Consider the following 144,179-nt stretch of genomic DNA (forward strand, 5'->3'; position numbering starts at 1 on the left):
GATTCTATGTTGAGCAACTCACCTCCGGTCACCAAAGCCTGTCCAGGAACAAGACACCAATCAACAGTGTGCTTTTCACAACACTAGGATGTTCTAAGGTGCTTTATAGTCAAATAAGCACAACTGAAATAGGCATGTGATGAAATACTCTTCACTTGTCTGGATGACTGCAATTCCAAAAACACTCAAGAAGCTAAACACCATCCAAGACAAAGCAATCCACTTGATCTGCCCTCAACCCACCACTTTAAATAAGTGCTCCCTCACCACTGGCATATTGTGGAGCAGTGTGTACCATCTAAATGATGCACTACAAAAATTGCCAAGCCTCCTTCAACAGTACTTTCCAAACCAATGACTTCCAATAAAGTTAATGGCGGATGACATATGGGAACACCACCACCTGCAAGTTCCCCACCAAGCCACATACCACCCTGGCTTGGAACTATATTGCCTTTCCTTCACTACTGCTGGGTCAAAATCCTGGAACTTCCTTCCTAACAGCAATGTGGGTGTACCCTTACACCACCACTTTCATAAGGAAAATTGGGGATGGGAACACACACAATTAAAAATAAAATAAACCAACTGAAGAACACCCTGTAATTGTAAATTGCTGTGTACTCTGTGCCGCTGAAAAATGGTGAAAAAGATAGAGGTCATGTTTGCGCCCCTGCGAAGAGAAAACTGAGATAATTTCAAATCCTTTGATTTCATTGATCAAAGTTGTCTTTCTTTGGTCATCCTTGTCACAACAGGAAGTTAAGAGTACTGTAGCATCATGTTACCCACAAATTTAGCATGATACAAATAAAAAATCTGCTTATGGTTACCAAAATTAAGTCACACAGAACGAGAAATGTTAAAAATCTGCCAAGAAGTGATTGATGAATGCTTCCAAAAGCCACATCTGAGAGAAAAATCTTCATTACCATTGTTCAAGTCAGTTTCCCCCCTTTTTTCTGCTATCTTGTAAGTGAAATGGCCTTGATATAGTTGATATATCTTAGTGTGTGCTTGCACTAACAAAAGTGTGAATTTGTATACCTAATGAGAGGGAGGTAACCACTTAAACATTATTTTTTGCAATATAAACAACCTAACACAGATAACAGAAAAAATTTAAAAACTGTAAAATTTACAATTGTGTTTGAAATAACAATTAGAATGTATCATATATAAATTTTTAATATTTTAATATCTCAGGCAGATACTTGTACATGCAATCCCTTAACCCAAAAACTGTACATTGGACAATTTCATATTGCTATTTAGTAAGCAAATTACTGTTCTTAGTATGATGGTAATTTTGCTAAGAGCTCAAACTAGGAACAATGATAAAATAAATGATTCAAAAACAGAAGCCTGCTAACCAGAGGAAAATGTTGAATTAACAAACATTAATCATGTATGTTCACCCCTCTGATACCTCAGCGAGGAATGTTCCCAATCTTTGATGAATACTTTAATGGGAAGCAATATCAGAGATGAAAATAGATGCACTAACATTCAAACTCAGTAAATGGAGTCAGAATTTTACATTGGAATTAAATATACTGCCAGCCATAAGGCCAAAACATGAACAGCAACTTGCATTTATGTATGATACTTTTTGTAGAAAGTTGTCCGAAGTCACATCACAGAGGCACAACCAAACAAAAATGGGTGTTGAAGTAAATTAATTATTCAGGAGGGATAACAGAAAATTTGTCTAAGCAGTTAGTCATAAAGTCATAAGATATGGGAGCAATATTAGGCCATTCAGCCCATCGAGTCCGCTCCGCCATTTGATCATGGCTGATATGCTCCTCATCCCCATTTTCCTGCCTTCTCCCCATAACCCTTCAACCCATTACCAATTAAATATCTCCTCCTTAAATTTACTCACTGTCCCAACATCCACCGCACTTTGGGGTAGCGAATTCCACAGATTCACAATCCTTTGTGAGAAGTAGTATAGTCTTAAGGAAATACTTAAAAAGGAGAAAGAAATAGAGACACAGAGGAGTTTAGTGAGCAATTCTAAACAATGAAACAATTTCGATTCTCCCTCTCCTCAGCAACCAAGTTGACAAGGAAAATGGAGACAAACTCTGCATTTACTTTCAGGAATGAGCTTCCGCATTCCCCAATCAGGAAAGGGGTTGCATATTTATCATTAAGCTAGCCAGGATCAGACAGTCGCACTACAGAGACAAATTATTGTTGCTAGTCCATTAGCAATCAACACAACAATACAGAAATAGTACAAGCACTTCATGCAAGTGAAATTAAAGGTTTCTAAAGTGGAAGTGAGTTATTTTAGAAGCGGGCTGTCCGGGATTGGGAATTTTAGAAGCGGACTGCGTGGGGTTTCTTCCCCTTTGCTTTCATTTTCCCCTTTTTCTCAATTTTACCTCTCTCCCACCCATCGCTCCCCTCCCCCCACATCTTCATCTGTCACAGCTTACTCTCTGATTTCAGCTTCTCTACCATTTGGCCATTCATGACTCATCTTTCATTCCCTCATTCTACAGTATAAATATTTCCCACTTTTTATGCCTTTTAGCTTTGACAAAGGGTTATCTGGACTCGAAACGTCAGCTCTTTTCTCTCCTTACAGATGCTGCCAGACCTGCTGAGATTTTCTAGCAGTTTCTCTTTCGGTTTCTAAAGTGGAAAGCTGCAGATGAGCCATTCAAAATAACTGAAAACATGGTTGATGGGATGGTTTATGTGGACTCTTTTGAAGGTTAGAAGAGAAGAAGAAATCAGAGAGCAGAGCACATGGAGTATGATAGTTGATAGTATGATAGTCCAAAGATGTGCGGGTTAGGTTGATTGGCCATGCTAAAATTGCCCCTTAGTGTCCTGGGATGCGTAGATTAGAGGGATTAGCGGGTAAAATATGTAGGGATATGGGGGTAGGGCCTGGGTGGGATTGTGGTTGGTGCAGACTCGATGGGCCGAATGGCTTCTTTCTGCACTGTAGGGTTTCTATGATTTCTATGATGACTCCGGGGAAGTGGACGGAACTAGTATGCACAGTAGGCAGAAGAATAGATTATGAAAATTGGGATAGTGTTACTGGGACACAATGCGCTAAATGCTATGGTTGGGTGAGGGGGGGAGGGTGCGATTAGGAGGGGAGCAGTGGCATATTACTCAACACAGCCATCTAAATAAAGTCCACTGCAAATTGACAGACTTTAAAAAGGTCGCTTCACAGCGATAACATACAGCAGATTAAACAAGCGGAGGGTCCTACCTCTGCCCACTCTCAAGAGCTGCCAGTCAGTCAGATTGGCCAGTAGTTCCTGCAGTGGCAGAAGAGAGTAGTGGGCGCTGCAAGAATTACAACTACAAAGAAGTGTCATGGACACTGGAGACAGGTAAGTTGGGGCTTTTTGGTGGAAGGAAGGAATGGGCATCCTAGGGAGTGGGGCACAGGTGGGAAGGTTGGGTTTTGGAGACGAGGCAGAGAGACACAAAGAAGGTTATGTTCTTGGGGGGTTGCTTCCAATGTGCACAGGGTACTTCCCAAAGGACAAACCTCGCTCCCTTCCTGCCTTTTTACCAACTTTGGTGAGAAAAGTCTTCCCACTCACACCTGCCTTTCAGCACCCAGGATATAATGGCAGTGAAAGTGGATCGAGGTCCTTAAGAGGCCATCAATTAGCCACATAATAGCCTCAATGGGCCTAAGGGCAGGTGAGCTAATGGTCGCCTTGTAATGGGAACCATATTATGGGGACTGCATTTTGAGGAACAGGTTTGGGGGGGGGGGTGAGAAGGCAGTTGACAACCCACCCATCATATGTTATGTGCACCCCCCACTAAAAAGCAAGCTGGGGACTATAAAATCTAGTCCAATATTGGAGAAGATTGCAGAGATTGGATTGGGCAGATTTGTAGATGAAGCCAATTGAACTATAACAGTGGGCTGGATTTAACAAGGAGGGGAGGCATTATTGTCTTGAGGCTGGCTCTATGCAGGGGAGATGTCCTGCCTCAGAAAGCTGCCAGCCAGACAAATCGGTGGCAGCTCTCTTGTCCCAACACGTCACCAGGAGCTGTGGCCACTGCTGGAATTGCAGCGGTCCAAGACGAAAGCGTATTGCAATGCAGCATAGACTTTAATGTCAGTCCCGGGTCTTGACGGGGCCAGTCTGGCAAGCCCAGCAAGGGTAGATAGGGAAGGGCATAGGGTTATTAGGGGATGGAAAGGGATGGCCTCTGATCGGCATGGGGCCCCAAAGACGAGGCACGCAATTACCAGCCACCTTCCCATCTAATGAAACCTGGCAGGTTGGGCACATAGTGCCAGTCTTCTTTCATCATGAATAAAATCAACAGGAGGGGGCTCTGAAATGGCCTTTAATTGGCCACTTAAGAGCTTCAGTTGGTCCATGAATAGGAAGACCTTCCAACACCTCCCCTGCTGCTAGTAAAATTGCAATGGATAGGCAGTATGTGGCATTGCACCCAATTTTACCTACGTGCCTCTAACCCACCAGTGGTGTGTGTGTGTGGTGTGGTGTGTGTATGTATGTATATGTGGCGAGGGTTGGGGGGTGGGGTGCGCTAAATTTCAGCTAGTAACTCTGTAGGACATCCTGCAAATATCAACATTCTACTAGAAAGCCATCCCAGCTCAACTTATGAAAGATAGCCACTCAAAGGAAAACGACATTAACATTGCAGAACATGTATTTTAATCTTACAAAACAGTTAAAATAACACACTCAGCATGTGACTTTTCCTTGGAATACAGGAGAAACTTGCGCAGCCACTGGCTCTTCCCACTGACTATCAATTTTTACAGGAACAAGGTTTCCCTCACATTTAGAGTCAACGATTCAGTTTCCCCATTCTGGTCAGTATGAATTTTCCTCAGCCATAAAGGGCAGATACTCGTGGACTCACAGCAATAAAATTCAACTTTGTAACCTTTGAACAACTATACTTTGAAATTTAAGATGAAGAGGGGGCAGATTCATTTTGCAGAACTACATCAAGTAGAAGCATCTCGGCATGTCAACGGGATAGCAGAATGCTCTACACCACTTTTTTGAATTAATTTCAAGAAAGACTTTGATGTTCATTCTCTTCATATTCAAAGTAGTTTTGTCGCTGTCCATGCATACTACCTTCACTGATCCATTGAATGCATACTGCACCATAAAGATAATTAAAAGCACAATTTTTATTGACCACATCCATTCAACCAATGCCTTTGTTGTTATAAATAAGTTTATCTTCACAGCCTAGCCTTTATGGATGTTGATTCTGTAATTACTTCTATTCTCAAATACTCGACGTTTCGTGGTGAGAACACGTGTGGCACATATCTTGAAGATATTTTTTAAACTGGAAATGCCTTAGGTTATCCATTTATTTTCCTTTAATTCAACAAAAAAACACTCTCCTACATTTTGCCTTAAATTAACAGAATTCGAACATTCTTTGCCTTAGGCAGGACGTGTGCTGAAAGTTCATGTGGTTCTGCTGTTTGCAATCACAGCATTCAAATTATGCATAATTTAGTTGCCATAGTTTCAGTCTGGGATCATATAAAGTCAAGCATAATTGTTACCAATGAGAGAACCTCTGTGTGTACCTTGGGACATCCAGCATGTGTTCGTAACACACCAGAAAAGGACCAGAATTAGTCGGAAATCACTTACGTACACTCTACTGTTTCCTTCAAAGGCACACGGAAACATAATGAATGATAACAGGAACTTCTGTAAATAAGCATGAGTTTAAGGGATACATTAAAGTGAAACAATTTACTGTAATAATATGCTACATTTGAAAATATGCTGTTAATTGGTCTTTTGTCAATAAAATTCCAGAGGTATATTCCCACACTGTTTTTTGTCCTTAAATGGTACTGGGAATAAAACAAAATATCTTGGATACCTGCTCTCTTTTTATACAAGGTCACCAGAAATATTTAAACAGATATTGAGATCTATCATACACAACGTTGCCAAACCAAGTTTCTGGGTTATTAAAACTTCAAAGGTCTTTTTGCACAATCAGTTCAAACAGAATTTAATCTGAAGTTGTGAGGTTCTAATAATAAATTTTATATCTGTTCACTGTAAATGAGAAATATTGGCAGAAATCGCACATTGCATTGACAGAAATATCAATTCAAATCGTTTACATCAAGCTAAACTCTTCTTGCCTAAACTTTTTCAAACTGCATGCTAAGTACTCAGTTAAAAGCAGATACCAAAGGTGCCTTATTTCAATGGAATTCCAAATTTTCAAGGGCTGCATCAGAAGGACAAGGTCAATAGTCAATAGGAACTGGTTCAAGCTGGGCTACAAGTGTTTCCGAATCTGACTTAATCAAGAGGCCACTTTTATATTGAGTTTTTCTTGCACCACTGACCTCCGTGAATCCATTAGGCTTACTTTGGAACTGCTGGTGGCTATGCAAGACCCTCGAGTTGGGAACCAGCATCTCTCAGCTTATTAAATACAATGTAAAAGTAGTTAAACTGTGAAGTGCTTTATCTTCGTCATCTCCTCCTCTTCTAAAAATAGGGACAATGGAGTATTTTTAAACTTTAACAAAAGACACAAGTATTCGGAAAGTTATTATTCCAGACATCTACCATTGTAGGTCTTCCTCAAAGGTGGAAGTGATCTGAGATCTAAATGATTCAGAGATGAAGAACGGGAAATGTATCTATCCCACGTCTGTGATGAATTTCTAGCGGCAGTAAAATTGGCTGCAGTTACTCAAGGTGGGGGAAAACAAGATCAAAATTCTCCCTCCTGATCAGTAAACAGTAATCATCTAATAGAAGTCAAAGTGCTTGGCAGCTAGGATTTTGGGGATAGGGTTGGATTTAACTCTTATGCCTTCTTTGGTCAGATAACTCATAAGCACACCTAATGTATGCTCATAGCTGAATAAATTACCACTTGGGCAAGGCACTTCAGATTGTGGAACTAACCCTAATGAGATTGTCAATCAGGGAAAGGGAGTAAACAGGACTGAATATTAGGGATACATATTGAGGAAAAATAGTCAATTTTTTCTGGCACTTCTGGATGGTCCTCCTTAGAAGTCTTAGAATCCTTACAGCACAGAGAAAGGCCATTCAGCCCATCTAGTCTGCACCGACCACAATCCCACCCAGGCCCTACCCCCATATCCACCCACTAATCCCTCTAACCTACGCATCCCAGGACACTAAGGGCAATTTTAGCATGGCCTATCAACCTAACCCGCACATCTTTGGACTGTGGGAGGAAACTGGAGCACCCGGAGGAAACCCACGCAGACCCGAAGAGAATGTGCAAACTCCACACAGACAGTGACCCAAGACGGGAATCGAACCCAGGTCCCTGGAGCTGTGAAGCAGCAGTGCTAACCACTGTGCTACCGTGCCGCCCCATTTTATCCTCCATAAACTTGAGGTCATCCAAAAGTCTGCAGTCTGTGTCCTGACTCAGATCAAACCATAATCACCTTGTGCATGTTGACCCACATTGGTTCTTGTTTATACAGCACATCGATTTTAAAATTCTCATCCTTGTTTTCAAATCCCTCCGTGGCTTCACTCCTCCTTACTCAGGAATCATCTTCAGTTCTGCAACCCTCCAAGGTATCTGCCCTCCTCTCATTCCGTCTCTTGAGCATCTCTGATGCTAGTTGCTCCAACTTTGGTGTCTGAACCTTCAGCTGTCTAAGTCCTAAACTCTGAAATTTCCTCTCTTAACCTCTCTACATTTCTACCTCGCTTTCCTCCTTTAATACTTTTCATAAAATCTTGGTCACTTTGACCAAGCTTTGTTCATCTGCCCTGATATCTTCTAATGTGGCTTTGGTGTCATATTTTGTTTTATAATGCCCCTGTGAAGTGCCCTGGGATGTTTTATTATGCTAAAGGCATTATATAAATACATGTTGTTAATCTTATCAAAAGCTTCCCTTCATGTAGATAAACTATTCAAGTTTCAATTCCGTTTTTATACCATCTGAACTTTCTTGATGTATTTCTTTGTTTTTTTTTCTTTATTCTATCTAAATGTTATGAATCTAAATCGCCCTATTTGGCATATTAAAAGATATAATTTACAATTTTTGTTGCCTAAGGATTGATATGATCCTTTGAAGTCACCACATTCAAATTAGCAGACTGCTGAAAGATTACAACAATCTACGAGAGTGTCAGGAAATAGAGATCCGATTGAGTAATATCCCAATGTTTTTTTACAGATACTGCTACAGGATTATATTTAAATATAGTTAAAAACCTTAACCTCATAAACCTTAACTCAGTGCATTTAGGTCAAATGAAGTGTAATTTTTCAAAAATAACTAAATTCTTTGTGTACTTGACAAATGATGTCCCCTCACCAGAAGCCACTGACTCGTGGCTCAGGTATATTTCCATGTACATTATGTGATTCTTGATCTACAGCTTTAAGCATCGACGTGCTATACAATTGTAGTGGGGAGGCACCACTGTCAACCCTGATTGGTTTATCAACTAGAATCACACGCACACATTTCCAGCAAAAATCACTGGATAGTAATCAGAAGAAGAAACTCAGGTTGATTTTTTTCCCCTACTGAACCCCAGAGGCCAATTGTAACACCCGTATAGCCATCCTGGTTGTGATTAGTTAACTCAGCACAGACATGGGATCAAACTTGGGACCCAAACATCAGTATGCTTCAACTACATTTTGGATGAATTCACAAGAAAATTATAGCATCACTAAAATGCTCCTTCTTAATGAGGTTTATTTTATGCACTTAATCTTTAGTTTGAACTTATATTTTCCATTACATTGTTCTTATGATTCAAAGCCACTAAAAGCATAGCAGCTTTTGTACCACAGGTGTAGGCAATAACCATGGAAAATATTTTCCACAGGCGATTGACACCACCAGCTGCAGTGATTGAATCTACTTTTTACAAGTCCCTCAGTCCCAGAAACTTCCTGTTCCCACCATCACATTTTATTTTTCCCTGTTTGAATTTCAATCTCCTTGTATCTTTGACCTTAAATATTTTAAAAACTTACCATTGAAAAGAAATCTCATAACATTACTTGCTATCAGCACAGGGAAGGTCACCCTATGCAGAATATAAAGCATAAACACAGACTGAACTACATGTGTCTGCAACTTCAGTGACATTTGTGGAGCACAATCCTGCAACTCTTAACTTTTGTCATGTTTTGGTAAAAATTAGAACGGGCAATTATAATGGAATGGGACATTTAAATAAGTTATGAATAGTATGTTGTGTTCTAGGGACTGGGTCTTCAGCATTTCGATCTTTCGAAAATAACTATGAAATATCTGAATACAGTTGTTACTTTTGAAGCTCAGAACCAGTGACAGCTCAATCTAGTCCAGCCTCCATGATAAACAAGGCTCGTGGCATTCACCTGAGCCTGATGGAAGCCACATATGATTAAATTTTCCTCTTTTATTCTAAGTAAAATAAATTTCTCAAGGACTATTAGGGATGGCCAACAACCGCTGGCCTTTCCAATGATGCTCAGATTTTTTTTATTCATTCGTGGGACATGGGCGTCGCTGACTGGCCAGCATTTATTGCCCATCCCTAGTTGCCCTGGAGAAGGCGGTGGTGAGCTGCCTTCTTGAATCACTGCAGTCCACGTGCTGTGGGTTGACCCACAATGCCGTTAGGGAGGGAATTCCAGGATTTTGCCCCAGCGACTGCGAAGGAACGGCAATATATGGTGCTGTACATCCCATGAAATAATTTTAAAAACAGCTATAATTAAACCATAGATATTGAAGGGAAACCCAATATAATTAATAAGGCATCTATTAATTACACAGGTGGCTGAATGCATAGAAACTTTAAAGAAAAACAAAAAATACTTGAGCTGCTGAGCAAGTCAGCATCTGAAAGGGAAAGCAAGGTTAATATTTTAGGTAGAACTCTTTATCAGAACTTGTAAAAGTATTTCCTGGGGAAAGCAGCAATGTGTCCTGTATATATGGAGAATCATCCAAGTACGAACCCTATTTTTGACTACATGGAAAAAATTGCTCCTTTTTTAATTTATGAAATAAAACACATATTAATTCTAAACATTTAATATTAGATCTTCCATGATAGTGCAGTACACTGCCACGTGAAATACGCAAGTATGAAGGAATGCAATATAAACTTTGTAAACAGATTGTACTTCCCAAACAAAAGGAAATAACTCAAATAATTTTACATTACTGGGAAACACTTGGTGATGTATATTATCCATAAAATTAATCATGATTTCTATATATTAGTAATAAAGATATTGTAGTAAAACATCCTTAAGAAATTCCTCTAACATTTTAGCACAGTTGTTAAATCATTCATGTGGAAAGAAAAATAGAACTTGCCGTGAATAGCATCTTACACGTTCTTCAAATACCCCAACAATTTACTTCTGTAGTGCAATTACTGTTGTAATGTGGGGAGCAGTCAAGTTGTATACAGAAAGATGCCACAAGTGTCAGAGATAAGTAACAAGGGGTGGGATTCTCCGGCCGCACTCGCCCCAAAACCGGAGAATCCCGTCCGAGGTCAATGGACCGTTGCGTGGTCTGCCCCCCCCCCCCCCCCCCCCCACCGCCCCCCCGCCCACTACGATTCCCATGGCGGGTGGAATGGGAGAATTCCCCCAAAGGTTGAGATCTTTTGATATTTTAGGTATTGGTCAAGGAATAAATATTGGCAGAGCAGTGAGAGGACTCCTCTACTCTTCTTCAAATAGCACAATAGCATCTTTTACAATCAGCTGAGAGGGTACCTAAGTCCTAGCTTTAACAAATCATTCAAAAGAGGGTACCTCAAACATTTTAGCACTCCAGCACTAAAGAATTAGCTTAGATTATGTGCCGGAGCGGGTCTCCAACCTGCAACGTACTGACACAGAGATGAACCAAGGCTGAACACAACAGGTGATTGTAAATTGAATTTTTAGCCCTGAAACCAGAAGAAATGAAGCCTGAAAACATTATGTTCTAATATCTAGTTTTAGACAATACACAGACCTAGAATGTTTGGCCTTTGGCCATTAATAATTCTTCCCCAGCATGCATTGGTATTTTAAGAGTTGTTCCAGCTGCTGAAGAAATTATCCTGCAATATAAATGATGTGGATTTTATAGCAATGATTCCAGCATTGGCAAGCCATTTCAGCAGCTCAAGATTTTGTATTGTAACATTCTATTGAGTTAATGTTTCACCATAGTTTATATAATCATAGATTCTTACAGCTTAAAAAGAGGCCATTTGGCCCATTATGCCTGTACTGGCCCTTTTAGAGAACTTTCTAATTAGTCTTACGAACCTCCCCTCACTTCTTTTCCCCATAGTCACACAAATCTGTTTCCTTTTCAGATATATATCCAAATCCCTTTTAAAAGTTACTACTGAATCTGCTTCAATTAACTTTTCAGGCAGTGCATTCCAGATCATAACAATTCTTTCCGTTTCTTCTCATTTCCCCTCTGGTTCTGCCAATTACCTTTAGATTTGTGTCCTCTGGTTACTGAACCCGCCCCCCCCCAGCCAGTTGAAACAGTGTCCCTTTATTTATTTTTAATAAAATCTTTGAGGTTTGTGATGACACCATAGTAGTGGGTTGGATCTCAAATAATGACGAGACGGAGTACAGGAAATAGAGAATCTGGTGAACTGGTGCGACAACAATAATCTCTTCCTCAATGTCAGTGAAATGAAGGAGATAGTCATCAACTTCAGGAAACGTAGCGGAGGACATGCCCCTGTCTACATCAACGATGATGAAGTGGAAATGGTCGAGAGCTTCATGTTTGTGGGTGTCCAGATCACCAACAATCTATCCTGGTCCCTCCATGCTGACGCCACAGTTAAGAAAGCCCACCAACGCCTTTACTTTCTCAGGAAGCTAAGGAAACTTGGCATATCTACTATGACTCTCATCAATTTCTACAGATGCACCATAGAAAGCATCCTTTCTGGATGTATCACAGCTTGGTATGGCCCCTGCTCTGACCAACACCACAAGAAACTACTAAGGGTTGGGAACATAGCCCAGTCCATCACACAAACCAGCCTCCCATCCATTGACTCTGTCTACACTTACTGTTGCCTCGGAAAAGCAGCAAGCATAATCAAGTACCCCACGCATCCTGGATATGCTCTCTTCCACCTTCCTCCATCGAGAAAAAGATACAAAAGTCTGAGAACACGTACCAGCTGACTCAAAAATAGCTTCTTCCCTGCTGACATCAGACTTTTGAATGGACATATCATATATTATGCTGACGAATGGTATGTTTTGTCTGTATAACGCACAAGAAACAATATTTTTCACTATATCGCAATACATATGACAATAATAAATCAAATCACATCAGTTAAATGACCCCTTAACCTCTGCTCCCATTTTCTCTCGCCAACACAGACAGCTGAAGTCCCTTTTTCTTTCCTTGTCTTAACTCACTGGGTGGGATTTTCCAGCCCCGCTCACCCCAAAACCGGAAAATCCCACCCGAGGTCAAAGGAACTTTTCATGGTCTGACCCCTGCCCGCGACAATTCCCGGAGTGGGTGGGACAGGAATATTCCCCCATTGACTCTTTCACTGACAGTTCTGCTAACATTGTAAGACTGGTAATTCTTTACGTGAGCTGAGATGGTGAGTGTTATCATGCTGTGAGGTGGTGGATGGAACCCAGCTTAATCTGATCCTCAATTGATATCTGCACATGTACATTTCCCAGCAGGGTCACTGGAAAATCTTTAGGAGTGGAAAGATTTCCATTATTGAAGCCCTGAAGCCAACTGCAGCACCCCTATTGAAATTGGGCTAGATATATTGGTCATATTGATCATTGAGCTGGACAAAAACAGAAAATGCTGGAAAATCTCAACAGTTCTGACAGCATCTGTGGAGAGAGAATAGAGCCAACGTTTCGAGTCTGGATGAGCCTTAGTCAGAGGTGGACATATTGGCTCTGGGAGACGGTGGCATAGTAGTATTGTCACAGGACTAGTAATCCAGAGGCCCAGCTAATGCTCTGGGGACCAGGGTTCAAATCTCACTGTGAAAGATGGTGAAATTTGAATTTGATAGAAAATCTCTGGAAATAACAGTCTAATGAGTACCTTGAAACCCAAACCATCTGGTTCACTGAAGTCCTTAGAAAAGGAAATCTGCCATCCTGACCTTGGTTTACATGTAACTCCAATGTAATTAACTCTTAATTGCCCTCTGAAATGGCCTAGCAAGCCACTGAGTTCAAGGGCAATAAATGCTGGCCTTGCTAGTGACTCCTGCATCCAATGACGAAAAGAAAACTCTTTTGGGTGGCACGGTGGCACAGTGGTTAGCACTGCTGCCTCACAGCGCCAGGGACCCGTGTTCAATTCAAGCCTCGGGTCTGTCTGTGTGGAGTTTGCACATTTTCCCTGGTGTCTGAGTGGGTTTCCTCCCACAGTCCAAAGATGTGCGGGTTAGGTTGATTGGTCATGCTAAATTGACCCTAGTGTCCGGGGACTAGCAGGGTAAATATGTGGGGTTACAGGAATAGGGCCTGGGTGGGTTATGGTCAGTGCAGACTCGATGGGCCGAATGGCCTCCTTCTGCACAATAGGGATTCTATGATCTCACTACCATGCTTCCATTATCAACTGAGCTATTAGGGAAGGTATGAAGCAAAATTATGAATCCAGCAAACCCCCACCCCCAATATGAAGTACACATTGCATGGTAATTGCTCCAGAAGTTCACATTTCCATTGAGCAATTGCCCAGCAATGGGAACCATCCAAAAATACAACATAAATCATAAACTTTGGATATTTCCAGCTGTCTTAACAGTTACCCCAAAATGTTAAATGAATTAAAGCTACTTCTAGTTTCTGGGTAGATATATACTGCATTCCCTGACAGGACACCCCCTACTCTCCCATCTGAACCCCCAACTACCCCCGCCAGACATCCCAGCTGTCCTTCCTTTGGCTACCCGCCCCACTCAATGAACACCACGTGATTTCCGCCCCCCCCCCCCCCACCACTGACCACTCACCCCTGACTACTTAACACCTTCCATTGACCACCCAAAAACCACTGACCACCTCCCCAGTGACCACCCCTGACCATCCTCCACTCTGACCATCCAACCCCCAACAACCTGACCCCTCTCCATTGAACAACTCCCACTGACCACCACCCCTTTCCCACTGACTACCCAGATCACCCACCATCCGATCTCCCTTCACTGACCGAAACCTCCTCTCAACTACCAGACACCCTATTGACTACCCAACCCATGCTCAACCCTATCGACTTACCTTACAAACCTACCTTCTCCCTGGCTTCTCAAAGTGGCTGGACATTTAAACCTACCTACTTTGTGGCAGCTAGTACTGCAAAAAGGGAGCATAGCTTCCTGACCTCAACAGAAGGCCTGGGAGCCGTATGCAATGTACTGTTCTTGTCTAGCCCAAGTCAGAAGGTTGGGTGAGACAAGAACAGTTTCATTTCCAGGTAAGTAGGAGTGGAGTGGCAGTCTGACTCTGGTTACCACTCCATACAGGTTATGAGCCCTTATGTTCTCTTTACAATTTACTATCCTACTTATCTTTCTGTCATCAACAGATTTAGTAACTGTCCATTCAGTCATAGAAATCATAGAAACCCTACAGTACAGAAAGAGGCCATTCGGCCCATCGAGTCTGCACCGACCACAATCCCACCCAGGCCCTACCCCCATATATTTACCCACTAATCCCTCTAACCTATGCATCCCAGGAAACTAAGGGCATTTTTTTTTAGCATGGCCAATCAACCTAACCCGCACATCTTTGGACTGTGGGAGGAAACCGGAGCACCCGGAGGAAACCCACGCAGACACGAGGAGAATGTGCAAACTCCACACAGACAGTGACCCAAGCCGGGAATTGAACCCAGGTCCCTGGAGCTGTGAAGCAGCAGTGCTAACCACTGTGCTACCGTGCGCCCCAGTCCTTTCTTCCAAGTCATTAAATTGTAAATATTTGAGGACCAGCACAAATCCCTGTGGCACTCCATTTGTCACACCTTGCCAACTCAAAAATGTATGCCTCCTTTCTGTTTCCTGGTAGCTAACCAATTCCCTATGCATGTTATGCGACATCCTATGCCTTGAGGAAACTTACCCCGTCATGGCAATGTGTCAAGGAGCAGTCCTTACGCAACTCATCCCCATTTTCCTCGCACACCCCCCCAACCCCATCTTTACTCCTTCCACAAGATTGGGAAGATTTAGCCTGCTGACTTCAACCCTGCCCAATGGATGCAATTTTATCCTATCCTACCCGTCAGGGAACTAACTAAAATGTGCTTTGTTTCTACACCTCATTCAATTGTACTCTCTATTGTGGTCAACAAGTAATACTGGGAGTGGTGTAAAATCAATATTCCCCCTGACCTTATGGGTTTCCCAGCAGTCAATTAAGGTTAAAACTGCCCCATTCATGTTTCCCTATGAAAGCTGTGTTAGTCAATTTGTAAAAGCGATGATATGTATTCTAGTGTTTGCTTAATTTCTGATATCTGCAACCTTTAGCAAATAGGTGCAAACTGTTTCCTACTCACCAAATGATGATTCATTTGTGTTAATTGGCTTTTAATTTCCCATTTCTTCTGCTCTTCTCTTGAAGGTGTTAACTCTTGCTGGTAACAGTTCCAGAAGCCCCTGTTGCCTTACAACACCAAGCAATTAAGACCAAGCGTCAGATCAAGCCCAAGATGGGGGGCAATGCCTCATCTTGTCAGCTTGGATCTTGTTTGTCTCTCTCGAGGGGACCTTGAATTGGATTCAATTGGAATTTGAATTTGTTTTTTGGAGCAAACAAGGAATGGGTTTGGGTTTGCCCAGTCCATTCTGAGCACGGACTTTGTAACTTTAAGGTTGGAGTTAATTTAAGACAAAATTAGGAGGGATTAAAATTACAAAGAATTTCACTGAAATTTACAAAATACTGAAAGGCCTGCATAGAGTGGACGTGGGGAAGATGTTTCCATTAGTAGGAGAGACTAGGTTCCAAGGGCACAGCTTCAGAGTAAAAGGCTGATCCTTTGTAACTGAGATGAAGAGGAATTTCTTCAGCCAGAGGGTGGTGAATCTATGGAATTCATTGCCACAGAAGGCTTGGAGACCAGGTCATTGAGTGTATTTAAGACAGAGATGGAGAAATTATTGGCTAGTAAGGGGCTCAAAGGTTATGGGGAAAAGACAGGAGAATGGGGTTGAGGAACCTATCAGCCATGATTGAATGGTGAAGCGGACTTGATGGGCCGAATGGCCTAATTCTGCTCCTATATCTATTATGTCTTAAAAACAGAAAATGTTAGACATACTCAACTGCGCATACTCTGCTGAGTATTTCCAGCATTTTCCCCTTTCTTAAAAATTTCAGCATCTTCAGTATTTTGCTTTTGTAAGAGTAAAGTTTGAAGTTTATTTATTAGTGTCATAAGTAGGCTTACATTAACACTGCAATGACGTTACTGTGAAAATCAACTAGTCACCACAATAGAAAGTAGGGCAACTATGAATGCACAAAGAGGCCAAACCACCAATTTAGCAAAAAACCAAACACGCTTTCCACACAAACAGCATCCTTATTTAATGGATGTCGCAAATGGATGTGTGGCCAAATTCCCCTCCAACTTGATTTTCAAGTTGGCTGATGACACCACTGTAGTGGTCGGATCACAAACAATGATGAGAGAGTACGGGAAAGAGATACAGAATCTGGTGGACTGGTGCAAGACAATGATCTCTCCCTCAATGTTAGTGAAACGAAGGAGATAGTTATCGACTTCAGGAAGTGTAGTGGAGGACATGCCCCTGTCGACATCAACGGGGATGAAGCGGAAATGGTTGAGAGCTTCAAGTTTCTAGATGTCCAGATCATCAACAACCTGTCCTGGTCCCTCCACATCGATGCAATAGTTAAGGAACCCCAGGAACACCTCTACTTTCTCAGGAGGGTAAGGAAATTTGGCATGTTCGCTATGACTTTCACCAACGTTTGCAGATTCACCATAGAAAGCATTCTTTCTAGTTGTATCACAGCTTGATATAGCTCCTGCTTGACCAAGACCACAAGAAACTACAAACGGTTGTGAATGATGCCCAGTCCATTGACTCTGTCTACACTTCCCACTGCCTCGGAAAAGCAGCCAGCATAATCAAGGACCCTACGCACCCCAGACATACTCTCTTCTACCTTCTTCCATCAGGAAAAAGATACGAAAGTCTGAGGTTACGTACCAACCAACTCAAGAACAGCTTCTTCCCTGCTGCCATCAGACTTTTGAATGGACCTACTTCGTATTAAGTTGATCTTTCTCTACACCTTAGCTATGACTGCAACACTACATTCTGCACCCTCTCCTTTCCTTCTCTATGAACAGTATGCTTTGTCTGTATAGCGCACAAGAAACAATAATTTTCACTCTATACTGGTAGATGTGATTATTATACGATTATATTCAGTGGAGTTTAGAAGAGTGAGAGGGGATCTGATAGAAACGTATAAAATTCCAACAGGGCTAGAAAGAATGTTCCCAATGGTGGGGGAGTCCAGAACTAGGGGTCATAGTTTGAGGATTATGGGTAAACCTTTTAGAACTGAGGTGAGGAGAAATTTCTTCACCCACAGGGTGGTGAATGTGTGGAACTCACGACCACAGAAAGTCATAGAGTCATAGAGGTTTACAGCATGGAAACAGGCCCTTCGGCCCAACTTGTCCGTGCCACCCTTTTTTTTAAAACCCTAAGCTAATCCCAATTGCCCGCATTTGACCCATATCCCTCTATACCCATCGTACCCATGTAACTATCTAAATGCTTTTTAAAAGATAAAATTGTACCCGCCTCTACTACTACCTCTGGCAGGTTGTTCCAGACACTCACCACCCTCTCTGTGAAAAAACTGCCCCTCTGGACACTTTTGTATCTCTCCCCTCTCACCTTAAACCTATGCCCTCTAGTTTTCGAAAGTAGTTGAGGTCAAAGCATTGTCTGATTTCAAGAAGAAATTAGATACAGCTCTTGGGGCTAAAGGGATCAAAGGATAGGGGGCGGATCAGAATATTGAATTCCATGATCAGCCAGGATCAAAATGAATGGTGCAGCAGGCTCGAAGGGCGGAATGGCCTACTCCTGCTTCGAGTTTCTAAGTGACAATAATAAATCAAATCAAATCAATTCACCACTGTGAGGGAGCTTTGTTTATATGCCCTGCATCTTTCTAATCAGTGTGCAGCATCAGATAGCATTGGGGCAGTGTATCAGATGGGCACCAGCCCTGCTTTGCAGCTCCAACACGTGCCTCACGCATGGGGGTGGGGCGGGGCGAGGGGGAAGGAGCAAGCCGACCCGCGCAGGGCTGCCTGGGAGTTGTAGTCCCTCCCCGCGCCGGAGCCCAGCGCGCTGACAACAGCGACGGCGCAGAGGGAAAACTCTAAAGACCAAAAGGCAGCGCGCGAATCCGGGGGGGGGGGGGGGGGGTGAAGGAGGGTGCTTGGCCTTGTTTTGATCACGTGGGGTGTGGTGGGTGTGGGCAAGGAGGAGGGGGAGGGGCCGAGCGGGAGACTTTCCCCCCTTCTCCACAAGTGCTGGAGACGGCAACCGATGGGTGGCCGCTTTGGAGGCGCCGCGGAACGGAATAAGAAAGAGTGGGATTAATCGATAAAGTTGAAAGGATTTAAAAAAAAGTCGGACTAACTTTTCTCCTGCCCGCCGTCGTTTTTTAACCTCAGCTTCGGGTTGTTTTGGTGACCAAAAAGAAAGAGGAGTTTGAACGAAAACATCGCCTCCTCCTCCTCCATTTTCTCCTTCACCTATTGGATCCGGGAGAGAGGAAAACTTTGAAGAAGGGAGGGAGATAAAGATGTCTCGGACGGTTGGGCAGCTGCTGCTGCTGTTGAGCGGAGCGCTCGCGCTGCTGGGCGCCGTCGCCCTGGAGCTGCCGCCTCGCGCCTGCCCGGCCCGCTGCTCGTGCCCCGCTCAGCAGCCGCTGCTGGACTGCAGCCGCCGCAGGCTGCGCCGGGCGCCCGCCCCGCTGCCCCGCCGGATCGTGCGCCTGTGAGTACTCCTAACCTTCCGATCGCTCTCGCGCAACTTTTTTTGTTGTTTTTTTTCCCTTTGGTCTGCGCTCCAAAAGTTCCAGCCGAACTTCGGGTCCTTAAAGTTTCAAGTTTATTCACTTGTGTCACAAGTAAGCGCTGCAATGAAGTTAAGTTAGGTTGATTGGCCATGGTAAATTAGTGTCGGGGGGATTAGCAGAGTGGATAGGGGCTGGGTGGGATTGTTATTGGTGCAGGCTTGATGGGCTGAATGGCCTCTATCTGCACTGTAGGGATTCTATGGTAAGCTACTGTGAAAATCTCCCCTAGTCGCTGCATTCCAGCGCCTGCTCGGATACACGGAGGGTGAATTTAGCATGACAAATGTACCTAACCATCATGTCTTTTGGACTGTGGGAGGAAACCCACGCAAACACGGGGAGGTTGTGCAGACTCCTCGCAGATAGTGACCCAAGCTGGGAATTGAACCTGGGTCCCTGGCGCTGTGAGGCAGCAGTGCTAACCACTCTGCTAAATGGGTTTCATGTGCCATCAAGATCTGTGTTTGCCCCGCAAGAAAAGGTCCCCATGTTTAGTTACATGTATTGAGAGACAGTGAAAAGTATTGTTTCTTGTGTGCCATACAGACAATGGACCTATCTTATATTAAGTTGATCTTTTTCTACACCTTAGCTATGACTGTAACACTATATTCTGCACCCTCTCCTTCCCTCCTTCCCCATGTACTCTATGAATTTTGTTTTGTCTGCATAGTGTGCAAGAAACAATACTTTTCACTGTATCCCAATACATGTGACAATAAATCAAATTTAAAAAACATACTGTTCATAGAGTACATAAGGGAGAAGGAAAGGAGAGGGTGCAGAATATAGTGTTACATTTGGAATGGGGGTGCTAAAAGCTGTGGGGAAACTTAAACTCTGTGTCGTGGGTGCCCAGAAGAAGTCTTGCTGTGTCTGGGATGTAGAACTGCAATCTTCTGCTTCCCACCCAGTTAAGATAGTTGGTACTAGCGTCCACCATACCAGTTAACATTAAATACATTTTACCGTTGGTGTTTATATTCTGCAGGCAATGTGGAGGCTGCAACTTGCTTACAATCTGAAAAAAGGCTCTATAGTATTGGTCTCTGCAGTTGTTGCTGTTTGCACTCCGAATGTAAATACATCATTACGTGTGTCAGTTGCAATCAATTAAACAGTTCCCCAGTTAAATTCTGCTGTAAAACTTGTGACTTTTTTTGCTCCAAGTTTATTTGTGGTAATTTTCTTCAAGATGGTTTCCTCAGTTGCACGGTTGGCTAAGTTTTACATCTGAGCTAGGTAGACTGAGATGATGCCCATTTTAACCCTGCGTCTGATCTCAGGCAGGGGAAGCATAAGTTATTTTGTGCCCCAGGTTTGGTGGAGGAAAGGAAGTCTGCTGAGGTTCGTGTTTCTGATCACTGACCTTTGCTGAATGTGTATGTGATGAAATATTGGGTGAGGACACAATTGGATTTGGTCTGTGATGCTTTCTGCAGTGGAATAGTTCTATGTAGTCTTAAATACGAATGGGGACCCCTTGGGTGAAGTACCAGAGTGTGGATGACAAATATGCCCTAACTGTGTCTGCATGGAACAACGGTCTTCAGAAGGAAGAAGTATAGAACAGAGAAATCGATGGGAAAAAAGGGAAAAATTCATTTGAAGGATCACATATGTGGTAGCTGGAGTAATATTGTCCATAAAGCTATTAAGGAACTAGAGAGACACTCAACTTTTTGCTACTCTTCAACCATATTTGAACATGTGCCGAGAAGGGTCTGAGTGTTGAACAAAGCAGGAAGACTTGCAATTAGTTGTGGCTAATTCCCTTCAAATTAGCTCATCTGGAGGTCACGCTGCCTTACTCTCTCTACTTGAATAGCTCTTTCAACAGACTTTTCAAACATCTGAGTGCCTTTGGAGTGAACGACTTCCAAGGATTGAATTTTAATAAATGCAATGGATTTCCAAAATAAGTGACTTGATTTGTAGAAAATGTGCCCTTTTGTCAAATTGAAATGCCTAAGATTTCTGCAAGATGCGTATTAAATAATATATTTGATCCAACAGATTGAAAGTGAACAAATTTCTTGTGGGTAAAAATACTTTTTTCACCTCGTAGTGATGTGTTTTTTTTTGTTGCGAGCCAAAGTTTGGAGTTTAGTTGTATCAACTTGAGTTATAACCAGGCAAGTTTCCTCTTTAAGGAACAAGGCATCATTATTATTGAACAAGGCATTTTATTGTGCCTCGCATTTTAGTTGCTGAAAAATACCAGCTCCTTCCAAACATGAAATTAATGTTTCCAAATTTTGTTAAATTTGATAAAGCGGCTCGAATTCTAATTTATATGTGGTTAGCGTTTCATTTTGATACTAGGTCAGCAGTTAAATGTGTTCACAGAATATGTAGGAGTTTGAAACTGCTTCACAATAATGTTTTCTGAAAGATAATAAGCGGACTTCTGTGTTAAGTATGAGCTAATGATGAAGCTAATGCAGCAGCTGGATAGTCATGTCTGAATTATTCCATTATTTCAATCACTTCAGGGATGTGAATTGTACCCATAAGTTCCTCTTGGTTAGTAGAGAAGTGTTAATGAGAAGAGCAGCTGCGAATAGTTTCCAGTTGTGTAAACAAGAACTAGCAGTGCTGTTGGTGCACATGCTGTGATCACCCTTTGGAGAATTCTGCCAGTTGTTCAAATATCAGTGAGCATCTCCTCTGTTTACACCAAACCATGTGTTAATGTTATCAGAGTGTAAATACTTATTAAGCGTATTCACTATCAATCAAATGCTTCCTGAAGAAAACAATGAGTTGCATTGGGGTGGAGTTCAGGAAGCTTTTCATATAATTCACTGTCCTCCTGCAGTTATGATGTGGAGATGCTGGTGTTGGACTGGGGTAAACACAGTAAGAAGTTTAACAACAACTTACTCCTGCAGTTAACCACAGTGCACATGGAGTAATATAGCAATTCTTTAGACAAAATATTGTTGGCCGATCGAGACAACAGTTCTAAATCTTCCTTTAGTGTCCTTGCTATGATTCTGGAATTGTTTTTGGAAGTTTGGCATTTCTTTCCTATTAACAACAGATAAAGTACTTGAATTTAGACAGTGCTTTTCATGTCTTCAGGATATCCCAAAGCACTTCACAGCCAATTAATTACTTTTGAAATACAATAGACAAACACAGCCAGTTTGTACACCCTTTAAAGTTCAAATGAAGTAAGTATTGTCTAGACCCTGAAGGACTCCCCTGCTCTCCTTTGGATAATGCTATTGATTTGATTTTTATTATTGTCATGTGTATTAGTACACAGTTTCTTGCATGCTATGCAGACAAGGCATACTGTTCGCAGAGGAGGAAAGGAGAGAGTGCAGAATGTAGTGTTACAGTCATAGCTGGGGTATAGAGAAAGTAAGAAGTTTAACAACACCAGGTTAAAGTCCAACAGGTTTATTTGGTAGCAAAAGCCACGTGTGTTTACCCCAGTCCAACGCTGCCATCTCCACATGTATAGAGAAAGACCAACTTATTGCGAGGTAGGTCCATTCAACAGTCTGATGGCAGCAGGGAAGAAGCTGTTCTTGAGTTGGTTGGTACGTGACCTCGGACTTTTGTATCTTTTTCCTGGCGAAAGAAGATGGAAGAAAGAATGTGTGGGGTCCTTATTATGCTGGCTGCTTTTCTGAGGCAGCGGGAAGTGTAGACAGAGTCAATGGGTGGGAGGCTGGTTTGCATGATGGAGTGGGCTTCATTCATGACCCTTTGTAGTTTCTTGCAGTCTTGGACAGAGCAGGAGCCATACTAAGCTGTGATACAACCAGAAAGAATGCTTTCTATGGTGCATCTGTGAAAGTTGCAGGGGACATGCCAAACTTCCTTAGTCTTCTGAGAAAGTAGAGGCGTTGGTGTGCTTTCTTAACTACAGTATTGGCTCTTATGTTCAGCTGATCAAACAGACCAAATACTTACCCCATAGCAGGTTTTAAAGAACTGTGTATGTTTTTTTTAGTTCAGTCATCCAAGATTGTAATCTGTTACCCAACATTATCACTCCTTTTACTAAAACCAAGCAAGTTACCTAAACGTTTTCCTTCTTGATAACCGTTACTTTATTTTTTGTCCTCTCACCCTTCAATCATGTGACCAGATTTAAATGGACCTCTTTCAAGCTTTTCCCTTGCCATCTCTTTATTTCCAAAGGGTGAGGTCCCAGAGCAGACTATCTTAATCCAATCTTAAAACCTGCCCTGGGATTCTCATTTTGGACACTCTTCTGCCTTTATTGTGAATACTGAAACTAAACCTTGGCAGTAAAACTGGCCCCTACTGTGACCATAAAAGACTTCACCATTATCTCCCCAATCTTTAGCAACTCATTTGTAACAACATATCTCAACATGTATTTGTTTACCAGCAGTTTCAATCTATTCACCAAAGCCTCCAACACTTCAGCCAATCCACCATTTTTTAATTTCATTTTACACTTGCTGAAATTTGTCACTTGGCCTATCCACTACCCTTTGCACGAATACCCATTGGGTTAGCATTACTGGCACAGTGCCCAATTTGGTGTTATCTGTAGACATTGGCAACCAGTTTTACTTTTGACAACTCTCCATGTACCACTGTCCTTGACTACCTCCCATTCAACCTGCATAAATCCAACCCTATATTTTGCTACATGTCTTGTAGTTGGGGAAATATATAGTTCACAATTTCCAGGATTCCCCCATTCACTCTTTGGATCTTGTGGCATTGGAATTTCAGTTTAAGATCTCAATGAGAACCAAGTAATATTTCTATTTTAAAAAAAATGCAATTTAAAAAGTAAAAATTGAGTTGCTAAAAAAGGTTTTTGGCGCCAACATGCGATTAGCCACGATGTTTTCAATGTATAGTACAAATAAAATCATATTTTGATCTATCTTTTTCCCAAGATTGCTTGATACAATCTCTATAATGATAGCACAGTTATTTGTTTGTTTCAACATCAATTTGCATTCCTCTTGCTCTTTCTATGAAGTACTCAAGGTATTTCATTGAGGAGTTGCAGACTGCAAAGGTAGAAGTAGAACAGATGGCATAAGAATGATCTCAAGTTATGGAGAGATTAAGACAGAGGAAAGAAGCACAAATGGGTGGGGTGGGAAATGGTGGTGGTTAGACTGTGTTACAGAGACTGCTACCATTACTCATCTCTTTTTAGGCAATGAAAAAGGTATTCTTCAATTCTCCTGACCGTTCTATAGCCGACAAGCAGCAGGGGCAATTAGAATGAAGAAAGTTGGGCTGTATAATTTTATACATGCAAGTGAGTTGGGCAGCTATCAAACTTGCAACATAAATGCAATTTAGTAGAATGCGAATTTGTGCCAATAGGGTCCTGATTTGTTGAGGTTCTCAGCCTATTTCAGACCCACAGCATGAGGCACTGAGCAAATAGTTACCCCATAGTGAAAGAAGCCAATTGCAACTTCTAACAAAAAGTCATCCTGGGAACAGATTACTTGCTACGGTGAATGTGGGAGAAGAAAGTAACATTTAATTAATGAACTCCGACATGTGAGAATTTAAAAATAAAAGCTCCTTCAATTGGAAATCATTTTTTGAATCTCATGGATGCTTTGTGTGTGAATACACAGTTCAAATACACAGTTTCATGTCAGCCTCTTCAGTTCTGTCTAAGTCTCTACTTAATACACTACAACTTGTGATTTACACGAGTACTGTGTGGTTATAATGTAATTCCCTAGAGTTGCACCATTCTGGATTTCTGAGGGAAGTGGAGTCAACACTCTTGTCTAGAGGTGGGCATCACATTGCAAAAGCCGTGACCTGATGAGTTGTATGATTTTAGCTGATGATCTGCTGTTGGCATAGTGTACCTGGAAGGAGAAATAGTTAACATTTCAGGTCCATATGACTCGTCTTCTGAAGACGAGTTGTACGGACCTGAAACGTTAACTCCATTTTGCCACAGACGCTGCCAGATCTGTTGAGCTTTTCAGCAGTTTCTGTTTTTGTCCCTGGTTTTCTGTGATGATCCCTTTTGTTAAACAGCTCAGAAGCATATTAGCTAGTCTGTGTATTGGTATCAGACAGCTGGTGCCAGCCAAAGAAATACTTCAACGTGAATGCTGCCTTCAGGGAGGAGGGGTAAAGGAAGAAACTGTTGGGAAAGTAGAGAGAAATTAAATTTGGGTGCCAAAATATGCACACTCATAATTAGATTTTTTTTCAGAGCACACTAAGGCTGAGCTGTTCAACTTGTGTTGGCATTTGAGTAACTTTCAGTGAATTGAATTAGCTCTTTGTCGTCAGTGGATTGCTGTTTGACTGGTTTATTTGTTCTTTGAAGCTGTGGTCACAGTCATAATTGCTTTAAATACTTCAGCACCTGTCAATTGCAGTGTAAATAAAAATGTGGAGAAAATTAACTTGTGCTTGGACAAGTACTTCCAAATGAAGAGCATAATTAAAACCTAACTAACCAAACAAAGGGTTAATTGGTTATTTTTAATGTTGGCTTTATTTGTAAATTAGCACAAAGTGTTAGCTGATATTTGTTTAGGCTTAAAGACATAAATGGTTGTAGGGGTGGCAGCAAAGCAGTTCTTGGGACTGTTGTCTATTATAAATTCTTGGCTATCATGTATAAGGGCCTGTACTGTGCAAGTTTATTAAAACCCAGTGGATACATAAGTAGTGAAACGCGAGACAATGAAGTAGTAGTGCTTCATGCCATTTATTTTCTATAGTTTATTTATGCTCAATCCACATTCCATAAAAATGTTTTTAAATGGCCCTGTTTGGCAATAAAGTGAAACCATGCAGCACAGTATGCCACATCAGGCATGTCTTGCTTGGAGTTTTAAAATAAGGGCCTTCCTAGCGTGTCTCTGGTAAGTTTACTGTGGGATTGCCAGTGGGTTGTGGCAGACCCATGTCAAGAGTCACAATGTGCAGGGCACATAGCCCAGCATAAAAGCAGCTTCACACTAGATAATGAAGGAAAGGTTGAAGGAACAATTGATAGAAGTGTGTACAAGCACCAGGACAAAATAATTAATTGTAGCAGAAATAAATCGCTTCTGAGACCACACATGGTTATAAAGAGAACTAATGGTTATCTGGGACTGACTAGAGCAATAATCTGTTTGGGGATTGCAAATGTGAGGGCAAAGCTCAAACTGTTGATAAATCTCTAAGATTAGGTCATAGCTTTGAAATCAGTCTGAATTGGTAATTCTTTGTAATTTATGTGCGATTGTTTTGGAAGTTGAGAAGGGAGAGAGAATATTTCGCCTTCAAAGAAAATCAGGTTTGTGGTGTCTGGCTTTTTACTTGCACTCATTATGCTGTGGCTACTCAACACAGCAAGGATGCAATAAGACTTGTGATTGAGATCAGTACTGCAATAATATTTGTAATTTGTTCTGTGTGGAATTTCTCCAATGCATGTTTGCCAACATACAGAGCAACTGACAGGAAATATTCCACCAGTTGTTTGACTTTCATTTACAATTAGTATTAATTTACTTTGTATGTTTCCACTGATGGTCAAATAAACCCAGTGCCCACTATTTCGTTCAGCAAAATTCTGTCTAAACAGGCTAAATTCTACTTGGAATGCCAATTTGTTTTCTGGTGCAACAAATAAAATAAGTATAGCTTGTAGAGGGAAAAAGTTTGGTACAAACAGTCATCCTTTTCCTGAAATTAGCACAATAACTGTTGAGCTCCAGTAAAAAAAAACTTGATTTTATTGTCATGGCAGCCAGGAAAACACATGTTCTCCACAGCTGCTTTTCTCTACAATCCAGACCAAAAACTTTTAACATACCAGATTGATTTGTGACTCACTCAGTATTGGTGTCTTAAAGTAGTTAAAGCTTTGCTCTCCCTTCCCAGCATTTTTTTTGCTGAATTTGCAGATCTACCCACACTATGGTATTGATTAAAATCTATTTAACTTTGCTTTTGCAGATGTTTTAACTATGGGATTAAACATTTTTCACAGGCATGGCTTTCGATACCTAAGACTAAATATATGCTATCCTGTAACACACATGTAGTCTGCGATTCTCTTGAGTTTATGAAAATAGCCCCTTACAGTTTTTTTGGCCTCCGGTACTTACCCCAGGTGCAGACTGTTTACTGGGTCACGATGTGGCCTTAGTTCCCTGCAGGAAGACTATATGAAAGTATTAATTTCTTCCAAGTGACGGCTGTTTTGTTCTGCATGGTTTGGGGCTATTTTCATGCTTGCTTTCTTTCTTAACACCTTTGAAACAAGCATGAGCAATAGCTTTTTTTGAAAAGGGGGAGCACGAGCTTGGCTAATTGAGGTGGGTAACTGTGAGCTCTTGGCTCAACTATTCATTGTTCTTAAATGCACCCAACTCCCCTTTATTCATCAATCACACATATATCAAAGTACTTTTTTTGGTGGAGCAGGATCCAGGAACTTACTACTTGGAGAATTGAGTTTGGTGCACTGCCCCTCACTGTTTCATTCTAGGTTAGGAGGGAATTTATATGCCATCCTGGGTTCTGTTGTCAATGTGAAACACAGCAAATGTATACACAGGTTTGGCCCTCCTCATTTATTGCAAGAGCTAGCCTTGAACCAAAGGCTTAGTTGCACACTGTAATGTACACAGTGGAGATCATCTTGTCTGCTGTTTTTGCATTTTGTACAAATATCTATGCCTCCCAAACATAATTATTTTAATGCAGATTATTTACCAATTTATAGTAACATTTAAGAATACCTGGTTGCTGTTTGATTATTTTGTAATTAATAGACAATTATTTCCAAATATATTGTTTGGGTTAAATACATATTACTGATAAAACCACTAATCTACGTCCACATCCTGTGACTATTTCCTACCTCAGTTAAAAAAATACCCCGTGCTTTTATATTTTCTCTCAATTTTTCTCCTTTTCTGTCCCCCTTCTTTTCATATATTTCCACAAGAAGGGTGACTCTAGTATTTTAATCATATTCACAAGTAAGTGCTGACAGTAACTTGGTAGATGGTTAAGCCACATATTTAGACATGTAGCAGATGCAACTGGATTGTCATCAGTCATAGGAACCCTGATCAAACCCACTCAGTGAGATTAAAGATGGGTTTTGGCTTCCAAGGCAGATAGCTTGAGTCAGGAAATGTCCCGACTCCCTCATTGGACTTGCCTCAGTGACAAGTGCCCCAAATCGCAGGAATTTAGCTTTCGGGAAAGGAGGTTGTGGAATTAAGCCTGACCCTTTGACCACAGAGGCAGATACCAAGAGGTCGCAAGGAAAGGCAAGTCCCCAGGTTAGAAGACCTGCCTTCGTTTTCTGGGGTCCCATTTATGAGATTTTAGGCCCTCAGTCGTGCCCTCCCCCCACCAACCCATGCTCACTCTCACTCATTCTCTCTCTCCTTTTTAGGTTTCCCTCCAGTATGAATCATGCCCCATCTTCCGTCTCATCCAGACCTCACCCACCACTCTATAGGCCTACTGCTTCTATAGGTCTTCTTGACTCCACAAAAATCTGACCCAAACAGTTTGCAGAGCAGGGATTAAATGTGGGTTATTAATCTTCTATGTAGCGTTCACCAGACAATATCACAGAGGTGCCTTTGGAGTCAAATCAATTTTTCTCTAATATTCTGTCATTTTGGTGTCTTTTTTTAACAGCACTTTTCACATTTGGTTTTGGATTATGATTAATTTAGGAGCTGTATGGTATGAGCAAGAATCTACTTGTAAAATAAATGAACAGCACATGCTAACAAGTAATTCATTGTATGATGTAGTTTGTGAAGGTATGAGAGATGATGAGGTACCACAGTATTTGTTAACTGCCTCACGGATGGTGTTTTTAAGAAAAAGCCCAAATGTTGCATGTACTTCTGAAAGGAATGACCCATGCTTAGCAGCCCACCCTTGAAAGCACATCCAAATGGTTATTCTTTGTGAGGTTTGTTCCAGGGATGTCCAAACTTTATGGACCATGTAGGTGCATAATGTATATAGTTGGAATCTGTATTTCTATTAAATCGTTTATATTTGGATTTCATAAACAGGGGAAAGAGTAGAAGTTGTGATGAATTTGAACAAAACAATAGGATCACTAGTGTTTAGTAAATTTCAAAACCCCATTATAGATCAGGACAATACCAGGAATGGGAAACTGAGTCATGAGGAGAAAGTTGAGATGCTGGGACAATTTTCTCCTGGAACAGAAACAGCTGAAAAAGATTTTAAATGCAGTCTTTGAAATTGTGAAGAGAGTTAATGATAAATATTTTTCTAGCCACTAGGATTGCATAGTAGTGAAAAGGGGTTATCAGTTTAAAATAGTCAGTAAATGGAGGTGGAGAAAGTCTAGGGTCATTTTCTTTATGCAGAATGCTCTAAGACTAACTTTTGTTCTAGGGGTTAGTTGAGGCAGAGACCATTGCAATTCCTTTTGCAGAATAGATAAATGTTTTGATGGTACATAGTTATGGAACGAGAGAACATTATAGTGAGGTTTAGGGGAGGATTCCCTAGTCCTGTCGCTGTCAATGGGAACTCTATTTAACTCTATCCACATCAACTCTATTTAAGCCATCTCAACCTGCCAGGAAACTCGCGGCAGGGATGAGGGACCAGCGTGAATAGCCGGAGAATTCAGGCCTTAGTTTTTGGATCGCTTCAACCGAAAGCTGGTATTTGCGCATAATGATTGTCCACATGGATGAGACATTAGAAGTCTCCTGCCTGTGGAAGAGTACCTCAGTAACAAGTGCGCACCTTCAGAAGAGAAAGGAAGACAATGATGTATCTAAAATCTACCATTAATTCCAACTTTTAGTATGATGAAACAAATGGCAGGAAATCCCTGTTATATTTTGTTGTTTCTCAGCCAGGCATCTCTGACCAAATAGCAAGTTTTTGGACTTCTTGATCCTGTGCCCACTTGAGTTCACATACTCATTTTTCAACTGTGGGATACTGAATTGGGAGTGAAAATTGCAGCTGGTTTTTTTTTCAAAAATCTTAAACCTGAACAGAACAATCGAATACAACCTCTCCGTAACTGAAAGCAACTAACCCAGCAAAAGCTGAAGACCAACATTGCCATCGGATCTGTACAGATTAGTATTGTGCTGGGTAGTGGTGATTGTTTGATTGCAACTTCTGCAAAATTCTGGTAGTCAAGTTTTATATTTTTCTGGTGGGAATGGGAAAGAGAGGGGCATTGTCAAGGAGCCAAAGGCTGCCTTCATCCAGTGTCCATATGCGTATTTCACGGCAAGGTTCAGCGGGAAAAGACAAGAACACTGACTGTTTATTTCTCTTGTTGCTTAGCTATTGACAGAGTTATCACTTTGATCTCACAACAGGTACAGTGGAGGCAGTTAACCAAACCTAGACCTGCCATTAAACCTCGCATCATTTTGGTTCAGTTCCACTTTCCATAATAAAATTGCCAAGTGAGCCACATGGACAGGACTAATGAGTTTTAATCACACGTGCGAATTGCCTGATTTTTGTTTCATTTTACCAGCTGCAGCCCTAATATAAATTCAAATTTAATTTCTAAAGCTAGTTAATCCAATTTTGTGCCAAAAGAAGATGGCAAAATCAATAGTTTCAGAGGCTTAGTTTCTTCGGTCAAAACAACGGGGCGGCACGGTAGCACAGTGGTTAGCACTGCTGCTTCACAGCTCCAGGGTCCCGGGTTCGATTCCCGGCTCGGGTCACTGTCTGTGTGGAGTTTGCACATTCTCCTCGTGTCTGCGTGGGTTTCCTCCCACATCCAAAGATGTGCAGGTTAGGTTGATTGGCCAGGTTAAAAATTGCCCCTTAGAATCCTGGGATGCGTAGATTAGTGGGTAAATATGTGGGGGTAGGGCCTTGGTGGGATTGTGGTCGGTGCAGACTCGATGGGCCGAATGGCCTCCTTCTGCACTGTAGGGATTCTATGATTTCTATGAACTGTCTAGAATCTAATTCCATAAATGGTGATTGTCTTGGCTTGGGATTTTTTTGTGTGTGTATAAAGAAATTTATATGTGAAGTGGGACACAGCACTTTTCAAGGGCAAGTTGCCATATGTAGAAAATTCCTTAGCTGAAAATAATCCTTTACTAAAACAAGCTGCTTTTCTAGTAGAGACTTGCACCTATGTGCTTCCAGACTGTAGTGTCTGCATTTTCCAAAACCCATTGCATAAAAATGTGAAATGGAAGGCCGTTCCACAAATGGAAAAAGTACTGTTTGAGTCTTATTTATTTTCCCGAACTGGCATTTTGGAGCTAAAAGTTACTTCAGAATTCAACTGTATTATTTTTCATTACACTTGCAGTAGTGTGCCAGATTAATTGAAGTACTTGAATAATAATTCATAATATCTTTCTTAAACTTGCGTGCACAAGATTGCTTGAGTACGGTTCGGAGCTTCTGTCAAATCCATTCATCAGCTTGTACTCATGTTTTTAATTCCTGCTATAGCTTTTTGACATTTTGTAATCCTCTTCAAAGTATTTGGGGCAACTTTATTCCAATGGATTGAATGCTGTTTTCACAGTCACTGATAGACTACAGATGGGACAGAGTTTGTACTCCAAGTGAAAGTGTCTGGCTCCAGTGTGGCGATTTTGCACAGCCGTTTTAGTAATTGGAGGATTTTGTAGTTTAAATCCTTTGCCAGCTCAGTACATGTTGCAACTGCAGCAGAACAGATCTGCTCATGTCTATAGCTGTCTGGTGGGTCCCTTTGCAAACATGCTTCAAATAATTTTTTTAAGAGTTTTGGTTTAAGTTCTCTCGTATGGATTGCAGTTTAAAATCTACTGATCATTAACCTCCCACCTTAATTCATGATGAGGTTGTGCACAACAGTTGAGGCAAAACTATTAATTTCAACCAGAATAACTTTTTTTATAATGTAAAAGCAAAATAGCACAGCTGTTGGCAATCTGAAGTAAAAACAACAAAATGCTGGAAGTACTCAGGTTAGCTAGCACCTTTTGGAGAGAAACAGAGTTAATGGGTGGGATTTTCCAGCCGTACGCACTCAAGACCGGGAATTCCCGCCCAAGGTTAGCGGACCTTTAAATGGTCTGCCAAATTTTTCTGTCCCGCCCACTATGATTCCTGCAGAGGTGGGATGGGAAATTTCCGGCCAATGTTTAGGTTGAGATTTTGTTAACGCTGTTTTTTCTGATGCTGTCTGACCTGTTGAGTATTTCCACCTTTTTTAAAAAAAGTGTTTCAGTACAAGTTAGAAACCTAAATCTTTCCTATGGACAGCGCAAATTTAAATTTCAAATATTTTCAGTCTTTTTGACTCTTGTTCATATTTTTATATCCTACAGTACTGGAAACTTTTACATTAGTATCTTTGTGGTTTAATGACACATTCAGATTTTCATTGTTGTGTTAATGAGTTTGAGTTGTAAAAAATAAAATGTTTTGTTTTGATTTTCTTCTCGCCACTCCCTCTAGCATGTTTCAAATGCTTAGAGGTGTCTTGATCAAGCATGGTGAAGTGTTAGATGCTTTCTTTTAGTTCTTCAAATCCTGTCTGAAAGCATAGCGAGTTTAAACAGTCCCTTATTGGATAAAAAATGTAATTTAAATATTTGGTGAGATTCAGCACAGTGTAAACATCTTGCAGTGCGCAATTCAAAGTATATTAGCAACATCCATATATTGTTTAAAAAAAAAAGCTTGGTCTCCGTTTTCTTCTGAAGTTAGTGCTGCATAAATATTGGGGCCAGTTACTTTGGCCCAAACAACTCTGTGCTATTGTCTAAATAATCATTCATCAAGTTAGCCAGGACAGCCACTATTTGGCACACTTTAACCCCACAGGATGTCATGGTTGATCCTGTTTCCAACTTGGCTATTTCTAAACTAACTTCCCAATGGCTTAGTGGATCTGTGCACCACGCATATTATTTCTGGCATTAATCACTAGAAAACAGCAGGAAACCTGACTGTATTGCCCCTTATCCATGTCTTGGAACGCAGAGGACAATTGGGATTCCATCACTGATGAATTAATTGCGAGCACAATTGAACCTGTGATGACATTGTGGGAGGCTAGGGAGAAAATTGTGGGCCCCCCTAGCCGAGATATTTGAATCATCGATAGTCATGGGTGAGGTGTCTGAAGATTGGAGAGTGACAAATGTTGTGCCTTTGTTTAAGAAGGGCTGCAGGGAAAAGCCTGGGAACTACAGGCCAGTGAGCCTCACACCTGTGGTGGGTAAATTTTTGGAAGGTATTTTGAGAGACAGGATCTACAGGCATTTAGAGATGCAAGGACTGATTAGGGACAGTCAGCATGGCTTTGAGTGGAAAATCATGTCTCTCAAACTTAACTGAGTTTTTTTGAAGGGGTAACCAAGAAGGTAGATGAGGGCAGTGCAGTTGATGTTGTCTACTTGGACTTTAGCAAGGCCTTTGACAAGGTACCGCATGGTAGGTTGTTGCATAAAGTTAAATCTCACAGGATCCAGAGTGAGGTATCTAAATGGATACAAAATTGGCTTCTTGACAGAAGTCAGAGGGTGGTGTAGAGAGTTGTTTTTCAAACTGGAGGTCTGTGACCAGCGGTGTGCCTCAGGGACCAGTGCTGGGCCCACTGTTATTTGTCATTTATATTAATGATTTGGATGAGAATATAGGGAGCATGGTTAGTAAGTTTGCAGATAACACCAAGATTGGTGGCATGGTGGACAGTGAAGAAAGTTATCTCCAATTGCAATGGGATCTTGATCAATTGGGTTAGTGGGCTGACGACTGGCAGATGGAGTTTAATTTAGACAAATGCAAAGTGATGCATTTTGGTAGATTGAACCAGGACAGGACTTACTCAGTTAATAGGGTGTTAGAGTTACAGAACAAAGAGATCTAGGGGTACGTGTTCATAGCTCCTTGAAAGTGGAGTCACAGGTGGACAGAGTGGTGAAGAAGGCATTCGGCATGCTTGGTTTCATCGGTCAGAACGTTGAATACAGGAGTTGGGACGTCTTGTTAAAGTTGTACAAGACATTGGTAAGGCCTCACTTGGAATACTGTGTGCAATTCTGGTCACCCTATTATAGAAAGGATATTATTAAACTAGAAAGAGTGCAGAAAAGATTTACTAAGATGCTACTGGGACTTGATGGATTGAGTTATAAGGAGAGACTGAATAGACTGGGACTTTTTTCTCTGGAACGTAGGAGGCTGAGGGGTGACTTAGAGGTCTATAAAATAATGAGGGGCATAGCCAAGGTAGATAGTCAATATATTTTCCCAAAGGTAGGGGAGACTAAAACTAGAGGGCATAGGTTTAAGGTGAGAGGGGAGAGATACAAAAGTGTCCAGAGGGGCAATTTTTTCACAGTGGTTGGTCAGTGTCTGGAACAAGCTGCCAGAGGTGGTGGTAGAGGCGGGTACAATTTTTGCTTTCAAAAAGCATTTAGATAGTTACATGGGTACGATGGGTATAGAGGGATATGGGCCAAATGCGGGCAATTGGGATTAGCTCAGGGGTTTCTTTAAAAAAAGGCGGCATGGACAAGTTGGGCCAAAGGGCCTGTTTCCATGCTGTAACCTCTGACATCGGTTTGCATGTCAGAATCCTACTACAAAATACATTTACCCACTGTGTGCTATAGGGTAGCTACTTTTAGTGGTTTAATAAATTTAGCTAATTAAAAAATTCAGCATGAGATGTGTGCGCAAATTTAACAATTTTCCCATGACCTCAAGATTGTTGTATGAGCAGGTGGTTTTATCTGATTATTCTGTAATTTTTGCTGTTAACTGCATGCATTGAAGTAGAATGGTTAGCACTGCTGCTTCACAGTGCCAGGGACTTGGGTTCGATTCCTGGCTTGGGTCACTGTCTGTGTGGAATTTGCACGTTCTTCCCCGTGTCTGCGTGGGTTTCCTCCGGGTGCTCCCGTTTCCTCCCACATTCTGAAAGACGTGCTGGTTAGGGTGCATTGACCTGAACAGGCACCGGAGTGTGGCGACTAGGGGAATTTCACAGTAACTTCATTGCAGTGTTAATGTGAACCTTACATGTGACTAATAAATAAACTTGAGCATTAAAATGTAACATGTTATATTTTACAGGGATTTGAGCCACAATCGAATTACTTCTATCGATAGCAGCTTATTTAACAATCTTCACAACCTGCAGGAAGTGTAAGTCACGCTAATTCTTGTTAAGCGATTAATATAAATGTGATTCTGATTAATTCACTATTCATTTATAACTGTTTCACCATTCTTGACTTACAGCAAAATAACCCACAATGAATTAACTGCGATACCGAACTTTGGAATTGTAGCTTCGAACATTACCCTTCTTTCACTGTAAGTGTCAATTTTTCTATTGAGTCTTCTACTTCTGTTTGAAATTTAGGGTACCATCAGGGAGGCATGTATGGTGATGGTGTTCCGGGTTTCCACGAAAGCTGGATAGTTCAGAAAACAATCCGCACACGTTACACTGATGGCGTGTGAAGAATGTATCACTTGGCATTTTGGCTTCTGGGTCAGAAGATTGTGGAAACAAAACCTAAGCTGCAGTTAAAATAATCTAAGCCCTTGATTTACTACACCCCTGTGTGGTGTTGCGTTGTTGGACGCGCTATTCTTTTGGATTAAATGTTAAAACAGTGGTATGAACACTGTTTTGTTCAGGCTGCATAATTTTAAAAAGAGAAGTTCTCCGGTATTTTGACTCCTACATCTTGAATCAGATTTCCTGATCAGTCATGCTACTAGCCTGTTGAAAGTAACTGGTACAGAATGACTGCTGCATTTGTTTACCATATAACTATGGCTTTGGACAGGGTTTTAAACTAACAAAGGAAGGGGAGGGTTCAGATAAAGGGAGATTTAGAAATCCACAGAGAAAGGTCCAGGCATTGGAACAGTTTAGCGATGTGGGTAAAGGCAAGTGGAATGGGACAGATGTAAACAAAAATTTACGTCCATGAATAAGGCCATTGCAGGGAGTAGAAATAGAAAAATGAAATCAAAGGTTCTTCATTTGAATGCACAAAACATCTGTGATAAGATGGATAAACAAGTGACACAAATAGAGGTAAATGGTTTAGATCTAATCACCATTACAGAAATATGGTTACAGGATGATCCGGGTTGGGAAATAAATATTCCAGAGTATAGAATATTTCAGACAGAATGGCAAAGGAGGAGGAGTAGCCCTTAATGACCATAATAAGAGAGGACCTGGTCTCTCAAGATCATAAAGTAGAATGAGTATGGGTGGAAGTTAGGAATAGCAAGAATTAAAACACTGGTGAGAGTAGATTCTGGGCCCCCTACCAGAAGTTATACTGATGGGCAGAGCGTTAAACAAATTATTGCAGTTTGTAACAAAGGCGATGTAGTTATTGTGGGGACTTCAATCTTCTGATAGATTGGGGCAATCGAATTGGCAAGAATGGTCTCGAAGAGAAGTCTGTAGAATATTGTCATGCAGTTTTATGGAGTGATACATTGTGGAACCAACCAGGAATAAAGCTATCTTGGATCCAGAATGTGTAATGAAACAGGGTTATTTAGTAATATCATGGTAGAAGATTCACTGGGAAACAATATCATAATACTATTGAATTCCATGTTAAGTTTTGAAAGTAGCATACTCCAATCGCAAACAAGAATTTTAAACTTAAGCAAAGCCAATTACATTCTCAGCAAAACTCAATTGGGGGGTAATATATTACCATGAATAGAGGGTTGGTTAATGAGCAGGGAGCAGAATAGACATAAATGGAGCACTTTCAAGTTAGCAGGCACTGAGTAAAGTTTGTACTGAAAGTATGAAAGTGTAGGGACCTCAGCTTTTTACAATTTATATTAATGATTTAGATGAAGAAACAGTAATATATTTAAGTCTGCTGATGATGCAAAGCTTGGTGGAAAGGTAAACAATGGGGAGGGCACAGGCTGCAAAGAGATATAGACGGGTTAAGTGAGTAGGCAACAAGATGGCAGGTGGAGTACAATATAGGAAAGTGTGTGAAGTTTTCACTTTGGTTGCAAGAATTCAAAAGTAGAATATCTTCTAAAAAGTAAGAAACTTGGGTGTGCTTGTACAAGGAATTGAGGAACATGACATGCAGGTACAGCAAGCAATTGGCATGTTGCAAGGCGATTTTTAAGTGCAGGAATAAAGTAGTACTGCCAGAGGTGTACAGAGCTTTGTTGTGCCCTCATTGGAGCATTGTGTGCAATTATGCTCTCCACATCTAAGAAAGGATGTACTTGCATTGAAGGTGGTACAGCAAGGGTTCACTAAGTTGGTCCCTGGGGCGATGTTCTATAATGATAAACTTGAGTAAATTGGACCCATGTCCTCTGGAGTTAAGAATGAGAGTCAGTCTCATTGAGAAATGCAAGATTTTGAAGGGACTTAATTGGGTGGACGCTGAGAGATTGTTTCACTGGTTGTGGAATCCAAAACACAGTGGCACAGTCTCTGGATAAGGAGCCAATCATTTTGGACAGAGAGGAGAAATTGTTTCACTCAGAATTGTGAATCTTTGGAGTTCTCGATCTCAGAGGATTGTGGATGCTCCATCATTCAATGTAGTTAAGGCTGGGATAGATGTTTTCTTTAGCCTCTGAGAATCGAGGGATCTGGAGAGCAGGCAGGAAAGTGATGTTGAAACCAAAGATCAGCCATGATTATATTGAATGTCAGAGCGGGCTTGATTGGCCAAGTGGTCTACTTTTGTATTTGTGTGCCTACGTAACAGCCACTGCACTTTAAAGCAGTAAGTTGTGTGAAGTGCTATGTAAATGCAAGTATTGAGAGTTGGATTTATAGTGTTGGAAAATTTTGGTAGCCTTTATATTGCCTGTTGATTGAAATCCCCTTTTATGAAATATACATTCCTGAACTTGCCCTGGGTGTATTACTGCCACCGGGTTAAGGGAATTACGAATGGGATTGTGTTTGAGCTGGATTTGCAAGCTCAAACCCAAATATGTTCATATAGTAGCTTTTAAGCACAATTGTGTGCTGTGCTCATTAGCTGATGGTCTGTGACTCTATGCTGCCCTGTATTGCTTGACCATTTCATTGATTGAATAGCTTTGTCTGAAGTACCATGACTAAAACTCTTTCAGTATTGGAATTCTTCATACTAGAGTCTTCACATTGCTTTTATATATTTGAATATGATATGACAAGTTATATCTTAGTGGAATTATTATTTATAAACCAGTCAAATAGCATTTTCAACTATCAGAATCTGAAATTTAGGGGAAAGAAAGGTGTACAAATCTGTTGGAACTCCGGTTCTCTGTGGTAACCCTGGTTGCAATGGAAACATCTGAGCATTGTTACTGTGGAACCCCACTGTTAGCCCATTTATCCATTAGAAACCTGTAGGACCAATTTGTAGGCCCTAACTATCTCTCGGCGTACAAGAAGCAACAACATGGAAAGGTAAGGAGTCCCATGGCATTGTAAACTGAGCTCCAGTTGAAATTTAAACTGTTAGAAACAGCCAGAACGTTTTGTGTTTACTGCTCGTAGTGCTGAAATAAATCTTTATCATTGTGAATGTTAGTTGTTGAAGTGTCACCCCAGCTTTCTGTTGGATGCCAATTTTTAAAATTGCATTCAATATTTATTTACTGTATCTGTATTTTGCTGCAAAAGATAAGGGTCTGTTGCTGTTGAAAATAGAACAATCAAACTAAAACGTCATCCTGTGTTAATTTTTACAATGCAGGTAGGCCCAGACCTCCAATCATACTATTGTAATTTAGGCAAAGATATGAGCAGTTTGGTGTAACTCTTGCTTCTGTCTTTCTCCATAAGTAAATGTGGCTCCCCAAACTGTTCTCTTGAGATCGAACATTTGCGCTGGGAAGTTTGCAACCAGGACCTGTTTCCTGGGGTTATGAGCAAGTTATGCCACCTGTGCAATACCCCATCAGCATTGTCATTTAAAAGAAAAACTCAAAAGGCATGTTTCCTTCCATAATTTACTCTTGTACATTGTCGTAAGTTTCCAAGCATAGAATTCAGCAGCATAAAGTACTTGATATTCTTTCAATTTTCTACTGCTAGCCAATTTTTAAAGTTTATCTATTTATTATTTATTAGTGTCACAAGTAGGCTTATGTTAACACTGCGATGAAGTTATTGTGAAAATCCCCCTAGTCGCCACATTCCGATGGCTGTTCGGGTACACTGAGGGAGAATTTTAGCTTGGCCAATGCACCTCACCAGCACATCTTTTGGACTGTGGGAGGAAACCCTTGCACCCGGAGGAAACCCATGCAGACACGGGGACAACGTGCAGGCTCCACAGACAGTGACCCAAGCCAGGAATTGAACCTGGGTCCCTGGTGCTGCAAGGCAGCAGTGCTAACCACTGTGCCACCGTGCTGTCCCTAATCTTTCTGCTATCCCATTCCAGATTTATGCCGTTGTCCCTTATTTCACCATTTTTTTCCCTTCCACATATATACTTTCCATGCGTATTGATAGGAAATGGGAATGCTAACTCTTTTCCTCATCCCATTCTTACTGGTTCAGGGGTGTTGAGGCCAAGTGTTGTATCCTGACTTGGGTTGAAGCTAGAATCTTCCATGTCTATTTGGATCACTGCCCTGCTAAATGGTGCTTATTTTGTTATTGCTGGTTTTCACCACTTTGCTTATTGAGAGTTTAGCATAGGTTGGAAATTAAATCTTTGTCCTGTGGTTTCTTTGGCTTAGTTACTTGCTGTCTTTATCAACCAAGTCATTGGGAAGCTGCACAGTGCCTTCCTACTAAGCCATTTGAAGGGCTGTTAACATATGTTTGATTATTCAGATTGGTAGCTCCATTTGTAGTCCTTTCGAATGCATTTGGAGTTTTTCAAAAAGTTGCAGATATTGTATACATAAAGAATCAGTGATATGAGCTTCGGAATGATGCTGCCGAGACTTTTCCAGAACCAAACAAAAACAACTCCAGCCTTGGATCTAGCTTGAGCAGCAGAGCAGAATTATTGTAATCAAAATTGATGGCACCATATGTTATATTTTAACATACGCCACATGGTTATAAAGAAAATACTTCAATTTATATGGTTCCTTTCACAACCTCAGGAAATTCCGAAGCACTTTTTAGCCTATGAAGCACTTTTTGAGTGTATTCACTTTTGTTACTGTGGGAAAGGTGGCAATCCGTTTGCGTGCAGCAAGCTCTGGAAGGTGGCAATAACCTGCTCTTCAAAATAATGTCATGGGATCTTTATGGTGACCTAGGAGGGGAGTTGGGGACCTTGGGTTTCATGGCACCTCCGACAGTGTAGCACTCCCTTGATTCGCACAGGACATGCCAGCCTGTATTTTGTTCTCCAGTCATAGAATCGTAGAATCATAGAATCCTACAGTGCCGAAGGAGGCCATTCGGCCCATCGTCTGCACTGACCAAAATCCCACCCAAACCCTATCCCTGTAACCCTATACATTTACCCTGCTGGTCCCCCTGATTTAAGGAGCAATTTTGTATAGCCAATCCACCTAACCCGCACATCTTTGGCATGGAACTTGAATCATCAATTTCTGACTCTGAGATGGTTGCTATCACTGAAGCGTATCTACTGTATGTAATTGCATCATGATCATTTGTTGCACGTTGAGTGGAATTAGCTGACTTTTAAAAAAAAAAAAATTCCTTTCAACCTCTTTTGGAAAGCACCATTTTATGTTTAGGTTTCTGCAATGAAGTACTCATTCTTTATCTGAGGCTAGGCAGCGAATGTTAGCCTGGGGCAGGGCATCAGACAGAACTAAGATCAATCCTGTCTGCAAGAATACTGAGCCAATTTTTTTCTATCCTTCGAGGTGTAGGAGACTAGACATTGACACTGTACAGCTCAGCTGTGAAATGTCCTTGTTACACCTGGAGAGTTTGCTTCAGTTCCTTCACTAAAAGCTTCAGTTAGGATTGTGAAAGTTGAATAGTGATGCACTTAGCCAATGGATTAGAGGAAAAATTGTTGACCATAAGAGAAGCAATGTCAGTGGTGAGTATGCAGGAAGACCACATTGCATGAAATGCTTGAATTAAATCCTATTGTTTGCGGCTTAAATGCATGACAGGCCATGAAATCAGTGGTTTTCATCTTCAGCTGACTGTTTTGTTCAAATGTATAAACCTTAGTTTGGTGTCATTTCATTTACAAAGGCGAGCTGAATTATTTTTGAACCCATCTGTTGTCTCCATACTATCAATCACCCCTTTTATGTAGCTCCTGAACTGATTCTGACATAGATATTTATGATTAAAGTTAGCTGTTTGCTGGGGGGGGAGGGGAACGGGGGTATTGTGCATATTATTTGGAGACTGTGTTGTTGTAGGAACTAGCTGTAAAGGAGATATTTTGTTGGAGATACAGAATATGCAATATCCCTCAATAGATGGAAGCTTATAATCGGAGTGGGGGGAAAGGCGTTCCACCCTTCACCTGGCTATCAGGGTTTTCACATCAGCCATGCAACCATTCATGTGTGATTTCTAAATAGTGAGTTGGCAGCCTTGGCAGGACATTCTGTTTGGGAAGGGTATTTTTATTGTGTTGTAAATGTGATGAGCTAGATGTATCTAGTTTTGAAACGGTAAACTGCAGAATCGCATCATCATTTGTGACTTTGGCACAACCTACACTGCATGTGTGGCATTTCCTATTGGAGAAGGAACACACATTTGTAAGCCATAATATGAAATGTTTTATTCCGTGGTCCCTCTAATGAAAAACAGAATCATCTACACTTTGAAAGACTTTGACTCATGAGATGAAATGAAGCTCGGGAATTAGTACTGCATGTTACCAGATAAACACGGGATGTTGGCTAATCAGACTATTCGGGGAGAAACTATGCCATCACCATATGTTCACTTTTAGCAAGTTCAGCCAATGAAACCCTTTGTCCTTCTAGAAAGTGACATACCACAGTGTCCAACTTGCAATTAACATGTAGAATAATTGCTTCAAAATGAATTTTGAAAGTTACATAAATTCCCAGGAAACTGTTCAATTAATTAATCTGATCACAGCTCAATTACTTACATCTGGTGATTTATTGGGGTTTGTTTTTACTAGGCCCAGGTCAGCTGGTCCAGTCAGCATGTCTGCAGTGCTGCTTGAATAAGAGTTAAGTGACACATGATATGAATGAGAGTTTTCCAGGAGTGAAGGGGAAAACCAGATGGCACTAGAGGAATATGCCATTAAAAATGCAAACTGTTTTATGCACTCATATTTAAAGGATAAGAAGTGAAACCTTGAGAATTTTTCCTTGAGAAAATTTATCAGGTGAAGCATGATTGCTCATCTTAATCTTACTGTATATGGTCCACAGTAGAATTCTTGCAGCAAAACTAAACGTCTGATTTTCAAAGTAAATTGACAGCCAACATTAATGAATGTTGCATATCAAAGGCTGCTTTTATATTGCAAAAGACCTTTGTTGATGTAGCCAGATCCTGGAGTGAGTTTCGTGCAGTGAATGGCAACACCACAAAAACGTGCTGGTTTTTCACTTGGCAAATCTGGCAAGCTTAATTTGTTGCTAGACTTGGGATTCACAAGCCAGCAGACCAATGTGTGGGACTCGAAAGGCAGCTGAATACTTGTTTTTAACGAAGGACAGAATTAACACTGCTGTGTGTTTTTTAATCCCTTTTATCCTGTCTGCCATATGAGGTACAAATAGATTAAGATGGCCTTTTGTAAGAAGCAGATCAATTTGTGCTGTGAAATGTAAATGAGAAAATTACAACCAAATGGCAAAACTAACAAAAGAGTAACTGTGTGCAGCTCTGTTGCTTGTGGTGGGCATAACTTTGAAGTGCACATGTTGGCCTATAATAAAATGAGGTGATTTTAGATTGTGGAAGTGCAAGAAAGGAAGCGAAGAATGTTGTCTTCGAGCTAAATGTGACAGTAGATTGATGGCTGTTTATTGATCTGAGATTTGTAAATTGAGACTGATGGTTCAAAGATACTGGGGTAATGCTATCTGTAGCTTGAGCAGTGACCCAGAATGAAGCTTGTATAAAGGGATGGAATGCTTGTTTTTGTAGTAGTGTTAAACCCTTTTTGAAAAATATTCTCTGAGTTTTGTATCAAGATAGAGTTGTCCATTGTTTTGTTTTTAAAAAACTGCAATGTCACTGGTAAACAGTTGTGTTTTTGTGATGTATGAATCAGAAATGAAATTCTAGTTCTATGTGGCATACTTTTATAAATTTGGTGTTCTTAATATGGTATTCCATGCCATGGCTTAAGGAGTCTTAACAATAACAGTGAAAATAGTTTAAACATTGTGTGGGTAGGAATAGGAAATAGCAGTGTCAATCTTCATTACTGTATAGCCTGGGGTATAAAGAGGTCCTGTAATTGTAGCACTTGCATTATAGACAGCTGATATTTTATTGGATTAAAGATGATTTACTAAATGTTCAATTTAGTAAATTCTGCTCTTAAGTTGAGGACATAAAAATAACCACTTCATGTGACATTATTGCCTTTTACTTCAAAATGATTAAATTAAACCTAAAATATGGAGCATATTTAATCTTTTGGGTAGTAGGAAGTTGTGCATCAATAAATTCAAAGTCTGTCTTCTGTTAAGTTTAGCTTTAAAGCTGTTCCAGTGGCAAGAACCACCACTTTGACTGCAACTATGGAAGGGAAATGAACTGGTATTACTGAGTATGCATGTACCAAGTCCTAATCGAAATAGTTTTTCCTTGTGCCTGTCAAGGTAGCAGTATTCTTCACTAGCTTCAGTCATAACTAGGACAAAGGAAGATGGTTTTGGTTGATGGAGGCCAATCATCTGAGCTCCAGGACATCATTGCAAGAGTGCAGCAACTCGTCAAGCCTGGGAAAGGACATGGGGACACTGCCAGTGGCAATTTCTACTCCAGGCCACACGCACACCAACCTGACTTGAAACTGCATTATTGCCATTCTTTCACTTGTCGCCAGGTCAAAATCCTGGAGCTCCCTTCCTAAAGGCACTGGGTTTAATCCATGGGATGTGGTTGTTGCCGGCTGGGACCAGAATTTATTGCCCTCGAGAATTAGCTGCACCAGAAACTGCAGCAGTTCAAGAAGACAGCTCATCACCACCACCTCGAGAGCAATTGGGGATGAGCAGCAAGTGCCAGTCTAACCAATAGTACCTGCATCCCACAAAAGAATTTTTTAAAAAAGAGCAGCGATGTAAACAGGTGTTTTTGGCCATTTCTCTCTTGGTTTGATGCATGCTCAGCCTGTCCCTACAAGTCTGCATTGTTCTCTTGCTGGCACCTATGGCCAGACATGGAAGCAAGTTTGGTGGCCAAAACTGAAGAAAACTGCAATTTGCTACTTTCAAATAGTTTCCAAAACTAATTGGTGCTGTGGAATTTGCCCAGCAATGTAATTGGAGCAGATATCTGATGCCAGTGGTTCTCACCATAGTTCAAAAATAAATACACTATTTTTCTTTCTCTCTCTTCCTCTCCCCTCTCTCGGTGCCATTAGTATTAGTCCAAGTTTGAATTGCATTCTTCAAAGTATCTTTTACACACTTGGAATGTGTGAAACTCTGTATCTGATGTTGTATATTTGCACTGGCTGAATGCAAAGCACTTGGAATTCTTTTCAAACAGTGTGAAGTACATCTTGTACAAGATAAATCTGAGCTGCAGCCAGCACTCGCTACTCTACTCCTATTCCCACCCCAAACCAAACTGCTGCTTTCCTTGACTTCTGGCTGATTAAGATTATTTGAGTTTATTTGTACAGTGCTAACCATTTTGGATTCTGAGGATGATAGGTCAGAGAAAGCTGATGAGTGGCATTTGTCTCACTCGGGTAGTAACTACATGAATGGGCAATTGTAATACCTTTACCTTCCCCATTACACTCTCATTTCACTTGTTTCACAAGATGGATATCGATTGCACAAAAAATTGCTGCATTAAAATCATCCTAAGAGTTTCTGTAATGTGTCCAATCTTCAAAAATCAAATTGTGACATAAAATAAAAAGAATCCTGCATGCCAGGAGTGTTTTAATCTAATTTCGTTCCTCTGACTAAATGAAACATGAGATTCGCCAGGATACTTCTTTATTCTTTCTTGGAATGTGGGCACTGCTGACAAGGTCAGCATTTGTTCATCCCTAATTGCCCTTGAGCTGAATAGTTTGCTGGGACACTTTTTTTTCTTAATTCGTGGGACGAGAGCAATCAGCCACATCGCTGTTGATCTGGAGTCACATGTAGGTTAGACCAGGTAAGGATGTCAGATTTCAAGCCCTAAAGGACACTTGTGGACCAGATAGGTCTTTACGGCAATCTATAAAGTCCTTGTGATCATCCTTACTGAGACTAGCTTTATAATTCCGTATTAACCAACTCAAAATCCACCAGCTGTCATGGTGGGATTTGAGCCCATGTCACCAGAACATTAGCTTGGGCTTCAGCATTACCATGTGCCACCATCTCCCCATGATGTTATGTGCTGAAATTAAATTTTATTTTCATTTGCTGCACTCTGCCAAAAGTGCCAGTTTATGGCTGTGACTTAATCCAGTAAGTCCCCCTTAACCTCTGCCAGACAGTTCTGTTGTGAGGTAGAGAAGGGATATGAGCAGAAATTGGCTACATCAGCTGTTGCAGACCTCCCAGTAGCAAACTATGAAGTGGTATCGTTGGAGACCTCGGTACAGGTGGCTTACCCCGGGGGAAACAAAACGGAACACCCAACATGTAATTCTAGAAAAAAGTGGAATTTGTTTGAATGTATCTATGATTTCACAATTTAACCTGGCTTAGAAAAAAGGAGCAAAATAATTTGAAACTGCTCTAAAGAATCTCAATTGTTTCTCCCCTTCTAAACACACTGATCCCTTTAACAATTATTGCATTCATAACGGGCAACTTCGAGTGCCATTTAAGTGTTTATTTTCACCTGGGAACCTTGATGGGTGTCCATAGACTGTTGCAAGCATGAAGGGTATCTCGACTGACCTTGGTCCGGTCCTGTCCAAGCTTAACACATGCACACTTGCAAATACGCTTGTTAAGGCAGTTTACAGCAGGAGAATTGAAGGGCAGTTAAGAAAATAAAAATTTGCACAGAAATTGGTTTGGATCTCCCGCTACCACAGAGCTGTTGAAGCATTCTTCTTAAATTGGAATTAATTAGACAGAAAAAGGATGTGAGAAGCTAGCAGAAGATATTAGAATTGGAGAAAAATACCAATGCAGATTTGATTGGGTGAATGGCCTGTTTTTGTACTATAAAGGGGGAGGTGGTAGCAGAGTAGTAATATCACTGGACAAGTATCCAGAGGCTTAGATTAATGATCTGGGGTCACAGCTTCAAATCTCATTACAGCAGCTGATAGAATTTGAATTTAGTTAATAAATCTGGGAATCAGTTAGTCTAATGGTGATTACAAAACCATTATCGATTGTCATAAAAACTGGTCTGGCTCACTAATGTTCTTTTAGGGAAGGAAGTCTGCTGACTTTACCTGGTCTGGCCTACATGTGATTCCAGAGTCGTGGCAATTGGTTGACTCAAATGCTCTCTGAAATGGCCTAAAGTGTAAAAGCAGTAACCTGGAGTCAACGGGGGCACACTCGACCCTGTTGGCCCTGCACAGACCTCCATATTAACATCTGGGACTTGTACCAAAGCTGGGAGAGCTGCCACAGACCAGTCAAGCCAAAAGTCTTGTGTAGTCATGCTCGCGGAGATGATGGCACAGTCAGGCAAGTGTTGCCCAGGAGTCCTCAACATCGACTTTGAATTCCATGAAGTCACATGGCTTCAGGCCAAATATGGGCAGGGAAATCTGCTGGTTACCACCTACTGCAGCCCCCCCTTCTGCTGGCAAATCAATACTTATCCATGTTGAACACTGGTTGGAAGAAGCACTGAGGGTGGCAAGGCACAGTATGTACACTGCATAGGGACGTCAATGCCCACCACCGAGAGTGGCTCTGTAATGCAACTGCTGGCAGAGTCCTAAAGGTCATAGTTGTTAAACTGCATCTTCGGCAAGTGATGAGGGAACCAACAAGATGTAGAAGCCTACTTGACTTCTTCCTTACCACTCTACCTGTCACAGATTAATCGGTCCATGCCTGTATTGGTAGGAGTAATCACTGCACTGTTCTTGTGGAGGCTAAGTCATTGAGGATGCTGTACATCTTGTTGTGTAGCACTCCCACCATGCTAAATGAGAGATCTAGCAACTCAAGACTCTGCATTCAGGAGGGCCATCAGAGGCTGAATTATACACAACCACAATCTGTAACCTCATAGTCTTGCATGTTCTCCATTACCATCAAACTGATTCAATGAAGAGTGCAGAATGGCAGGCCAGGAGTAGCAGCAAGTGTATATTTTAAAAATGAGGTGTCAACCTAGTGAAGCTACAATACAGGACTTCTTGCATGCCAAACAGTGGAAGCAGCAAACAATAGATGGAGCTAAGCAATCCCACAACCAATGGATCAGATCTAAACTCTGCTGTTGTCACAACCAGTTGTGAATGGCGATGGACAATGAAGCAAGTCACTGGGGAAGGTGGCTCCGCGAATGTCCCCATCCTCGATGTCAGAACCCAGCACATCATTGCAAATGACGAGGCTGAAGCATTTGTAGCCATCTTCAGCCAGAACTACCAAATGGATGATCCTCCAGAGATCCCCAGCATCTCCGATACCAGTCTTAAGCCAATTCAGTTCAGTCCATATGAAATCAAAACTGTTGGAGACAATGGATACTGCAAAAGCTTTGAGCCCTGACAACATTCTAGCAATAGCACTGAAGACTTATTTTTCTAGAACTTGCTACTTTTCAATCAAGCTGTTCCCATACAGCTGCAACACTGACACAGCAATGTGGGAAATTATCCGTTGCCAAAAGCAGGACAAATCCAACCCAGCCAATTATTGCCCCATCGGTCTACTCCATCAGTAAACTGATGGAAACTGTTGTCAATAGTGCAGCATTTGGTTAGCAATCTGCTCACTGAAGCTCAATTTGGGTTCTACCAAGGCCACTTGGTTCCTGACCTCATTACAGCTTGGTCCAAACATGAACAAAAGAGCTGAACTCCAGAGGTGAGGCGAGAGTGATGCCCTTTGACATCAAGGCAGCAGTTGACTGTGTGGCAGCAACAACCCCAGCAAACTGAAGTCAGTGGGAGTTGGGGAAAACTCTCCACTACTTGGACTCGCACCTAGCACAAAGGAAGATTGTTGTGGTTAACAGTCAATTATCTGAGTTACAGGACATCACGACAGGAGTTATTCAGGGTTGTGTTATTGACCCAGTCAACTTCAGCTGTTAAATCAGTTACCTTGCCTTCCATCATAAGATCAGAAATGGAGATGTCTACCAATTGTGCAATTTTCAGCACTATTGACGATGATTCAAATATTTAAGCAGCCATGCCTATGCTCCAGGACGTGGAAACATTCTGACTTGGCTGATTAGCAAGCAACAGTTCCACCACATAGGTGCCAGGCAATAACCATTACCAACAAGAGAATCTAACCATTGCCCCATCACATTCAATGGCATTACCATCACTGAATTGTCCACTGTAAACATACTGGGGGTTACTATTAACCAGAAACTGAACTGTACTAATCATATGAATACTGTGGCCTCAAGAGCATGCAAGAGGCTGGGAATTCTGCAGAGTAACTCTGACTTCCTAAAGGTTGTATGCCATCTACAAGGCACAAGTTGGAAGTGTAATGGAATGCTCTCCACTTTCCTGGATGAATGCAGCTCCACGACACCAAGGGCAAAGCAGTCTGCTGGATTGGCGCCCTATCCACCACCTTTGCCATTCACTCCCTCTACTACTGACGCATAGCAAGAGCAATGTACCATCTGCAAGATGCACTGCAGCAACTCGCCTAAGGCTCCTTAAGCAGCACCTTCCAAATCCACTACTACGAAGGACAATGGGAACATTACCACCTGCAAGTTACCCACCAAGTCGCACACCATCCTGACTTGGAACTCTATTGCTATTCCTTCTCTTGCTGGGTTAAAATCCAGGAACTCCCTTTGTAACAGCCTTGTGGAAGTTGCTACAACACACAGGAACTTTCAAGAAGACACCACACCATCACCACCTCCCCAGGGCAGTTAAGGATGTGCAATAAATTCTAGCCTAGCCAGTGATACCCATATACTATGAGTAACTATTTTAAATTCGTTGGAATTCTCCTTTGCCCAATCTTATCCGTTCCTGCTGCTTTCCTGTAGGTGCTACAGTGAGTTACAACACTCCTACTACAGTCCTGAGGTGAACTAACACAGCGTAACAAAGTGATTTGAATTTTGTACCTTCCTAATCAGCGTGATTAAGGCAGCTAAGAGTCAACCACATTGCTGTGAGTCTGAGCTATTCTGGCCAGTCTAGGAAGAGATGGCAGATGTCCGTCCTTAAAGGGCATTAATTAACCAGATGCTTTTTTTATGACAGTCTGGTAGTTTCATGGTCATCATTGCAATACGAGATTTTAAATTGATTTACTTATTGAATTTAAATTCCTCAACTGCCATGGTGGGACGTGAATTCCTTTCTCCAGGTCATTTGTTAGATTAGTAATGTAACAACTATGTTATAGCCTGTATTTACAAATACACCTCCAGGACTGTATAAAACAAATGTAAAGGCAGGTGAAAATATCAGCTTTCCTCAAAATACATTTTGGGCTTCTCTGGGTCAGAAGGGGTACATTTACCGGTCCCACCTACCACAGAAATCGTTGCAAGTGGGGCAGACTGTTGACCTTGGGCCGGGATTTCTGGTTTCAGGGTTTATTAGTTTAGTTTATTAGTGCCACAAGTAGGCTTACATTAACACTGCAGTGAAGTTACTGTGAAAATCCCCTAGTCGCCACACTCCGGCGCCTGTTTGGGTACACTGAAGGAGAATTTAGCACAGCCAATGATCTAACGAGCACTTCTTTCGGACTGTGGGAGGAAACCAGAGAACCCGAAGGAAACCCATGCAGACTCTGCACAGACAGTGACCCAAGCCAGGAATCAAACCCGGGTTCCTGGCGCTGTGAGGCAACAGTGCTAATCACTGTGCCACCGTACTGCCCCAGGGTAGGAGGGACCAGAAAATTCTCTCAATACTTCCCAAAGTCTTTTACAGCCATTTACAGTCCTAATCTGAAAATCCTGATGCCAAATTGAGAAGCTGTTTGAATGCCCTAACAGTTTCATAGAAGCAGGCTAGAGCTTGAATGGCTGGGTTGGCATCCAAATTCAAACTAGATATTCGGGTTTCATTCTTTGCAACCACACAGTTTTTTACGTATCTGCTCAGGTTTCTGTTTGTAGTGTGCCATTTCTATTATTTGAGAAAATTAACTAATTGAAATTTCAAGACCGCCAGAACACCCACATACAAAAGATTCTTTATTCCAAGTTGTTTGTTGTAAGTGGTGGTTTGTGTTTAACACCTAGATTAAAATTTGCTCTGGTTACCGAGCTAGTTCAAACAGTTGTACCGGTAATACAGTTTGATTGCTGTATAGCCCTTTGCTTCTCCTTTTCCCGTTGCAACTTATGCAGCCTTAAGCGTTTGGATTGGGATGAGGAGAATTTTTTTTTATTCAAAGGGTGCGCTGTGGATGTTCAATCGTTGAGTATATTTAAGACAGGGGTCAATAGGTTTTTGGGCACTACAGGAATATGGAGATAGTGCAAAAAGATGGAGTTGAAGTAGAAGATCTTGCTGAATGAAAGAACAGACCTGAGAGGTCAACTGTAGTCCTTATTTATTATGTTCCATGTCACACTGGCTTTTTAAAATTAAATTTGTGAGGTTATTGCAGTATTCTATGGAATAAAACGACTTGCTGTGAAATAAGCCTGTGACATCTGTCTATACCGATCAAACCTGGTTTCTGTACTGGCAGACAATGCACAAGAGGTGAAGCCTCTATATTTATATAACTCAAGCAAAAGAACACCTTTCGGTGAATAGTTAGCAAGGCGTGAAGGGATTTCAGATTGAACGCATATAATGGCGCATTTTCCAAAAGACCTTTGATTTGACGTGGGAATAAGGAAAAATTGTTTTTTTTGAGGGGGCAGAAATGCAATCTTTGAAGGTTTTTGGCTTTATTTGATGAAGTGGAGGGCCTGTGTCATTGTCTTGAGTTGGAAAAACAAAACCTATGGACTAAGAAGCCTATCAGGTAACTTCAAGTGGGGTAATTGTAGGGGGGGATTGCAGTAACAAAACTAATTATGCAGGGATATAGGTATCTGGGGATGTTGGTCAAAATGAGGGTAGTGGCTGTGGAAAAACATTTTGGGAGAGAATAGAGAAGCTTGCATCTTTCTACCTGTAGTTGCACATTATTGCACTTATTTCCAATTCAAATGAAGTTATTACATCATTGGGTGTGCTTCGTGTTCCCTTCAGTACCTTTAGTAAAGTTTCAGGCATGTGTGTGAGATCATGACTAATGTGCAACTATTGGTCCCATTCAAACAACTTAAAGAAGTTTTAAGATAAAAATTAAATTTGCTGATTGTAGGCAGGTACATTTTATAGTACTGAATCGTGCAGATGCTGAGCTTGTCAATTCCACACAGGCTTTAAGTGGGGACTTTGCAGGTAGCCTCAGCATCTCTTGATGTGGGAAGGGAGGGGGAAAAACAAGTATTACTAGGCTATCATTACCAACTGAACAATAATGCACGCTAAATCTAGAGATGGGGGAATAAGAAAAAGAAACTGAAAAGCATCTCTTCTACAAATGGCGTTCCTATTCGTGATGTTTAGCAGAAAATGAAAGGAGTTCACACCAGCTTGTCATCTATAGATGACAAACTTTTTTGAAGTTAATTAAAACATAGGAACTTGCATTCAAACTGGTAAATCAGTGATGGGAGGGGAACTTCCACGGTTGCTTAAGAGAATTGTTGAGCCATTGAACCCTTGATAGTGTTGAGTTTGATCTGCAGAATGTTCCTAAATTTCATCCAAGAATCAATGTCAGGAGGACTGTAACATAATTTGAGCTGACACTGCAGTTTTGACAACACCGTTCATGGTTTGTTTTTTTCCAGCTGTTGTTAATATACGTGACTGAAATGATCACTAATGAATAGCTTCAGTGCTAAGTATATTTTAAAAATTTAAATCAATACAAAACAAATCCAAGTGCCGGAAGAAGCCATTAGGTACAACAGGTCTATTGTTCCATCAATCCTATCTCATTTGTTTGTTTTCTCAACTTGCGTTGTCTCGTACACATCTGAGAGGGAAAGATTTCTCCGGATAATTGTAGCAAATTCATAACTGTTTATAAACAATCTTGCAAAATTCCCTCTGTCATTTTGCAGACAACTTGTTTCTCAAACCTAATAAACCTGAGTACTTTGAAGTGGCAGAAAGGCTTGGCAAAGGTAATATAGTAGATGTATGTGTACCTTCAAAAAACACTTTTCAAAGTACCACATAACTGACTGACTTCAAAAATGCAGAAGGTTAAAACAGTTTTGATATGCAGTTGGCCAGGCAGAGGGAGGAAAGTAGTGGTGAATGCATACTTTTCTGCAGAGGAGTATGCAGTAACGATCCCCAAAGACCATAAGGATCATTCTTTTTGTCTATATAAATGACCTGGACTTGGATATAGAGAGCAAAACTTGAAGATTGCAGGCAATACAATGCTTGCAGTGTAGTAAATAGTGACCATATTGGCACAGTATGGACACAGTCTGGTGACATAGTCAGCCATGTGGCAAATCCAATAATGTAGAAAAGGATGTACTTTGAGCAAAATTAATATTATCTAAATGGTGCTATTTTGAGGACTGCGCAAGAATGGAAAGACTTGGGATGTGTATTCATCCTCAAAGGTGGTAGGAAAAGTTTTACAAGGCAGTTTAACATGCATGGAACTGTTAGTTTTGTCGATAGGGATTTTTAACAAATAAGGTAATCATGCCAATCTTTTATATATAAATCTATCAATTAATCCTCAGCTGGAGTATTGTATATAATTCTGGGCAGCACATTTTAGGAAGGATGTTCAGGTCCTAGCAGGGTACAGAGGAAGTTTACTAAGAATGAGGAATTTCTGTAATATGGAGAGTTTGGAGAACGGAGTATTATTCGTCCTAGAGTAGCAAGGTAAAGATGGGAGCTAACACAGGTATTTAAACTTCTGAAAGGTTTTGATAGTTCTATGTCCACCAGCAAGTGGGTCTGTAATCAGAGGTCGTATCTTTAAAATAATTGAGGGTTACTCAGATTTGCAATACATAACTTGAGAGGATGGTGGAAATGGATGTTGTTGAAGCTTTTAATAATTGGGCTCGTATTTGAAGATGATTAATTTGCAGGATAATGAAGAAAAGGATGTGGCAGAAGACTAAATTGGCCAGATCTTTTTCAAAGAGCCAGCACAGGTGTGACAGGCTGAATGGCCTCCTTTTTATGCGCTATAAGCTTCTATTATGGAGCCATGTATAGAAAACTGTCCATTCTGTTCTCCCTTTTTTTTTTGTATTTTCACTTTTCCCCTTTAATCTACCCTTGCCTTCTCCTGTGACTGTTACTTTTCTCTCGCAAAAGTTGCAACTTGTGAGCTTGTCCATATGGGTATTTGTAATAGAACCAGTGGCTAGTGACTAAGAAAAACAATTTCTCTCTCTCCTTCTCCCTTTTGTCGTAAGGACCCTGAAGCAAACCCAAAGCTCTGTGGGTTTGGATGAGTTACTGAGTAGACCAGGTACTGAAACTGAAATTTTCAAGTTTACATCAGCTCGCTGCTCCATCGTCTGATGCAGTAGTTCCTGAACCATCGGAGAATTGTGTGATTACCATTTGCAGGGTTGTATTTCTTCAACCCCACCCCATGTATTGTTAGCCAGTTTGTGTGATTTTAAAAATAGTTATTCTCATCTTTCCATTCTGCGCAAATACAAAATAACCATCCCACCAATCACACTCAGCAGGTTAGAGCGAAGAGGGGTTCTGTATTGAACGTGGGAAGCTGGTTATTCCTGACCTCGAATGCTGGTATTAAATGAAAACATTTATTTTGCAAGTTATAATTGTAGCATGTCAGCATTTCTGTTAACATCATTAATAGAAGCTATGTGCATATTTAGTTTGAAATGTAATTTTGTATAAATGACAACTTAATCAGAAGCTTAATGCTTGCCAGTGGAACTGAATGAAAAAGTGGCAGTGAATTCCAGCTGTAACCCAGAATGTGTTGAGTCAGTGTTGCACTTTGCTTGCTTATATTTGTATAAATAAAATCCCTTTACTAATGAATCAGATTTACAAGCGAGCATCTATAAATTGTAAGTTTTTGAAATAGTTATGTAAATTTTAAAGTGGTGGAACACATTTTTTGAATTTATTTCCTTTTATAAGCATCCCATGTTATCACTTGAACATTTGGTAAAGGAAAACTGCACTGAAAATTATTTGAATGTACTTCTGAAATAATTCCATTAACTATTTGAGTAAATTTCAGGAGTAAAACTGCAGTCAATATTTGAGGTTTCCATGCTCAACCGGTGATGCTTGCGTTTGTGGAAGTTAATTCTCCATTAGGATATGGGTCGCTTTTTAAAATTCATCTACAGATTGGTATCTTTCCTCTGTAGAAATTTCACCACCTCTTGTCAATTCGAGCTTCACTCCAAGCACGCAGTCTTGGGCATCACTGCGATGCAATAATGAATGACTGCTATACATGGAGAGATGCTGTTCTTCAGATGAAATGTTCAAAATTCGAAGAGCAAGGGGCATAATGGCTGCTGCTGTTCTCTCGAACAATATGATCAGATAACAGTTTAATTTAGTTACTCATCTAAATTTGCTATTGGGATTTTTCTGTGCACAAAATGGCTCCAGCTATTGTCAACTTAAGTGACTACAGTTCAGAATTGTTCATCATTTGCTTTGCAAATTGTTTTATCTATGGTGAGATAATATAGAAGTGCAAGTTATTCTTGCACTTATCCAGTTCTGAATCATCATTCTATAAAGTGGAAGGAAATCATTTGGACCATACACCTGAGCTGACTTTCTCAAACTCTTATTCATTATCTTATCTTTATCTTATCTACTTCCTATAACGTTTTCAGATTACTCTTTCTGAAATAAATACCAATACCCTTCTGACAAGTGTACCGTGGGCAGCTGACTGGCTACCTAGTAGTCGCAGCGGTAAGCCTGATCCAGCTTGAGGCATGCTGGACTTTGGCAGAGTGAGTCAGTCAGTTCCTGGCCGCCTCAAATTTAGTATCAACTTTTTTCACTGCTGTGCTTTTTTTTTATGGTCTCCTGAACCAGAGCTGATACCTTCTGGGTAAGGAGAAATTTGTTTGTTTTTCCAAGCTCAGTATCAATCTGGATTCTTTTATTCCCAATTTATTATCTGCACCTGTAAAATATACTATTTTGCGGCGCCACACTTGGACAATTAATTATAAGAATGGTAATTGGCTTTATTTCAAGAGGTTGCATCTTTGTAAAAGTAGAGTTTGTTCACCTGATTTTAATTTCTCTACAGGTCTAATAATAAAATTGTTGAGGTTCAACCTGAACAACTGACGCCATTTCGGTCTCTGGAAACACTGGACCTCAGTAACAATCACATTTTTGAACTGAGTACATTCCCTCCTCTACAACTTCGATATCTGTAAGTATGTTGGATACTTTTGAGACACGTTTTCTGATAATCATGCGAAACAAATTGTGCTTTAGCAGATGCGTAGCATTTCGGATTAAACAGAGAGAGCCTTTTGACCTAACTTTGCTCAAAATGCAGGAGCCTACTTATTTTGCAGGCTTACCTTTCACCAAGCAAATCCTGTTGAATGCATTAAATTTCCCATGGAAAAATGCTTCCTGACATTTCCCTGAGCACCATGCTAGTGATGACAAGTGTAAAAAGTAGCCACAGCAACAGCTGTGCCCAAATTTATTTTGGGCATCGAATATAAAATAATGCCCCACATCTTTTCACAAGAGGTGTAATCAGAACAAATGTACTTCAAGCCAATGGGAGAAATATTAGGAGTGGTTGTTAAGGAGGGTGATGATGGCAGAGAAGCAAAAGGAGATGGTAACAGTTGAGAGGTTGGCCAGGGATATGTATTGACAGGAAATCAGTGAATTTGGAGGAGAAAAGATGATGGGGAGCTGAGTCGCAGCAATAATAACCGTCCCATTATATTGGGGCACTTCCCAGGCCTTCCTATTTGGTTTTCACAGCAGCAACCCTGAGATAAATAGGTTAATCAGTCACAAACTAGTGTAAGTTAAAATGGCACCTTATGGTTTGCTATTGAAGGAATTAGCAACATTGAAAATTTAAGTGTACATCAGTATAAATGTTGTTCCTGTGATTCTTTTACCAGCTCAGTATTCCAAGAGTTTATGGTTCACAAAAGTTTTTCTGAAGATGCAGCCAGTATACTGGATTATAGGGAAATATGATTTTCTTGATCATGCAAAATTTGAGTTGCTGCAATAAAAGTTATGATTTTTGTACAGTAACATAGCCACAAATTTTGAATTGAGCAACTTGACCGTTGCCTGTAACAGGAGTGTTCAGCTGTATCTCTGATTTACAGTATCACATGGGTAGTACTTCATGTATACTTTCAATACTCATGATGGGAAGCGAGACATTTTATCGCAGTGGTATGAATGTGTATGTATCTGTGTCATGGAGTGGTTTTCTCATCGAGTAGATTCTTGTAGGGGTCACTTGATGGAGATCATCTGGAGTAGCTGAGTTTTCCTCTTTCTAACCCAAAGGCACCTAGGTCAGTTGTCATGTCCTGGCTGTCACTGACTAATTCCGCGCAGGCCAAGGATTAAAACTAAGGTTTTGCATGTGCGTTTTATGAACAGAATGACGTCTCTTTTTTTTTTTAGAAAAAAACCTTTGGAAGGAAGAGGAGGAAGAACTAAATCAGATTAGATTTGTTTGGAGAACACTAATGCAAATGTCTGTGGTGCAATTTTGCTGATCAGATCTCTAATCATGACTGTGTTATTGTTTAGGTACATCAACAATAACAAAATAACGTACCTGGATCCTGGTTGCTTTAACAATCTTTCCAACACCCTTCAAGTCCTAAAGTTAAACCGGAACAAAATTTCAGCTATTCCTCCCAAGAAGTTTAAGCTGTCGCATCTTCAACACTTGTAAGTTTGTTTTTGTATCAAAATTGCAAAGAAAAACCAGCAAATTTCAGTTGTGTTTATGCATTGTGAATTTCTGATTTTAAATACTCAAATATCCTCTCCCCTATTCAATTTTTTCTAAAATGAAAAATGAATTGCTCTGTCATAACCAGCTTTCTCATCTTAATTTTGTTGCAGGGAACTCGGCCGCAACAAGATCAAAAAAGTGGTTGGCCTGACGTTTCAAGGACTCAGTGCTTTGAAATTTCTTAGATTACAAAGAAATGGCATTACAGAACTCATGGATGGAGCTTTCTGGGGACTGAGTAACATTGAGACCTTGTGAGAACTGCTTTTAATTATTCAGTATGGTTTTATATGAACAATTCATAAGCCCAAAATAGAATTGATTTGCAACTCTTAGATGCCGTCAAAGATTTTTGTTCAGATGTTTGCAAATTATGAAATCACTTAATTTGAGTTTTAACCAAAATAATTTTCTTTTCTTTTTAACAAAGTACTTGGTTCAGCAAAATATGTAAAAAAAAACATGTTTGTAAAATGAGCTGCTTTCTACCTTCTTGGCCTCGCAGCTTTGGCAGTTGATTCTCATTCCAGAGACTGCAGCCACATGGCCTGGATCTTTGAAATTGCGTTTGCCAAGCTTTTTAATGTGTAACAAACAGGTAAAAGAGATAATAAAACCCTATTTTTCAGGGTAATGCAAGTTGACGTTTTAATTTTTTTTTCCCAGACAACTAGATTTTAACAATTTAACAGAAGTAACGAAAGGATGGCTGTATGGCTTGCGCATGTTGCAGCAACTTAACCTCAGCCAGAATGCCATCAACAGGATCAGCCCAGATGCCTGGGAGTTCTGCCAGAAACTCAGTGAGCTGTGAGTAGCTTTTATTCTATTCCAGTTTGTGTAGACATCAAGCCAAAATGTTAGCTTTGTGTTTGTGGGTACTTTTCACAAAGTTTATATGAAGATGACCAAAGTAGTGTTTCTTATAAGAGGCGAGATGTAAGTTTTCATAGAAGAATCATAGAATCCCTACAGTGCAGAAGGTGGTCATTCGACTCATTGAGCCTGCACCGACAACGATCCTGCCCAGACCCTATCCCTGTACTTACCCTGCTAGTCTTCCTGACAGCATGGCCAATCAACCTAACCTGAACATCTTTGAAGTCTGGGAGGAAACCGGAGCACCTGGAGGGAACCCATCCAGACACTGAGAGAACATGCTAACTCTGCACAGACTGTGACCCAAGGTCGAAATTGAATTTGGTTCCCAAACCTTAATGACTTGTTTGTTGTGCTGCTCTTTTTTTCTACTTGATTAACAACTGTCAACTTAAATGACATTCGTACTAACATGATACCATTTAATATGTTGGACATGATAAACAACTGTGAACCTTGCACTTATTGACATCCTGTCTGTCTGCTCTGGGATACAAAAGACCGCGGTGGCATTATTAGGAAAAGAAAACTGGAAACTTTCCTAAATTCATGGCTAATGTTCCTCTTTCCCCAAACAAATGAACTGACCATCTCATTTGCTTTTTATGGTATTGTGCTCTCTGCAATTGGTTGCTGTATTTGTTTAAATAGCAAGAGTGACTACACCTTAAAACTCATCCCACAACTATGACGCCATTTGGGACTATTTTGAGGTATCCCGATGTGTAAAGCACTTTCTTTCAGTTAAGTTAACTTCTGTAAGAAGTGATTATAAATTAGTTTCTTGATAATGGATATCTTTTAGTTAATTGCAAAGATGTTAATCTCCTCAGTCCAATGTGGAAGCTGTGTTCAAAGAGTGCATTTTGGAGAGCCGGGGTGTTAATTATTGACTTGCAAATGGCTTGGGTCTCTTATTCGTTTGTGGAACATGGGCGTTGCTGGTTGGGCCAGCATTTATTGCCCAAGGGGCACTTAAGAGTCAACCACAATGCTGTGGCTTTGGAGTCACATGTAGGCCAGACCAGGTAAGAATGGCAGATTTCCTTCCCTAAAAGACATTCGTGAACCAGATGGGTTTTTCTGACTATCGACAATCGTTTCATGGTCATCAGTAGATTCTTAATTCCAAATATTTGAGAATGCTGCAAATATGGACTGGTTGCCCAACTATGGGATTTTATGCAAACGAGCTGGATTTTGCCCCTTCTCCCTCCACCCGAGTGTAAAATAAGGCATGCTGACATCAGGTCAGTATTGTAACATCACATCAGTCTCCCAAATTATGGAAGGCAAGCAGGCATAAAACTCAGAAGTCCGCCTGCCATTTTGTACTTGAAAGGCTTAATAGTAGTAATTAATTAACCAATCCCCCACAATTTTTTGTTGCCCACTGCATTTTACTGGTGGTGGACTTGGAAAAGGTTTAGACATGTTTTATGGTAACTGTGCGACAAGGCAGCATGAGGGTGGAAGAAAAAGCTTAACCAGGACCATGGCTAAATTTAGTGGCAAATTCTGTTGGGGAAGGTGGCAGTATCATTTTAACTCGTATATGTAAATCTGTTTAGAGCCTTCAATGCAAATAAAGACAGATTTTGAGATAAGGAACCTTTAACTTGGTTAAATATTAGAAAAGATTGTTTGATACAGTTGTTTTTTAAATGAAATCGCTTCTTCCGCCAAAAATCCTCATCAGTGAGCCCCTGGGCTGTCTTGCATTGCTCACCTTCATTCATGACCAACTTCAGTTTGTGGCATAGCCCCCCTGTTGCCTGATCTCCTGGACTAGACTCCCAATTGGGTGCGGAGCCCCTTTCCGCTTCTAACAGATCACCTTCCTTCTGGGCAGCCACTAATTGGCCATTCAGTACTTGTTCAATGAGCCTGGACAGCTGTAGCTAGTGGACCACTCCGGTTCCACACTGCCAGAAAAGCGCAAAATCCGCCTCCATGTTGCACATAACCTGTATAAGTTGCTTTAGTTTAAATGAAGACTGGTGATGTTAATACAAAAACCCCACAGCTTCAGGCAGGAAGACATTCTTTGTCCATTTTGCCCACTTATCTACCCTATTCCCTTGCTGCATTTCTAATAATCCAGAATCCCATGTTAATACTTGGTTTGTTTCTTTTCACCTATCCCTGGACACTTAAATATAACTGGTATTAATCTTCGTACTTTTATTTACTGTTCCCAATGTTCAATTTTTTTGCATTGACAGAGATGTTTCGTTCAATGAGTTAGCACGCCTAGAAGATTTCAGCTTTGTTGGCCTGAGCCTCCTTGGACAGCTATATATTGGAAACAATCAAGTGAGCTACATCGCTGATGGTGCCTTTGGAGGACTTTCCAGCTTGCACAGCCTGTAAGTTTTATATACATGTTCTGTTTTTGTGGGAGACCTATAATGGTAGCTGTGTGACATACAAGTGTTTATTTCAATCTATATTTGCCAGACTGTTTTGTTGGTGCTTGTGCCTCAGTCAAGTTTCTGTCCTGCCAAAGTCCAACACAGCTGTTTATATCACAGGTGACACTATTCTTCTCAATCTGTTTTGTGCTTTTGCACAATTCACCCCCTACATCCTTCTCTGACATCCAGCTGGGTTGGACAGCACTCATCTGGTTCTACTCTGATCTATCCAGTTACAGCTAGAAAGTCACTTACAATGACTTCTCTTGTACTTGAACTATAACACCCTGAGACCCCCATGCATATTTACTTGTCCCCTCTTATTTCACACCTTGTTACCATTTCTCAGTGAAGGAAGTCAAATGCACAGTGTCAATTTTTGCCTGTACGCAGCTCTGCCTCACTGCCACCTCTCTCGATCCCTCCACTATCTAAATTATAAGATTTCTTGGCAACATGCATTAAGCACCTGAAGCCACAAATACATACCCTGCTCAGTAGACACTTCAAAATCCTCCTCGCTACATACATAGACTTGTGTCTGTGGGACAGCTGCTCCAATTTTGACTAGACAAGCAACAGTCTGACGTAATTGTACTGACTGAATCATACCTCACAACCATTCTTCCAGATTCCTTCATCACTATCCCAGATTATGTCCTGTCCCACTGCCAGGACAGATCCACCCAGGAATTATGGTACACAGTCAGGAGCGAATTCCCTGGTGTTCTTTACGTTGAATCTGGACCATATGAAATTTCATAGCAAAAGTTTCATAGTTCAAAAACAGGCAAGGAAACCACCTATGACCCTCCCTCAGTTGATGGATCAGCAATCCTCCACATTGGACACCACTTGCAAGAAACAGAGGATAGCAGGGGTACAGAACGCACTCCGGGGGGGACTTGAATGTCCATCAAGAATGTCAGTGTGGTCAGCAGTGGTGCTGCCAAACAGAAGCCTTGAAGAACATACTTGCCAAACTGATTCTGTCTACACTTCCCGCTGCCTCGGCAAAGCAGCCAGCATAAATAAGGATCCCATGCACCCCAGACATTCTCTCTTACACTTTCTTCTGTCAGGAAAAAGATACAAATGTCTGTCATGTACTAACCGACTCAAGAACAACTTCTTCCCTGCTGCTGTCAGACTTTTGCCTCGCACCAAGTTGATCTTTCTCTACACCCTAGCTATGACCGTACCACTACATTCTACACACTCGTTTCCTTCTATGAACGATATGCTTTGTATAGTGCGCAAGAAACAATACTCTTCACTGTATGTTAATACATGTGACAATAAATCAAACCAAACTGGATCTGCAGCAAGCGGCAAGAGAACCAACACAATGGAAAAACCTACATAACCTTGCCCCCTCAATCTGCCTGCCACTCTGTAAAATACCCAACCCAGTGCCAAGGCAGCCAGAATTTGGAGTGGGGGTAAAGCATTCCTTGGGGAAATAAATAAAAACAGAAAATGCTGGAGATATTCAGCAGGTCATGCAACATTTGGGGGGAAATTTTACTGGCTGCTTCCAAATGCTGTGTGCTGATAGTGGACAAATATGGGTTAAGTGGTTGCACAGGCCAATAAGTGTTAGTACACAAAGCTGTATGTTAAACTTTTTGATTTGATCAAGTTCACCCAGGAATAGAAATGAAGCGAAGAAATTAAGGGGGGGCCCTTTTTATAAATGTATGTTTTTAACATGAGGTTGAGCCCTAGACTGTCTTCACAAAGTGATTTTTGCTTGGCTTTACTTAATCTGATTTCCTATCTGTTCTGCTTGTAGAGTAGTTGAGAGCCCTTATTTCTCACTTACTTTCATGTCTTACTTTTTTCAGTAGGTTTGAAAGAAGCCAGGCAAAACTTAATTAGTGGTAATTTCTGAAAGCGTGATGCATCTTTTAATAGCTATGAAATCCAAGGAAGCCCATAAAAGATGCTTGGAGAGCCATTGAAGGGCAGGTGGATAGCTGGAGATGATTACTAAGACCTTGGGCCATTCAACTAGTCAGTGAAAGGAGAGTTGAATGTGATGTTCATTGAAGTTCAAGCCAGTGCAATTTCAAGTGGGCCCTTTTTGTGCCACAAGAATTAATAAGAGTCTATTCATTTTAATATTCAATATAAATTGACCATGCAGCTTTAACCTTTTATGAAACTTATTTTTAAAGTTTAAACAATTCCATTCTGTAATTTAGTTAGTTTGATGACAATAGGTGAACAATCTCGGTGAAATGTAACCCCTCCATACCACCCCCCCCAACCCCGGCAGCAAGTGGTGCACAGCACGTGAAGCCCCATAGACATCAACAGGACCAGAAGATCCCGTCGCCAGCCAGTTCTGGGCTGCCGTGTGGTGGCTGGAAAATCCCACCCATAGTATTGAGTCAGATTGATTATGGAATTAAACCCATATTTTACAGAACATTTGCTTACCTAGTCTCTAATACTTTTTTATTTAATGCACCCAAACAGAGACCTGAAAAACAACGAAATATCATGGACCATTGAGGATATGAATGGGGCTTTCTCTGAATTGAGCAAACTTAAGAAATTGTAAGTGCTGTTTGTTTTGTTTGCAATGGAATTCTCACTTAGTAACTAGGATGGTTTCAGTATATTGTGTGCATGTGACTTTGGGTGCAAAGACTGTTCAGAGGTGACTTCAAATGTTGAAGCAAGCTATTTTGGGCTCTTGAGTCTTATGGAATGGAGTAACGAGGGCTCTGTGCTCGAGGGTGACAAAAGTAAGCATGCCTGTGGATATGCTTTGATCGGGGCAGTTCGATAAGAGCCATGCAACTGGGGATGCTGTTGGAACCCGAGGACCCTGTGCCTTATTTTGAAAACCTAAAACTGAGTATCAGGATTATACTTAAATAATAATCAGACAAAAATCACCAAATGTTATCTTATAGCAGAGAAAACAGGGCAAGTATAGCAACAAAATTGGATTTCTTGTTAGATAGTGAACTTGCTACAACTGTAAGTTTTAGTTGAAAGATTTTCAACACAGGTTAGATGTGGCAATAGTTATTTTCTTTTTGTGAGACATGGGCATTTGTTGCCCATCCTTAGTTGCCTGAGGGCAGTTGAGAGTCAACCACATTGCTGTGGCTCTGGAGTCATGTGTGGGCCAGACCGGGTAAGGATGGCAGATTTCCTTCCCTAAAAGACAGTAGTGACCCAGATGGTTTTTTTCACGAATGATTTCATGGTCATCAGTAGATTCTTAATTCCAAATAATTTTTATTGTATTCAAATTTCCACCATCTGTCGTGGTGGGATTCAAACCAGGGGTCCCCAGGACATTAGCTGAGTTTCTGGATTAATTGTCTAGTAATACCACTAGACCATCACCTAGCCTTTTCACAATAGGTTTGTTTGATCTCTTGTTTGCCAAATGTCTTAGTGTATGAGAGATTTTTATATGAAGTGAAGCTTGAGTCATCAATTTATTCCAAACCCCCATTAATAGTGCTGATTTTACTCATGTGCACATTTGTTTCTCTATAATTAAAATTAAATGTTTATTCTCTAGGGGACTACAAGGAAATCGAATTAGATCAATCACAAGAAAAGCATTTTCTGGCCTGGATGCACTTGAATACCTGTAAGTATCCTGTAATTCCAGCACAGATGGTGCTGAGTGCTTCAGCCAGTTAAACCATTAATATGTACTTAACTGATAAAGTGGCAAATGATCATTTTAAGTGTTTATTAATTGTAGTGTATCGATGTAGAGATGAACACTTTGTGCCAATGCCAGAGACCTTGGATATTAATTGTTTTAACTTATCACTTTGCAATCAAATAACGTGATTAGTAGTCTTTAAGCAATCAGAACTGATTAGTCCTTTGAGCACTGTCACTTTAATTAATGCTTTAAATCGAATATTTTAAATTAGACAAAGTTGGAGCGGTATTAGCGTTTTTTTAAAAAAAATGCTGACTGCAGAGGAAATCTTGGTGGGTATCGTATTTCATTGACGCATGTTTTCTGTTTTTTAACAGGGATCTGAGCAATAATGCAATTATGTCTGTCCAGAACAATACCTTTTCTCAAATGAAGAAACTTCACGAATTGTAAGTGTGACATGATTGCGAATGTCTTATAACATGATATGTTGCAACTAACTTTTGGATCTCTCCTTGAGTATATTTGAAGCAAAGTTGCAATTAAGATCTAAAGTCCTATTCATGCAGTTTAGTCACAAGTCGCAACTTCCATTTTTGATTTGATTTTCTTTTTGTAAACTTATTTTACTTGCATGATATTTGAGCATTTGTTTCTCTTAGGTACTTGAACACTACAAGCCTTCTTTGTGATTGCCAGCTAAAATGGCTGCACCAGTGGGTGACAGATAATGGATTTCAGCCATTCATCAATGCAAGTTGTGCTCATCCCCAGTGGCTGAAAGGCAAAAGTATATTTGCCACCAAACCAGAAGACTTTGTATGTGGTAAGTGGTCAACTTTTACAAATGCAAATTAAAATCTAAATCATTTAAGAACAAAAATTGTTAGTATATGCCCAATGTGAATCATTCTCAGAGTGCTTTTTAATCCAAACTTTGCATAAAGCATCTGTCGTGTCTATGAATGATCACACTTGGATATTCCTTTAGAGGGTGCTTGCTTTTGCTGAGTTTAAATTTAATTGGAAAATGATTCCTCACAGATGACTTCCCCAAACCCGAGATTATTGAACAGCCTGGAACACAAGCTGCCGTAAAGGATTCCAACGTCAGTTTCATCTGCTCCGCAGCGAGCAGCAGCGACTCGCCAATGACATTTGCCTGGAAGAAGGATAATGAAGTACTTCATGATGGCGAGATTGAGAACTATGCACACCTCCGGTCTCAAGGTGGCGAAGTAATGGAATATACTACCATCTTGCGCCTTCGACATGTGAATTTCAGCAGTGAAGGAAAATACCAGTGTGTCATTTCCAACCATTTTGGTTCATCCTACTCCAACAAAGCCAAGCTAACTGTGAATAGTACGTATCAACAATTTTCACTGAAAATTAGTATTGATTGTTTTAAATATATTTAATTTTGGAACCTTCCACCTGAACATGTCATAGCACGCAAGAGTCAGGTTTAGGAATGTTCGTTAACATCTAGTAGATACATCACATACAATGAATTACTTTTAAATGAGAACTGTTCTATACAGATGAGAAAGGCAGTCATTTTTTTTGCACAGGATTCCACTAATCATAGAATCCTACAGTGCAGAAGGAGACCATTCGGCCCATCGAGTCTGCACCGATCACAATCCCGCCCAGGCCCTATCCCCCTAACTAATTCCCCTGACACCAAGGGGCAATTTAACATCGTCAATCGGCCATCTTTGGACTGTGGGAGGAAACCGGAGCACGCGGAGGAAACCCATGCAGACAAGGGGAGAATGTGCAGACTCCACACACTGACCCAAGCCAGGAATCGAACCCAGGTCCTTGGCACTGTGAGGCAGCAATGCTAACCACTGTGCCACCCAAACAGTTCAAACAGCATCTTAGTTGCATGACCAGAGCAAGCTGATGGAGGAATGATGGCCAGGGCAGCTATTCTTTGATTAGTGTCAGATATCTTCATTTTATAGTGTCTGATTTTGAAGAGGTAACACTTCCAGCATTCCCATAAGAAGTGGGAGCAGGAGTGGACCGTAAGGCCTGTTGAGTCTGCTCTGCCATTCGATACGATCGTGGCTGATCTTGGGCCACAACTCCCATTTCCTGCATACTCCCCATGCCCCTCAATTTCCCGGAGAGATCAAATATCTGCCTATCCCAGCCTTAAATACAAGATGTGGAACTGAGCTGTCAGCTGGGACTGTGTTCTGACTTTAGTGTGAGAGCATTGTGTTACAAGTGCTGGTTATTTCTAACTCTTATTTCCTTCTCTCATAGAAATTTCAAAATAAGTGTTCTCATTTATCCCAATGGCAGCAATGCATTTAGTTTATGTCCATTTTTCTGCCCCACCCCGATGGTCTTGAGGCAACTCTCCTTAGTACATATACATATTTTTTTCAACCAAGAAAATAGGTGTGCTCGACAATAATGACTGTGTTGAATTGACAAATTGTGCTCGTGGATCACTATTTTTCTTAAATATATTTGTCTTTTATTCCTGTAAGTTTTTCACTATTGTACTAATGTTCATGTTTGGGTATATAATCAATGAAAATATGAAAACAGCAGCATTGACTGTGCTAACTAACTTGTCAACTACTTCACAACTGGCGAACATTGTAAAACAATGATGAACTCTTGTACTCCATCTTCCCATTTTTTATTTCTATCTATTTATTTTCATTACTTCCATGGATTCATTTTTACATCTCCCTTCCTTTCTCTCTCTCTCTCTCTCTCCTCCCTCTCTCCCCCCCCCCCCCCCAACCACCATCTCCACCCCCAACCCACTAGGGCCATTTGTTACCTGTTCCAGGTTGTCTTTTGTCACACAGCTTATCTTGTTCTGCCATTAACACGTTCTGATCTTCAGCATCCTTCTTAGCCATGAACATCACCATTTACATTCCCTTTTGTCCATGAGATCTTTATCAATCTCTCCCTTGCCTCCACCTACCACTGGTCCTATATCCAGCCTCCACTTCAATCAGTTAATAAATCTGGAACTAAAAGCTAGTCTCAGTAATAGTGCACTGTGACATTGTGTGGGTCTACCTTCACCAAATGAACTACAGCAGCTCAAGAAGATGGCTCACCACCACCTTCTCGAGGGCAATTAAGAATGGGCAATGAATGCTAGCCTAGGCAGCAACGCCATATCCCATAAAATAATTTCTTAAACCAAACTATTGTGATTGTCATTTTAAGAAAATAGCATCTAGTTCACTAATGTCCTGTAGGGAAGTGAATCTACTGTCCTTGCCTGGTTTGGCTTGCATGTGACTCCAGATCCACAACAGTGTGGTTGACTTTTAACTGCCCTCAAAAGGGCAAATCAGGATGGGCAACAAATGTTGCTAGTAACACCCACACATTAAAATAGTTATTGGATAATAATTGCTGCTTTATTGACTCCATTCTAACAACTCACGCTGTGCTCTGCCTCCGAGTTAATCTGGGAAAGAAACTGGCATTGCTGCATGTTTATTCCTTATTATCTGACAACCTTTATCACAAACTGCAATCAGCGTTAACGGAACAAGTAGTAGAAGTGGACGAATTGTAGTGGAGTAAAGTGATGGAGAAATGGAGAGAGCCAGTCTCTTCCCCTCACGCAAAAGCAATTTCTGGAAATCTAAAATGAAAGCAGAAAATCGCAGAAATCTACTGCTGGAAATTGATGCAACATTGCTACCTGTCTTGCTTCTTGCAGATGGTGGCTGATCTGTCTATTTCCTGTGTAAGGAGAAAAGATGGGTAGTGACACATCAGTTGCTCTGTCAAAATGTATACACCCGCAACATTTCTGCCTGTCTTTGTACCATGGATGCTGTGTATTTCTAGCATTTTCTATTTCCTTCGTTCACTTGTATTTGAGGTGCGAGTAAACTCAGTTGTATATGTGATCAAGATGTCCATTATATATGCAGACGACATCTTGCGTAATTCTCGTTTTGTTTGGTGCTTTGCAGTGTTGCCGTCCTTTACAAAATCGCCGACGGACCTTACAATTCGAGCAGGAGCTATGGCCCGTTTAGAATGTGCTGCTGTTGGCCATCCAACACCCCAGATAGCCTGGCAAAAAGATGGTGGCACGGATTTCCCTGCCGCACGAGAGAGAAGGATGCACGTAATGCCAGAGGACGATGTATTTTTTATTGTAGATGTGAACATCGAGGACATTGGGATCTATAGTTGCACTGCTCAAAATAGTGCTGGAGCCATTTCAGCCAATGCAACACTAACTGTACTAGGTGAGACAATGCTGTCCTTTAATGAATGTAAACCGAAATGTTAGACATAGATGTGTATTTTTCATTAATATAAAATGGGGAAAGTAGTTTTGTTTTTTTAATATTCAGCTCAACATAATTGCGGGATTATCTTTTGCAGCTTGTGTGATCTGCAACATTTAACAAATGCATTCTTTTTGAGTCTTCCTCCACTGTATAAGAAATAAGAATCTGTTCTTTTTTTTTATCCAGAAACCCCTTCATTTGTGCGCCCTCTGGTTGATAAAACGGTAGCAAAAGGTGAAACTGCAGTTCTGCAGTGCATAGCTGCTGGAAGTCCCCCTCCGAGGTTAAACTGGACCAAAGACGATAGCCCTTTAACAGTGACTGAAAGACATTTTTTTGCTGCTGGAAATCAGCTGCTGATAATCGTAGACTCCAACCTGGAAGACGCTGGGAAGTACACTTGTGAAATGTCAAATACCCTCGGAACTGAGCGTGGCCACATCCGTCTAAATGTCATTCCTATACCAAACTGCGACTCAACACAGAGTGCTGCGCCATTCGAGGAGGATGGATGGTCTACGATTGGAATTGTAATCATAGCTGTGGTCTGCTGTGTGGTTGGCACGTCTTTAGTCTGGGTGGTTATTATTTACCATACAAGAAGGAAGAGTGAGGACTGCAGTGTAACAAACACAGGTGTGGATATGATCTTTGTGGCCGTAAGCTCACAGTTACTTAACCTGAAACAGAGAGATGTTCTATCTTTATTTTTTTTCCTATTTATTTTGAGAAGAGTTATAAATAAGAATAATAGTATGCATTTTTTAAATGAAGGTTCTTGTTACTTCTCTCAGAATCCCTATAATACAGAAGGAGGCCATTCGGCCCATCGAGTCTGCACCAACCACAATCCCACCCAGGCCCTATTCCTGTAACCCCAGACATTTGCGCTGCTCACCCCCCCCCCCCCCCCCCCGACGCTAGGGTCAAATTTAGCACAGCCAGTCAACCTAACCTGCACATCTTTGGACTGTGGGAGGAAGTCGGAGCACCCGGAGGAAACCCACCCAAACATGGGGAAAACATACAAACTCCACGCAGACAGCGACCCAAGCCAGGAATCGAACCTGGGTCCCTGGCGCTGTGAGTCAGCCGTGCTAACCACTGCCACCATGCCGTCCGTCCCTCCCTCCTCCTCTCCACCTGCCCGATTGCATTAACCCTTGCTGGGATAGGGTACAATTCTGTGAATAGGGATCACCCTGTAAACATGGTTATCATTTGTGACAGGACCTTAACTGTAAGTATTGGCGCATTATTCCACAATGGGGAGGATCACAAGTGAACTTAATCCCAAAATTGTTTCACATCCAGGCATGTATATTTGTCAGGCCATTAACAGTTGGCGAAGAGAATCCTTGCTGATATTCTTTAATTTTCCCTTCTCGTGCAAATATCCTGGGTGCAATTGTAGCATTCTGACTTCCCATTAAGATCATTTAAGTGAACATATATTGGGGATTGAACCTGAAATGTTACAAACATGCGAGGCTCAGCTACTCGCTGGATTGGATTACAGAGCCGTCATGGTAGCTGACGAACTTTTTCCTATAAGCTCTTCTGTTTGTATTTAACTTGTTCTCCCTCCCCACCCTTATTAAAAACAAAACGATAAACATAGGAATGGCCCCTAGATAGTATAACTCATCGTTTGCACCTGTATTCACATTTTTGTGTTGTGACACACTGCGGTACTTTGAAAACATTGGAAACAAGATGTTCAGCATTTGTTCCCAAGTGTAAAACATGTTGTTTCTCCTTGCACAGAATAGTGTGCTTTACAGCAAACTCTCTTCTAGGGTTTGATTATAAAAGTAATAGGGAAAACAAAGATCAAGTACTTGAAATTTTAAGTTGAAATTTTAATATTTACCAACTTATTTTTTAAATTGGTTTTGCGCTTTCAGATTGACTGACTTGAGAATTATAGATGACATATCTAGGTAATATTGTAGCATCACTGGATATCATGGTGCAGCACGGTGGCAGTGGTTAGCACTGCTGCCTCACAGCGCCAGGGACCTGGGTTCGACTCCTGGCTTGGGTCACTGTCTGTGTGGAGTCTGCACATTCCCCCCGTGCCTGCGTGGGTTTCCCCTGGGTGCTCTGGTTTCCTCCCACAGTCCAAAGATGTGCAGGGTAGGTGGATTGGCCATAATAAATTCTCCCTCAGTGTTGGGGGACTAGCTAGGGTAAATGCATGGGGTTATAGGGATAGGGCCTGGGTGGGATTGTGGTCAGTGCCAACTCGATGGGCTGAATGATGGCCTCCTGCACTGTAGGGATTCTATGATCATCCCCGATCAATATAAAGAACATCTTTTTAGTTTCCCTCATTCCTCCATGTCATTCCTTTTCTTAAGACTGTAAACTGTGCTTTTGTAGCCATTCTCCTTTTTAACTGGGAAAAATTACAGTAGGCCTGATCCTATCTTCCATTGATGTCCCTACACAGTGTAGTGACCAGAAACATGCCCCCCACCCTCTCCTCCCCCTTTCAATGGAACTCCTGAGGCCAGTTGTTTGAAACTCATTGGGCTGAGTTGGACAAACCTAACACAAGTGCTAGTTATCATCTTTGGGTCTCCCTGGTCTGTATCTTTTATGGAATATTCACCCACTGAACTTCTTACCCCGTTGCTGCTACTTTTTCCTTAATAGAAGAATTACATGATTTTGTATTCTGTCTTGTGAATCTCTAATCGAATGTATATTATATTACAGAAAGTGGTTCTTTCAAAGTTGTAATTTTTATGATTAATACAAGTGCATAAGACCATAGTGGAGATTATAATAATTGCATACAGCTCACCAGAGTGTTGTTTAGAAAGGAGATTACAGAGTAACTTCCAAAAGTACTTATCCATCACCAATGCTGTATTCCAAAATTGGCTGTATTTGCCGTGAATGTATTGAACCAAAATATTTCCTGTCTGAAAGGGAAGTGAAGTAGCCTTTAAGGAATTTTACTTGGTAGTTTTTTTTTTAAAGTTGACATGATTAAAATTGTGTTCTTTCTATAGATTGTCATTTTAAATTATAATATTTATTTCCCAGATGAGACAAACTTACCTGCAGATATCCCAAGCTACCTGTCATCCCAGGGAACGCTATCAGATCACCAGGAAGGGTATGGACGATCGGAAGCTGGAAGTCACCATCAGCTTATGGCTGCTTCTATGAATGGATATTTACTTCAGCACAGAGGAAGTGATGGTAAGTATTCAAAATAGCTTGAATGGGGGGGGGGGAGGCGGGGGGAAAAAGAGGAGAGGAAGTCCTCAAGGTATCACAACAATCCGACAGCCTTCATTTGCGCTTAATTTATTCTGGTGAATGTTGGCGACTCTAATGCGCACATTCTGACTGCTAACAACTGCTAAATCAAAATTATCTGTTTTGTGTATTGACTTCCACATACAAGTATTCCACTGGAGGGAAGATGAAACAATTCTACAACTACATCCCCCTTAACATTTGGTAGCAAGCAGTAGGAGAGGATTGGAGATACATCTCAGAGATGTGATAGATATTTGTATGAATGTAACTTCCTTTGTCTGAGGTTTTTGTTAAAGGTAATGATGTACAGAAAAGGAGATTTTTTTATTTTGGAGAAAACAATGCTGTATAAATCAGCTTGATTAGAAAATGACTTTTTTTGTTCTGTTTAAGATCTTTGCCACATTGACAATGGAAGTGACACAGATTTAGAAGGCATGGCTGACCCACTAGTTTTTCAGGACCCAGACCGAACGGGTTCCGTCTACACGGGAAGAATTATGTACAATTCTGAAACGCTGCAAGGAATCCATCAACCAGGTAAATGCAAATCAAGTATGATACAAAACCAGTGTTCAAAACCTGAACACTGCAGATGCAGAAATGTTGAGCATGCAAAACATCTCACCATGGTATTTGTCATTCAAACCAGACGGAAACACTGATCAGATGGCGATTTGTACAGGTGCCTACGATGATTCCAGCATACTGTCAAAGAAAAAAGAATATTATCAATACACCCAAGTGTCCCCAGAAGACCCTTTTGACCAAGTTATTGCAAAGAGAATGGTACAGCTCCCAAATTCAACCATGTTCAATTCTATGAAATCTCTGCACAAAGGGACTGCTGTCAGCATTCCAGTTTCAAGCAGGAATCCAGAAAAATTTCCAGCGACCATGTATGGTGGTAGGTATTTTGTTTTCCCTGATCCGTACAATGAAAGGCTTATGAGAAGGTTAGGTGCTCAAGTTAGGTGACTAAATGTTAACTTCTTTAACCATTGCAGTGCCCCTTTTTAATATGTCAATATTGCCATAAGTAGATGGTATTTAAACATGATGTAGCACTCATTTCATTTTAAGAATTATATTTCGTTGCTTTGATAATTAAAGCACATGCATGTTTTTTTTGTAAATCAGTGTGAATCTTACATCCATCTTTTTGTTAAGTGACTAACTATGCAAAACCAGGAACTTTGGCCAACTTGTTTTCGACTTCATTAAAGCAAACTAGTGCTTTTAAAGTTATTGCCTCATTATAAACTGGCATTGAAAGTTGGTATCTCAGCCTGTGTGGTTCAGCTGGTATCAGAGGAGCAGTCAGTAACGTAGAATCCCTGCAATGCAGAAGGAGGCCATTCAGCCCATCGAGTCTGCACCGACTCTCCGACAGAGCATGATACCCAGGCCCCTCACCCTGCCCTATCACTAACCCCACCCATTTATCCCACTAATCCCCCTAACCTACCCAGCTTGGGATACCTAAGGGGCAATTTAGCATGGCCAATCCACATCATCTACACATCTTTGGACTGACAGAGGAAACCAGGGCACCTGAAGGAAACCCTGGGAGAACGTGCAAATTCCCCACACACACACACAAACACACCCCGCCGCCGCCCCAGGCCAGAATTGAAGCTGGGTCCCTGGCACTGTATGGCAGCAGTGCTAACCACTGCTGCCTTGCATTCAGAACGTTTTTCTTTGTCAATGATCATATTTCTATCGTAAAGTATATAGACCTAAAATTGGAACTACTAGATTTAATTGAAAAAATGATATGTGCTGTTTTTGATTAGATCCCATTGGTTGCAGCATCAGTCCCATGACACTGTGCTAATTTCCATTCAGATTTGTTTTGCGGGACTGGCGTTTGAGTTGAAAAGGACAAAGATTTGTGTCAAAACTAAACTAGAAACTTGAGTAATGTTCAAAGAACACTCTGATTTTTGTGGTTCAGTGAATCTTCCTAATTCTACTTTTGTTCAGGATTAAAAATTTACAGATCCTTTCTGCTTCACTGGATATGAAGGGGAAAGAATTTATCTTATGGCTCCATCTTTCACTGGACACTAATATGTCGCCAACTTAAAAACCCTTCAGTCAATTTAGAAGTAACTTCATGTGTGACTTTTTTTCCCTTTTTAAAACCAGCACACTTGGAACTACTGTTTACATTTCTGTAAGATATGTCACCACACAAATTGAACTGCTTTATTATTTTTTCAGATTGCTTTCAAGTATGTTGCACTGACAAAACTCTAATATTCCAGTTGACACCAAAGGTTTTTGCTGCAATTTTTAAGTTTGTATGAGACTAAGGATAAATGGTACACAGATGTTTCATGCATTCGTTAGACCTTTTTTAATTTGCAGTCCATCTGTATTTGTATGTGTGCAGGGCAACTAACACAAGATGCAGGAGTAGACCATTTGGCCCTTTGAACCTGCTCTGCCATTCAATACAATCATGCCTGCTCTTCTCTCTCAACTCCACTTTCTCACCCATTCCCCACATCCCTTGAATCTCTGTTCCAGTATTTTATTCTTGACATTTTGTACTATGTTTTTTATGTTTACACCACCTGTTTGCTCCATGTCCTTAAGCATAATAACTGTTTTTCAGAAATGACACTTGATATTCAGAACTTAGTGGTAAAAGCAAAATTGTATTGTATGGACTGAGAGTTTGGAATTGGTACGACTAACTTGGGAGATCTTGTGCTTCTTTGACATTTGTTTTTGTTTGTTTCTAGGGACATTTGGAAAGCCTTCTTGGAGAACTTTCCAAGGTCCATATTCTGACTGTACCCAACCAGCTGCATCTCCATCATTAACTCTTCATCATAATCCTCAAGCCTCATTGGATACGGACTCTGAGGCTGAAGAAGAGTCAGAAAATCCCTCACTTTCTGTTACTGGGCAACACAATAGTACTTATGAACACACCATTGATAAATGCAGGACTCCAACCTTTCAACCATGCAGAGTTCATACGTAGACACTGCTACTACCACATTGAAACTTATTGTACCAAAGAAAAACCTGGAACAAACTACCTCATAAAGCCGTGTTGCTTCAGTTCTCCAGAAACTGATTCTTTTAGGAAATACTTGTACCTGGTTGTAAATTGGCATAAACTGATCATTGATGGACAAAGCCAACGATTTTATTTTGAGAACACTATCCTTCTGAAGTACAATGAATTTGCTATATTTTTTATTATTTTATACTTTTTTTTACTGAATATTATAAATTTTTCACCTGTAAATTATGTAAATAATTACCCAGTATTTTACCTGTTTGTATAATATGGGATACTTTTTTTTTACTGAAACTTCTTGTCGGTATGCTAGAATTTATCATTGGCGGTACAAGCATGTTAGTTATGTGGCACTAAGTTTGACTATAGGTCGAAATTTTAGTGCCTTGTTTGCACATTTATGTTGACAATAAAATGGCATTTGGCTTTGAACTATATTTTTTAAAGGAGCCCAGTGTATTTGTGTTCTGACTTGAATTTGTTCCCTATGTAATCATTGTAACTCGCATTAAGCTCTTAACAACCTAGCACTGCTGCTGCCGAAGGTGATTGAGTGACTTTGATAACCTACAGAAGAAGAATATTAGCACTTGGAGATGTGATACTTGGGTGGATTTTCCACCTCCATTTTCAGTGGGTGGGAATGGAGGAGGGGGTAGAGAATCGAGCAGGCGACCCAAAATGGCATTTAGACTGGCAGGATTTCCCCCAGGTCCCTGCAACCCACCAGTGACATAAGAATTTCTGCCATGCAATGACAGGAACTCCATTATAATATGATTAGCAGACCTCCACTGTAACAGCCCCCACCCCAACCGGCAGTGTGACAGATATCATGTCAACGTGGCCAGGTTTTGAAAATTGAAGAACTAGTGAACAGGTCCCATTGGGCACACAGATAAGGACAGCTGGAAATGCCACAAGACAGTACCGGACCTACCTAGAGTCTCAGGCTAGCCACACGGACTCCCACCGTCTATGGCAAGGTCCGTAAGACATAACGGGCTACGAAATGAAGGCATTTCAAATTGCTGGCACCAATGTGCTCAATGCATTCTATGCCTGTACTGAGGAAGAGGTCAGCGAGAGCACACCCTCGCTGAACCAGCATCCGAGGTCACCATCACAGAGCAGCCTTCTCGAAAGTCAACCCACGGAAAGCGACTGGCCCGAATGGGGTACACAGACGAGCACTCGGATCCTGCGCAGACCAGCTGGCAGAGGTATTTGCCTTTTCAACCTCTCTTTACAACAGCCTGAGGTCCCTATCTGTTTCAAGAAGATGACCATTATCCCTGTGCCAAAGAAAAGCCAGGCAACGTGCCTTAGTGACTATTGGCTCTGATATCCATCATTATGAAGTGCTTTGAAAGGTTAGTCATGGCACAAAGCAATTCTGCCCTCCCAGATTGCCTGGATCGCCACAACAGGTCCACAGCAGATGCCATCTTCCTGGCCCTACACTCAACCCTGGAACACCTGGATAAGAAAGACACATGTCAGACTCCAATTTATTGACTACAGCTCAGCCTTCAACACCATTATTCTTACAAAACTCAGCTCAAGTCCATGGCCTGGGGACAGCTCCTCCCTCTGTGACTGGATCCTAGGCTTCCTAACCCACAGACAGCAATCAGTTAGGATAGGCAACAACACCACTTCCACAATCATCCTCAACACTGGTGCCTCAAGGTTGTATCCTCAGCCCCCTACTATACTCCTTATACATTGACTGTGTGGCCAAATTCCCCTCCAACTTCATTTTCAAGTTTGATGATACCACCATTGTGGTTTGGATCTCAAACAATGATAGAGTACAGGCAAGAGATAGCAAATCTGGTGAACTAGTGTGCTGACAATCTCCCTCAATGTCAACAAAACGGAGGAGATAGTCATCAACTTCAGGGAAGAGGACATGCCCCTGTTTACATCAATGGGGATGAAGTAGAAATGGTCAGGAGGTTAAGGAAATTTGGCACGTCAGTAGGATATGCGTACAGATTGTCTGGAGTCATGGAATCATCGAATCTTATAGTGCAGAAGGAGGCCATTGGTCTGCACCAACCACAATCCTACCCAGGTCTTATCCCCATAACTGCTACACTTACCCGAGGTAGCCCCCCTGATACTAAAGGGCAATGTAGCATAGCCAATCCACCTAACCTGCACATCTTTGCACTGTGGGAGGAAACCGGAGCAGACTTTGATTTATTTGATTTATTATTGTCACATGTATTAACAAAGTGAAAAGTATTGTTTCTTGCGTGCTATACAGACAAAACATACCGTTCATAGAGAAGGAAATGAGAGAGTGCAGAATGTAGTGTTGCAGTCATAGCTAGGGTGTAGAGAACGATCAACTTAATGCAAGGCAGGGAAGAAGCTGTTCTTGAGTCGGTTGGTACGTGACCTCAGACTTTTATATCAATTTCCCAAAGGGAGAAGGTGAAAGAGAGAATGCCTGGGGTCCTTAATTATGCTGGCTGCTTTGCCGAGGCAGCAGGAAGTGTAGACCGAGTCAATGGATGGGAGGCTGGTTTGCGTGATGGACTGGGCTACATTCATGACCTTTTGTAGTTCCTTGTGGTCTTGAGAGCATGCAAACTCCACACAGATGGTGACCCAAGCCGGGAATCAAACCCGGGTCCCCAATGCTGTGAGGCAACAGTGCTACTATGCCACCATGCCGTAAGTTGTACTTTCTTTCAAAAGGATCAGGATATTGAATTTGATCAAAATGAATGGCGGGCTAGGCATGAAGGGTCGAACAGCTGACTCCTGCTTCTATTTTCTACGTTTCTGTTTACCTTGTGGGAAGATTGAGGAAAGTCTTGCCTGCTTCACCGTAGTATACGGCTAATTTCAGATACAAATCGTTATCCTGAATTCACAACAGTATGTCTAACCGTTGGGATTTAAGCATTTCTTCAAGAATAGTCTGCGTGCATTCAGAACAAACCTCGAAGGTTAGTGTGTGATATCTATATAGTTAGGCAATGTATAGATACACCAATTAAATTTTTATCTTCACTCTACTTTCGACTGAGACACATTTAGCCTTTTTGTAATTTAAAAGCTATTGAAAAGTACTGCTAACTCCCAACTGATTATCATGTTGTAATTTGCGCATGCATTACATGAAAAGGAAGCAACGACTCATTAACCCCATCAGGAATCACCAGTTGAATTTTTCAACATTCATGTGATTCAAAGGACTTGAATATTCTGAGAATGTACCTTACTAGCAGACGTGCCTCAGTTTAAAAGGGGCCCTGTTTACCCAGATTTCACTCCAGGAAGGTGTGAACACACTGACCCTGGGAATAGATCACAAGGGTGGGCAATTGCCAGGGCGGTTAGTTAGAAGGCCTGTCTCAATTCACTGGCATATTAGACCCAATTGTCTTTGATGCAGTTAGGCCCTCACACCCCTCCAGCTCAACCCTTCACACTTCTACAGTGGCACAGTGGTTAGCACTGCTGCCCCACAGCACCAGGGACCCAGGTTCGATTCCCGGCTTGGGTGACTGACTGTGCAGAGTCTGCATGTTCTCTCCGTGTCTGTGTGGGTTTCCTCCTGGTGCTCTGGTTTCCTCTCTCAGTCCGCAAGATGTGCTGGTTAGGTGCATTGGCCATGCTAAATGCTCCCTCAGTGTACCCGAACAGGTGCCGGAGTGTGATGACTGGGGGATTTTTCACAGTAACTTCATTGCAGTGTTAATGTAAGCCTACTTGTGACACTAATAAATAAATTTCAAACTAAGTTCCATGCCTTTATTGATCCTTCTCTCATGCACTTTATAACTTCCCATCAAAGTTTTACAGCATATGTTCGCTTTTGAGCAGCTTCTTATGCATTCCCAAAATCTCTCCTCTTGCTGGACTCCACTGACATTCCTGGGCCAGATTTTCAGGGTTGGGTTGAAACTGGGCGTGAAACTCCTGCCTCCATGACCAACATATCCAGTTTTTACTAGAAGGGGCAAAGCTTGACTCACAATGGGACAATGCAGCAGTCATTAAACTTACTGCTAAGTTCAAACAGACATCATTTTGACAGGTCAAAAGGCCTCAACCCACAGTGTGGGAATCACAAATTGATGGAATGCACATAAATGCTCTTGTAGGGAGAGCAGATAAATGTCATGATCTGAAGTTATATTAAATCCCCCACTCTTTAAACACGAAAAAAAAAGGCTAAGTTTGTCAGTGCAAATTCAAAAAGATTCTCTCTACTAATCTGCTTTGATTGACAGGCCATGTGCTGTATGTTATAATTTTATTTCACCATTTATAGTAGTGACATTTGTTGACATTTCTCTAAGTGCTATTCATTATGAAAACTTTAATAATTGCAAAAGGCTACAGTTATCTCAGCAGGGGGCTTGGAGGTCACAGTTTGATAGTTTACATAAGCTGCTAAAGGATCAGTTCACTTTGATGTGGCACCTGAATAAATATCTTTTATGGGAGATTAACCACTTTAAATGGGAGATTATTTTCATTATCAAGTTTGAGTAAGAGCTATATTAATAAAGTAAAGTTCATTTATTAGTCACAAATAGGCTTACATTAATACTGCAATGAAGTTGCTGTGAAAATCCCCTCATCACCACACTCCGGCGTCTGTTTGGGTACACTGAGGGAGAATTTAGCATAGCCAATCCACCTACCAGCACATTTTTCGGATTGTGGGAGGAAACCAGAGCACCCAGAGGAAACTTACGCAGACACGGGGAGAAGGTGCAAACTCCACACATGCACTGACCCAAGATGGGAACTGAACCCTGGTCTCTGGCGCTGAGGCAGCAGTGCTAACCACTATGCCACCATGTTGCCCATATTACAGTGGTAGCTTTTTTTATTCATCTCCTGAGGTCTGCCCATGATGGATACAGGGTGAAGGGCCATAAGGTGGATGAGGATCCTGAGTTAGAATGGAAGTGGCATGCAGGTATGACCAAACAAGGGATTGGGTGAGGGTGTGAAGGATGAGAGCTGGAGAGCCTAACAGCTTCTAAAACAACTGGAACAAAGTCCAGGAGAACCGAGGCAGAGCTTCTGATAAGCTCACATTTCTGTCCCACCCCCAAGGCTGCCTTGGAATTGCTTCCAGGGTGGACAGACCTGATTCCTGTCTCCACTTCTCCACAGCTAACATTGGGCATAATGGGCTTTGTCTACTGAGTCAGGAAATCTCCCGATTGCCTCAACAGTAAAAATCTAGTACCCTTTCTCCTAGCATGTTGAGTTCAGGATTCTTGGCATCCATTCTGTGCCTTGTCTGTTCCGGCTATATCCTCTATTCCCTTGACTCTTTCTGTTTACCCTACACTTGATCTGCAGGTGATGCATTCTTCAATAACTACATCCATGCACCCAGAAGCCTCATGGAAAAGACATGTGAACCAATGTGCACTGAACACTCAACTGAAGTGACATGTTCACTTTCTAATAATGGTCACTGAATAGTTATCTGGAATCCCGTTGGGACACTGCAACTCAACTATATATTTTTCCAAAGTCCTGGTCAGGGTCCGCTAACACAGCATGGACTGGAATCTAATTTAGAATTTTCAGTTGAAGCATCATCCACGATCTTTTAGATCAGTGTTCCACATTGGGCAGCACGGTGGCACAGTGGTTAGCATTGCTGTCTCACAGCACCAGGGACCCGGGTTCAATTCCGCCCTTGAGTGACTGTGTGAAGTTTGCATATTCTCCCCGTGTCTGCATGGATTTCCTCCGGGTGCTCCGGGTTCCTCCCATGGTCCAAAGATGTGTGGGTTAGATTGATTGGTCATGGTAAATTGCTCCTTGGTGTCAGAGAGACTAGCAGAGTAAATATGTAGGGTTAGGGAGATAGAGCCTGGGTGGGTTGTGGTTGGTGCAGGCTCGGTGGGCCAAATGGGCTGCTTCTGCACTGTAGGGATTCTATTTAAATTGCTCCTTGTGCGAAAAGATGCTTCCTGATTTCACTCCTAAATGGCCGAGCTCTCATTTTAAAAATATCCCCTCTTAATGCGGATTAATTCCCCCGTCAAATCCTATTATCGGCTTGAACACCTACTAAATTAACACTTGAGAGTGCTAAGATTAAGGGGATACATACCAAGCCTGTCAGAATTCAACATTTTTCTTAAGTAAGCAATTATTTAATGACTGCATTTGCTCAGCTGGGGGGGTAATCCACCTAACGGTTCAATGCACGAAAAAAAGTTTGAAACTTGATTACTTAGTGATTCACTTAACTACATACCTGCCCTCTTAACTTTCTTCCTGAGCTACACCACCCCCACTTTGTTTTCACCATCGCTTCGCATTTGTACCACCGATTTGTGTTTTCATTCGAAGGTGGATTCCCCAGCAGTGAAGGCTGTCAACAGCATTTGTTTCCGCATTCAGTGCAGTTCAGACTTACTGCCAGTACTTCAGCCAGAAGGTATTCCTGGAATTGAAAGGTAATCCACAAGAACTCAGAAAACCTTTTCTTTGTGGCCCTTGGTCAACACAGTTCGAGTGTCAAACAAATCTTTTTTTTGTGTGTGGTGTCATCATCTCAATTGCTAGGGCCGCCGGAGTGGTTTGAGGCTGCTTGGTAATGCAGTATAAATTATAGTCTTTTCGGCGTAACTGGTAGTAAATGTAACGTGAAACCTGGGGAATCTGGCGTGGGGAATCTCAGAAAGAAAGTAACAGCAGTTTAAGATTTGCATTTCCTGCACGACAACTGGCGAACAATGATCTGCACGGCAAGCAATCCAGTACAGTGAACAAGAAAAGTTAATTTCCTTTTGTCTGGGTTCGCTGTACCAGCACAGCGAGCATTCAATTGTTTGCAAGTTACTTGGATCCAAAGTATATTTTCTGTACAACTGTTTTAAGCACAAAGGTGAGTGCTTGAGACCGAGTGACTAAATCCAGGAATTTGGTATGTAGGGGAGTTTCAAGGGTCATAGAATCCCTACAGGGCAGAAGGAGGCCATTTGGCCCATTGAGTCTGCACCAACAACAGTCACACCCAGGCCCTATTCCCATAACCCCACATATTTACCCTGCTAATCCCTCTAACATACACATCCCAGGACTCTAAGGGGCAATTTAGCATGGCCAATCAACCTAACCTGCACATATTTGGACTGTGGGAGGAAACCGGAGCACCTGGAGGAAACCCATGCAGACACGGGGAGAATGTGCAAACAGACAAGTGACCCAAGCCGGAATTGAACCCAGGTCCCTGGAGCTGTGAGGCAGCAGTGCTACCCACTGTGCCACCATGCCGCCCCAATCGCTTTCTGAAAGTTAATCAGGTTTGCATTTAACATTAGACTACAATTTACGTTACAGCTATTTCAGTTTGAGTGATAATCCAGGTCCCTGTCTAGGGGCACCTGCAGAACAAAGAAAATTACAGCACAGGAACAGGCTCTTCAGCCCTTCAAGCCAGCTCAGAACATGCTGCCTGTCTAAAACACCTCACCCTTCCAGGGACCATTCCCCTCTATTCCCCTCCTATTCATGTATTTGTCAAGACACCCCTTAAAAGTCATGATTGTATCTGCTTCCACTACCTTCCCTGGCAGTGAGTTCCAGGCAACCACCATCCTCTGTGTCTTGCCTCGTACATCTGGTCTTCAGTCAATGGCTGACTTACACGCGGGAATCTGAGCTGCTAGGTAGAAATCTCCTAACCACGAGGTTCATCGCGTGTACAAGGTAAGTCACATGCAGGTGGAAGCTGGAGACTGAAATCTGGGAATTTGGTAAGTGAAGGATTTTGGTGCAGTGATGGAGGAGGTGCTGTTCTGGTCTTTTACAAAAACACTATCTCCTGCCTCTGGGCTAGAACAGGAAGTTGGCATCTTCCCGATGTGCCAGTGCATATGCTGTTCCTCCGACCACTAACATAATTGTTGTCCACCTGTTGAACACATGCCACCCACTCACTGCCCTGCTCCTGACCCATTGTAGCCCCTCACTTGCTGGTTAAATTGCCACACTACTTGCTACTATGATTCCAGAGAAAGACCCATCAATGCCTACTCTCTGTTTCCCATTAGCTAGCCAATCCTCTGACCCTGCCATTATGCTACATCAGCTGCACCCCACCTCCCACCCCCATTCCCCCCACTCCATACCATGAGCTTTTATTTTTCGCAATCACCTTTTATTTGGCCCCTTATCAAATCATAGAATCTTCACTGCAGAAGGAGGCCATTCGGCCCATCGAGTTTGCACTGACCTCAATCCCACCCAGGCCCTATCCCCATAACTCCATGTATTTACCCTAGCTAGTTCCCTTGACACCAAAGGGCAATTTAGCATAGCCAATCCACCTAACCCGCGCATCTTTGGACTGTGGGAGGAAACCGGAGCATCCGGAGGAAACTCACGCAGACACGGGGAGAACGTGCAGACTCCACACAGACAGTGACCCAAGCTGGAAATCAAACCCAGGTCCCTGGCACTGTGAGGCAGCAGTGCTAACCACTGTGCCACCGTGCTGCCCCATTTGAATAAAGGAATGAGATTTGTTATTTTCCAATCTAATGGAATTTTTGAAAGTTAAAAACAATGCCTCAATGTTTGTATAATTTTCATTGAGATTTTACAATCTCTGAGATGGGTTAAAAATAGGTTAGAAATTAAGGATCTCTCATTTAAGATGAAGATGAGGAGGAACTTATCTCAGAGCAAAAGAGAAAACACTGGAAAATCTCAGCAGGTCTGGCAGCATCTGTAAGGAGAGAAAAGAGCTGACGTTTCGAGTCCAGATAACCCTTTGTCAAAGGGTCTCTCCTTACAGATGCTGCCAGACCTGCTGAGATTTTCCAGTGTTTTCTCTTTTGGTTTCAGATTCCAGCATCCGCAGTAATTTGCTTTTGTTCTTATCTCAGAGGGTTGTTAATGTTTGGCATCCTCTTCTTTGGAGGAGAGTGATGACTGGATCATGCATAGTAGTTAGCACAGCTGCCGCACAGCGCCAGGGACCCGGGTTCGATTCCTGGCTTGGGTCACTGTCTGTGCGGAGTCTGCATGTTCTCCCCGTGTCTACGTGGGTCTCCTCCGGGTGCTCTGGTTTCCTCCCACAGTCCGAAAGACGTGCTGGTTAGGTGCATTGGCCATGCTAAATTCTCCCTCAGTGTACCTGAACAGGCATTGAAATGTGACGACTCGGGGATTTTCACAGTGGCTTCATTGCAGTGTTAATGTAAGCCTTCTTGTGACACTAATAAATAAACTTTAATTTGAGTATATTCACAACGCAGTAAGACACATTGTTGATTAATAAAGGAGTCAAGGGTTAAGGGAGACAGGCAGGAAAATGGAGTCATCAGCTAAAATTAATTTATTAGTCACAAGTAAGGCTTACATTAACACTGCAATGAAGTTACTGTGAAATTCCCCTAATCACCACATTCTGGCACCTATTAAGGTCACTGCACCTAACAGCATGTCTTTCAGATGGTGGGAGGAAACTGGAGCACCTGGAGGAAACCCACGCAGACACGGGGAGAACATGAAACTCCACACAGACAGTGATCCAAGCCGGGAATCGAACCCGGGTTCCTGGCGCTGTGAGGCAGTGGCACTAACCACTGTGCCATGATTTTCTTGGCGCTGGCTTGATGGGTTGAATGGCCTACTCCCCTCTCCTATTTCTTATGATCTGATGACCATTTGCAGAATATAGCATCACTTGCAGAAATTGGAGACTGCTGCTTTTTCAACGAGCAAGGAATATGTGACAAATGATTGATAAAAGTTAAATCCTGCACCATCATATCGGATAGTTCCAGTGGAGCAAGTTTAAATGATTGATATCATTGAAATCGTAGAAACCCTACAGTGCGGAAGGAGGCCATTCGGCCCATCGAGTCTGCACCGACCACAATCCCACCCAGGCCCTACCCCCACATATTTACCCGCTAATTCCTCTAACCTACACATCTCAGGACTCTAAGGGGCAATTTTTAACCTGGTCAATCAACCTAACCCGCACATCTTTGGACTGTGGGAGGAAACCGGAGCACCCGGAGGAAACCCATGCAGACACGAGGAGAATGTACAAACTCCACACAGACAGTGACCCAAGCCGGGAATCGAACCCAGGTCTCTGGAGCTGTGAAGTAGCAGTGCTACCCACTGTGCTACCGTGCTGCCCCTACAGAGGTAAAGAACAAGCATCTTATTTTGTTCCTTTTCTTACTTAGTTATTGACCTTACACTGAATCCATTAACAATCTTGTTTAACAGCCACTCTTACATGTGAGATAAATGATTGACAGGAGAAGGGAAAGTGTATTGGGTGAATCATTGATTGATTTTCTTACTGTTATTAGCAGCATCAGCGTGAAACAAAAGAGCTGTGTTAAGATGTCAAGGTCTTCCAGGCTAAAATAAACAAGGACAAAAGTGTGGAAAGCCCAATGCAGACTACACAGAGCAGAGGTATAACATGCTACCGTGAATGAAATTAATTACTGTACATCAAAGATGCTGCCTTGAATAAAATAAATGTTAATTAGGCTGCCACTTTGCGTTTTCCTTGTGGTTTTAAACTGCGAGTGGCACAGTGGTTAGCACTGCTGCCTCACAGCGCCAGGGACCCGGGTTCGATTCTGGCCTCGGGTCACTGTGTCGAGTTTGCACATTTTCCTCGTGTCTGCCTGGGTTTGCTGCGGGTGCTCCGGTTTCCTCCCACAGTCCAAAGATGTGCGGGTTAGGTTGATGGGCCATGCTAAATGCTTGGGGTTACAGGGATAGGGTGAGGGATGGGTCTGGGTCAGATGCTCTTTCTTTTGATTTATTGTCACATGTATTAGTGTACATTATCATTATTATGAGTAGTGCACTCTGGTTTCTCATGATCCTATAGATCTTTTAGTGTCACAAGTAGGCTTGCAATGAAGTTACTGTATTAGTATACAGTGAAAAGTATTGTTTCTTGAGAAAGAGACAGAGAATTCCGTACATAGGGGAGAAGGAAATGAGAGAGTGCAGAATGTAGTGTTACAGTCATAGCTAGGGTGTAGAGAAAGATCAACTTAGTGCAAGGTAGGTCCATTCAAAAGTCTGATGGCAGCAGGAAAGAAGCTATTCTTGAGTCGGTGGGTACGTGACCTCAGACCTTTTGTATCTTTTCCTTGACAGAAGCAGGTGGAAGAGTTAGTGCAGACTCGATGGGCCAAATGGCCTCCTTTTGCACAGTAGGGATTCTATAGTTCTATGGTTATTTTCAAAGCAAAAATGTTGGGTTTTGTTTTCCAACGAGAAGAAAGTTACAAGTATATGTGTTTAAGTTCATAAATGGCAATGTACCAAAATCTGGTCAAATTTGCAGTAGATTGTAAAATTACTAGCAATTAAATTTATAGTTATTACAGAAGCATTAGTTTCCTCTGTGTAATTACTTAAATGATCATCCTCATCAAGAACATGTTAAATACAGAGGAAAATCCAGTATAAAAACAGAATAAATGCTCGACAAACAGGTCTGGCAGCATCTGTGGAGAGAAACAGGGTTATCATTTTGAGTCTAAATGACCCTTGAACAGAATTCCAGTTGTGTATATTGAAATATTTATGGCAAATAGTGTCCTCAAATACGCAAGAAAAATACTTCTCAAAAGTTTTTTAAAAACTAACGTTACATGCAAAGCACTCACCTGGATATTCACAAGGCTGTTGAGTGGAATACAGTAAGAAGTTTAATAATACTAGGTTAAAGTCCAACAGGTTTATTTGGTAGCAAATGCCACTAGCTTTTGGAACAGGCTGTCCCTTCGTCAGGTGGAGTGGAGAAATGCTCACAAACAGGGCATACAGAGACACTCCACCTGACGAAGGGACAGCCTGTTCCGAAAGCTAGCGGCATTTGCTACCAAATAAACCTGTTGGATTTTAACCTGGTGTTGTTAAACTTCTTACTGTGTTTACCCCAGTCCAACGCCGGTATCTCCACATCATGACTACCATCGAGTGGAATACATCCAGTGGTTTAAGGAACATTTTCTTCATTCAGTTTTACTTCTATTAGGGGGCAACATCACATTATCAAAGGGCGGCACGGTGGCACAGTGGTTAACACTGCTGCCTCACAGTGCCAGGGATCTGGGTTCGATTTCCAGATTGGGTCACTATCTGTACGGAATCTGCATGTTCTCTTCATGTTTGCGTTGGTTTCCTCCAGGTGCTCCGGTTTCTTCCCACAGTCTGAAAGATGTGCTGGTTAGGTGCATTGGCCATGCTAAATTCTCCTTCAGTGTCCCCGAACAAGCAGCAGAGTGTGGCAGTTCGGGGATTTTCACAGTACCTTCATTGCAGTGTTGATTTAAGCATACCTGTCACACTAAAAAGTAAACCTAAAAAAATGTTATAGTGGTTTAAGGTTTAAACCTTGGAACATGAAATACCCCAATCATCACTACCTCCTGTCACTCTTCAAGTAAAGTTAAAGTTAGTTTATTAGTCATAAGTAAGGCTTACATTAACAATGCAATGAAGTTACTGTGGAATTCCCCTCGTTGCCACACTTCGGCACCTGTTCGGGTCAATGCACCAAACCAGCACGTTTTTCAGACTGTGGGAGGAAACTGGAGCACCTGGAGGAAACCCATGCAGATACAGGAAGACCGTGCAAACTCCACACACACAGTGACCCAAGTCGGTAATTGAACTTGGGTCTCTGGCGTTGTGAGGCAGCAGTGCTAACCACTGTGCCACTGTGCTGCCCAAAAGCAATGCCCGAACAGGGACTTAAACCCTGGACCCTCAGATTAAAAGCCTGATGCTCTACTGACCAAGCTATCCGGGCTTCAGCTCTTGCCCACTGCTCTTCAATTGCTTACTAGATTAATAGATGTTGCACAGTGGCTATTGGCACCCAGGCTGCGGTCTAGTTCCTCTGGCGTAGCATAAACAACAAGCCTGGAACATCAGTAAGTAACGCACATGAGGCGACCTTCTGCTAATCAACAGTTTTGGACACAAGGTGCATTATTTGTCCCACTTGTTATTTCTATAGTCATAACTTTAGTTATCTCAGGACTTACTTAAATTAGATTAGCATGATATTCGATGCTCAACTAAAGTTGTTCTCCCCATATTCAGGACTGAATCTTTGCCCCCGAGACGGGAGTTCAGAATGCAAGAGATAAGAATAGAAGTGGACTGGGGGGTTGAGGGGTGTTACGTTGAATTGGGCCCACTTTCCTAGAAACAGTGCAGAAAGAGCCATGTAGCTGCTGGATACCGAGGCCGTGCTTTGGAACTTTGCCGGAGTTACAATAAAAACAAGAAAACAAACAACAGCCCTCTAGCCCTCACACCCCTTCATCACCCCCCACTCGCAAGATCATGCCCCATCCATGACAACTTATGCCTCTACACATAACTCCTCATAGCCTCCATGCCAACCAGTGCCTCTCTACCACACCATGGCTCTGAGGAACCTCGCTGCCAATGTAATTCCAATTCATGCCAGCCCATTATCCCCATTCATTCCCATGGTGTTTCATAACCCATATGCCAACTTAGAATCAATTCATATCAGCCTGTGACCCCTCATCCACTCCCCTTTGCCTTTATATACCACGTGCCAACTGACCCAATATCCGCCATGGGCAGACTTCAGAGGTCATGGTATGATTAAATAGAATAAAATTATGCTCCATTGCACACTTCACTATTTTTTTAAAAATCACTTTGATTCATAAAAGAAACAAATTCAATACATTTAAATTCATTCAAGTAGTTAACCCCTTATAAGAGCAAAATTTTCTTTCAATTACATAATCTCTTATTGAAAACAAACATTTGTTTGTTTGTTCAGAGCCTCACATCAAAAACATTCTAACCACTTGGATCTTTCAATCAAACTGTAAACTTACAGTCCCCGGCATGATAATGATAGGTTGTGGAATCAGTCATACAGCACTAATCCTATAATGTCAACCCTCAGGCCAATGTCAACAGATAGCCAGTAAATTTGTAAGCAGCGACATCATACTGTTTATTTTTCCAAAATATTAAAAGACTTGGGGATTTAAGTGACTTGACAGCTTGACAGTGTTACTGAGCTTGTCTACTTTTACACACATTTATGTCTACTCCTAACGATCCCAAAGGGAAATTGGTCTTTCCCAAAGGGCACCTCACCTCTACCAAAGGAGTATCTGGACCTCTGCAAAAGGATACCCACCCCTTCAAATAATTCTGGCAACGTTAGATCTTTTTCTCAAATGTCTACAGCTGATGAATCATGTTTTGGATATCCCAGTTATGGAAATTGCATCTGTTTGAAGACACACTTGTACATGTGCAACAGGCTCCATGATCCACAGATGTGAAAACTACAACCCACCTCCGTTTGCTCCCTCTCAAGACAAAAATCGTGGGTGCCGGGTTTCAGACACAGGAGTTCCAGAATTGGGGCTCAGGTGCCATTTTGGCTAAAACACTTCACCCTACCAGCTTTGTGAAAATTTGGGTCATAGTCTATCACTGGATTCTACTTCTCCATCACCCACCCTTGCACCCACCACTTACTCAAAGCATTGATTCAAAATCATTATTCTTGTCTCTGTAGTTTTACTCTACCTGTAGCAACCTTCTTTCAGTTACTGCTCTTCTAAGTCTGGGCTGCAGCCTTCTTGCCCCACTCTCCAGAACTCCTTAACGCTGCACCTTGCTGCGTCCTTAAAACTGCATCCCTAAACAAGAAGTACCTTGGGATGTTTTGCCAGTTTGAAGGAGCCATATAAATATACGTGCTTCTGGAACAGCTAGTTTTATTAACTACAAAGAAACATTACCTATATTAAAAATACTTACATCTGCTAATCCAATAATGAATGAGTGACAGCACTGGGTGGGAATCATGTCTAGAAAATAGCAACTGATACCTAAACTACTCCCATCAACTGGCAGACTTTCTTATTAGCATATATGGGAAGTACGTTGGTGCCTGAATAAATGTTCCATTTAAGCAAACATTCACAGATTGCCAAAACCAGAATACTGGACTCTTAACTACAAAACCACAACTTGCATCCCAGTCATTCCGTTCCCAGTTTTCGCCCCTCTGCTGCTGAAGATGGTGACTCATATTGGACGCAATTCTACAGTTGTTGTTAGCCCTCTATACATATCAGGCCATTCTTCAAGTGTTGGCTATCCAATCAACAGACCTGGGGGCAACACGGTGGCACAGTGGTTAGCTCTGCTGCCTCACAGTGCCAGGGACTCGGGTTCAATTCCCGGCTTGGGTCACTGTCTATGTGGAGTCTGCACATTCTCACCGTGTCTGCGTGAGTTTCCTCCCAGTCTGAAAGACGTGCTGGTTAGGTACATTGGCCATGCTAAATTCTCCCTCAGTGCACCCGAACAGGCACTGGAGTGTAGCGACTAGGGGATTTTCACAGTAACTTCATTGCAGTGTTAATGTAAGCTTACTTGTGACACGAACAAATAAGCTTAAACTTGGGTTCTGTTTTCAGACAATGCTTACAGGTGTCAGTGAAATGAAGGTTCTCAAGGTGATTTTTCACCCCCTTACGCCCTTATCAAGAGCACTTCCAAATTATGTTGCTGCAGCCATTGATCCAAATAACTCAGCAAAAACTAGGTGCTAAACTTATGACCTTCCCAATGTGTAGAGTCCAGACAGCATACCAAATAGCATGTTTACCCACTAAACCGGTGGTGGATTCCTGGAACCCAGCGCTTATTGACACTTTATCAAAGGCTTTCTCACATGTGGCAAGCTGTCCCCATCACACAGCTACAGAATACAGCTTCAGGTCATTTGACACTTAATGGAGGTGGTCACGAGTAGAGACTTACCAAAACAGGAAGGATTGATAGAGAGGCCAATAGATACGGCAATGCAGTAGTTTTAGTACTAGGCTAATACCCAGAAGTCATGAGTTTGCACCTCAGTGTGGCAAGTTCTGAAAGTGAACTCAATAAAGATCCTAAACAAATGTTTTTCACCAAAAATATCCCCAATAACTGCTGAGCTGTTGTAAAGGTTAAGGTAGCATGAATCCAGTTCTATTGTACTTCTGAGTGTCTAATGAAACCTATCAATTAAATAGTGGAGTGTGGGAGGAAGCCGGAGCACCCGTAGGAAACTCATGCAGACACGGGGTGAATGTGCAAACTCTGCACAGACAGTGACCCGAGATCGGAATTGAACCCGGGTCCCTGGCACTGAGAGGCAGCAGTGTTAACCACTGTGCCACCGTGCCACCCGAAAATAAATAGGTTGGAATAAAGGTTGCTTTATAAAAGAAAAGTTTCAAATCGGCCATCGCGCAGATCACTCCAAATCCAAAATAACATTTTGATTAGGCTAATTTCAGAGAATTGCACACTGTATCTCATATCAACCATATTTGGTGAAAGAATAATAATAAGTTCTGAATTATGTTTTATCTTTTTCCAGATAGCCAAACCATTTACAACATTTCATATTGCTTAATCTGTTTAATAGTCTTGCTGCTAGAAATCCCATTGGGATTATATGGAACCATCATACACATAGGGTGGCACAGTGGTTAGCATTGCTGCCTCACAGTGCCAGGGACCTGGATTCAATTCCTGGCTTGGGTCACTGTCTGTGTGGAGTCTGCACGTTCTCCCTGTGTCTGTGTGGGTTTCTTCCGGGTGCTCTGTTTTCCTCCCACAGTCCAAAAGATGTGTTGGTTAGATGCATTGGCCATGCTAAATTCTCCCTCAGTGTACCCGAACAGGCGCCGGAGTGTGGCGACTAGGGGATTTTCACAGTAACGTCATTGCTGTGTTAATGTAAGCCTACTTGTGACACGAATAAATAAACTTTAAACATGTTTGCAGACTCTAATCAATTATTTTGATTGAGAACATTTATCCATTTTCACTATGCTATTAGCAGTAGATGCTAAAATCTTCACAAAATCTGTATTCTCCTTGAATCAGTATGATTAGTAATATATACTCCAGTATAGTCGGACTCAACCACTCACATTGTACTACAGCACCTGGAAATAGATTTACTCTCTTCCAGCTTGTCTCCCAAATTGTTACGATTCCTGTACAGACTACAATTTTATAAAAATTGTATTGCCTGAATAACCAATGGTCATGATTACATGTTTTAAGACTTTTACTGTAACAAACACACCAATATCAATATAGATCAAACACTAGTTAACTGGCAACTAATACGGATCGAAAAGGCACTTTCACGTTAACCAACTAACACAATCAAAATGCTTGCTACAATCCCTTTCATGGTGCACTGCATTTCTAACAGATGTGCAACATTCCAAGAACATGTCCAATGTTACTCCTAACTCCCTTGCATTTCTCCCTCCCCTGCTAGATCACAACTGTCAGTATCCTTCGAAAGTCGTTCCGCTCAGCCTCAGTCTTCCAGAACCAAATGCTAACATCAAGACTCCTTGGTGATTCCTTGGTCGGAATTTTACTACCCTGCCCACTACGGGAATCGGAGCGGGTGAGGGGCAGACAATGGAAAGGTCCATTGACCTCAGGCGGGCTTTTACGGCCTCGCTCATCCCGAACCCGTAAAATCCCGCCTCTTGTTCCTTCGATCTCCAAACATCTGGCCTGTTCTGTTCCCTTCCTTTCAAATAGAAAACAAATTCTTACAAGCATCCTGCTTCTCCACAACTGTAGGTAGTTTGTTCACCCACACAGCACCAATTGCTCTCTCTTTCTATCTGTGTATCACAAAAGCAGCTGCCCTTTTACTGTGAGTCACTGTGGCAAAGTATGGAAACTGCCCCTTGATTTCAATAGGTTTCTGTTTGAATTTCACCTCGATGGTAATCAGATCACATCGGCATGTCTCTGAGCTGGGAAATTCTTTCGGAATTCTCAATTTTATCTTAAGTTAAAGGAGACATTTTAAAACATAGCCATCTTGTAAAGTCCAGCACTTGTAACAAAGTAGCAACTAGAAATGTATCACTGTGTTCTCTCATACAGTTCATGCAATCAAATATCATATCTGGAATAAAGAACAAAGAAAATTACAGCACAGGAATAGGTCTTTCAGCCCTCCAAGCCTGCACCGACCATGTTGTCCATTTGAACTAAAACCACCTACCCTTCCGAGGACCATATCCCTCTATTCCCATCCTATTCATGTATTTGTCAAGACGCCCCTTAAAGGTCACTATCGTATCTGCTTCCACTACCTCCCCCGGCACCGAGTTCCAGGTACCCACCAGCCTCTGTGTAAAAAGCCTGCTTCGTACATCTCCTTTAAACCTTGCCCCTCGCACCTTTAACTATGCCCCCTAGCAATTGATTCTTCCACCCTGGGAAAAAGCTTCTGACTATCCACTCTGTCCATGCCCCTCATATTCTTGTTGACTTCTATCAGGTCGCCCCCCTCAACCTCTGTCGTTCCAGTGGAAAAAAAACAAGTTTCTCCAACCTCTCCTCATAGCTAATGCCCTCCATACCAGGCAACATCCTGGTAAATTTTTTCTGTACCCTCCAAAGCCTCCACATCCTTCTGGTAGCACGGTGACCAGAATTGAACACTATATTCCAAGTGTGGCCTAACTAGGGTTCTATAAAGCTGCAACATGACTTGCCAATTTTTAAACTCAATGCCCCGGCTGATGAAGGCAAGCATGCCGTATCTAGACAGAGAGCACTTGTTAAATCATGTTTTTTTAATGGATAGATCCAAACAAAGCAAAAATTCCTAAGTTGTTATGAAATGGAGTCTGGTCTTTAAATAAATGATGTGGAGATGCCGGCGTTGGACTGGGGTGAACACGGTAAGAAGTCTCACAACACCAGGTTAAAGTCCAAAAAATAAATGTCATGTGTGAAGCAGCTGAGAAGGAGGGGATGTGACAATGAAAGCAATTGATCAGGTTTGTCAGCGTAAGTATGGAAACAATGAATGATCTCCGCAGTGAAGTCTTGGTGTTTCACATGTTACAATCCTAACACTTAGAAAGTTAATAAAATGATAACAATCAACATTAACTATACAAAGACCCAGTCTGGCAGACACATCATAGAAATCATAGAAACCCTACAGTGCAGAAACAGGCCATTCGGCCCATCAAGTCTGCACCGACCACAATCCCACCCAGGCCCTATTCCCATATACCTACACATTTACCCGCTAATCCCTCTAATCTACACATCTCGGGACACTAAGGGGCAATTTTAGCATGGCCAATCAACCTAACCCACACATCTTTGGACTGTGAGAGGAAACCGGAGCACCCGGAGGAAACCCACGCAGACACGAGGAGAATGTGCAAACTCCACACAGACAGTGACCCAAGCCGGGAATCGAACCCAGGTCCCTGGAGCTGTGAAGCAGCAGTGCTAACCACTGTGCTACCGTGCCATCAAGGAGATGAAATTAAAATATGTTCAGCTTGTTTCCTGGGTGGAAAAGAGGGGCAAAAATATAGTTTTACAGGGCTATGTTTTACCTGAAAGGCAGGTAAAATGTTTCTTTCAGGCATCCCTGGTTGTTGTCTCAAACAGGCATTAGAATCATAGAAACGCTGCAGTGTAGAAGGAGGCCATTCGGGCCAGCACCTACAACAATCCCGTCCAGGCCCTATTCCCGCAACCCCATGCGTTTACCCTCCTAATCACCCTGACATTAAGGGGCAATTTAGCATGGCCAATGCACCTAACCTGCATATTTTTGGAGTGTGGGAGGAAACCGAAGCACCCAGAGGAAACCCACGCAGACACGGGGAGAATGTGCAGACTCCACACAGACAGTCACCTAAAACTGGAATTGAATCTGGGTCCCTGGCACTCTGAGGCAGCAGTGCTAACCACTGTGCCACCATGTCACCTTAGGCCCCCTTGTGTTTGCTAACACCTGTTTTAAGGCCCATTTCAGAAATCAGATAATTATAGATATCTTAATGTAGAACTGGGAGGAGAGTAAGTAGATCTGGCTTGGTCACATTATTGAAAACCACTATAGGCTTGTTTTACTCTGGCCTGTTCTCCTGAGCTCTCCCCATAAGGAGTGACTTCAGGGTGGTTGATGGGCATGGCAGCTGGCCCAAATTCGAGGGTGACAAAATGGTGTCTTGCATTTGGATGTTTGACAAGGACTTGCAGGAGTTATTAAGATGTTGCCCAAGACCAATTTATGGCGATCCTTGGGCAGACCACTTCAGAGCTGGGCAATATGTGGACCCCCACATTTATACTGGGAAATAGGCCAGAGTTAATACTTATCCCCCACCCCCACCCCCTCCATGTTTGTGGCTGAGATTGAGATCATTAACAATCTCAAAAACAGAAAATGCTGGAAAATCTCAACAGGAAAATCTTCAAGGCAGTACGGTGGCACAGTGGTTAGCACTGTTGCCCCACAGCTCCAGGGACGATTCCCGGCTCGAGTCACTGTCTGTGCGGAGTCTGCACGTTCTCCCCCTGTGTCTGCGTGGGTTTCCTCCAAGTGCTCTGGTTTCCTCCCACAGTAAGAAGTCTCACAACACCAGGTTAAAGTCCAACAGGTTTATTTGGTAGCAAAAGCCACTAGCTTTCGGAGCGCTGCCCCTTCGTCAGGTGAGTGGGAGATGTGTTCACATCTGCTACCTCACCAATCGCAGAACACAAATAGAACTTGCATTTATGTAGCATCTTTTGCAATCCCAGTACATTCCCAGGTGCTTTGCAGCCAATTAAGTATTTTTTGAAGCGTAATTACTTCATAATGTAAAAAAGCTGCCAATTTTTGCACAAGTAAGGTCCCACAGGCAACCACAAGATGAAAGCAATGTTTTCTGGTGTTTTTGGTTGAGGGACGGATGTTGGCTTGGAGAGAATTCCACTGCTGCATTTCAAACGATGCCGCAAAATCCTTTTCATCCAATCAAGAGAGTAGACAGGGCTTGAGTTCAACAGCTCACCTGAATGCCAGCAGTCTTTCTGACGCTCCAGTACTCCTCCCTTACTGCACTGGAGTGTCAGCCAAGATAATGTACTTGATGCTATAATGGGTGAAAGGGGGGGTTTAACACCCTCCGATCTCACAAAGACCAAAGGATACCTTGTTGTCTTTGTACTGGGTTTATTCACGCATTTGCATGGGAACCTATACCCATACAAGATGGAGTACAAATTCCCTGAAAAACCACAAAACATCATTTTATATGTTTTGTAGTGTGAGATTTATGAAACAGCACAAGACTTGAAGAGCAGTCAGTTGAAGGGGACACAGATGAGGAAAAGGCTCAGAGACAATTATTTAAACATAAAATGGTATGATCAATTCAGATTTACTAGAAGGAAAGTTAAAAAGACCAACAAAGCACCACATAATTTTTTAAAAATCAGTAAAAATACACAAAACTCCCCTTGTGAAAGTTAGGAGCCCCAGCCACTACAGATAGAAAATAGTCATTATTCATTTATGTGCCTTTCTTATAAATGTTAGCAATCCAGAAGTGAGGGAACCACAGCCAAAACTGTTGGAACAGTTTCGGGTTGAATTGCCATGGGGCTTTGCTGAATTATTTGCCACGACTCCTCTGAAACTCCAGAGAAAATAGTGTGCCTTTGTGCTGTTTTTGTCGACCTTTTATCACAGATGCAGTGGACATGAGGGAGAACACCCATGGAAATTGAGCCTGGAGGTGCTTGTTATGATTATGTCGTCATCGATGTCTGCACTCAAGCAGATTCCCCGGGGATCGCGGGAAAACAAACACAAGGGGAAATTCTGATCTCATCCCCTTTCCCTAACCCAGGAGTGCAAAAGCCAAATGTAACGATGCTAGTCCTGCTGTGCCTACAGCAGATAACTCACTGTGTCATTAGGGGATCCCTGATCCTTCCTAATTACGGAATAAAACCTTGCTCTCCTTAAGAACAAACAAAAGGCCAGATGTGCCTCCCATCATGATAGCAACAAGCTCCAAGAGCATATCTAGGCTGTAATATTGTGTGCAGCGGACAGTTTTACACAGAATTTAATGGCAAAACATTGATGGCAATTCCCCAGAAACCTAATCTGGACAAATGTTTCCTGACATGCTAAAAAGACCTGCATGATATGAAACTGTATTATGTAATTGTGAATAAGCTTGACAAATATTGCTATCAGCAATATTTAAACTTCTCCAATCGGAGAATGGACAGTTCAACCCCAAATGTGATTAACCAGGAGTGTTACCTCTTGCGCAGAGACTTACATCCCACATTCATACCTATTTCAGAGGTCAATATTCATGATTCCAAATGAAATGTTTCTCCGAATAGAATCACAGAATCCCTACAGTGCAGAAGGAGGCCATTCAGCCCATTGAATCTGCACCACTCACAATCCCACCCAGGCTCTATCCCCATAATCCCTAGCTCGTCCCCCTGACACTAAGGAGCAATTTAGCATGGCCAATCCACCTAAGCTGCACATCTTTGGACTGTGGGAGGAAACAGGGGCACCCGGAGGAAACCCACGCAGACACAGGGAGAATGCACAGACTCTGCACAGACAGTGACCCATGCCAGGAATCGAACTCGAGTCCCTGGTGCTGTGAGGCAGCAGTGCTAATCACTGTGCCAGCGTGCCACAGCATTCTGGCACAGTGGTTAGCACTGCTGCCTCACCGCGCCAGGGACCCGGGTTCAATCCCCAGCTTGGGTGGAGTTTGCACATTCTCCCTGTGTCTGTGTGGGTTTCCTCCGGGTGCTCTGGTTTCCATCCACAGTCCAAAGATGTGCAGGTTAGGTGAATTGGCCATGGTAAATGTGTGGAATTCCAGGATAGGGTGAGGGAGAAGACCTCACTTTCGGAGAGTTGGTGCAGACTCCATGGGCCAAATGGTCTTAGGGCAGCACGATGGCACAGCGGTTAGCACTGCTGCCTCACAGCACCAGGGACCTGGATCGATTCCCAGCTGGGGTCATTGTCTGTGTGGAGTGAGCACGTTCTCCCTGTGTCTGCATGGGCTTCCTCTGGGTGCTCCGGTTTCCTCCCAGAGTCTGAAAGATGTGCCGGTTAGATGCGTTGGCCTTGCTAAATTCTCCATTAGTGTACCCAAACAGGCACCGGAATGGGGCAACTCAGGGATTTTCACAGTAACTTTGTTGCAGTGTTAATGTAAGCTGACTTGTGACACTAATAAATAAACTTTAAACTCTTCTGCACTGTAGGGGTTCTATGATTCTTCGACAAATGATTGAATCTCCTACTTTCTACGAAATTAAAGTTTTTTACTTTAATTTAATTTTAATTTAATTTAATTTTTTTACTTCAAATGCTTGCTTTCATTTGCCACCCCTGAAGGCATGGACTCGTGCTGAATCATGTTCTCATAATCCTCTATGTCTGAATGGTGATTCCTCATGTATGAACCTGAACAGCCAATACCGCGTGGCCTTTGAGGCGATCAAAACTGTGCCCAATTCTGTCTTTGTCTTCAGTCCTCACATCTCTGTCAGAGGTCACTCAATAGCAATCTTTAGTGATGCTTCCACTGGCACAGTGGTTAGCACTGCTTCCTCACAGCGCCAAGGATCTGGGTTCGATTCCCGGCTTGGGTCACTCTCTGTGCGGAGTCTGCACATTCTCCCCGTGTCTACGTGGGTTTCCTCCGGGTGCTCCGGTTTCCTCCCACAGTTCGAAAGACGTGCTGGTTAGGTGCATTGGCCATGCTAAATTCTCCCTCAGTGTACCTGAACAGGCGACTCGGGGACTTTCACAGTAACTTCACTGCAGTGTTAATGTAAGCCTACTTGTGACACTAATAAATAAACTTAAAATCCCTGACTGATTTTTCCTGTTCCCCTGGTTAGGGTACAAAGTACAAAGTTGCAGCCATGCCCTGACGTGAATCCGTCAGCTTGTACCACTTTGTACCACATAGTGCGATTAATTTATCCAATAAACTGTTGGACTGGATTGATCTTCTATACTCCCACTTAGTTGTAGATGTGGGATCATTTTCGTTTTACTACTGGGTTCCCCAGCTGAAAACCATCGCAGGTTAGAATATTGTTTCTCCAGATGTTGCTTCTGCAGATGTTGCTCGGTAGGATATAGAGAACATGTTGTGCTGGCGTGTAATACATTCCCATTGAACAAGTGCCATACATGGAGATTACTAAATTCCCGAAGACTGCCAGGTTCACCCATGCTATCCATTGCTGTTTTAAAAAAAAAATGCTTTTGTTGCTTTCCTTTCCTCGGCAACACTCTGGCCTGCCTACACTAGTTTAGTAGAATAAATTTTAAACTTGGCATCAGATGATTGTCAGGGAATTTGCAGAGGAGTTACAGAAGTTACCTGAAAAAAAAACATTTTACTGGTTTATGGACTGTCATCTTTGGGGAACAGGAAATATTTCTTTAAATAACTCCTGCTTCAACATTTCATCCAAAGCAATCGTAATGGTCTCCAGTATAGGGACAACAAAACGGAAACCACAGAGGAAGCCAGTATTATTCTTGAGCATCATTCTTATTTATGTTTCTATTATAAAAGAGATGACTGCTTTTGAGCAGGCTTAGGAAAGGACATACGCTGGACTACTTTTATGATAATGCGTGTGTGCCTTTAAGAAATGTTTTTTTTAAATCATGTTCTGGGCAGTTATAGGCTCCTTTGGTTTTATTTTTCATTGTTGCTGGGCTATCTGCTTAGAAGTCCTTTTATTGCTGCTTCAATGGTTTAAATGGGGTTTTGTTTATTTTTACTCAGGGTTTCATGCAGTCTCCAGGATTTTATGACCTTTTGTATTGTTAGGGGGGAAGAATGTTTGACAGGTCAGATGACAAAAGTTCTTACATTTTCAGTTTTGGGCTGTGAGCTGCTGTTTTAGTTTAGAAGGTGTTTGGACATCAGACTGAAAAGCAGTGTTTCTGTGTTTCTCTCTCTATTATCAGCCGGACTTTTACCGGCACGCGCGCCCCAGAATCTGGACGGGCGGGCGAGGCTCACAGAATGGCATTCTCCATTGGCCTCAGGCTGGATCTAACGAGCCTTGGGCGGGTGAGGAGGTAAAATTCTGGCAATAGATTCTGCTGGCTAACTGGAAGCAAATCTTCTTGCGTTTATGGAGTGAGAATTCTGTCTCCTGCAGTGGTTTGCTGACTAAAAGCTAGAGGCCAGCAGTGGCATTGTCTCTACCTCGAGGGCTGCTGGAAGATACAAGACTGGGAAGGACCAAGTTCCAGCATCACGTGAGCATTTCATATTTTCTGTGCTAAACGTGTGACAGAGGTATGTTTCAAGGAGGTTTGTTTGGTTGGAACATTTTGCCTAGTTGGTAAGGGTTGTCAATATCATGGTTGTTTATATTCTTGTTTGCAATTGGTAAAAGTTATTGCTGTATGTTAGTTGTATTCTTAAATAAACTTTGTTTGATAAAAGCTCCCCAGTGGGTCATTCGAATCATACCTGAAGTGAAACATCTCATGCCCACCCTGGCCAAATTCAAATTGCAAAACTTATGAGCCAGGCAGACTTCAGAAAACATTTTGGAGTTTCTGACCTGGATTATCATAGAAATCATAGAAACCCTACAGTACAGAAAGAGGCCATTCGGCCCATCGAGTCTGCACCGACCACAATCCCACCCAGGCCCTACCCCCATATCCACCCACTAATCCCTCTAACCTACGCATCTCAGGACACTAAGGGCAATTTTTAGCATGGCCAATCAACCTAACCCGCACATCTTTGGACTGTGGGAGGAAACCGGAGCACCCGGAGGAAACCCACGCAGACACGAGGAGAATGTGCAAACTCCACACAGACAGTGACCCAAGCCGGGTATCGAACCCAGGTCCCTGGAGCTGTGAAGCAGCAGCGCTAACCACTGTGCTACCGTGCCGCCCATATAACAAGTGGGAGGCATTGCAAAGTCTTACCACCTCCAACACAGAATTAAAAGAGGAATAAAAAAGGAAATCTTTGCATTTCCGTAGCACCCTTCACAATTGCAGGACATCACAAGGTGCCCAACAGCCAATGAAGTACTTTTGACATGGAGTTGCCATAGGAAACACAGCTGCCAAGTTGCATCCGTCAAACAGCAAGATGTTAATGACCAGTTCATTTGCTTTGTGTGATGTTTTTTTAAAATTCATTCATGGGACAGGGGCATCGCTGGCTGGCCAGCATTTATTGCCCATCCCTTGTTGCCCAAGGGCAGTTAAAAGTCAACCACATTACTGTGGCTCTGGAGTCACATGTAGGCCAGACCAGGTAAGGACAGCAAATTTCCTTCCCGAAAGGACATTAGTGAACCAACTGGGTTTTTTCGACAATCGACAATAGTTTCATGGTTATCAGTAGATTCTGAATTCCAGATATGTTTCATTGAATTCAAATGCCATGGCGGGCATTCGAACTCAGGTCCTCAGAACATTAGCTGAGTTTCTGGATTCATAGTCTAGCGATAATACCACTAGGCCATCATCTCCCTGGTTAATATTGGCTAGGGTACCAGGGATAGCAAGTCTGCTCCTTTTCAGAATTGTACCATTAGATCTTTTATCTCCAGCTGAGAGGGCGGATATGGCTTGCTTGCCTCAGTTGAAAGTTGTCACCTCCGATATTGCAGCACTCCCTCAATACTGCACTGGAGTGTCAGGTTACAGTTGTGTGCTCAAATCCAGGAGGTGGGGTTTGAATCCACAATCTTCAGGCTAGGAGATAAGACTGCTACAAACTGAAGCACAGTAGATATCTTTAGCCAGCTATTGGACAATTTGACATATTGTGTAAGGTGCTGTATAAATGGAAATTGTTAGTACTAAGTTCCTTGGAGCCATGAAAGTGGCATCGTAGTACAGGGGTTTAATCCTGATTTAAGGGATTTTTCTTTTCAATACCTTAGGATTTTTGGCTTTCCAACACCGAACGACATACTTCCCCGTAATTCTATATTTTGGCAGCTTCGATTTCAACAGGGCATGGATATTTTAAGAAATGGAAGAACATTCTGCAAAGAATAGAGGGATACTGACCAAGGGCAAGCAGAAGGGATTAGTTGAATTTAGCGTCATGTTCAGCCCCACATTGTGGGCCGAAGGGCCTGTTCCTGTGCTGTTCTATGTTCTATGTTCTCAGAAAGGCAAGGAATAAATGAAGAAACCAGTACCTTCTTTTTGTACAGAATATGCAACAAAAACATTTTAAAAAAACAATTTCCCACACATCAGTATATCTTTCTAACAAAAGCAAAGTGACGTGGATGCTGGAAGGTTCTGTCGAAAGATCAGGTTGTTACCTGAAACATGGGCGGGAATTTTATTGGAACATTCAGAGTGAATTTGGAGGGGTGGGTGAAGGGGAGATGGGCTGTAAAATGAGAGCAGAACATACTTGGTTGGAAGTCTGACGATTTGCTATCATTTCTGGTTTTGATCAGCAGTGGGAATCATGGAGAATAGAATAGCAAGGAGATGGAATACCAGTTAAGGTTAATGTACCTGAAAGGCCGGATAACTCCAGCTTTAAGCATATTTTTAATTTTATCAGTGGCACCAGGGAACCATGAGGCTTAGAATCCCTGCCTAGCTAAATGAGGCAGTAGAGAAGTGTGGGTGAGCGATGAATGATGGATCTCTAAGGAAACAATTGGCAGGAATGAAGGTGCACAGACGTTGGCAGATGGACTGTGGGACAAGTGGCTAGGGTCACATACGGCAGTGGTAATTGGTCCAAGAGGAGGATTCAGGTAGCGGCTTGCATTTGGCAGGTCGGCTGGGACCGGTGTGGGGGGGTTGAATGGGCTATGGGGGCGGGATGGGTGGACAGGGGGTGCAGTGTGGATGCTAAGTGAATAGAAGATCTAGAAATAAGAGAGAGGGCATCTGCCATGGGCCTGATCCACCCATACCTTATGGCCCCCATTGAGGAGGAAGGGCAGCTCAGTGTGAAGGTCCAGTCATCGGTGGGGGCACATCAGCACCCTCAGGGTCTTAGAAACTTAGAAACTTAGAAACCCTACAGCACAGAAAGAGGCCATTCGGCCCATCGAGTCTGCACCAACCACAATCCCACCCTGGCCCTACCCTCATATCCCTACATATTTACCCACTAATCCCACGCATCCCAGGACACTACAGGCAATTTTTTAGCATGGCCAATCAACCTAACCCGCACATCTTTGGACTGTGGGAGGAAACCGAAGCATCTGGAGGAAACCCATGCAGACACGAGGAGAATGTGCAAACTCCACACAGACAGTGACCCAAGCTGGGAATCGAACCCAGGTCCCTGGAGCTGTGAAGCAGAAGTGCTAACCACTGTGCTACCGTGCCGCCCCGTCAACAGAAAGGCCAGTCTTGGGGTGGTTATGCTGCAGAAGGTTGCAGAGGGACACACCTGTATGCAAAGGAGGCTGTACCATGGGAAAGTGTGCACTGCCTGAAGGTTAACTTTCTCTGTAGCTGAGTGGGAGCGAAGATGGCAGTTCTCGAGGGAGGCTATCACTGCCCTCTGTGCAATGCTACAAGACAAGTTAGGTCCATGGGGACTGATGGATACCTATTGCCAGTGGTGTGGAAGATCACCATGGCTCTCAATTTCTACGCCTTTGGCTCTTTCCAGGGATCCACTGGGGGCATGTGCGGGGTTTCCCAGTCTGTAGCATCAAGGAGCTGGCTCATGCCATGCTCACGAGGGCTGGTGGCTAAGCACGTTACTGCACCCTTCCAGACAGTCAGGCAGAGAGATCCATCAGGTTCAGGGCTACTGCTTGATCCCCTCCTGTGCAAGGTGTCTGCATGAGACCATCAAGACTGTGAACGACCCTCATCAATAGGAAGGACTTTCTTTTCATCAATGTTCAACTGGTCTGCGACCATGGAAAGTGGATTCTTCTGATCTGTACTTGGTACCCAGGAGGCAGCCACAACATCACCATGCACCCCCAGTTCCAGGTGCTACAGCTTTTCCGACCCTCTGCACATCTTTTAGGACTGACTAATTTGAGACAGAGGCTACTGACTCAAGGCGTGACCATTCACACCAGTGAGAAATACTGCAGAAGAGGGAGGCGTTGAACAGCGAGGACATCGCGAAGACATCACTGATGGTGATGCCTCCCCCAATGACAAGGATGTGGAGAAGCCCGACGAAGCCAAGGCGAGGACCACAAGAAGGACGCAAAGGAAGCGCGGGACAGTCCAATGCTGAGCTGTCTCCTGTGACCCTTTTGCCCTTACAGAAAAAACAAAATTCTGCCCATGGACTCAAAAAGTCATCTAACTTCAAAATGAGCATGAAGGCTCACATTGGACAGCGTAAGGGATGGATTTGGTTCTGGGCTCGAACACAATCTCAGGGGCCTGTCACTTGTGATGTCAATGCAGCCCCAGTAAAACCCCACCTCTTGATTTTATTCCGTTTCTAATCAAACTGATGAGTGGACCAGTCCAGTACTTGGAAAATGATTTCTGAAATATACTTTATAATACTTAAGCGTGGAATTTTGTGGAGGATTCATGTGGCTTAGCCTTGATCCGGAACCAAGGGCCTGAATCCAAGCAGCACACATGCATGCCTACTTCGGAGACTGCCAATGGTATGTCTCCCAGACTTCCTAACATCACAATTAGGAAAACTAAGGCAGAGGTCACAGCAGAAAAGTTTAAGGAGAGTGTATTTTTTAACTTCTTTGAATAACATGAAATATTTTTAATACTCTGAGCAGCTGCCTTTATACAGACGCTTAGTACAAAGGGGTAGAATTCAATGAAGTAAATATTAGACATGTTCTATAAAGGATAAGGAACTTACTCCACCATGTTGCTGTTCAGGTGGTTCAAGCGAAAGATCAAACCCAATTTGTATTGGACTGGTACCTCAGCAGTCCCCTGCTGTGATTCAAAGCCACTTCTACATAGAACATACAGCACAGAAACAGGCCATCTGTACTGGAATTTATACCTTGCCTGAGTATCCTCTGGTTCCAGCTAACACATCTCAACCCTTTCAGCTTATCTTCCTGCTCCCTTTTGTCTCATGTACTCACAGTGGTTAGCACTGCTGCCTCACAGAGCCAGGGACCCGGGTTCAATTCCGGCCTCCAGGTGACTGTCTGTGTGGAATGTGCACCTTCTCCCCGTGCCTGCATGGGCTTCTTCCGGGTGTTCCTCCCACACTCCAAAGATGTGCGTGTTAGGTGGATTGGCTGTGCGAAAATTGCCCCTTAGTGCAGGGGGATTAACAGGGTAAATACATGAGGATAGGATCTGGGTGAGATTGTTCTCAGTGCGGGCTCGATGGGCCAAATGGCCTCCATCAGCACTGTAGTGATTCTATGATTCTAATTCCTTTTCGAAAGAACCTAAGTAATTTTCCACAATGAGTTCTGGTGGTGGCGAGTTTCATTTCCCAACTGAAGAAATTTCTCATTTCCCTACTGGATTTATTGTTAATGATTCTGCATTTATAGCTCTCCAGAATTGGGTTCTCCCGCAAGATGTTTTTAAAATTCTTTCATGGGATGTCAGTGACACTGCCAGACCACCATTCGTTGGCCATCCTTAATTGCCCTTGAGAAGGTGGTTGCGAGATGCCTTCTTAAACTACTGTGGTTTAGGGATTGATTTCCAGGTTTTTGACCTAGCCACAGTCAAGGAGCAGAGATATAGGTCGGAATTTTAGCGGCATTCTTCGTTGGCCTTGGGAGTGATCTTATGAGCCTCGGGCGGGCGAGGCGGTAAAATTCTGGTAATAGTTCCAAGACAGAATGGTACGTGTTCGGAGGGCAACTTGTGAGTCATGTTCCCATGAGTCTGTTGCACTTACCCTTCTAGGTGGCAAAGAGTTTTGAAGGGGTTGACGAAGAAAAATTGACCAGTTGGCATTCTCTCCACATCTACCCTGTCCCAAGCCATTCAAAATTTGAGAGAGTCTCCTCTTTTTTTCTAAAGAAAGAGCAAAGAACCTATTCAATCTTTCCCATAGCTATAATCTCCATTCACAAACAATTTGATGTTGTTAGGCTGAAGACTTCCCGTGCTTTTTACATGGCTAAATTTGAATCCCGGAATGATCATTTTTAAAAATATAAAATTGGTGAATCATAGGTTGAAACCTATATTTGGTAGGCTTATGCAAATAAAGAACTCATTTTGCATGAGTTGTACTGTGGAAATGTTGATCAAATGCATTACTAACTATTTCTTAAGCATTGACACAGATCTCATAAAATGTGTTTTAAATGTATTTTTGGATTGAATAATTGGAATGCTGGTAAGGTTTTGTGAAAGATCCCCTAAGGCAAAGCAGTGATTAAAGTAAGAAGAGGTATGAAACAACCACCAAGATCTTAGGACTGACACCCACAAAGAAGGAAAGATGTGTGGCCCAAAAACGGAATAGTTACATCACTCGGTCAAAGATGCTCTTTGGTCTGCCCGAAGCTTGCTGGGATTTCAGTGCAAATAGTTGCCCTCGACCGAGTGTTGCAGACTGGCACATTCCAAGGTCCAGGGTTACGTGCCGAGGGACAGTCTATCGCTTGGGCCAGCTGCAGCAGAGACGCAACAGGGAAAGGTTGCCGTCTAATGCTTTTCAGCCAAAGTACACCAAGAGGCTGGAAACCGAAGAACCCCTCAGGCTGCATGCCTGACAAGGAATGTACATTGTGAATATCAAGAGTATTGAAATTGTATTGAAGCCCGTAAGAATGGAACATGATGTATGGAGGAAAGTTGATTTGTATTGCTCATTTTGTAATATTCAATTTGAAATGTTTTGCCCGCGGGCTGTATGTCTGACCTGGAATGTACATTGTGACTATCAAGAGTATTGAAATTGTGTTGAGGGTGTCAGAGTGCAACGTGCTACGTGGAGAAAAGTAGCATTTTATTGCATTTTCTGTCATTTTCCAGTTGAAATATTTTGTAATGTACTTTATAAATTTTAGGAATAAAGTCTAGTTTGGGGAAAAGTATTCCCATAATCATGTGAATTTGGAGATATTTTCCTTAGTATTTTCTTTCTGATGGCCAGGTAATAGGCATCTTGGAGTCTTGTAGCGAGCAATCCATCTCCTGGGCATGTTGGCAGCATAATCAGAATAGACGTTCTAAGTGATTCCTTTTGGAGAAATGTGGTGAAATATAAACAATAAATAAATGGACATTTTGGAAATCCTGGCTAACCGCTTAGACTTGCAATACATTTCTGACTTCTTGTGCTTTTCCATACCCTTACTGTGCTTTGAACGAAGAATCCTACAGTGTCTGAATGATGTCCCTTGAAATGTAGAGAGTAACATCTGATCTTGATGCTAAACATCACACTATCTCTTTCAATTTCATTAATCTTCTTCAAATTAAACTTTAATGTGTGGGGCGGCACGGTGGCACAGTGGTTAGCACGGCTGCCTCGCAGCGCCAGGGACCCGGGTTCAATTCCGGCCTCGGGTGACTGTGTGGAGTTTGCACGTTCTCCCCGTGTCTGCGTGGGTTTCCTCCGGGTGCTCTGATTTCCTCCCACAGTCCAAAGATGTGTGGGTTTAGTTGATTGGCCATGCTAAATTTGACCCGGGTGTCAGGGGAATTGGCAGGGTGAAAATGTGTGGTTATGGGAGCAGGGCCTGGGTGGAATTGTGGTCGGTGCAGACTTGATAGGTTGAATGGCCTTGTTCTGCACTGTAGGGATTCTATGATGATTCTATGACATCAGTGCACAGGGATAAGACATAGGCCACTCAGCCCATCGAGTCTGCTCTGCCATTCAATCATGGCTGATATTTTTCTCATCCCCATTCTCCTGCCTTTTCCCCATAACCCCTGATCCCCTTATTAATCAAGAACCTATCTATCTCTACCTGGGATAGCAGTGTTGAATCCTAATGAACTGAAGACATTGAGGTGAGACCAGGAACTAACTTTCAAAAGTCCTTATCTGTCCGTAAAGCATTTTAGGGTGATACAAATGCAATTTCTTTCTTCTTTCTTTCTTTTGGAACACTTGCTTTGAGAATACTTATTTTTTGGAAAATATATGTTTCAGAAGAGGAGAGTTCTCATTTTTTGCACAGTGCTATTATCTCTAAATGTCTCAATTTTCCCTGTCTCCATTTTCAAACAAACCTCTGGAAATTTACCGACAATAAATAGGGGATATTTATAGGGAAGGCGATGGCCTACTGGCATTATTGCTAGACTATTAATCTAGAAACTCACCTAACGTTGTGGGGATCTGGGTTCGAATCCCGCCACTGCAGGTGGTGGAATTTGAATTCAATAAAAAATATCTGGAATTAAGAATCTACTGATGAGCATGAAACCATTGTCGATTGTCGGAAAAACCCATCTGGTTCACTAATGTCCTTTAGGGGAGGAAATCTGCCGTCCTTACCTGGTCTGGCCTACATGTGACTCCAGAGCCACAGCAATGTGGTTGATTCTCAACTGCACTCCAAGGGCAACTAGGGATGGGCAATAAATACTGGCCAGCTGGTGACGCCCGTGTCCCACGACTGACTAAAAAAAATAAAGTCGTGAATTTGTGGGAAACTGCTCCAGCTCCTGGGTTACAGTTAGTGACAACAATTAATTCTTGAAATCGGGGACTGTGTGTTCTTGAGACCAGGAGCAGAATGTGAATGTAACCTTTGTCTCTCCTGATAATGACAATTTTTAATAAAAGATTTCAGGAAAGGCTTGGATTTGCTTTCTGCAACCTCAGGATTTCTCTGTTGCAAAGTAGCAAATGTGGCAGCCAATTTGCACAGAGCAAACACCCCCAAACAATGGTGTTATACTGGGGGTGGTACAGTGGTAATGTAGTCACCCTGGTGATCCTGAGCTCTAGGTATTGGGGATATGGGTTTGAATCCCACAGCTGGTGATTTTTAAATACCATTAATTTTTCTTTTAAATTTGGAATATAAAGCTAGTCATTATGAAATTATCACTGATTGTCATTAAAAATCCATCTGGTTCACAGAAATGTTAGGGCACAAAAGTACGTCACTTGTCCTGTCATGTCTGCATCGGCCTCTGAATGAGCAATGTTAGTGCCATTCCTCACCTTCTCCTCTTAAACCTACACATTCTTCCCTTCCAGATAATAATCCAATCAATGTCTTGATTGTAGCTGCCTCCACCACACTCTCAGGCAGTGCATTCCAGATCTCAACCACTTGCTGCATGAAAACGTTTCTCCCCATGTCGCTATTGCTTCTTTCACCAATTACCTTAAATCTGTGCACCCCCCAAACTCCACCTCCCATCTCGGTCCTTCCCCCAGTGGGAACATTTTTACCCATCTACTCTGTCCTGATCCCTCACACTTTTGAATACCTCTATCAAATCTCCTGTCAACCTTCTCTGCAAGAAGTCTCACAACACCAGGTTAAAGTCCATCAGGTTTATTTGGTAGCAAAAGCCACTAGCTTTCGGAGCACTGCCCCTTCGTCAGGTGAGTGGGAGTTTTATTCACAAACAGGGCATATAAAGACACAAACTCAATTTACAAAATAATGATTGGTCTGCGAGTCTTTACAGGTAATCAAGTCTCAAAGGTACAGACAATGTGTACATTGGGTACATTGTCTGTACCTTTAAGACTTGATTACCTGTAAAGACTCACATTCCAATCATTATTTTGTAAATTGAGTTTGTGTCTTTATATGCCCTGTTTGTGAATAAAACTCCCACTCACCTGACGAAGGGGCAGCGCTCTGAAAGCTAGTGGCTTTTGCTACCAAATAAACCTGTTGGACTTTAACCTGGTGTTGTGAGACTTCTTACTGTCTTTACCCCAGTCCAACGCCGGCATCTCCACATCAAACCTTCTCTGTGCCATGGAAAGACGGTGGTATTGTCATTAGACTCGTAATCTAGAGACCCAAGGTCTCTGGGCATCCGAAGAGACCCAAGGTCTCTGGGCATCCGAATTCGAATCCCACCACGGAAGATGGTGGAATTTGAATTCAATAGAAATCTGGAATTAAGTCAAATGATGACCACGGAACCATTTCCAATTGTTGTAAAAACCCATCTGGTTCACTAAAGTCCTTGAAGGAGGGAAATCCGCCATTCTTACCCAGTCTGACCTCTATGTGACTCCAGACCCACTGCTGATTCTGAAATGGCCCAGCAAGTTTACTCAGTTCAAGGGCAATGAGGGCAACAAATGCTGACCCTACTCACAATGCCCATATCCCAAGAAAGAATAAAGAGGGGAAAATGATTTCCAACTCATCCAATCCTTTTACAAATCTTTTTTCATAGAAGCCCTACAGTGCAGAAGGAGGCCATTCAGCCCATTGAGACTGCGCCAACTCTCTGCCAGTGTATCTTACCCAGGCCCTTTCTCCTACCCTATCCCCGTAACTCTCAGATTTGCCGTGGCTAATCCATCTAACCTACAGATCTTGGGACACTATGGGGCAATTTAGCACGGCCAACCCACCTGACTTGCACATCTTTGGATTGTGGGAGGAAACCGGATCACCCGGAGGAAACCTACACAGACATGGGGGAAAACATGGAAACTCCGCGCAGACAGTGACCCGAGGCCGGAATTGAACTTGGGGCCCCTGGCGCTGTGAGGCAGCAGTGCTAACCACTGTGCCACCGTACCACTGACTACTCTTAGCTCAAAAGAGTTTGCTGCTTTGAGAAGCTACCGAGACAGATCATTTCTTGAACAGAGTTGAGTTCTGGGTGATCAACTCTACTCTGTCAAAGGTTTATTACAATCTCTCCAGTAGCTGACCACTGTGCCACCGTGTCACCCCTAATCTTGAAGTTCCTCAACTCCGGAAGCATTCTACTGAATATTTTCTGCACTCTCTCTTCCCAGTCTAGTAACATAATGACATTTCTGCAACAGCTGGGGATGGGGGGATATTAAGATTCAAATAAATGTAAAGCAGTGTGCAAATGTATATTACCATCAGTGTTTTTTTTCTATCTGTAGACGCAAAGAAAATAAAACACACAGCTGTTTTTCTTTCCACAGGTCTGGAAAACCTGTTCACGGAACTGCCCGGAAAGCCTTCTGGCTCCCGTTCAATTTCGCTGCATTGCAAAACCCATTTAGGGTGATTTCTGTTGAGAGTTGAGCAGCATCCTTGCTGAAGGACTGAGGTAATTTTTTCCATGTACAGCTCAGGAAACCGTGCCAACAGCTGCTTTCGCCGTTAGATGTAGTTTCAAAAAACTGGAAAAAAAAGTCAAAACCAGATGAGGCAGAGTTGGACGGCGGAGACTTTGGAAAGCATATGCCTGACACGAAACCAAGTAAGACAGTCTGGAGACATGTCTATACAGAAATTCAAACGCTTGCCAGTATTAAATTTATAGCAATGTGGTAAAGTAATTTCCCAAGTGGCTTCTATGACTTGGCTCTGTATCTCTAATGTTTTGTATTTCATCAGAAAATCTTATTCTGCCGGTTGAGTGCACATGAGGAATACATTTGTTCCTTTCAGACAAGAAAGATCTAGTGAGGGACGGGGGAGTGGGGGAAGGGGGGGGAAGGAGGTGGCAGGGGGGGAAAAAACACAAATTTGGATAGTGACCAGATGCGACCGTGTGATTACATAAAGATGAGAAACATGAGGATGTCAAGTCTGTGTACGCTGCTCCGAAGGCAACACTCGCAGAGGTTGCATTTGCTAACCGGAATGGAGAGGGCGAGGCAACTGGGAACAGCCTTCAAAGTCCATTCATAAGCCTTTCATTCACTTTCGCCAACACCCCACCCCAGGATTTCATGACGAAAAATCAATCAGCGGCTCAACTAGCAAGAGGTGTATGAGTAAGGTTGTAGGCATGATGTGGGCTTGCAAAATCTCACTAACTGTCCTGGCTGGAGACAATACACATCTCTTTAACCTGTGCTTAACCCTCTGTCCACTCAGATTGTCTGTACCTTTAAGACTTGATTACCTGTAAAGACTCGCATTCCAACCATTATCTTGTAAATTGAGTTTGTGTCTATATATAGGGCGGCACGGTAGTACAGTGGTTAGCACTGCTGCTTCACAGCTCGAGGGACCTGGGTTCGATTCCCGGCTTGGGTCACTGTCTGTGTGGAGTTTGCACATTCTCCTCGTGTCTGCGTGGGTTTCCTCCGGGTGCTCCGGTTTCCTCCCACAGTCCAAAGATGCGCGGGTTAGGTTGATTGGCCATGCTAAAATTGCCCCTTAGTGTCCTGGGATATGTGGATTAGTGGGTAAAATATGTAGGGATATGGGGGTAGGGCCTGGGTGGGATTGTGGTCGGTGCAGACTTGATGGGCCAAATGGCCTCTTTCTGTACTGTAGGATTTCTATGATATGCCCTGTTTGTGAACACAACTCCTCACTCACCTGAAGGAGGAGCGACACTCCGAAAGCTTGTGCTGCCAAATAAACCTTTTGGACTTTAACCTGGTGTTGTGAGACTCAGACCTCAACCCAAAGTCCTGAGGGCGTTATTGTGTCTGACCTTCCAGTTCAGCACTCAGCCAGCACCACACTGTCAGATGTGCCATGTTTTGGTTGCGGCATTTAAAATGAAACCATTTTTCCCCCCCCCCCTCACTCTCAGGTGGATGTAAAAGATCATATGGCTTTACTTAAGGCAGACCAGGGGAGTTCTCCTGGTGTCCTTGCCAGTATTCGTCCCTCAAACAGCAATCATTAAAAACAGATTATCTGGCTATTTATTTTTATGACTGTTTAGGGGATGTTGCTGTGCATTGCTTACTGTTAGTGACTGTAATTCCCAAATAAGTCACTGGATTCAGACACTTCTGTCCACCCTGGGATCATCGAAACATAGAAAATGAGAGCAGGAGGAGGCCATTCGGCCCTTTGATCACAAAGGGGCCTATATAAATGATAGCTCTTTCTTTAACTCTTCCTTTAACTCAGAGCTAAGTAATAACAGCAACGACTGGCATTTTATGTCGCAGCTTAAGTGGGCCAAAGGTGAAAAGAAATGAAGACTGAGGCCAGAATTTTACCGTCATGTCTGTCCCGATTCTCGTCCCGGGCAAGGCTCGGAGAATGGCATTCTCCATTGTCCTCGGGTGGGATCATATGAACCTTGGGCGGACGTGCTGGTAAAATTCCGCCTTGAGTGTCAGAGATTAAGGGGAGACAATGGCCTAGTGGTTTTATTGCGAGATTATTAATCCAGAAACTCAGCTGATGTCCTGGGGACCTGGGTTCGAAGCCCGCCACGGCAGACGGTGAATTTGAATTTAATAATAAATATCTGGAATTCAGAATCTGCTGATGACCATGAAACCATTGTCAATTGTCGGAAAAACCCATCTGGTTCACTAATGTCCTTTAGGGAAGGAAATCTGCTGTCCTTACGTGGTCTGGCCTACATGTGACCCCAGAGCCACAGCAATGTCGTTGACTCTCAACTACCCTCAGGCAACTAGGGATGGGCACTAAATGCTGGCCAGCCAGCGACATCCATGTCCCATGAATGAATATAAGAAAGTAAGCAAAGGCATGTTAGAGGGGATAGAATATGGGGAAGGTTCTGAATGTGGCGAGGGGAGGGAGATGGTAAGTGTCAGACTTTTGGAGAATTCTGGTGTGCAGCCTCAAGTTACTTGAGAGCTTTTAAAGTTTATTTTAGTAAAGTGTCACAAGTAGGCTTATATTAACACTGTAATGAAGTTACTGTGAAAATCCCCTAGTCACCACACTCTGGTGCCTGTTTGGGTATATTGAGGAAGAATTTAGCACGGCAAATGCACCTAATCTGCACATCTTTCAGACTGTGGGAGGAAACCGGGGCACCCGGAGGAAACCCACACAGACTCAGGGAGAACGTGCAGACTCCACACAGACAGTGACCCAAGCCAAGCGTTTGCCATTGAAAGTGGGGTGGGGGGTGAGGGGGGGGGGGGGGGGGGAGGTGAGGGGAGGGGTGGGGCGTGGAGAGGAGTATATAAAATGCCAGAATTGGGAGAATGGAAGGTTCAGACTGACACGTGAGAGTTGGAGGAGGTTGCAAAGACAGGGAAAGGTGAAACTGTGGAGGAATTTGTAAATGAGGAGAGGACTTTGCATTTGTTGTAGGTCTGTGGGTGGACTGGTGCTGGACTTGGCGTGAAGCAGGGTGCAGTTAACTCAGTTTTGGAGTGTGTGTAGGGTTGGACTTGAGAGAACAGCAAGAGAAAATAAACCTAAGCTGAAAGAGAGGACAGTGAGTGATGGTAGAAACTGGACATCTTAATGCATGGGAAATGAGCTTTGAAACTCATGTCAGGGTCAGGTAAAGCACAGAGGTTACATTCCATAGCATCTAATCTACACAAGCAATCAAGGAGATGCACAATTTGATGACTAAAGTGTGGGCTTTGTGACGGAAGCAGAACAGGATTGATTCAGCCTTGCCAACATCAAATCCAACAAAATGTTGTGCTTGGTTTATTGTGCTATGAGTAAGGCTGAAAGTATTATTGTAGAAATAGCAGTTGTGGCTGCTATTAATTACCAACATACAGATCACACAACGCAATTAGGCAAAGCTCAGTGGTATTGCAGAGACTAGAGTCTTCAATGTGTCTTATTCAAAAAAGTTCATTTTCCCATTCAGTCAGAATAAATAAAAGGGGGATACACAGATGGAGTAGGAAAGAGAGAGAAACAACAAAAATAGAATAATGGCAATCTTAAATAAACAAAAAGAAATATCAGAAAATTTGATACTATGAAGAGAAACAAAAACTGAAGGACTAAATAATCCAATCAGGAACATATGTATTGCAGGATGGAGGTATGGATGGCACGGTGGCACAGTGGTTAGCACCGCTGCCTCACAGCGCCGGGGACCTTCGTTCGATTCCGGCCTTGGGTGACTGTTTGTGTGGAGTTTGCACTTTCTCCCCGTGTTTCCTCTGGGTGCTCCGGTTCCCTCCCAGAGTCCAAGGGATCGATGGATGGGCCATGCTAAATTGTCCCAAGATGTGTAGGTTAGATGGATTAGCCCTGGTGAACCGTGGGACTACAGGATAGGGCAGGGCAGTGGGCCAGGTGAAGCTGCCCTTTCGGAGAGTCAGTGTAGACTTGATTGGCCAAATAGCCTCTTCCACATTGTAGGGGTTCTATGATTCTTTTATGAATGAACAATTGAATCTCCTATTTTCTACAGAATTGAAGTCCATTGGGGGGGGGTGCGGGGATTAGTGAGGTAAATATGTGGGGTTATGCGGATAGGGTTTGGGATGCTCCGTCAAAGAGTTGTTGCTGACTTGATTGGCCGAATGGCCGGGATTCAATGATTTGGAATGGAGTCCATGGTTGGATCTTTACCGCCTCGCCTGCCTCAGAATCGGGGAGGGCGAGGCTCACAGAATGACATTCTCTGTTAGCCTTGGGCGGGATCATAGAAATCATAGAAACCCTACAGTGCAGAAGGTGGCCTTTTGGCCCATCGACTCTGTACCGACAACAATCCCACCCAGGCCCTATCCCCGCAATCCCACACATTTACCGTGCCAATCCCTCCAACCGACGCATCCCAGGCACCTAACCTGCACATCTTTGGACTGTGGGAGGAAACCGGAGCACTTGGAGGAAATCCACGCAGACACGGGGAGAATGTACAAACTCCGCACAGACAGTGACCCAAGCCGGGAATCGAACCCGGATCCCTGACGCTGTGAGGCAGCAGTGCTAACCACCGTGTCACCGTGCCACCCCATTTTACGAGCCTTGGGCGGCTAAGGCGGTAAAATTCCAGCATATCATTCGGAAGGGATTCTGTGATACTGTCAGTTATAAAAGTTATAGTTCACTTTTTGAAGAGGAACAGGAAGCTGTCCCATTATCCGGGCCAACATTTACCCCTCAGCCGACATAATGAAAATAGATGACCTGGCCATTTATTTAAATATGGGATCTTGCTGTGCACAACTCGAATTAAAAGAAAGTACTTGGTCGGCTGTGAGCATTTTGGAATAACTTGAAGTAGTAGGTGAGTCGAGATAGATGCTTTTCTGTGCTGCAGTATGTCCTCAGCCAAGCATAGGAACAAGAGTGGGCAATTCTCTTACTGTCGCTCTTTGACCCCAAATGGTTGTAAATCATTGGCATTGAGACGTTCTGAGACATGTGAGAGACACTGTAGAAATGTAGGTTTCTTTTGTCTCTTTTTTGCCTTCCTCCACACAAAGCCCTTTTTTCTTAAATAAATGCAGCTTAGACACCCTTCCCTCGAATGAATAAAAACACACCGACATTGAGTTCGGTCTTGTTTATGTAACGGGAAATCCACATGTAGCTTTTACTCTTCTTTGCAATTGTTAAAATAAGCTATGTACTTGAGACTGACAAAAAGTATGCACCTTAATCTCTAGTGATACACTGCTCTTGTCTAGAAAGGATTTAGTCTGAATGTCTTCATTAATCAAACGGAATATTGTAATGTTGCAGATTCTATTCAGAAAGAAGCAGGTCTGTACTTAAGGTCAAAATGACATTATCGTACAAACTGCCAGGTCAGATTTTAACCTCAAGTCCCCTGACACTGCAAAGTCTGTTGGTCCTCTGTCCCAGACCAGTTTCCCGAAGCCAGGAGTTCTCAAAGCACAAGAGGTGAGTCTCTCTTGTGGCGTGCGGGAGGTAACTGCAGAGACATTAGAAAATTGTGCTTTGCCACTGAAGCGTGAGATGATTACTTGCTGGGACGTAAGGAGCGGGCACCGGGAGGACAAAAAACAAAAGTTGGAAAGTTGAGCGCAACCCCAAGCTGCAAACCATCAATCATCTGGCACACAGAGCCAGATCCTGAATGAACCTGTTCGCCAAGTTGTTTCAAGCTCCACTCGCTGACGTCTTGTGTTGTTTCTCATCAGGAATCTGCAGAACAATGGTCATGTTTAACGGCCAAACTGGAGCTGCAGCTAATCTTGCCTATCACATTGAAGACCAATGCTTAGCAACTCCCGGTGGGGAGAAGGGTTAAACAATAACATTTTGACACCAATTAGAGGTTAACTGTCAGTATGAAAATTGGCAGTTGCTTGTAAAACTCCAAACCCTTCCCATTCGTAAAATCATAGAATGCCTACAATGCAGAAGGAGGCCATTTGGCCCATTGTGTCTGCATTGGCTCTCTGGGTGAGTATCTTACCCAAGCCCACCATCCTTCCCCTATCCCTGTAACCCCACACATTTTACCATGGCTGATTGATCTAACCTAGACATCTTTGGATACTAAGGGGCAATTTGCCATGGCCAATCCACCTAACCTGCACATATGGGCAGCACGATGGTACAGTGGCTAGCACTCCTGCCTCACAGAGCCAGGGAGCAAGGTTCAATTCCCAGCTTGGGTCACCGTCTGTGTGAAGTCTGCACATTCTCCCCGTGTCTTTGTGGGTTCCCTCCGGGTGCTCTGGTTTCCTTCCACAGTCAAAATTTAAAGTTTATTTATTAGTTATAAGTAGGCTTACATTAACGCTGCAATGAAGTTATGGTGAAAATCCTTTGCTGATTAGGTGTATTGGCCACGCTAAATTTTCCCTCAGTATACCCGAACAGGCGCCGGAGTGTGGTGACTAGGGGATTTTCACAGTAACTTCATTGCAGTGTTAATATAAGCCTACTTGTGACTAATAAATAAACTAACTTTTAACTTTATATTTTGATTGTGGGAGGAAACTGGAGCACCTGGAGGAAACCCACGCAGACACAAGGAGAACGTGCAAACTCCACACAGACAGTCACCCAAGGCCAAAATATTGTGCCCATCCATATTTGTGAACAAGTGTCTGGGTCTCAGGTAGTCTCAGAGCACGCATGGACTGGTGTGTCTCAATATTGGAGAGATGAACCAGCAGCCCCTGGTTCATCAAAGGGTCAGGTATCCAAAGGGGTGGTAATGTTCTCAAACCAGTGGGAGGTGTTTTGAGTTTGGGGCTGGGGTGGAGGGTTGGTGCCAGCATGGTGTGGCAATGGAGGTGAAGGTTTCAGCACTCAATGGGTCTCTGCACTGACTTGCAGAAGAAACAAAGCCACAAAATCGGGAGCAATCTTTGATTTGATTTGATTTATTATTGTCACATGTATTAGTATACAGTGAAAAGTATTGTTTCTTGCGCATTATACAGACAGAGCGTAGAGGCGGAAAGGAGAGGGTGCAGAATGTAGTCTTATAGCTAGGATGTAGAGAAAGATCAACTTAATGCGACGTAGATCTGCCACTCATGGTGGGGTGCCAAACGTGGTAATCCTCACCAGCCATGACCTGGGAGCCCTGGAGCTTGAGGGTGGACAAGGTAGCAAAGGCGAGGCTGGCATCTCTGAAGAAGGTAGAGGCCATTGGACTGAAGTGTAACAGACTGAAAGTGACGAATGAGAGTTGTGTCCATCAGAACGACTTCATTCATGTGCTGGTCACTGAGAAACCTCACTGAAACTGAGGCTGAGCATGATGTCCAGCGTGTGCTGAGATGTTTGATATGAGTCATGAATCTAACCCTTTGTTTTCGTCCCTCAGAGGAGCCGGACACCAGAACCAGTCTAGAGGCCAGTGAGACCGTCCCTCAACACCCGAAACATTGAGGGATATACACACGGTATGCCATCTCTCAACACCCAGCACCAGCACAGATATTGGCACCGCCAGTGACCGTGACCATATCGGATGAGTTACTAGGGCACAGCAGTGAGGGCACATCACACTCACTGAGGCAGATGGTGGAGGCAGGGAGTGCCCAGTGCACCGGCAGTCGGAGGACTGATGGAGACTAGGGCCATGCTGAGTCTGAGTCATAGAGTCACAGAGGTTTACAGTATGGAAACAGGCCCTTCGACCTATCTTGTCCATGCCGCCCAGTTTTTACTACTAAGCTAGTCCCAATTGCCCGCGTTTGGCCCATATCCCTCTATACCCATCTTACCCATGTAACTATCTAAATGCTTTTTAAAAGACAAAATTGTACCCGCCTCTACTACTACCCCTGGCAGCTCGTTCCAGACACTCACCACCCTGAGTGAAAAAATTGCCCATCTGGACCCTTTTGTATCTCTCCCCTCTCATTTTAAACCTCTATCTTCTAGTTTTAGACTTCCCTACCTTTGGGAAAAGATGTTGATTATCTACCTTATCTATGCCCCTCATTATTTTATAGACCTCTATAAGATTACCCCTAAACCTCCTACGCTTCAGAGAAAAAAGTCCCAGTCTACCCAGCCTCTCCTTATAACTCAAACCATCAAGTCCCGGTAGCATCCTAGTAAATGACTTCTGCACTCTTTCTAATTTAATAATATCCTTTCTATAATAGAGTGACCAGAACTGTACACAGTATTCCAAGTATGGCCTTATTAATGTCTTGTAAAACTTCAACAAGACGTCCCAACTTCTGTATTCAATGTTCTGACCAATGAAACCAAGCATGCTGAATGCCTTCTTCACCATTCCGTCCACTGCGACTCCACTTTCAAGGAGCTATGAACCTGTACTCCTCGATCTCTTTGTCCTATAACTCTCATGGAGAGGCAATCCCAGAGCACACTGACACATGACTGAAGTTATGCTCGCACCTATAAGCCCTCACCCTGGCACTAACCTCAGGAGATCAATGCCTGTGTGGGAGAAGAAGGTTCCCATTAGTATCACCGATGGTTGGCCATTCTTCATTGGTGACCAGGGAGGTGAGGACTCACCTCAAATGGCAGGTGAGGTAGCTATTGTGTCTGTGGGCTCTTCTCACGAGCCTCAGACATGGGCAGAAGCTTCTCCGTCTCTCTGCCAGTCACCACTTTATCCTCTGAGTCTGTGGCAATTGAGACTGGCTCAGCATTGTTTCTGAGTGAACTCTCCTGAGCAATGCTTGCTCAGGCCCTGCTGAACCAGAGGACGAACACCAAGACCATCTGCGCCAACAGGGTAACGAGAACTCCAACCTGCCTCCAATGCCACTGTAGGGGGCACCTAGAGATAGCACCCTACCTGAGGTAAGTCTGTGTATTTGGGAGTTGGGAAATAGTGGGTGATCGTGGCGGGGGTGGGGGGGAGGGGGGGGGATCAACAGTATCAACAGTGTTGGGGGAATGAGTAGGTGGGTGGGGGCTAGTTGGGTGTTTGGGGGGTGGGGTAGTCGGGAGGTGTGGTTGGGTTGCTGGGAGATGGGGGCTGGTCAAGAAGGTCCAGTTGGGGGTTGGGGAAGGTCAGTAGTTAGAATTGATTTTAATCCTAACTTATCCTGGATAACTATGTCTCCAATTTAAATTGGAATTTTGGAGGGTTCTAGATGCAGGGTAATTGCCTAACAGAAGTTGAAACTTCCCAGGCAATTCCCAGGCAGCCCTTGCATGTTCGGAGGGAGGAAGAATTTGGAGGGATCTCTTAGCATAACATAAGAAAATAAGAACTAGGAGCAGGAGTAGGCCATCTGGCCCCTTGAGTCTGCTCTGTCATTCAATAAGATCATGGCTGACCTTTTCGTGGACTCAGCTCCCCTTACCCGCCCGCTCACCATAACCCTTAATTCCTTTACTGTTCAAAAATTTATCTATCCTTGCCTTAAAAACATTCAATGAGGTAGCCTCAACTGCTTCACTGGACAGGGAATTCCACAGATTCACAACCCTTTGTGTGAAGAAGTTCCTCCTCAACTCAGTCCTAAATCTGCTTCCCCTTATTTTGAGGCTATGCCCCCTAGTTCTGGTTTCACCCGCCAATGGAAACAACCTCCCTGCTTCTATCTTATCAATTCCCTTCATAATCTTATAGGTTTCTATAAGATCTCTCCTCATTCTTCTGAATTCCAATGAGTAAAGTATCATAGAAATAATGAAATGGAAAAAGGGAGTATAGAAAAAATCCTTTGCGCAATAAATATCTCCACTTGTTGGGTTGCCTGAAAGTAGTTTATCGTAAACAAGATTCTGTCTATCAAATGGGTAGGGAGTTGGCTGAAAGGTTGAAAACAGAGAGTAGTTCAGTCTGACAGAAGGTGGGAAGTTAGGTCCCACAAGGATCAGCACCGGAACAGCTATTGTCCAAACTTTATAGTACCAATGTGGACTTTGGAATCACAAACACAGGGGGGTGGTTGCGGCGGGGGGGGGGGGGGGAGATGCGCCAACGGTAAGATCGGAAAATCCCGCCCAATATTGACGTTTGTGGACAACGCAACATTTGGAGGGATAGACAACACTTTGGAGGATTGGAACAAATTTCAAGAAGACATCAATAAACTTGAAAAAATGGCCACATAATGGCAAAAGAATCCTAGCATAGATGATTGTGAAATATTACATTTTGGTAAGAAAAATAAGGAGGTCGCATGTTAGTTGGGAAATAACAATCTAATTGGATCAGAGAAGGAAAGGGAACTGGGAATACAAAGACAAAAATCATTAAAAGTTGCTATGCAGGTCAATAAAGGCCTCCAAAGAAAAATCTCCAGGGTTTATTTCTGGGGGGATAGAACTGCAAAGTATCAAGGTTATGTATTGAACCTTGGTTAGATCACACCTGGAGTACAGCTCTCTTTACCATGGGATAAAAAGAAAACAAATTGATTGAAAGGAGGGTTCAAAAACAAAGACATCCAAGGATGAAACCAGAACTGTGATGTTATACCAACCAAGAAGGGATGAAGATACCGGGTCTCTTTTCTATCAAAAAGAGAAGGCCGAGAGGAATTATGGATTCCGAGATTACGGAAGGTTTTGAAAGAATAGCCACAGAGAGAGTGTTTCCACTCATGGGGAAGTACAAAGTTAGAAACCGTCAATATAAGATAGTCACTAATAAATCCAATAGGGAATTCAAAAGAAATACCTTTGCCCAGAGACTGGAGGAAATATGGAAAACACTATTGATGCACTGAAAAGGAAGCTAGAAAAGTAAATGAGGGAGAAAGGTAAAAAGGTTATGCTGGTAGAGTTGGAGGAATAATCCAGAGACCCATGGGGACCTGGGTTCGAATCCCACCACGACAGACGGTGAAATTTGAATTTAACAAAAATCCAGAATTAAAAGTCGACAAATGTCATAAAAATCCATCTATTGCCGTTACCTGGCCTACATGTGACTCCAGACCCACATCAAAGTGGTGGACTGTTAAATGTCCTCAGGGATGGGACAAGCTTCTGCGTGGTGAACTGTGGAAGCTATTGGACTCTAGTTGCTCCCTCCCTCCAAATCCTGGGACACTAACTTGTCTGTGAGATTCAGGGATATTTTAGAAAACCTGCCCCTCTCAAATTCCATTTCCATGGCAACGTGAATTACATGGGTTTTGTATCTCGGTGGAAATGCTGATTACCTACCCTTGAGACCACAACTCTCTTTTATCTTGGAAACAAATGGACACTATAAAGAATAATTATTTAATCCAATATGTTCAACACCTTCTTGGGATTTTGGAGACCAGCAGTCCAACCACTGTAAACACAGATGCCGCTGCCATTGCTTCCAAGTGTGAAAACCTTACCTTCCTTCCAACAAAACAACCTGGGCCTCCCTTTAATCATTGACAGTCATGTTACCCACGCCTCTTGACCAGGCAGACTTCAGAACTGGTCACAAAACCTCCCTCATTTTACCTTAAATTTACCACAGTCCCAAAGCATAGCAATCTTATAAATATCATACTTCTGATCAATTACATTCAATTACATTGCATATCCAGCACAGAAGCAAACCATTTAACTAGTCTATGCTGGCACTTATGCTCCACTTGACATTTTTTCTTCATTCATGGGATATGGGTGTCATTGGCTGGGCCAGCATTGATTGCCTTCTGAAGAGTTGGAGGGGAATACATCCCCGTCCACTCTGCCTGCACCACAACCATTTTGCACTCAAATCAGCACCGATTGACTTCAAGTGGGACCTCTGCCCCTCATTTGAAAGGAAGTCCCGCCACGGAGAGCTGCCAGCCAATCGGATTGGCCAACCAGCTCTTTAGTCCCCGCAGTAACAGAAGCCATAATGACGGAAGATGGCCTTCAGGAGGACGATGGAGCCTAAGTCCTGAGACTGGACAGAAGGGTTGGTTTTTGGGGTTTCAGACAGGGAGTGTCGGGAAGGCTTGGTGGGGTGGATAATGGGTGATTGGGCTGCTGAGGTAGACACTGGTGGGGGGGGGGGGGGGAGGGGGAGGCGGGTGGTGGATGGTGGGGGGGTTTCTGCAGCCACCGGGCCTTAAGAGGAGGCACCCTAAATTGGAAAGGGGCTTCTCATAGAGGTACTACACTGCCCCTTCATGCCCAAGGCCTAAAGGCAATCATTTTTGGGCTTGGGAAATCCTCCCACCAGCTTAAAAATGTAGGCTGGACTAGAAATGTCCTTGAAAGCCTCAACTGAGACAAGGTTAAGTGACCCAGCTGAGATCTTGGATAAAAGCAAATTACTGCGGATGCTGGAATCTGAAACCAAAAAAGAAAATGCCGGAAAATCTCAGCAGGTCTGGCAGCATTGGGGTAACTTTCTGACAATCTTCTATGCCTTTTAACTTTGACAAAGGGTCATCTGAACTCGAAACATCAGCTCTTTTCTCTCCTTACAGATGATGCCAGACCTGCTGAGATTTTCCAGCATTTTCTCTTTTGCCATCTGAGATCTTGCCGTCCCAGTGTAAAATTGTTGAGCGGTCAGGAATGGCTTAACCCAGCGGGAAGCCCATTTATCCTATTTCACCCCCCTCTCCGCAAACTGTCTCAAATCCCATGATGCGGGAGTGTGAAATTCAGCCCAGTGTTTCAGCACCGAAAGCACTTTTGTCTCTTTGTGTCTTGTTCCCATTTGAAAGTCCATATATTCCACATTTGAAAACAATATAATTGATGACAATCTGTAGATCTACCACTTGTTTTTAACAATGATACTAAATGGGTGTTAATTTTGGAATGAATTATTTCAGGGTGTAAGTCATCAAAAGCTCTTGAAAGATCACAGACCGGAAATGTTGGCAGGAATTTTCTGGCCATTCATGCCGGTGGGATTCCCCGGTCCTGCTGCAGTGAATGGAGATTTAGCTGAGCACCAAATTCTCCGTCCTTGCTCGCAGCGGTGGATGAGCATGAACAGCTGGAAAATTCTGGCCATTAGTTCTGTTTCCCTCTCCACAGATGTTTGCAAACTTGCTGAGCACTTCCGGCATTTTCTGTTTTTATTACACCACAGTACAGCCTGGTTATATCCCAGGAAACTGATTCATAGTTTTGATGCAAGAATGGGTGGCTTTGCGGAATTTGATGGCAAAATTCTCGGAATTCCACTTAACACGAATATCGAATGTGTCTCCTTCACCCACCGTTTGTCAATCTCCTTTGTTATAACGTGTTGGAATAATGTGACTTGACATACAAGGTGAGATATTCATGCGTACGTGAGTTCCCAGTGTTTTAAATGCAAGAGTGATGGCTTGCTTAACAGTTTTGCAATAAGGAGGCACAAAGCCATTGCTGAATTGATTCCATTTGATTTATTATTGTCACATGTATTAGTATACAGTGAAAAGTATTCTTCCTTGTACAGACAAAACATACCGTACATAGAGAAGGAAACGAGAGGGAGTGCAGAATGTAGTGTTACAGCCATAGCTAGGGTGTAGAGAAAGATCAACTTAATGCAAGGTAGGTCCATTCATAAGTTTGATGGCAGCAGGGGAGAAGCTGTTTTCCAGTCAGTTGGTACGCATCCTCAGACTTTTGTATCTATTTCCCAACGGAAGAAGATGGAAGAGAGTATGTCCGGGGTGCATGGGGTCCTTGATTATGCTGGCTGCTTTTCCGAGGCAGCGGGAAGTGTAGACGGTGTCAATGGATGGGAGGCTGGTTTGCATGATGGACTGGGCTATGTTCACAACCCTTTGGGTAACCATTCACGCAGAATAATAGAATCTGCAGTGCAGAAGGAGGCCATCCGGCCCATCGAGTCTGCACCGACCATACTCCCATCCAGCCCCTATCCCCATAACCCCACGCATTTATCCTAGCTAGTCCCCCTGACACTAAGGGGCAATATAGCCTGGCCAACCCACCTAACCTGCACATCTTTGGATTGTGGGAGAAAACTGAAGCACCCAGAGGAAACCCACGCAGACACGGGGAGAAAGTGCAATGACTCAAGCCGGGAATCGAACTCGAGTCCCTGGTGCTGTGAAGCAGCAGTGCTAACCACTGTGTCACCATGCCACCCTTAAACAAGGTATGTTTATATTGCAGGTGTGGGTGGAAAGTAGATAAAAATGTGGCAGTTTTTCTTTTATACTGATGCTCTTTGGGCACTGGGTATTGACTTGATTATGTTCTTGTGGTCAGAACCTGTAAAATAGGCAGCAATCCCTCAGCTTTTAGATGTTTTTGCATCACAGTTCCAATTTTGGGACTCTATGCTGGTTTTTGAAAGATTCTCTCCCCGATTACATGCACCAACAATAACTTGTATTTATATGGCACCTTTAACATAGTAAAACATCCCAAGGCACTTCACAGGAGCATAATCCATCAAAATAAGACATCTGAAACACAAACTAGGGCAGGTGACTAAAATCTGGGTTAAAGATGTAGGGTTTAAAGAATGAAAGAGAGATAGAGAGACAGAGAGATTTATGGAGGAGGCTTCAGAGCTAAGGGCCTTGGCAGCTAAAGGAAGAGCGGTCAACGTTGCACTGAATGAAATAGAGGATGTTTAAACGGCCAGAATTAGAGGGTACAGATACCTCAGATTGGAAAAGGCTGCGAGATAAGTGGTGGAATTCAGTGCAGTCTATTTATTACTGTCACAATTGGCTTATATTAACATTGCAATGAAGTTACTCTGAAAATCCCCTAATTGCCACACTCCGGCGCCTGTTTGGGTACACTGAGGGAGAATTTAGCAAGGCCAATGCACCAAACCAGCACATCTTTCAGGCTGTGGGAGGAAACCCATGCAGACACAGGGGGAATGTGCAGACTCCGCACAAACAGTGACCCAAGCCAGGAATCGAACCTGGGTGCCTGGCTCTGTGAGGCAACAGTGCTAACCACTATGCCACCGTGCAATCCACAGAGGTGGGTTCCAAGTTGGGAAGGGCCTTAGAATTTGGTGGGAGAAGACGGGAAAGATTCCTGAGGGTGGGAACCAGCAGAACAAACAGCCATTGGGAAAGCAGCGAGGAACCAAACCCGCATCTCTGCAGCAGGAAACCAAGCGAGATTATTATGAAGGTTGTTAAGAATAACCTGCATGCTGGTGAATGGGATTTACCGTATGTGTGGTGATTATGTGAGCAGGGATTACATGCCATCTGATCTGTTACAAGTGAAAGCTGCAGTGTTGAAGGGGGAGGTGGAAGAATAGCCACTCCAGAGCTATGTTCCACAGGAGGACAGAAGGAATTTGAGAAGTTGCAATCTGAGGGGCACACATCAAAGAGGGAGGGTCTGATAGAACAGACTGCAGGGCAAAGGTCAGAATGTGGATAAAATGAACAAATATTTTGCTTCTGTATTCACCATAGAGGATACATAGAATCCCTACAGTGCACAAGGAGGCCATTCGGCCCATCGAGCCTGCACCAATAACAATCCCACCCAGCCAATGTCCCTGTAACCCCATGCTGATCCCCCTGACACTAAGGGGCAATTTAGTATGGCCAATCAACCTAACCTGCGCATCTTTGGAGTGTGGGAGGAAACCGGAGCACCCAGGAGAAACCATGCAGACACGGGAGATCAAGCAAACTCCACACAGTCACCCAAGGGCTGGAATTGAACCCAGGTTCCTGGCGTTGTGAGGCAGCAGTGTTAACCACTGTGCCGCCGTGCCACCCAAAAACATTCCTGTAATTATAAAGTAACTGTAAATCAGGAGGTGGACGAGTAAGAGGAACTTGGTGAAATTACAATCATTAGGGAAGCAGTACAAAGCAAACCGATGGACCCGTGGGCTGATGGATGGACTTCATCCTTGGATCTTAAACGGGGTTAATGCGGTAATAATTAATTTTTGAAAATTCGCTAGGTTCTCGAAAAGTTCCAACAGACTGGAAAGTGGTAAATATATATATACATATATATACAAATATATGGGAGGTAGAAAACCATCAACTACTGACCAGTTAGTTTGACACTAATCATAGGGAAGATGTTGGAATCGATTATTCAGGATGTTATAGCTGGGCTCAAGGCAATCAGGAAGAATCAAACCCTTTGTCATCTGGACTCGAAACGTCAGCTCTTTTCTCTCCTTACAGGGGCTGCCAGACCTACTGAGATTTTCCAGCATTTTCTCTTTTGGTTTCAGATTCCAGCATCCACAGTAATTTGCTTTTATCCAGGAAGAATCAACATGGTTTCCTGAAAGGAAAATCGTGTTGAACCAATTGGAGTTCTCTGAAGGAGCAAAACTGTGAATAAGCTGTGAATGAGGAAGAGCCACATCAAAAACTCAAGCAAATTAGTCATGATTCCTGTAAATGATGATTTACCCTTCCTAAAACCATTTACCCATCATAAAACTCCAGTTTTGCTAGGGCTCCTTGATGCCACAATCGGTCGAATGCAGCTTTGATGTCAAGGGCAGTCACTCTCACCTCACCTCTGGAGTTCAGCTCTTTTATCCATGTTTGAACCAAGGCTGTAATGAGTTCAGGAGCTGAGTGATCCTGGCAGAGCATCCGTGAGCAGATTATTGCTAAGCAAGTGCCAGTTGACTGCACTGTTGATGATCCCTTCGATCACTTTAATTATGCCTTTGCCTATATATGCCGTGTTTGTGAACCCAATTCTCCACTCACCTAACAAAGGAGCAGCACTCCGAAAGCTCATGATACCAAATAAACCTGTTGGACTTTAACCTGGTGTTGAGAGACTTCTTACTGTGCCCACCCCAGTCCAATGCTAGCATCTCCACATCATCACTTTACTGATGATCGAGAGTAGACTGATGGAGTGGCAATTGGCTGGGTTGGATTTGTCCTGCTTCTTGTGTACAGGACATACTTGGGCAATTTTTCACACTGCTGGGTGAATGCCAGTGCTGTAGCTGTACTGGAACAGCTTGGCAAGAGGCACAGCATGTTCTGGAGGACAATACTTCAGTACTATTGCTGGAATATTGTCAGGGCCCATAGCCTTTGCAGTATTCAGTGCCTTCAGCCATGTCTTGATATCATGTGGAATGAACCAAATTGGCTGAAGATGGATATGTGTGATACTGGTGACCTACAGAGTAGGCCAAGATGGATCATCCACTTGGCATTTCTTGTTACAAATGCTTCAACCTTTTCTTTTGCATGAATGTGCTGGGCTCCCCCATCTTTGATTTGATTTGATTTATTATTGTCACATGTATTAGTATACAGTGAAAAGTATTATTTCTTGCGCGCTATACAGACAAAGCATACCGTACATGGAGAAGGAAAGAAGAGGGTGCAGAATGTAGTGTTACAGTCATATTTAGGATGTGGAGAAAGATCAAATTAATATAAGGTAAGTCCATTCAAAAGTCTGATGACAACAGGGAAGAAGCTGCACTTGAGTCGGTTGGTACGTGACCTCAGAATTTTGTATCTTTTTCCTGACAGAAGAAGGTGGAAGAGAGAATGTCCGGGGGTCCTTGATTATGCTGGCTGCATAGCCGAGGGAATGGGAAGTACACACTGAGTCAGTGGATGGCGGGATGGTTTGTGTGATGGACTGGGCTTTGTTCATGACCCTTTGTAGTTTTTTGTGGTCTTGGTTAGAGCAGGGGCCATACTAAGCTGTGATACATCCAGAAAGGATGCTTTGTATGGGGCATCTGCAAAAGTTGGTGAGAGTCGTAACGGACCATTGAGAATGGAGATATTTGTGGAGCCTCCTCCTCCTCCAGTGAGTTTTTAAATTATTCACCACTACTCACCGCTGAATGTGGCAGATCTGCAGAGCTTAAATCTGATCTGTTAGCTGTGGAATCTCTTATTTCTGTTTATCACTTGCTGCTTATGCTGTTTGGTACATAATTAATCCTGTGTTTTAGCTTCACCAGGTTGACACCTCATTTTAGGTCTGCCGGGTGCTGTTCTTGGCATGCCCTCCTGAACTCTTCGTTGCACCAGGGTTGATCCCTTGACTAGATGGTAATGTTGGAGTGGGGGGGATATGACAAGCTCTGAGTTTACTGATTGGGGTTGAATACAATTCTGCTGCTGGTGGTTCACAGCACCTCATGGATGCGAGATCTGTTTGAAATCTATCCCATTTAGCACACTGGTAGGGCCAAACAACACAACAATTCCAGCTGAAAAGTAAAAACAGATAGCAAGAGTTTCTACAGGTATTTATAAAGGAAAAGTGTAAGTAAAGTTAATGGGTGGGATTTTGTGGCCTCACTTGGGCGAGACCAGAAATTCCTGCCCGAGGTCAACGGAGATTTCCATTGACGGACCCTCGCCCACTCTGATCTTGTGGCGGGCGAGGTGGTAGAGGTCCGCCCAGTGTCTGTCTTCTAGAGAATAGTAATGGAGAGCTAATAGTAGATAATAAGGAATTGGCGGATGAAATGAAGAAATATTTAGCTTCTGTCTTCTCTTAAAGAAGATACAAAAAGCATTCCAGTAATAGCTGTAAATCAGGCAGTGGGAGGAAGAGAAACTTGGTGAAATTACAATCACTATGGAAGCTGTACTGAGAAAACTGATGGACCTGTGGGTTGACAAGTCTCCAGGTCCCAATGGGCTTCATCCTGTGGTCTTGAAAGAGGTGGCTAAATGAGTTAATAGATGCGACAGTGTTAATTTTTCAAAAATCCTTAGATTCCGGAAAGGTCTGGAAAGTAGTAAATATAAGGGCGGCACAGTGGCACAATGGTTAACACTGCTGCCTCACAGCACCAGGGACCTGGGTTCGATTCCCAGCTTGGGTCACTGTCTGTTGCACGTTCTCCCTGTCCCTGCATGGGTTTCCTCCGGGTGCTCCAGTTTCCTCCCACAGTCCAAAGATGTGTGGGTCAGGTCGATTGGCCATGCTAAATTGCCCCTTAGTGTCAGGTGGATTGGCAGGGTAACTGCATGGGGTTATGGGGATAGGGCCTGGGTTGGATTGTGGTCGGTGCAGACTCGATGGGCCAAATGGCCTCCTTCTGCACTGTAGAGATTCTATGATAACCACTCTGTTCAAGAAGGGAGGCAGGCAGAAAACTGAAAACTAGTTAGCCTGAGATCTGTCGTGGGGAAAGTGTTAGAATCATTCATTAAGGAGGTCATCACTGGGCACTTTAAAGAACTGGAGGTAATCGGGAAGAGTCAGTGTGGTTTTGTGGAAAAGGAAATCTTTTTAACCAATTTATTGGAGTTCCAGGATACTCCTTTTCATGACATCTTTGTGAAATTTCTGCTAGCTCTCATCCATCCCTGACTGAAGGACTGACGGTTTGATTGCTAAATTTGCTGAAGATACAAAGACAGATAGGAAAATAAATTGTGAAGAGGATGTAGGAAACTACAAAGGGATATTGTAATAACTCAGTGTGGTGAACCATAGATGGTTACCACTATGGATACTGAACCATAGATGGTTATCACTATGGGTACTTGTACATATGTTACTCTTGTTACTGTTGGGGTTAGGGTTGGGGTGTTCCACCTGTTAGCATTGTTCTGTGGTACACTCCGTTTGGCTCCGCCTTCCTATAGGAGTATAAAGGTCACTGCACTTCCTAGTGACCCTTAGTCTGGGATTGTATTGTTAAGCAGTATGCTCTATTCTTGTTGCGAATAAAAGCCTTTATTCCCAGGTATGATCTAGCCTCCCGAGTGGATTAATCGCGCATCACTCAGGAAGCCTGACCGGAAAGGAATATAGTTTATTTACAGAATGCAAAGTAAACCACTACCGTGATTATACACACACTAGTCCCTGCCTGGGACTAGAGTTCAGCAGGCCCAGTCCTGGACCTGTCTTATAAAAAGCTCAGGTAATGAGTTCCAGCTGGGGAAGCCATTGCCTGTTACCAGGGGAATTCATTCTCAATGAGCCACAGGAAGGTCAATCAGTGATTCCCCATGGATCTCATGGGGGTTATCATAGATATAGATTGGTTTAGTGAGTGGGCAAAAATCTGGCAAATGGAATATAATGTGACCAAATGTAGAATTGTCCATTTTGGCAGGAAGAATGAAAAGGAGACTCATTTTCAAAATGGCGAGAGATTGCAGAGCTCTGAGGTGCAGAAGGATCCGGGTGTCCTAGTGCATGAATCACAAAGACTTTTATACAGGTACAGCAAGTAATTACATAAGCTAATCAAATGTTATTGTGAGGGGAATTGATTACAAAAGTAGGGAGATTATGCTTTAGTTGTACAGGGTGTTGGGTAGACCAATTGTGGAGTATTGTGCACAGTAGTGGTCTCCTTATTTAAAAAAAGATGTAAATGTGTTAGAAACAGTTCAGAGAAGGTTAACTAGACCTGGAATGGGCGAGTTTTCTAATAAAGTAACGCTGGAGAGGTTAGGTTTGTATCCACTAGTGTTTAGAAGAGTAAGAGGTGACTTGATTGAAACCTTTAGGATGCTAAGCCGTATTGACAGGGTGGATGTTGGTGAATCTAGAATTAGGGGTCATTCATTTAAGAGACAGATGAGAAGATTTTTTTTCTCTAAGTGGGTAGGAAGAGCTAGATAGACCCTTGATTAATAAGGGGATGAAAGGTTATCAGGAGATTAGGCAGAAATATGAAGTTGAGATTAAATCGGATCAGCCATGATCTAATTGAATGATGGAACAGGCTTGAGGGGCTGAATGGCCTACTCCTGCTCCTATTTTATATGTTCAAGTCCACAGCCAACTGGGGAGGTGCCTTTTGAAAACTTGGGCTCATAAAATGTACCCTATGGCATCATTCACATGGCCTATCATTAATAGATGCTGTGATGCTACTGTGCCTTTAAGAAAGTTATTTTAAACATGTTCTCTGCAGTTATAAGTAACTTTGGTTTTTTTTCATTGTGGCACTGGCTACCTGATTAGAGGTACTTTTATTGCTACTTAACTGGTTTAAATGGGTTTTGTTTATTTTTAATCTGGGCCTAATTCACTTTCTGGGAGTTTACGACCTTTTGAATTTTTGTGGGAAGAATGATTGACAGGCCAAGTGGGACAGTTTTTTGTTCTTTCCCAAGAGGCCTTTCATTTTCAGTTTAGGCTGAAATAACTAAATAAATTAATTTAGCTGGATGCAGTGTTCTGTGTCTCTCCCTGGTATCAGAAATTCTAATGGCTTATTATTTGCAGTTTTACTTGCCTTCCTTGAGTGAAAAGTTTGCTGTTGGTAGTTTGCTAGCTAGAGGCCAACATTATCTCTACCTCGAGGTGCTGGGATTTCCAGAACGGAGAAGCCAGACTCTCAATTCTCTATCCAAAGGATTAATTCGCAGCAAGTATTGCTGAGCAACAATGTGAGCATCCTTGTTTTCTGTGCTAAACCTGGGATGGGTGTATGTTTGTAAGGAGGCTTGTTCGGTTGGAACAGTTCATTAAGGTTTATATAATATCATGGGTTTTTTTTCTTGTTTGTCATTGGTAAAAGTTATTGCTAATTTTCTTTCCATATGTTAACTGTATTCTTAAATAAACTTTGTTCGATAAAAGCTCCCGAGTGTGTCATTTGAATCATATCTGGAGTGAAACATCTTATGCTTACCCTAGCCAAAATTCAAAGTGCAAAACTTGTGGTCTAGGCTGGCTTCATAAACTACCTTGGAGTTTCTGACCTGGATTATAACATCGCTTTTCACCTAATTTGCTAATCGCCTACGCCAGCAACAAAACCATGCTTTTCTAAAATGCCTTTGATGCAGCAATGGGACCGAGATGCTTTACAGAAGTTTTATGCCTCATTATCCCCCTCAGAAACTTATGACCAAGCCGCTCAAATCAGCCTCTGAAATCTATTACTATCTACAACTGTTCGTGCCTAAAAACAGTAAAGAAAAAATGTATTCATTCTTGGGATGTGAGTCTTACAGGCATCTTATTAACCATCCTTACTAATCCTTGAGAAGGTGGTGGTGAGCCACCTTCTGGAACCACTATGGTCCATGTGGTGTAAGTATGCCCAGGTGCTGGATAGAAGATACGGTGCAGTCTCGTGAGATAGATTCATCTCGCAAAGTGTCCGAATCAACGAAAACCCTTAGTTCCAATTTCCATCCCTAGCGTAAGTCGCCAAGTGCATTCTTTTATCGCAAGCGGCCAACTTGATCTCGACTGAGTTGGCCATTCTCCAAGCCTTCATCTGGCCTGGTGCAGCACAAATTCCTGGCAGTGCTTTGCTTTTCTCTTGGCTTGCTGGCTGCTGTCGGAATCAGTGTCCAGATGTCCTCCACCTCCGCAATAACGTCCTGCTGTACAGGAGAGGCTTTATCCTCTTATCCGCACCCGCCCACCCCGCTCCCCCCCCCCCGCTGCCCCCCCCACCCCCCCCCCCCCCCCCCCGCCTGCCGCCTCCTCCCTGGACATGTGAGCATCCTCTGGCTAAGTCCTGACAGCTCATCGTAGTAAGCAGTGATTGAGAGGAGCAAACCTATAACTGTGATAAAATGGGTTTTCTAGAAATTTCTGCTGAGCAAAAAATAAAACTTGACTGCACGGAGGAACGCAAAATTTTTAAGTTTATTTATTAGTGTCACAGGTAGGCTTACATTGACACTGCAATGAAGTTACTGTGAAAATCCCCTAGTTGCCACACTCCGGCGCCTGTTCGGGTTACACTGAGGGAGAATTTAGCATGGCCAATGCACCTAACCAATACGTCTTTCGGACTGTGGGGGGAAACCGGAGCACTGAGAAGAAACCCACGCAGACACGGGGAGAACATGCAGACTCCGCACAGACAGTGACCCAAGCCGGGAATCAAACTCGGGTGCCTGGCGCTATGAGACATCAGTGCTTGTGGCTGCATGGGGTGACTTGATTGAGGTGTTCGAGATTATGAGGGGCATGGACAAAGTGGATAGGGAGCAGCTGTTCCCTTTAGTTGAAGGGTCAGTTACAAGGGGACACAAGTTAAAAGTGAGGGGTGGGAGGTTTAGAGGGGATTTGAGGAAAATCCTTTTTACCCAGAGGGTGGTGATGGTCCGGAATGCGCTGCCTGGGAGGGTGGTGGAGGCGGGTTGCCTCACATCCTTTAAAAAGTACCTGGATGAGTACTGGGCACGTCAGGCCTATGGGCCAAGTGCTGGCAAGTGCTTGCAGAGTAAGTGCTGGCAGAGGTAGTAGTAGAGGCGGGTACAATTTTGTCTTTGAAAAAGCATTTAGATAGTTACATGGGTACGATGGGTATAGAGGGATATGGGCCAAATACGGGCAATTGGAATTAGCTTAGGGGTTTTTTAAAAAAGGGCGACATGGACAAAGTGGGCTGAAGGGCCTGTTTCCATCCTGTAAACCTCTATGACTCTGACTCTCTAAGTGGGATTAGGTGGGCAGGTCATGGCCTTTCATGCGTCGGTACAGACTCGATGGGCCGAAGGGCCTCTTCTGCACTGTAATATTCTGTGATTCTGTGAAAACCAGGATATAATGAGACTGCAATCCTGTTATAATGTTAACAGCTCATGTAAAATTCTCCCCTTTCTCACCGAGAGCTCAAAGACTGTTTTAGCCAAGACAACGATGATAATCTACCACAGTGGTACGAAAAGTAGGAATAATTTCTTTTAGTGATGGTATGGTTGCCCAAGATGTATAACAGGTCCAGCAAGGAAACATAGAAACGTAGAAGATAAGAGCAGGAGGAGGCCATTCGGCCCTTTTAGCCTGCTCCGCCATTCATCACGATCATGGCTGATCGTCCAACTCAATAGCCTAATCCTGCTTTCTCCCCATAACCTTTGATCCCATTCACCCCAAGTGCTATATCTAGCCGCCTCTTGAATACATTCAATATTTTGACTTCCTGTGGTAATGAATTCCACACGCTCACCACTCTTTGGGTGAAGAAATGTCTCCTCACCTCTGCCCTAAATGGTCTACCCTGAATCCTCAGACTGTGACCCCTGGTTCTGGACTCCCCCACCATCGGGAACATTCTTCCTGCATTTACGCTGTCCACTTGTCCTGTTAGAATTTTATACGTCTCTATGAGATTCCCCCCTCATTCGTCTGAACTCCAGCGAAAACAATCCTAACCTAGTCAATCTCTCCTCATACATCAGTCCCACCATCCTCGGAATCAGCCTGGTAAACCTTTGATGCACTCCCTTGAGAGCAAGAGCATCCTTCCTCAGAAAAGGAGACCAAAACTGTACACAATATTCTAGCAACAGAATAAATGGCATTTTCTGTTGATGCTGAGTCATGGCTGCTGGTGGTGTTCCCACAAAAGGAATCCATTTTCCTAATCAACAGATGAGGGTATATAGCTTCTCAAAGCAGAATTACAGATGAGGTTATTGCAAGTCTGGTGACTAAGAGGAAAAGAAGAAAAGGAGACTGGAATCACTTGAGAGAGGATTGAACTTCCAATGAGTCAACACTGGATCAAGGTCAAGATGCAGCCCATGGAATTGTGGACAGCCTAACGAGAGATTGACCATGTTGCTTAGGGTTGCTGCCCTAATAAGCTGCCTCGCTTAAGGACATGCAACGTTCTGATGACAGTTGGCTGATCAACAAAATGATTGCAGAGAATGAAATTGTGGCCTCCAGGTCAAAGTGGCCTTGACGCCATCAATGGTGAAACAGTGGAAATGGAAATTGAGCCTGAGAAGAAGACTCAACAACAAACAAAGCTGTTTGGCGTTGGGGAAAGCATTCCTCTGGCTAGAATCCCAACCAGTTGAGCCTGTACAAGTGTTCCAATTCAGAAACTTATTGGAATATACCAGAATTGGAAAGCAAGATGAGTTACAATATTGATGGAGCTCTCCACAGTATAATGAAATTATGAACAATACATTGTCCTGGATTGAATCCTGGCGATAGGTGTTAACATTTCCAGTACTGTGCTTGCACACTAAAAACTTGCATTTCACACAAAACAGATCCCCCAACAAAATTGGTTTCCCTGGCATACCTCTTCTGGGACACGGTGGCGCAGTGGTTAGCACTGCTCCCTCACAGCGCCAGAGACCCGAGTTCAATTCCAGCCTTGGGTCTGTGTGGAGTTTGCACGTTCTCCCCGTGTCTGCGTAGGTTTCCTCCAGGTGCTCCAATTTCCTCCCACAGTCCAAAGATAGATTCGTAGAATCCCTACAGTGCAGAAGGAGGCCTTTTGGCCCATCGAGCCAGCACTGACGATAATCACACCCAGGCACTATGCCCGTAACCCCATGTATTTACCCTACTAGTTCCCTGACACAAAGGGGCAATTTAGCACGGCCAACCAACCTAACTCGCCCACCTTTGGACTCTGGGAGGAAACCAGAGCACCCGAAGGACACCCACGCAGATATGGGGAGAATGTGCAAACTCCACAGAGATAGTCACCCAAGCTGGGAATCGAACCCGTGTCCCTGGCGCTGTGAGGCAGCAGTGCTAACCACCGCGCCGCCCAAGATGTGCAGGTTAGGTTGATTGGCCACACCAAATTGTCCCAGGGTGTATAGGTTAGGGGTTTAATGGATTAAATATGTGAAGTCCCGACAATAGGGCCTTGTGTAGGTTGCTCTGTTGAGGAGTCAGTGCAGACTAGATGGGTCAAATGGTCTCCAACTGCCTTAAAAAAAGAAAAACAAACTGCCTCTGCCGGCTGGATGTTCGGAGAGAGGTTGTGTCACCTGCTACAAGAAAGGCAATGGCCAATTTTCACCATATAAGTGACAAACCCTATCCAAACTCTCTATTTTTGCCCCCTTCTCCAGTAAGACAGAGTTGTAGTGCAATAGCAACTAACTGGCCAACTCCCGTTCCTATTCTTAATTTGCAGCTCACAGATATGCCAGAGAAATGACCACTGCATTACTGAGGAGAACAAACATTTTTCTCCTCCTTCCCATTGAGTTGTGACACTGAATAGGCCGTACCCGCTGAATTTTACTACATTGTTTACATGTGACAAAGTCTGGAAGTCACTGACGGCAGGCAGGCCGCAGATACCCTCTCCCCATGATTGAACCATCGTCTGCTGCTCCTTATCTGTGTGTTGTTATTCATCCAATTCTTCCTCCTCAAGTTGATTAACTGTATCCTCCAGGTGTGTGTAAGTGTGTCGAGGCTTGCAAACATGAGTGAGGCGTTTGCAAGGTACGACGCAGTCCCGTCTTGCCTCTGATCGATGCCAATGGTCTGCTGCCGTTCCAGGACTGTAATGATGGATGAGGAATGTGTATTAAAATATTGGCTACAAGAGAGATATTCAAACACAGCTTTAATTAGAAAATAGTATGATGTATTTTGCGGTTGCATGTATTTCTGTGTGGGAGTAAGGGAGACAAGACATAACAGGAACAGTTTGGCACTAGCCCTGAGCTTGGGAGAGGCCTCTGACTTCACAATTCCTGACTCCCGCTCTGGTCTTATAAGCAAGGAGGTCTCCTCTAAAGGAGTTTCAGCTTTCACGTGCCGGGACCATCTCGAGTTTAGTGTGTTCTGCTTTATTAAGTGCAGTTTTGGTCTTGCAGTCTTAGATTGTTACAGCACAGAAACAGTATCCATCAAATCTGCCTCTTTCATGCGAACTTCTGAGTCTAAGACTAGTCTCCTTATTGTTCCTCATTCCCTTTCTTAAGCAATTGTTTCATCCCCTTCAAACAAAATGACGGGTTCTGCTTCAAAGATTGCTGGTAAAGAAGCCACAGACTAAACCACTGTTGTGTAAATGGGGTGACACAGTGGCACAGTGCTGACTCACAGTGCCAGGGACCCGGGTTCGATTCCTGGCTTGCGTCACTGTCTGTGCGGAGTCTGCACGTTCTCCCTGTGTCTGCATTGGGTGCTCCGGTTTCCATCCACAGTCTGAAAGATGTGCTGGTTAGGCGCATTGGCCATACTAAATTCTCCCTCAGTGTACCCGAACAGGCGCCGGAGTGTGGCGACTCGGGGATTTTCACAGTAACTTCATTGCAGTGTTAATGTAAGCCAACTTGTGACATACTAAATAAACTTAAAAAGCTTCCTTTTCTTATCAAGAGTCTGTTTATAGCTGTAAGTAGAGACATTGGGCTGTTTTTTTACGGCCTTACTCATCCTGAATGCTGGCCTAGTCATTGACATCCACATCCCATAAAATTCAATTTAGAAAAGTATCAAATACAATTTTGCCCCTGACAAATTATTGTCAGGTACACTGCGCGGTTTTGCATTTTTCATGGCAACATTAATCCACTTAAAAGAAACAGACTATACTTCTAGTAGAATACTGGGCAGAGGACTCTCATGAAAACTCATGAGATATTTGTAAATCAGTTTCTTTGCCATGAGTGACATGAGGGCGCTGTGCATCATTTGAAATGTAATCTCCCTCTGCCAGCATGCCAGCCTCCAGAATTGGTGCGGTAGGTATTGATGCATCTTTGCACTGATATCTTGATTCTGGGAGGATGAATATGTTTTGGAAGTCTAAGAAGCAGTGATTTATCAGGTCACTGCTCTTAATGCATGTTATCAATTATGTATGTGAATGCATGTTCATCTCAAACCAGATTCCTTTGCCTTACCTTCTCAGTGCAGTACTAGAATTGCGGTGTGCCTATGTGAATAGGCACTGTAAATGTTTGTACAAGAAACGCATCATTTAATACGAGGTGACTGCTTTAATAGGGGCTGCATTCTGACTGCCATTTGAAACTACATGAATAGATAGTAATAGATTTTTTTGTATAGATCTCATAACCACTAGTTGTTTTCATAACGACGTGTGTATGAGTGAGAGCTATATTATATTGTTCAAATTTATTTTTTAATCTTCACATGGCTCCTGAAGTCTGCCCATGGTAGATATTGGGTGAGATGATATGGGGTGGCATGGGGTTGCTAGGGGATATACAGCATATGAGGAGGGATGGGGGTTGGGGACATGCATTGGCCTGGAGAATCCATGGGAGGTCAGAGGGCGTGGAGGTTCTCGCTCGATTCTAGCTATGACTGTAACACTATATTCTGCACTCTCTCATTTCCTTCTCTATGAATGGTAGGCTTTTTCTATATAGCGCGCAAGAAATAATTTTCACTGTATACTAATACATGTGAAATAATAAATCAAAGGTAGATGGGGGGCATGAGTTGGCATTTAGGGGTCAGCAGGACTAGGTGAAAGGGTATGAGGCATGAGGGTGAGATGGTCTAATAGTTTCTAAAGCAGCTGGGACAAAGTCCTTAAGAACTGAGGTGGGCCTTCTAATCAGGGTGCTCAGCTTCCCCCTGGCTGCCTACAATCAGCTTCTGGGATCTGCAAGCCTGATTGTGTCCCAATCCTACCTATGGAGCGAAAACTCGGTCTAATGAGATCCTTTAACCAGAGGTAGGGATATTTTCCAACTTAAGATGTCCACTTTGGTAACAAAAATTCGGCCCAATGTGTTTTCAACATTACAACCGTGACTAAACTTAGAGTCAGAATCAAAGAACAAACAAAGAAGAAAGAACAATGCAGCACAGGAACAGGCCCTTCCACCCTCCAAGCCTGCACCGATCACATTGTCCTATCTAGACCAACCGCTTATATCCCTCTATTCCCCGTTTGTTCATATGACTATCAAGATAAATCTTAAATGTCACTAACGTAGCTGCCTCAACCACCTCACTTGGCAGTACATTCCAGGCCCCCACCACCCTCTGTGTAAAAAACATCTCCCGCACATCTCCACTGAACCTTTCCTATCTTGAACTTGTGCCCCCTAGTAATTGTCATTTCTGCCCTGGGAAAAAGCTTCCAACTGTTCACCCTATTTATACCTCTCATAATTTTATAAACTTCTATCAGGTCACCCCTCAGTCATAGAAATATACAGCATGGAAACAGACCCTTCGGCCCAAATTGTCCATACTGACCAGGTTTTCTAAACTGAATTAGTCCCATTTGCCTGTGTTTGGCCCATATCCCTCGAAACCTTTCCTATCCATGTACCTGTCCAAATGTCTTTTAAATGTTGTAATTGTACCCGCCTCTACCACCTCCTCTGGCAACTAATTCCAAATACGTACCACCCTCTGAATGAAATAGTTGCCCCTCGGATCCCTTTTAAATCTTTCTCCACTCACCTTAAACCTATGCCCTCTAATTTTGGACTCTCCTACCCTGGAGAAAAGGCCTTGGTTATTCACCTTATCTATACCCTTCATGATTTCATGAAGCTCTGTAAGGTCATCCCTCATCCTCCTACACTCCAGGGGAAAAAGTCCCAGCCTATCCTCAAAAGTACTTAATTGACTGTAAAACACTTTGGGGCAAATTTTCCCGTTCCGCCGCCATGGGAACCAGAGTGGACGAGGAGCGGACCATGAAAATTTCCAATGAACTTTGATGGGATTTTCCAGTTTCAGGGCAAGTGAAGCCGGAAAATCCTGCCCTTTTGGAGAGTCAGAGGCCATGGAAGGCACTATGTAATACAATTTATTTTCTTCTCCATATGGTGCAGGTTCCCCGATTTTCTGTTTGTTAAAATCATCGATGCCTAATTGTGTGTGGTGACAGTAATCATTCCAGATTCATGCCGACAGTTTGTGTCCGTGCGGGTGGATTGAAAACCATATGTCACCCCCTTATTCCATTTCTTGATGGAGGAAATAGTAACATGCGTACCAGCAGAGAAACTAAAATGCACACAATTTTGAACATTATGAAACAACAACACGTAAAATTGCAAGTGTGAACGGTTATATAGATATGGAGGGAGTGAAGCTTGTGAACGAATTCGTTCTAGATGGGCGACACGGTGGCACAGTGGTTAGCGCTGCTGCCTCACAGTGCCGGGGACCTGGGTTCGATTCCAACTTCGGGTGACTGTCTGTGTGGAGTTTGCACATTCTGCCCGTGTCTGCGTGGGTTTCCTCCGGGTGCTCCGGTTTCCTCCCTCAGTCTAAAGATGTGCAGATTAGATGGATTAGCCATGTTAAATTGCCCTTTAGTGTCTCAAGATGTGCAGGTTGGGTGGATTGGCCATTTGAAATTGTCCCTTAGTATCTCAAGATGTGCAGGTTGGGTGGATTGGCCATGCTATATTGTCCCTTAGGATAAATGCATGAGGTTATGGGGATACGGCCTGGGTGTGACTGTTGTTAGTACAGGCGCGATGGGCCAAATGGCCTCCTTCTGCAATATAGGGATTCTATGATTTTGGGTGGCACGGTGGCACAGTGGTTAGCGCTGCTGCCTCACAGCACCAGGGACCTGAGTTAAATTCCGACCCCAAGTCACTGTTTGTGTGGAGTTTGTACATTCTCCATCTGTCTGCATTGGTTTCCTCCAAGTGCTCCAGTTTCCTCCCACAGTCCAAAGATGTGCAGGTTAGGTGGATTGACCATGCCAAATTGACCCTAGTGTCAGGAGGATTAGCTAGGGTAAATGTATGGGGTTACGGGAAGAGGGCCTGGGTGGGATTGTGCTCGGTACAGACTCGATGGGCCAAGGGCCTCCTTCTGTACTGTAGGGATTCTATGATTCATGCTCAGACTCTAAAGGCTGTGCTTTAGGACAACATACATTTGGCAATTCTGCACTCTGAAATCACCTATATTTAGGAGGATGTCATTTGGGATTAACCAACACAGGCTGCTCAACCTCGTCATTCTTTATTATACTCAAGCTAAGACCCCGAGGCACTATTTTGTTCCTAATTTACAACTTGTGCTCCATTCATTTTATGGGCTTGAAAGCGACTATTCACAGTCACAGAACAAATGAAACCCATTAATTTGCTGCACAGAAAGTCACACTAAAAACTTTCCCATGAAGTGCATACTTGGCTCCGCCGAATAGCAAGTCGCAATCATTGTGTTCAGTGTGCTCCAAAGACATGGGATCTCAGTGGCGGAGCTGTGCGAGGGTATTATTTACAAAGCAAGCATCTGCTGATGTGTAAAATATACTTTTCAATCTCAGACATGCTCTCACAGGTGTTGGAACCTTTCCAGATTTCGACATGCCACCTGATGATTTGGAAGCCAGAGGCAAGTCTTTAACAGAGAGCTGCCAACACTGACACAATAAAACCAGGTTGGACCATTTGAAACAAATGCATTTACAATTGCCCTGCTAAGGAGATCGCCACCCTCGATCCATCAATGTCACAACAGATGCCAAATAGCTGCTGTTTCTCCTTACATCAGCCCCACCCCTTGCGCCATAAAGGTTTTTTATGATACTCACTTCCATATGTCATTCTCCTTATGCTACAGATTTCGCCTCAGGCAACTTTCTGGATGCATTTGTTGATGAGCTGCTTGTAAGTGTGGCCATTTTGTTCCCCTTCTATTCCACCACAGGCCTGATAAAACCAGAACTGTGAAGCAAAGTATAAAAGAGAGGTGACAAGATAAGCAAAAGCACAGTGGTTAGCATTGCTGCCTCACAGAGCCCGGGGATCCGGGTTCAATTCCGGCCTTGGGTCACTGTATGGAGTTTGCACATTTTCCCCGTTTCTGCGTGGGTTTCCTCCGGGTGCTCTGGTTTCCTCCCACACTCCAAAGATGTGCAGGTTAGGTGGGTTGGCCGTGCTAAATTTCCTGGGTTCAATTCCGGCCTCGGGTCACTGTCTGTGTGGAGTTTGCACATTCTCCCAGTGTCTGCGTGGGTTTCCTCCCACACTCTAAAGATGGGGGGGAATGGTGGCACAGTGGTTAGCACTGCTGCCTCACAGTGCCAGGGACCCGGGTTCAATTCCAGCCTCAGGTCACTGTCTGTGTGGGGTTTGCACATTCGCCCCGTGTCTGCGTGGATTTACTCCGGATGTTCCGGTTTCCTCCCACACTCCAAAGATGTGCGGGTTAGGTTGATTGGCCATGCTCAATTGACCCTTGTGTCAGGGGGATTAGCAGTGTAAATATGTGGGGATACGGGAATGGAGCCTGGGTGGGATCGTGGTCAGTGCAGACTTGATGGGCCGAATGGCCTCCTTCTGCACTGTCGGGATTCTAGGATCTAAGATGTGCGGGTGAGGTTGATTGGCTATGCTAAATTGTCAGGGGGCTAGCAGCCAGGGGTAACGGGGATAGGGCCAGGGTGGGATAGTTATCGGTGCAGGCTTAATGGACTGAATGGCCTCCTTCTGCACTGTAGGGATTCTATGACTCTGCAAATAATTCCACAGATGAGCAAGGGATAGGGTGTTTGTATGTACAGTAGTGTATTGTCACATTAAAACTATTATAGAATACAATCCTACAGTGCAGAAGGAGGCCATTCAGCCCATTGAGTCCGCACTGACCACAATCCCACCCAGGCTTTAATCCCATGCATTTAGCCTAGCTAGTTCCCCTGACACGAAGGGACAATTTAGCATGGCTAATCCACCTAACCCGTTCATCTTTGGAGTGTGGAAGGAAACTGGAGCACGCAGAGGAAACCCACGCAGACACGGGGAGAATGTGCAGACTCCATATAGTTTGCGGTATGGATTCGATCATGTGCAGACTCCACACAGACAGCGACCCAAGCTGGGAATCGAACCCAGGTCCCTGGCGCTGTGAGGCAGCAGTGCTAACCACTGTGCCACCGTGCTGCCCGCTAAAATCTTGAAGAGTTGCACACAGAGTAAATTTCTTCTGAAGTGGTCATTATCATCATGATTGCTATAGAGAGTTATCCATACAATGGCATGCACATTGATAGCTCACAGTCCAATAGGCAGGCATTTTCCCGCAGCAGTGTTCAGTATAAACTGAAAGATATGAAAAATACTTGAGTGGTTAGGACTGCTGCCTCACAGGGACCTGGGTTCGATTCCCAGCTTGGGTCACTGTCTGTGTGGAGTTTGCACCTTCTCCCCGTGTTTGCATGTCTGGTTTCCTCCGAGTGCTCCAGTTTCCTCCCACAGTCCAAAGATGTGCAGGTTAGGTGCATTGGCCATGCTAAATTGCCCCTTAGTGCCCTGGGATGTGTAGGTTAGAGGGATTATCAGGGTAAATATGTGGGGATAGGGCCTAGGTGGGATTGTTGTCGGTGTGGGCTCGATGGACTGAACGGCCTCCTTCTATACTGTATGAATCGTGTGGAGGACGGAGAAGATCTGCAGAGAGATTTCGACAGGCTGAGTGAGTGGGCGAGGATATGGCAAATGGAGTATAACGTT

General features: G+C 42.9%; 1 protein-coding gene and 1 non-coding gene across 2 annotated transcripts; one reads left to right on the forward strand and one right to left on the reverse strand.

The window, feature by feature from the left end:
* The first annotated feature begins 18,624 nt into the window (after window positions 1-18,624).
* Window positions 18,625-75,535, forward strand: lrig3 (leucine-rich repeats and immunoglobulin-like domains 3). The gene is made up of 19 exons (XM_078219696.1): window positions 18,625-19,106; window positions 35,272-35,343; window positions 35,440-35,514; window positions 55,780-55,908; window positions 57,282-57,425; window positions 57,603-57,746; window positions 58,159-58,302; window positions 60,597-60,740; window positions 63,273-63,353; window positions 64,339-64,410; window positions 64,812-64,883; window positions 65,097-65,260; window positions 65,479-65,799; window positions 68,412-68,693; window positions 68,925-69,374; window positions 71,796-71,954; window positions 72,411-72,557; window positions 72,670-72,924; window positions 74,774-75,535. Exons 1-19 carry the CDS (start codon window positions 18,913-18,915, stop codon window positions 75,016-75,018), a joined length of 3,294 nt encoding a protein of 1,097 aa, XP_078075822.1. The 5' UTR covers window positions 18,625-18,912; the 3' UTR covers window positions 75,019-75,535.
* Window positions 75,536-87,804: 12,269 nt separating this feature from the next.
* trnak-uuu (transfer RNA lysine (anticodon UUU)) lies at window positions 87,805-87,877 on the reverse strand. Its single transcript has one exon. It is a non-coding gene; the product is annotated as a tRNA-Lys (tRNA).
* Window positions 87,878-144,179: the final 56,302 nt, after the last annotated feature.

Source organism: Mustelus asterias, chromosome 9 (genome assembly GCF_964213995.1).
Source record: "Mustelus asterias chromosome 9, sMusAst1.hap1.1, whole genome shotgun sequence".
Taxonomy (NCBI): domain Eukaryota; kingdom Metazoa; phylum Chordata; class Chondrichthyes; order Carcharhiniformes; family Triakidae; genus Mustelus; species Mustelus asterias.

Bases quoted from the DNA above. Each gene is read 5' to 3' on its own strand.
- lrig3 (XM_078219696.1), top strand. From the start codon at position 18,913: ATGTCTCGGACGGTTGGGCAGCTGCTGCTGCTGTTGAGCGGAGCGCTC. The intron at 58,303-60,596 runs GTGAGTAGCTTT...TTGCATTGACAG, and splicing joins TGCCAGAAACTCAGTGAGCT to AGATGTTTCGTTCAATGAGT. The intron at 65,800-68,411 runs GTACGTATCAAC...GGTGCTTTGCAG, and splicing joins AGCCAAGCTAACTGTGAATA to TGTTGCCGTCCTTTACAAAA.